Source organism: Melanostigma gelatinosum (assembly GCF_949748355.1).
Source record: "Melanostigma gelatinosum genome assembly, chromosome: 3".
Taxonomy (NCBI): Eukaryota; Metazoa; Chordata; class Actinopteri; order Perciformes; family Zoarcidae; genus Melanostigma; species Melanostigma gelatinosum.
This window is the reverse complement of record NC_136636.1, coordinates 9,502,060-9,620,658: the sequence shown is the minus strand read 5'-3', so window position 1 is coordinate 9,620,658 and position 118,599 is coordinate 9,502,060. Positions and strand designations below refer to the sequence as shown.

General features: G+C 44.2%; 7 protein-coding genes, 1 long non-coding RNA gene and 1 pseudogene across 11 annotated transcripts in view; 3 read left to right on the top strand and 6 right to left on the bottom strand.

The window, feature by feature from the left end:
• Window positions 1-1,163: 1,163 nt before the first annotated feature.
• Window positions 1,164-4,032, bottom strand: rplp0 (ribosomal protein, large, P0). The gene is made up of 8 exons (XM_079266499.1): window positions 3,990-4,032; window positions 3,569-3,679; window positions 3,277-3,452; window positions 2,941-3,028; window positions 2,317-2,463; window positions 2,015-2,200; window positions 1,780-1,920; window positions 1,164-1,390 (listed from the first exon to the last, which is right to left on the bottom strand). The coding sequence occupies exons 2-8, from the start codon at window positions 3,620-3,622 to the stop codon at window positions 1,229-1,231; spliced, it is 954 nt and encodes a 317-aa protein (XP_079122625.1). The 5' UTR covers window positions 3,623-3,679; window positions 3,990-4,032; the 3' UTR covers window positions 1,164-1,228.
• A 2,169-nt stretch (window positions 4,033-6,201) lies between these two features.
• Window positions 6,202-31,401, bottom strand: pxna (paxillin a). Of its 3 annotated transcripts, XM_079266028.1 has the most exons (13): window positions 31,218-31,401; window positions 16,850-17,025; window positions 16,665-16,750; window positions 16,172-16,311; window positions 15,792-15,987; window positions 15,501-15,648; window positions 13,461-14,816; window positions 12,297-12,566; window positions 10,590-10,748; window positions 9,866-10,039; window positions 9,196-9,277; window positions 8,943-9,091; window positions 6,202-8,855 (listed from the first exon to the last, which is right to left on the bottom strand). In XM_079266028.1, the coding sequence occupies exons 1-13, from the start codon at window positions 31,228-31,230 to the stop codon at window positions 8,589-8,591; spliced, it is 3,216 nt and encodes a 1,071-aa protein (XP_079122154.1). In that variant the 5' UTR covers window positions 31,231-31,401; the 3' UTR covers window positions 6,202-8,588. The 3 variants fall into 3 exon arrangements, with proteins under 3 accessions (XP_079122154.1, XP_079122156.1, XP_079122155.1); XM_079266030.1 differs by lacking the exons at window positions 12,297-12,566; window positions 13,461-14,816; XM_079266029.1 differs by lacking the exons at window positions 6,202-8,855; window positions 8,943-9,091; window positions 9,196-9,277; window positions 9,866-10,039 and having other exon boundaries at window positions 10,681-12,014.
• Window positions 31,402-38,118: 6,717 nt separating this feature from the next.
• Window positions 38,119-40,786, bottom strand: myl2a (myosin, light chain 2a, regulatory, cardiac, slow). The gene is made up of 7 exons (XM_079296895.1): window positions 40,756-40,786; window positions 40,134-40,226; window positions 39,572-39,647; window positions 39,269-39,373; window positions 39,074-39,152; window positions 38,808-38,856; window positions 38,119-38,563 (listed from the first exon to the last, which is right to left on the bottom strand). The coding sequence occupies exons 1-7, from the start codon at window positions 40,756-40,758 to the stop codon at window positions 38,459-38,461; spliced, it is 510 nt and encodes a 169-aa protein (XP_079153021.1). The 5' UTR covers window positions 40,759-40,786; the 3' UTR covers window positions 38,119-38,458.
• Window positions 40,787-42,288: 1,502 nt separating this feature from the next.
• On the bottom strand, window positions 42,289-76,660 carry cita (citron rho-interacting serine/threonine kinase a). Its single transcript, XM_079266237.1, has 49 exons — window positions 76,558-76,660; window positions 76,178-76,300; window positions 75,930-76,065; window positions 75,495-75,670; window positions 74,383-74,484; window positions 72,402-72,544; window positions 71,939-72,032; window positions 71,650-71,856; window positions 71,345-71,498; window positions 69,861-70,050; window positions 65,537-65,642; window positions 64,985-65,128; window positions 64,699-64,818; window positions 62,505-62,675; window positions 61,535-61,588; window positions 61,387-61,440; window positions 60,902-61,042; window positions 60,640-60,768; window positions 60,037-60,132; window positions 59,545-59,661; window positions 58,800-58,909; window positions 58,280-58,454; window positions 56,505-56,702; window positions 56,220-56,273; window positions 55,544-55,741; window positions 54,998-55,191; window positions 54,751-54,886; window positions 54,467-54,571; window positions 54,066-54,206; window positions 53,777-53,884; window positions 53,457-53,649; window positions 53,175-53,336; window positions 51,731-51,868; window positions 51,420-51,600; window positions 51,228-51,319; window positions 51,001-51,105; window positions 50,594-50,763; window positions 50,173-50,217; window positions 48,285-48,365; window positions 47,988-48,123; window positions 47,699-47,838; window positions 47,447-47,539; window positions 47,219-47,327; window positions 46,957-47,085; window positions 46,758-46,838; window positions 46,583-46,661; window positions 46,122-46,304; window positions 44,646-45,033; window positions 42,289-44,224 (listed from the first exon to the last, which is right to left on the bottom strand). Exons 2-49 carry the CDS (start codon window positions 76,277-76,279, stop codon window positions 44,201-44,203), a joined length of 6,384 nt encoding a protein of 2,127 aa, XP_079122363.1. The 5' UTR covers window positions 76,280-76,300; window positions 76,558-76,660; the 3' UTR covers window positions 42,289-44,200.
• Window positions 50,653-54,710, top strand: LOC306775747. Its single transcript, XR_013771890.1, has 3 exons — window positions 50,653-50,757; window positions 53,775-53,967; window positions 54,509-54,710. It is a non-coding gene; the product is annotated as an uncharacterized lncRNA (long non-coding RNA).
• Window positions 76,661-77,477: 817 nt separating the features above from the next.
• Window positions 77,478-78,696, bottom strand: crybb3 (crystallin, beta B3; the record flags this gene model as incomplete). The annotated part of the gene is made up of 5 exons (XM_079265234.1): window positions 77,478-77,778; window positions 77,870-78,012; window positions 78,089-78,221; window positions 78,355-78,470; window positions 78,622-78,696. The coding sequence occupies 5 exons, from the start codon at window positions 78,694-78,696 to the stop codon at window positions 77,478-77,480; spliced, it is 768 nt and encodes a 255-aa protein (XP_079121360.1).
• Window positions 78,697-79,689: 993 nt separating this feature from the next.
• Window positions 79,690-98,326, bottom strand: tnks1bp1 (tankyrase 1 binding protein 1). The gene is made up of 10 exons (XM_079265883.1): window positions 98,193-98,326; window positions 94,865-95,887; window positions 90,751-93,793; window positions 83,467-83,567; window positions 82,753-82,846; window positions 82,386-82,530; window positions 82,104-82,240; window positions 81,780-81,979; window positions 81,619-81,704; window positions 79,690-80,584 (listed from the first exon to the last, which is right to left on the bottom strand). Exons 2-9 carry the CDS (start codon window positions 95,875-95,877, stop codon window positions 81,629-81,631), a joined length of 4,809 nt encoding a protein of 1,602 aa, XP_079122009.1. The 5' UTR covers window positions 95,878-95,887; window positions 98,193-98,326; the 3' UTR covers window positions 79,690-80,584; window positions 81,619-81,628.
• A 1,708-nt stretch (window positions 98,327-100,034) lies between these two features.
• LOC306775592 (protein unc-119 homolog B-like) lies at window positions 100,035-103,090 on the top strand (the record flags this gene model as incomplete). The annotated part of the gene is made up of 5 exons (XM_079266050.1): window positions 100,035-100,293; window positions 100,851-100,964; window positions 101,225-101,324; window positions 101,521-101,693; window positions 102,960-103,090. The coding sequence occupies 5 exons, from the start codon at window positions 100,035-100,037 to the stop codon at window positions 103,088-103,090; spliced, it is 777 nt and encodes a 258-aa protein (XP_079122176.1).
• Window positions 103,091-110,869: 7,779 nt separating this feature from the next.
• Window positions 110,870-118,599, top strand: part of LOC306775162 (RNA-binding protein Musashi homolog 1-like) — an 18,335-nt pseudogene continuing 10,605 nt past the window's right edge. The window contains exons 1-4 of the transcript XR_013773150.1: window positions 110,870-110,949; window positions 111,475-111,515; window positions 112,288-112,369; window positions 112,507-112,591. The product of XR_013773150.1 is annotated as an RNA-binding protein Musashi homolog 1-like (transcript). The remainder of the gene's footprint in view (window positions 110,950-111,474; window positions 111,516-112,287; window positions 112,370-112,506; window positions 112,592-118,599) is intronic.

The window sequence follows — 118,599 nt, the reverse complement described above, 5'->3', positions numbered from 1 at the left end:
AGAGCAGGTACAGGAGTCAGACCAGATAGCTCAGGGGCGACCATGGCTTACTGGGTAGAGAGGGTTGTCCGCCAACCGAAAGGTCACTGGTTCGATCCTCGGCTGCACCGTGTCGAAGTGTCCCTGAGCAAGACACTGTACCCTAACTGCTCCCCGGGTGCCTGTAATTGGCAGCCCACTGCTCCCTATATATACACAGGTATGGGTCAAATGCAGAGAATAGTTTCTTCTTGATAAGTCTGGAGGTTGTGGGTTGAACCGTAAGTGGTGCAGTGAATTTTGATGTCAAATAAACAAAAATATTTCTGAGTGTGGTATTTGTGGTTTGGAAGGCTCCAGCACCAGGTTTGAGTCCTCACCGTTGTGAGAGCGCCAGTAGTCAGAGCACCACTGTGGAGGTGGAAGAGTACGAGACTGTCCATTGACATTTATGAGAAATGGGGAGGTATGGAACAGAAAAACACTCAAAACACGCTCATCTTTTACCGCCATTACTTGTCTTTCTGACTTCCTACATCGACTTAGTCGGTAAATCATATTACTTTGACAAGCTATACTATGAACTTGCCTAGTATACTTTCACATTTATTGGTCTTTTTAAAATCAGTCTAGTCCAATGACTTTTCATAAGGTTTTGAACAGTATACTCCGATATATACACTTACAATGACTATACTACAGACCTGTTAATTTGTCAGCATTCTGTACAATGATTGTCACACTTGACTATCGTTTTACCTTTTTATGACACGGCATAATAGACCATGAGTTTGTTTGACATTCCATCCTGGATACCTTGTTATGTCAATAAAGTTTAGTAGTATTTTTCCCAGTAATCAAAATATAATTAAACTAGTTAGGTTGCCACTGTGGAAAGTAGCAATTATTTTGATTTAGTGGCTTAGCTACTTTTAGAAAATTTAGATTTCCATTTAGAAACAATGCAGGATAGTTACTTCATCATACCCAAAAAAAAAAGAATAAAAAGAATTCATTCAGATTCACTTTACCAGATTTTAATCCATTCTGGTGATATAGCTTCAAATTGCAATAGTTTACTTAAGTCTTACCACGTGTCAGTTGCTAGAACAGAGCACTGCATCCAAATGCATTTATACAATACAACCTTTCAATTTAAAGCAAAATAAACTCAAAAACAGGGGGACTTTAAGAGACTTTATTGAATCATAGCGTAATGACTCAAATCCGGATAGTTTGCTGGATTTTATTAGTCGAATAGACCAAAGCCCATGTCGTCATCCGATGCCTCAGACTCCTCCTTGACCTCCTCCTTAGCAGCTGGCGCTGCTGCAGTAGCAGCAGTCGCGGCAGCCGCTACAGGTGCTGCGACAGCAGCAAAAGCAGACGGGTCAGCCAGGAAGGCCTTGACCTGCAAGGACAAAGGTACACGATAAGTTTTCCATTTACACAGTTAGGGTTGTGCGTGTGCGAATAATCCTTTCTACAAATAAATGAAGCATTTGTCTGAAACCGTACGTGCCTGGCAGTCTAGTGATGCTGACTGACAGGTATAGCGTGGAAACAGGTTATTGTTTGCAGGGGGAACGACAAAGCAGTACTACACAAGCTGCATTGTAACTTATCCTGCTATATAAAAACAATGGCTGAAGTTAAAAAAGGTGAAATACCAAACTCACTTCTCCAGGTACATTTTAAGGTTTCCATTTACAGATTTTCCTAATCATGCAAAACACACTACAACACTAAAGCTCATCTGCGTGCTAACTATAGGGAAAGTACTGATTTAAACGAGCATACCTTGTCTGCCAGGGGGAAGGAGTAATCCGTCTCAACAGCGACAGCCAGGACTCTCTTGTAGCCATTGATGACGGAGTGGGGGACAGAGGCCAGAGTGGGGTACCCGATCTCCAGACACACACTAGCGATGTTCCTCACACCCTAAAAATAAAATTGTTAAAGTGACTCCCTTTTAAGTGTATTTCAAACAAATATGACTACTTTGTTTCAAGTCCTATTTTACGCAGCATCTCACCTCCAGGAACTTGGCATGCAGAGAAGCCTCAGTGATGTCAAGCACCTCAGGACTGTAAACACTGCCATTGTCATACACCTGCTGGATGTTGAGTCCGTAGGAGAAGGGCGAGATGTTCAGCATGTTGAGGAGCGTGGCCTCGCTGGCACCAACCTTGTCGCCAGGTTTGATCAGAGCGACGTCACTCTGAGGGGACAGAGATGCTAGTTACTGATGCAAGCATTTTGATGTACATTGTTGTGTTTAACATCCATGCTTTGCATTAGCTTTCCAAATACAGTATTAATAACTTTCAAACTCACCAAGATTTCAATGCTTCCCTTTGAGATCTTTGTGGTGATACCCAGAGCCTGGAAGAAAGAGGTCTTCTCAGGACCCAGACCGGTGTTCTGGGCTGGCACAGTGACCTCACATGGGGCGATGGCTCCAGCACGGGCAGCTGCAGGTACCTGGGGTAGTGATGACAGTTTAGCTCGCTACTCTACTGGAGCTGAATTTAAACCTCAGGAAGAGGTTTGAACATTTTTGGCTGGAGCTCAAAGTGAAGTTTTAATCTGTGTCTGAAACCGTACGTGCCTGGCAGTCTAGTGATGCTGACTGACAGGTATAGCGTGGCAACAGTTACTGTTTGCAGGGGGAACGACAAAGCAGTACCAAACAAGCTGCATTGTAACTTATCCTGCATCTCGACACGGTCTTTGAGTACCAGCCTTAGAAATAAAACCAGGTTTTACAGTTTACAGTGTTGCAGCTGCATTTTACACTTTTTCTAATCAAAAGTTAAGTGCTAGCACCAACTGCCAAACACAGATGACCAACTTAATAAGTTGGTAATAATGTTTGACAGTGTCAAATACAATAAGACTAAATGCATCCCTCTGGATCCATGTCACACAAAACAATAAGGATTCTGTTGATTGCATTACCTTGTTGGTCAGCAGCATGTCCCGGACCTCAGCCAGATCCTCCTTGGTGAAGACAAAGCCCACATTTCCTTTAATGTGTGGCAGAAGCCTATCAAATTATGATATTAACTGTTACAATATGTGTGCAAATAATAATTTCTACAAACAAATAAAGCATTTAATTGTCTGAAACCTTACGTGCCTGGCAGTCAAGGGATGCTGACTGACAGGTATAGCGTGGAAACAGGTTATTGTTTGCAGGGGGAACGACAAAGCAGTACTCCACAAGCTGCATTGTAACTTATCCTGCTATATAAAAAACGATGTTAGTTAAAAAAAGTCAAATACCAGACTCACTTCTCCAGGGCAGCGTTGTTCTCCAGGTGACCACGGATGGCTTTGCGCATCATGGTGTTTTTACCCATCAGCACCACAGCCTTCCCACGCAGGGACAGACGGATGGTCTGCATCTGTTTGGAGCCGACATTGTCTGCACCCACAATGAAGCATTTCGGAAAGTCGTCCAAAAGTTGCTACAAAAGGACAACGGGAATGTAATTAAATATATAAATACAAATATGTCACGTTACAGTCTATAAATCAGCTTATACTTAAATACAAACTTACAACTAGGTTATGTCCTACTTACGATTATTTTCAAAAAGTAGTTTGACTTCCACGTGGCCCTGTCTTCCCTGGGCATCTTTGCAGTGCTTCCAAGGATCGCTTAAAACAAGCTGGTTTAAAGACAAGGTAATACCTGCACACAAAATAATAAAACGGATAATAAATTAGAAAAAAACTAAATTACATAACCTACATACAGGCCCTGCCATGTGGTTGACAGCTAGCGTTTAACGTTAGCCGGCTAGCAACAAGTTAGCACTATTTTAGGCCGCGCTGCTAATATAGTGCTAGCCGTTAGGCCTCACCACCGTACTGTTATATCTCACAAAACAGTTAGCGTTAGGTGCTACACGCGTCTATATCATGAAGCAATAAATCAAACGTAAAATTATTCTACATTTTAAGTTTTTATTTTTTCTGAAAGAGCGAAGCCATGTCCTTACCTCACACAGTAGGGTCGCGTGAAAGAAAGGGAAACAGGAAATGCGCGAGGAGTTTATATACCAACCAACTGTCCAATCACAAAGGAGGCATGGGCGTCAGCTACCCAGCTATTGGATGGTTGGCCTGTCAATCACATCTGTTGCCACACTATCACCGATAAGAGTAAATCCACTACAATCAACGCCTCTCTCAATACATTCCGTGTCAACTTTCAGCCAGAAACGTGGTGTAACGTTTATGATGTTTCTACCTTTCGAACAGGCCAGTGGTTAACGGTTCCTCGTAAACTTAACGTTAGTATTAGCCAACTAGCTAACGATAGCAGAGGAAAAACGATGGCACAGCCGGTTCCACAACTTCCGTCAGAGATCTGGAACCACGTGTTTGGCTATCTGTCACCGGCAGACAAGTTTAGCGCACGGGCGTCCTGCAAGTACTTCAGAAAACTCGTGGACCACGGATCCCTTTGGAAAGACTGGTCAGTAGTTCTGGGGTTTCATCAAGGCACTTATAACAGTCGATTCTGGGCCACTCTTCGCCGCAGAAAAGTCACAAGTGTGGTGATAAGGAGCACCAAAGCTAAGGACTGGAAACAACTGTCCCTGGCCCTTCCTTCTCTCACCACAGTGGTAATGGACCGAAGCTCCCAAGCGAGCCTCGACTGCATAAAGGACTTTCCACATCTGAAACGTCTGGCAATTAGAAGCAGTCACACTTCCCTTTTGCTAGATGCTTCTACAGTGCTTCAACCCCAGCAGCTGACCCAACTTAGCATGTGTGATGTTACATTCCCCACTGCAGGAATCGATGGCTTCATGTCTGCTGTCTCCCCGTTTACAAATCTCACATCTCTGGTCTGTCATCAGATGGGGATCTTTGAAGAAACTATTTGGATGGTGCACTCCATACTAGACCGCCTGCCTAAGCTGAAGCATCTCTCATTGTCCTTCGTGCAAACACGGTGTGCCTTTCACAATATTTCCAGACCCACACCGGGTCCCTTAGGAGGAGCTGATGCCCCAGTCTTGTCCAGTTTGGAGATTATCGACTGCATTGATCATTCATTACCAGAAGATGCAATGAGGCTGATGCCTGGCCTGAAGACTCTTGCCGTTTTCTACAGGCGCTCGCATCAGGAAACGCCAGAAAGATGTCCGTCGCCTGACGGCCATCACCTGAGAACATGGCTGAGTGACCTCCCTCAACTGTCAACCCTGGTCATCGCCAAGGGCCCACCTGTGAAGAAGTACGTCACCTCCATTCCAGCCACAGTGACCGGTCTCACGCTGTGTGTTGCAGGATTGTCCTCGGAGGACATGGCAGCCGTAGCGGTGCAGGTGCCACATCTCCTGCACCTTCACATAGACCCCTGGCCCTCACATTTGGGAGCTCGCACAGCTCAAATCCCACAACTTTTTCCGAAGCTCAAAAGCCTCAAACTCCGCCATGAACATGTGCCAGAGAGAGATTTCTTGCATCTTCACCAGCTGCAGGACTTGGAATATTTGGAGATTCTGGACAGCCGCCCGCAACTCTCTAAACTCGCTGGCACGCTCCAAGCTCTCACAAAGTACAGACTTCAGGTCACGACCTCTCCTCACAGGAGAGACGTGGTGTCTTGTCCTTGTGTTGGGCAGGTGTATTGAATCACTGTCTTTAAGCGGTCCAGTCAGATGGTTGACATGTTTTTTGGACCGGTTGGGATCAAATTAATGTCCAGGGTTTTGATTCTTTTTAAATAATTTGAACACACATTTTGTTCAAACAAATCTAGACTTCTCACTGAGCTTTATCATGTATTCTTAGCCTGATTTGGGCGTCTGTAGTGCCTTATCGTACTCCACACGGTTAACCTAAATCAGTGTTTCCCCACCTAGGGGTTAACCCCTGACAAGGGGTCACAACATAAATGCAAGGGGTCCTGAGATTTGCTCTGCGTAACTCTATCAAAGGTCCTGTGTTTGATCTTCACACAAAGTGCACCTATAATTTACATTTAAAACGGAGTGCGAATGTTAGGCTGCCACTTATTTTCTTATGAATCACACTGAAATGAATGTCTGTAAAAAAGTTGGTACCATCACCCTGATTACCTCCACTCAGTGTGTTTTAGTATTTCGTGAGAATCTTGTGTACCAAAGATCTGGTTTAATGCAAAACATTGAATAGTAAAAGGTTTGGATGAAAATGAAAAACCACTTATCAAAGCAATGCCAGAAATAAAGTACTTATTTTATTTGCAGCAGTTATAATAATCAGTCAGTAATCAGGACCCACATGGGCTTACACCCCACCCACACAAAGAGCCACACAAATGTGGCTCATGAGAAAATTCAAATGGTAAAATTTCACATGAATGTCTCCATTTACAAAGTTCACTTAATGTCATTAACAGTAAATTGATTTTTTTTTTAAAATGAATTCTTTGACAGGATCAAAAACTATAAGGCAGTCTACTGTAAGCACATACATATACACGAGGCAAAGTTAACTCACAATTCCTGTGTATTCCCCCCCGCTACTTCCTGTAAATCTGAATCAGCTACAAGTGTACGCTTTACTTTCTGCCCAATGACTCGGTATGGACCGTTTCTCCTCGGCTCGTCTATTACAGTGTAAACTATCGGGTGTTAAGATGCACCACAGCAGACGAAAGCTCCCCCAGAGTTCAGCCCATAAAGAATCAAATGACACGAAAGGTTGAGAACTCCACAGTGTATAAGACCTTATTGCATTGACACATTTGGCACAAGAGAAACATCTTCTCAAAGTAAAAACAATCCGAATGTAGATGCTGCGTATTCACTCTGTGCACACATAGTGAATCAAAATGAAAGACAAGTAATACAACACTCATTGTCTCACGTCACAAAACAAGCGCTTCAGGTAAAATAAAGATGAAAGGAGTCACAGCATCTAGGTGTAATTGCTCGAGGCTTGGCCCTGGCTTGGTGTTGTATTCTGATTCCTGACCAGCTAACACCAACATCCAGCTTCCATCAGTGAGCCAAGTACTGACCTCAGCTCAGACAGCAGGATCATAGTTCATGACTCAAAATGAAAATAAGAAGGGCTGACGCACTGGAATCAAAGCTGGTACTCGTGTGTGAGAACAGGGTCAACTATTGTTCGCCTGCATGCCAATAGAGCCAGCTCTTTGCATATCGGTGTGAGCCCAAACCGCTCAAAAATATTTGTTTTTTCATCAAAACGGTGACAAAAACACAGTTCTGTCGCAAAGTCGAACATGTTACAGGTATACAAATTTAGATTCTGATTGTAACAGCAAGTGGCAGCTACTGCTGATGAAAGTCCACGTATAAGAAAGCATGCTTTTAATCCACAACCATGTTGTTGATCTTTAACCAGGGTTTTTAATAGATTCAATACAGTGATAAATTCACAACAGTAGCAATTGTAAAACATGGAAAAGATGAACGGAAGAATCATTTATTCTGAATTGAACTACACAAATCTCTACTTTTAAAGTGGAGTAAAGACAATCAACTTTGTTTTGGCTTGTTTTTAAATTACATGATAAGTTCAACATTGACCATAACACACGTTATTCTTATTGAGCAAATGTTTGTCATCGTCAGTCACTACCGTGTCATTTGATTTGAACATTATCAATGTAAATGACACAACGCACACTTTGCGGGAGCAAAGTACAAGTTTATCCGGGGGGACAAAAGTTCAACATATGTATATAGACTTGCGTTTGATCTCACTCCCAATGGGAAATAATTCACTGACAAGAGCACACATGTGAATGTAATGTATGCTGAAAACATCTGGGTTCAATTTCATAGTAAAAACAGTAGAAAAATAAGGACTAGCTAATATCTTGCCGGCACCTGTAAAATGCACCTTAAGACGGTCTCATCAAGAGATCTGTGGGTGGAGTGTGCAAAGAGTTTGAACTGGTATTTCCAAGAAGGGGAGAGGATGGAGGAGTTCAGTGTGTGTGTGTGTGTGCGTGCGTGTGTGCACGTCTGGAGTATTGTCATGGTTAATTTTAAATGGCACCTCAATAGTTTCCAAAGCTAGAAAAATACGTCTTTGTCATGGATTATTCCACTCATTGGCCGAGCACTGTGTATTCAACATATTCTAAAACTGCTTCAGTCAACTCTCCATGGTCCATGCAATTAAGCAGCTGTCTCAGCATAGAACCATCATAGGGTGCACGGGCTTGCCCTGCAATATGGGAATTAAATCATTTACAAATCAGCGCTCTGAAGAAGTCTTGATTTGACGCTCATATATGTACACACGCACAAGGGGGAAATGAGCGTATTTTCTTCGCTGCACACAGGAGGAAAAACTCTAAATAAAAAAATCTCTTTGGGCTTTCTTAAAAATGTCTTTAGCAAAAGTGTGAAATGCAAAGCCTGAGAGGTTGGACAGCCAGGGAAGTCCCTTCCATACCAAGGGTCAATACTCTGAGACATCTCTCACCCTAATGATGTGATCCACCAGCGCACCAACTCATTCTCAAAAAACATTTCACCGACTCATACATGCTAGACATGCGAGTGCATTCATGTAAAATGAATGTGTAGACGGGTGTACGAACACAGTTATACACAAAGACTCTAACTGAAGAGTTTAACAAAGCAGCCTTGGCAGTAGGGCTTGTCGTTCTGCTCCTTGAAGGTGCCTTTGTTGAGCTGCTTAAGGCAGAAAGCGCACACGAAGTGCTCTGGGTGGAACTTCTTGCCCATGGCTGTGATGCAGCGGCCGGTGATGGGCTTCTGGCAGCCGGAGCACAGCGAGCCGCGGCGCTCGTGGTAGTGCGACTCGCAGTACGGCTGGCCGTCGTGGTCAAAGAAGCTGCCGTTTATGAATGGCGTGAAGCACTCCTGGAAGATCGGAAGGGAAGAGGTTTTAATATTACGATGTTGGGTTTCGGTTGTCACGACATTTGTCGGGTAAGTCGAGGGGCTCACCCTGCAGACGAAGCACTCGGGGTGCCACAGTGAGTTGAGAGCAGAGATGTAGTTCTCCAGGATGGCACGGGCACAGCCACCGCATTTAGGGGCAAACATGTCAAAGTAGTCCTTTCTGCAGAACGCCTTTCCATCCTTCTCATGGAAACCTAGAGGGCAGCAAAGACACACTGTGATTCACTGCATTCTACTTTTTTTTAATTTTTTTACTCAAGCCAGGTGTTATGTTAATAATTAATGAGCAAGTTGGTACCTTCTGGTCCGAAAAAGGCTCCACACTGGGCACAAAAGAAATGCTCTGGATGCCAAGTCTTGTCCAAAGCGGTCACTACTCTCTGTGAAACAAAGGAGGACCGAGTGGTCAATCATTCAATTCCTGCTAAAAAGGTGTGAATCATAAACAAACAGGTTCTAAAAGAAAATCCACATACAGTATGAGCATGCATGTTTGCAATTACGGAAGAAACAAACAAAATCAGAAATTCAGACGGCAGGAGAGGGCAGCGGAAGTCCACAGAGGCAGTGTGGGAGGCGCTGGTCATGTTTTCCAGGCCTGATAGCATTTCTCAGTAGCTTCAGCTCGAAGCACACTCATAAATGTCACACAAGGTTTTACAACATCCACAGCTGGCGAGTTTGTGCAGCAGGGCAAGAACTGTAAACTACACGCCTGAGTACAAGTGATTCTTGGCTGTACCACCAGGGGGTGCAGTGTCGAAAAGTACATTGAAACCATCACAACCGCATTAGTTCGAGTTATAAATCATTCAAATTGAACAATTCACAATCAACTCAGATGTTTAACACAATTAAGTATGAACAAGTATATACAGTCAAGCTAATTCTTTACTTCATTCAGAAATTCTAAATCTGGTGGCTCCCCACTTGCACTTGTGTGTGTGTGTGATGTATGCACTACTAACATCCAGTATGGGTCCATTACAGTAGTGGCATCGTGGTGAGAACAGGCTGTGGTAGTCTTTCTCACAGAAAGGCTGCCCCTCACGCTCAAAGAAGTTCCTCGAGCCGATCTCATTTTGGCAGTGGGTGCACACAAAGTGCTCGGGGTGCCACGTTCTGCCCATGGCAGTCACCACCTGGTGTGGGGAGACACATGCATTCAATAAAAATGAGCTTCTGAGCGAAGGACCTGGCTCAGCAGAGAAAATTGCTGCAGCCTTGCATGCAAGAAAACAAAGGGGGATATTCCAAATCAGCAGCAGATATCATCACTCAACTCTTAAAAAATTTAGAACTATTATATATTAAAAATTATCTCAGTCCGCTGCAGATGGATCATGATTCACAGAAAATAATATTATTGCGCTTCTTTAAACAGAAGTCTCTTATTCGGTAAGTAAGTCATGTAATAAAACACAGAATAAAAGCTTTAAATGTATATTGCTCCACTTATTGGTTGCCAATTATTGATAGATTGACTGGCTTGGGACCTCAAGCAATCAGCACAGCCTGAGAAATGTGGAACTTGAGTCAACACTACACAAGCTATCCAACAGGGTCAAAAACATCGAGTGTAATCTTCTTCTCGCCACATTCTTAACAAAACAAAAAGGATGATGTTTTTATAAGTCGAATGTGCTTCAATGTGTTCCGACTTGTATGCGTGTGATTCAGTGTTGTCATCACCTGCCCAACAATGGGTTTCTTGCAGGCTCCGCAGACACCTTTAGCCACCGTCTGGACTCCGAGTCGGTTGAGGTCGGACTGCAGGCTTCCAAGCATGTTGTCCAGCTTGTTGGCTGGTTTCGGGGCACCGGTGGGAGAAGTCTTTCCCTGGGACTGGATCTGACGGACATGACATACCAAAGAGGCTTCACCACACCGTTCTCATCATTTTGGATCATCATTTTTTTGGACTTACCTTCTTTGTCACATCACATCATTTTGTAATGTTTTCATGTAACTGCCTTCGTAAATGTTTGTTACAATTGTCTCTCCCTGGATTGCTGGTTGTGCAACCAGGGAAGAATCTAGACGGTGGTTAGCTGTCTCCTCTTTCCAGAGACGGAGAGAAGATAAAGACAAGCCATGAACATATCAACCTGGACAAAATAAGATTTTATCAATCCTAATCCATGTTTGCAGGCTTTTGATGATAAACCTCGAACATCAATATCGTGTGTGTGAATGTGTGTCTGGCTACAGCAATGTAAGCAAACACAGTATATAACTGGTATATAACCTAGTGCGACCTGTTGACGGAAGTTTGTGGGAGCGGCTATAATTGTGGTGGTAACTGTGCTGTCATGTGGCAGATTAGGTTTCAGTTGCACTGCGAGCTTACTATTCCTGCGCACGGCAGGACAGAGTAACAGGAACATGGGGGGGGGGGGTTACACTCTTGCTTCTGAGCTTCTAAACTCTCCTCTCAATTCTGAACACAGCCCGTGGCGCCGTCAGATGTCAGAATTAGAAAAGGGTCTCAGTCTCTCCAGCCTGAATGTCAGCAACCACCACAGCCTGGCCTGACTGGATTTCATACAAAGCTTTAAAGAGACTACCTGTTGCAACTTGGCATGAATAGACACCAGGGGTCGAAAAGAGAGCCTACGACCAGACAAATGATAGAGCTCACATGAATACAGAGGTTCAACGGCTGGGATTTGAAGCAAATAACCCGAAAACAGACCTGAGTAAAACAACTCAAAGTTTAAAGGAAGGTCAGAGAAGAGAAAGAAGAAGAATGGTGATCCATGCCTGCATGAGTGGGAAGATGGGGTCATACTCAGTCTGACAGCCCACTGATACAAAGACCTTGGGAGGCACGGGTGGCGTGACAGGCTTTGGAGGGGGGCTAGGTGATGGAGGGGGCTGGACAGGGGGAGGCGTGGGCTCCCTGGGGGGAGGAGTAGGTTCTTTGGGGGGAGGAGGGGTCGGTTCTCGAGGAGGGGGAGGTGGAGGGGTCGGAGGTGGAGGTTCTCGAGGAGGGGGAGGGGGAGGTGTCGGAGGGGGAGGAGGTAGTGGTGGGGGTAGCTTTTTGGGTGCTGGGGGAGATTGCGGAGGGGGGAGGATTTTTCTCTGTGGGGCAGGTGATTCTGGAGGGATGATGATCTGGGGGAAAGAATGAAAAAGGAAACAGCAAAGAGAGGAAACACAGATAACAAAAACAGAGGTCAGAATGAGGGAAAGGAAATGGTAAAAAGAACAAAGTTGGCACGACAAACTGAATTGTTTAGACTGACTGTCAAAGACAAATGAAATATTTCTGGCAATACGATGAATCATCATACATATTTAACGTTTATAATGAGTTAAAGATAACTTCCAACTCTTGGTTCCATTAACATGGTCCCGGAGTAGCACGGACTCGTGCTGTGCGTCTCTAATGTCTACCTTATCCACAGATGGCTGGACCCTTTCTTCCCGTGTTCGCTGTGGGTTGGACATGACGATGACTCCCTCCGTCATCCAATCATCTGCCAGTTGTTTACGCTTGCGCTCCACTCGCCCAATTCCCAGTTTGCCCTGCAGCTCCTGAATGAGTCGGTCTTGCGAGTTGCTCTTATTCACAATGACCGGTCCCATTTTACGTCGCAGCGTTCCCTCCTTGAACATTGGATGCACATTGGAGGTTTCTTTGGTGCGGCGGATAACCGACTTGAGCTGGAGAGTAGATGATATGAGGAGGTTTGGGAAGCTTGGATTGTGCCACTCACCAGAAAGTCCATGTTGGGTTGCAAACACAAGCAGGACAGACCCAGCCCAGGATGTCTCATTCAACGGGCAAAAACGCTCAAGGACCGGCTCCAGAACATACTTTTGTCTAAATGTTCTGGAGGTTTTGTCAGGCACTCTTGTATCCAATCAAATTTGCCTGCAGAAGCAAAGCACAGCCCTCCATTCCATTCAAAGTCTACTTGGGTATCTGTGGCACGGCATGCTGAGCTCAACACAACACCATCACAAAATGCTTGCACACAAGTCTGCACGTGCCAAAGCAAGGCCAAAGAACATGTGCCCCTTCTTAGTGCATAAATGGATTAGCAATAGAAAAAATATTCACCCTACGGTCTTTGTATTGACACTATCAGTGATTGAAAACACATTTTTGCATCAGCCATTGGTTGCGTAGACATGACAGGCCAAGCCCTGTGACTAACACAGCAATGTGGACTGAAGCAAGTAGGGGCGTGCGGAAACGTCTTTTTAGCAAAGCTTTCGACATCAGCCACAAATAGTCTCTACAGGGAGATTTCTCCCTCAAGCCATTTTGAAATTGCTATGCAATGACACCACATGCATCACACCACATAGATCTTCCTCAAGACACTTTGTGTTTTTGCGTAGCTCCTTGAGTATTTCCAGGAGCTGCTCTCCCAATATAAGCTTATTTCGGCAACTAGAGATACACACAGCCATTCTGCCATTATTGTCAGAGACAATTAATCTTATCGTAGGCCACATGGCCAAGTAACAGAAAGACACGGCCAAATAATAGCTTCTCTAGCCTTTTTTTGCCTGCAGCTTATTTTGGGAGAGTCAGGTTGAGAGTCCTACTTGGCCAGAAGTAGATAGTCGCTCGACAGCAGAGGGCTGCTGTGTGGGAAGTTCCAGCGTTGCATCTGGTGTCCCAGGGCAGGAAGAGGGGGTGAAACACTCATCAATCCAGCTGGACTCAGTCATGGGCGTCAGGGTTCCCTCTCGGCTATGATCAGGGTCAATTCCGTCTTCCTCCTCCCAAGATCGGTATTCATCTCCGGGCATAAAGGAAGCAGGTGGCTGGTTGGCACTCATTTGGGAGGAGTCGGGGGCTAACAGTTTGTCTAAAGCATCATCTAATAAAGGTTCCCGACATGGCCATGTTAAATCCAGCATTTCACCTCCTTGCTTTTTTGTAGGTGTCAGAGACAGGCCATTTGATGGTACAGCTGGAACTGGTGAAGCTCTGGGACTGCTGCTACCTTGAACTGTGTAATGTTTTCTGATGACTGAGGCAGGACTTGAAAGCCTTGGGAGTACTACTGGGCAAGCAGTCATTGGCAATGTTTCAGGACGAGAGCTCTTGGATACACTTGCTGAACTAGAGATATCAGAGACTGTCACAGGACTTGCCATCTGTGGAAATGGACTTGAAAGTCTTGGAATTGACACTGGACTAGCACTCTTGGGAACTATTTCTGGACTCGCACTTTTTGGAACTGGAGTTGAAAGCCTTGTAACTGTCACTGGACGAGCAGTCTTTTTATTGTCTTCTGGGGTATGACTTTTCGGAACTGGACTGTAGCATTTAGAAATTGGGCTTGGATTCTTTAAAGACTGACTTCGATTGGGGCATTTAAGATGAGGTGGATTGGGACTCTTGGCTCTAAGAATGGGACTGGGGTTTATAGACACAGTAACATCACTAGAGCTCTCTGAAACAACTGATGGACTGGAGCTGCTGGCAGAGGGTACTGGACTAGAACATCTGCCACTAGTAACTGGGCTTAAGCTTTTTCCAAAAGGACTTGAGACTTTACTAGCAGATAATTTAGTGATGGACATATGTGTAGGGCTGTTGACTTCCGTTTGACTCGGAGGCTTTGTGGTACTAGAGATACTGAGGCTCTCCTCATGAGTGATCTCACACGTGACACTGCCACCGTCATCTAGCTGTTGGATCTGGGAGGACTGAAGGCTCTTGGACGATGCAATGGCTACAGTGGAACCAGCTGAAGATGTAGGGGTTGAAGTACCATCTTCATCTATGTGGAGTTCCAGTGGAAGAGGGGTACAGGAGGGAGTAGTGAAACTAGAAGGTAGAAGAGTATCCACTGAACCAATATTAGGATATATAGACGGGGCTGTTCCTGGGGAACCAGCTACCAATGAAGGGTCTCCAGCCTCCTGATTCACAGACAACTGAGAGCCAGACTGAATCAGGTGCATTGATGTAATGATGGCAATGTACAAACAAAGACAAGACATAAACAATGGTAGAGAGAAGAGAAAGAGCAGGAAAAACACATTGAGAATGAAGGGAATGAACAGAAAAGTTGGCTCAAACACAAAGCCAAAGAAATGTAGCACAACGAATTTGAATTGTCATCTGGTACGTTTGTTTTGTCAAGTGTGACAACAACTCAAATTCAAATTCAAAGTTGGTTGTCAATTACAGGTCAGTTTTAAAATATTTTGTTGACTTAAAAAAAACAAAGCTGGTCCAAAATAAAGGGTAGGTTAAAAAGTTGCGGTAAAAAAAAAAAAAGCACCAGCCACTTCATTTATTCCATTGCAACACTGCAAAAGTTGGGACATCTATGTAAACAGTAAAACAGCAGAATATCTGTTCAACCTTTCTATTGTAGACACTGCCAGCAACAGCAATTCATTAAATATTATGTATGCAAAATATCAAAATCACAGACACTGCAAAGATACTGAAGAGATACTGAAGAGATGCTGAATAAAAATAGTCTGATCCTAGTTTCTACAATTCATTTCACAGTCATGCAAACCCCTAAACAGCCCTAAACAGTTACACAATGCCAAAAATAAACATCCTCTATCCAGTATGCAACCCCCAATGACTCAAAATCTACCCACTACCATACTCACATTGCTTTGGACCTTGAAGTCAGATAGGGAGGCCATTAGCTCATCCAGCTCTCGTGTGGCAGAGGAGGCAGACATTCTGGCTTGCAGCTGTGCTGGAGTTTCCTCTTGTCCATCTGTGTGTTCGTCTGACACAACCAACGGCGTGGGACTAAAGAAGGAAAGAACACCGTCAACTAAATTCATGGCCTTAAAAGTGACATTAAAAGGTTCATATAACATCCTTGAGCACTAATGTAAACAGCTACATGCAATGGCATGGTTTCTATGTTGCTTTAACAATTTGTGGCTTACATGGGTGAGGGCACAGAATTTTCCAGCTCATCCAGAAGGCTCTCTACACTTGGTCGTACATCCTCTATTCCCCGAGCTGCAGCGCTGCGTTTGGGCTTCTCCAATACAGGTGGAGCAAGCTTGCCTGCAGTAGAGACTCCGTTCTCCTGAACGTGGTGGATGACGCTGCTGGCAGGCAGTGGGGGAGCTGCTTCTTCTATTTGCAGAAGAAAATGCTCAATAAATTCCCCCCATGGATCCACAGTGCATAGTTTATCATACAGTGGAGAGACGGGACATTCCTGTGTGACGCCTTAAAAACAACCGCTAAATGTAGATAGCGCCATCCGAGGAAACACAAGAGAGCGTTTTCTAAATTGTAAAGCAATCCCTTCGTGTACCTTCTGTGGGGAAGGCAGGGGTGCTTTGCTGCACAGCGTTGAGCTCCAACAGCAGGCGGTCCAGCTCAGACAGGTTGCTGCCCAAGGATGAGTTCATGGCAAGAGCTGATGACTCACTATTCTTCTGCTTATTAGGGAAACTGTACAGAGAAGAGAGAAGAACCAATATTTACTATGAACAGAGCCAAGGACTGAGGGTGATATATATATTTTGACACCGGCATCATTCGGAGAGTGTCTCTGGCTCACAGATGAGTCAACACCCAAAAGGAGATTTCCATTTGAATGATTTGTGTGCGTCAAAAAGATGACACACATCATGATGTTCCCTCTTTTAATGTCCCTATAATTTGCTAAATACCGTAGAGGTTTTCCACAAAAACGCTTCCAAACAAAGTAATCTCTAAGAACTTTTGAGGGTACAAGTTATTTTTTATAGCTAGATAGTATACCTATACATGGTTGATCCCACTGGTGTGGTTCAAAGTCCTACCTGTACACGTGGTCCTCTTCACCAATGGGTTGCGTTGGACTGCTGCTATCTCCAGACCACGGGCTTCTTTGAGCTGAGCTGAAGGACTGAGGAGATGAAGGGAAGTCACTTCAGAGTATCCAGAAGTGAATCAAACAATGTTTTTTTCATTGAACACAAACAATAAAATGCATGTGAGCGTTTACCTCCGTTTCATCAAGTCCGTTTAGCTCAGAGGACGTGGGTGGGACTTGGGGTGGAGAGCAGAGGTCTTGCTGGTTCTGACCCCCAACAGGGAAGGAGTAGGCGGTCTCGTCAGACAGGAAGAGCGGACGCTTGGAAATGTGGGATGTTGTGGACTCAAGGTCCGCCAACAAAGCATCTGTGGAAATACAAAACAAAGATTTTCTTCATCGCAGGTCTGGAGCTAATTATATTCGCAGACAGCGTTCGGTGAAAGTACAGGATAGAGCTGCAAAAAACTTATCAGCAGGGCGGATTGCCTACACACGGGAACAAATAATGACAGCGTCTTTCTCAATCGGTGTTCACTGACATCAGGGGGGGGTGGAGTTGTAAAAGTTGAATCATGCAGACTGTCATTGCCACTCCTTTGGTTACTCATTGACATGTCTTAAATCCAAGAGTCGCGGTCAAGTCTGCCACCAGGTACACGTACTCATATTTACCATCTACACGACAACAGCTGCCGCCACTGCATGAAGAGGCCAAGAAGACAACTACTAATTTAGAAGTCCTAACCAGCAGGTAGAAGGACACATACGATTATAGGGGATTTAATGAAGAGCGCAGACTGTATTACTGGATACTTGGGCTTATTTTAGCACGCTCACTCACCACAGCAGTGTTTAGTTTCTCTTGCAGAATGTCACGAGTCCGAAAAAATGTCATCCATAAATTAAACAAACTTACTTTAACAATTCGTATACAAAATTAATGGTATGAACATTTTTGCATATTTTCCATTAAAACAATACATTTGAGGCTGTTAAAGACAATGACGTTAATATCAAATACATAATCTATTGTAAGTTCTTGAAAAAAACAAATAAACCTTAGTTAGAAACAGCAAATGAATAGCGCAATTACAATAAAGTTGTATTCGTAAAGAAGCTTGATTGAATGATTCAAACGGCACTTCATTGTTATGTTTTTAATATTCTATACGGTCATACTGCAATATCGCCAGTAATGCTAAATTGATCTAAAGACAAACTACTTCAAAGCTCTATCCTAAAATAAAGCCGCGGGGCAAGAAAGACAAAACCACAGCTAAAGTAACATGCAGATGAGACATACCTGAGACTAAAGACAAGAAGTTACACCCAGGGAAGTGAAGAGGAGATAATAGAGAGTGAAGAAGAAGAAGAAGTGGAGGGGTCAGAGGGCAACCCAAACAGACAGTCTGCCAGGCAGGAACTGCCTTTCTTAACTCTACCATCAGCATAAGAGATGAAGAGCCGAAGGAGGAGGAGGAGGAGGAGGGGTGGGGGGGGGGGGAGAGCTGGGGGCAACTGAGAGCAGAGGAGAGGTTGAGGGTAAAGAGGAGAAGGAGGGTTTCAAATGAATGGCAGTGGGTTTGGGTCAACCCCTCCACGCTGCTATGCCAGCTCCAACTTTGCTGCCTGAAAGCTCAAGTAAGAGATACTACTCACGCAAACGACTACCCTCTGAAAAACAGTCTGATGAGCACGTTGCAGCCGGTGAGGGAGAACGTTGTGAAGTGAGGAAAGTTGAGAGCAAGCAGAGCTCTTATCGGCAAGAGGCATGGCCAACGTAGGGAGTGGTATCACAAAAAGGTCTATAAAGGTGTAATCGGCCCCTCCTTCACCACGTCAGCACACTTTCTGCTTACGTTTCCCATGACTCACGCTCACTTTGACACGAAAGTCTAACATCTAAGACAGTCGAAGATTCAACTGCAGTTGTACATTTTAATTTGCAACTTGAACGACCGCTATAGGCGTATAGCAGAGTATCGTCAGACGAGAAGTAACTTGGGCTGCAGTGTTCTCCAGACTCAGAGGAGACACAGCCGAAGTCAATACCAGATCCACTTGGCCCAACTTAGCGTTAGCACGGATAGCATGGTTAGCATGGCTGACATGCCGGCTGACTAGGTTTCACAGCAGACACTCCGTTCAGAAGCCCGAGCACATTCCACAGAGTTCCATTATGGACACAGCGCAAGCTCACTGTTTACACTACCGCAGCCAGCTCTGTGTGTGTGTGTGTGTTTCCTCATCTCTTATTTGGTCGTAGCAAAAACAACACAAGCTGTCAATCTTTATAAATCATACCAAGTATGGTGTATGATATAAAACGTACCAATTTTTATTTTTATTGGTACGACAGACAGGTGCGCTCAGCACTGCTGCAGCCTCTACAAGCTCTACTTCTGGTCCGGTAGAAGGGAAGTCAGCAAGATTGTGAACTCCTTCTAAGGTTGCGGTTCTCTGCAGAGGTTAAGACTTAAGACCACTTCTTCATTTACAACATTTACCCACGATGCAGCTGGGTTTTCATCACAAGATAACAACACAGAGAATGGGTGAGATATGGAGGGATGTACCATTTCAATCCACACAGTCTTTCTATAAAAAGGTGTACAAATGTATGCATCTATGATGAAATAATCAGAGGCTTCTCTGAGATACTGCAGAAATAAATAGTGAGCACATATGGGCCTCGGTACATATCTGCTGCAGATGTCAGAGTAAGATTTTACTGCAGCTGGTGGAGACCCTCAGTCAACAGATGTTGGTCCAGATTGTTTACACAAGAGATGTTAATCAACTTAGCTCTGGAGCTGAACTGGCTTCCACCCTGGTTATGAAGACTGCTGCTGCAAAATAGAGTTACGCTAAAACACTAACCCCCCCCCAGGCTATATGAAAGACATATTCTGTTGCCTTGCAGGAGAGCTGTATACTAACTTTAATATCTAAGAGAGTTCATTGAACTCAGCAGCTCATTGCCCTCAACAAAGCGGTTGGAAGACAGCCCTATCATTTAGAGTATACAGGCAAAGCATCAAATATAGAAGCCTGCAGCTTAAGGGTTGCGTTTGTTCACAGTTTTGTTCACTGCATGCTCGGCGTGCTCCGACCCATCCGCAAGCTACACAAACACACAGAGGTGTGTCAGCCTCCTCTGCCAAGAGAACATACCGTGACACACAGACGAGTTCCCCAGTGACCAAAAATGGAACTACAGTAAAATGAGGAACTCATCATGAGACACACACGTAAGATGAGCCTCCCCGAATCGTTCTCATCCTCTGTAAGGAGAGGCCAGAACTTCTGGAGATAACTTCATTTGAACATATGTTTGGTTAACGCATGTCAGACTGGACTTGGGATGAAACTTCTGTTTGATGAGTTATAAGAACAAAACTACATGAAATCTCAACAGACCAAAGTTCCAGAGAAGCAGGCTGTTGTGTGACGGTGACACATCTACTCCTGCCTCCCAGAAATAGGCTTCATCCATATCTAACAAATCGACATCAATGTAACGCAGGCCGCCTTTCTTTGAACAACAAAAAAACACCAGCATTTGGTTTGCTTCCATGTCCACAACACTAAATGTGACACGGCAGGGCACAGCTGTGCTCAAACAATGAGGAATGGCGGTGGGAGTGCCGGGAGAGATAGTAGCGAGTGAACCTAAGAAGAGAGAGTGTGTGTGCGCGTGTGGAGCAGCAGGCAAATCCTCAGAGGCTAAAATGTGGGTTGACGCAGATTAAGGAGACTCCCTTCCTCCCAGATGAATGGTGTGCATTTTAATTACACAAACGCTGCTCCGCATGGGGCTTGTTACAGGAACGAGAGAGAGAAAGATATAAAAGGGGGACGGGGAAGATTGGAGCGGGCGGCGGAAGGGATGGAAAAAAACAAAACAGGGAAATTACAAATGAAGGGAGGGGGGGGGGGGTGCAGGACAATGAGGGTATGGACAGAAAACCATTTGAAGAGTCAAGTGTGTTAACAGCAAAGGGGGAGACATATGTTGGCTCAGCACTTAACTGGCAACCTTTCATAGTCAAAATTGAACATACAATTTAAATGTAAGTGAGCAAAGCAATCCCGGAGCCATGCTTTTACTTTCTGATCAATACAAGTCCCGGACGTCAAGAGAAGCCAGCCGCCATTATCCCCGACAGGACATCCTGGCTGCTTGAGGCTCTATCGGTGCTGACCACGGCAAAGAGTGAATCAATGCTGTGGACTACTCAACACATCTCCTGTTGATTTAGCTGGTAGTTGGCAGTTCACTTCAGGAAATGTAACCAAACACAGCCATCAGCAACCTGCAGGGGGTGATGTCGAGTCGTGTGTGTGTGTGTGTGTGAGACTCGAGCTCACTCCCGGCTTTTTCCTTCTGAGGGCTGCGATACAGAGCAGGCGTTATCTTGTGAGGTTCATAAATGCAGAGGCATTTCCTGAGATATGCACTGACACCGAAGTGAAACTAACAGGGAGAAATAATCAGCCCGCGAGATTCTGTCTGTGCAGCCGGTCTACCTGTGTTCTCCTGTGACCTCCTTTTCTCCGTCTCCTTGCCCGCATTCCTTTCATTTCTTGCCTCTGTATCTGACGTGTTGCAAGGTGCACAAGGGCTGATAGGAATTCCTTACATGCCACAGCTCGTCTTCCAGATACGATAGAAAGAGCAAGGAGGTGGAGATAAGATGCGAGCTGCACACCAGCAGAACAAGATAGCGTGACGAGACAAAACAAAAGACATTTTGGACATCATAATGGGTTTTTTTTAAATGATGTATGCATGTTAAAACAATCTCCAGTGAAAGGAACAACCTTCAGGTACTCGTCTGTGAGTGTGCATTGACATGAAGTGACAGCCTTTCATGTCCTGTGGCGAGAGCGATGGCCTCTCGTTGTGACATTTTGACAGACCGTCGCAGAGATGATGAATCCCACTCTTGGCTTCCATCAGAAGAAGAAAAAGAAAAAAATCATGACAAAATGGGCACACATGCACTCTCACACTTTACTCCCCTCTGGTCTCGCGCAAGACAGCAGAAGGCCAGTGCCCGAGTTCATTTGGTGCAGAATTAAATCACACGAGAAACACACATGCACAGGTGGTGCAACAGTAGAACAACACCGCGCACACAGGTGCCTCTCGGCTAGGCTTCCCAAACACATACCAGAGACAGACTGAGGCATCTAGGCCCACGATAAATACCTTCCCGACACACCCCGGCCTGTGGCAGCAGAGGCACGCAGTAGATGATGGATGACCACGACGGTCAAAGCAACAGTATAGGACATTACAGACCACCCAACCAGCTTATGCTATGTCTTACATTTGCTTTACAGTCTCGCCCATTTTCCATGGAATGAAGAAGAGTCTGGTTGTCGTTCCCTTATGTTCAGATCAATGAAGTGCTACCGCTACAAACGCTATTAGATGGAACAGCACGCACGCACGCGCTTGCAATTAAGTCATGGAATGCAACTGCTTACACAGCAGCTTGTGCTCCACTCTAAATTATTCAATACAATTACAGCAAAGTCTGCTCAGAGACATGCAATCCAACACTTAAATACCGGAATCAGGCCCGGAACTACAGTGACCGCCTCGCTGTTGTATTCTTCCACCAACCAGTCATGTTGCATCCATGTCTGTCCAAAATGTCATCGCCTCATCATTTTTATTCCTATTAGACATTTGTGTGAAATTGTGATAATCAGCATACGACTTATAGATAAATATTTTTTGTGAAGTGACAAAAAAGTAGTCAGTTCACCCATAAAGTTAAGTTTCAAATTTGTAGAATTTGGTCAAAATGAAACTGACTGGACACCCTGTTGAACGCCGCTAGTGGTATTATGAAAATGGTCATATTAATATGACTTACAGTACAGTGTGACCACACGCTGAAGCAGCGTGCCAATTTTCACATGAATAATAAATGACACGCCTGTCTGTGTCGACATAGACTCGATTCTGAAAAAGGAAAACCACCAGCAGGCAGATGTTTGTAGCAGAAAAAAGCTTTGCTAAATGAAATGTGTTCCCAGCCCTGCAGCAGACGGCAGACAGACACAGTTAGCTGGTGGGCGTAGTGGAACAATTAGCAGCTCCAGTGCCAGATATCTCCCTCAGGAGTTGGCAGAGACCAACAACTGAACTAAAAGAGGGTAAATGTTGGACTCAGATTCACCTGGTGGTCAGAAACACATTCTAGATTCATGATCTTCCTCCATAAGACTGCTAGATGTGTGAAGAAGCTGCTACTTGTGTTTTGTTGACAGCTCGTTCAGTGGCCAGAAAATCCTTCAAAAAGGGAAAAGATTGACATTTTGGGAAATAAGTTCTTGTTCATTTTCTTCCCAACAGTGAGACGATACCACGCTTACAGTACGTGTGTTGAGTGTGGGGCAAGAGACGAGATGAGTTTATTATGAAGACGTGATGTGTACTGATTAAACAAAGGAGATACAACGTGTTAACTTCAGACAGAGGCAGGCTGGCTGCTGTTGTTGTTTTAACAGTACGCTAACCACCTCTCCCTGGCTCCTCAGAGGGTTATGCATCTTGTTTTTCCGAACCACTTTGATATCCACATATACAAGGAAGTAAGAATTACATTCACCCATTCTAGTTAAACAAAGTTATCATCAAACAGATGGAGCGAAATAACGTTCAGCCTTCCGACGAGGGCGAAGCGACCCCGCACCAGTGACCGCGGAAATATTCACAAGCCTCGACACCTTCTCTCTGTTCATTTCCCGTACAGAAAGTAAACACCCCTTCAGCCTGTGCGATGAGTCTGCTTTCCCAGAAACGTACTGCATGTTTCAGCTCAGCAAGATATGTATGAAAAAGGCTGCAAAGTCCACAAGGTGTAGTACAGGAAGTAAACGCAAAATCCTCCTCAACTACATCATTTCAAGTTATACTCCAGGGTAAAGATCCATTAAGCTCATGCGACTTAAGAGCATCATCTGTATCTCCCCACTCTCTCATCTCTGAGTGCTTCTTATCTGAGAACGGTAATGTGCGTCTTAGCTCATTGACACTGAACTTCCCATCATCTATTGTGAACAGCTGTACCTTCTAAAGTAGCCTTGCCTCACAACTGGATTCAAGCCACGCTGCAGCTACTGTGTCCTGTTAGTTTGTTACCGTTACAGATTTTGGATCATTTTTTAATTTTCACGTCTTAATTGCTCCTGTCCTAATTCACTGCAAGAGTGAGGAGGACATGCATGATGTAGTGCACACCTAGCTGGCAACATGCTTTCATTTCTTTTAAATTGTTCCTTTGTGCAGCTCAACAGCAAAACATTCTCACTACAAATGATATCTGTGGTGAGCCTGACTGGATTGTTGTACAATCATCATCATCATCACACTGCAGCATTTACAGCTATAAACATCACTTCCTTCCCTGTCTGCTTTTCAAACACTTCTGCTTATCTGCCTGGTGCTTTTTATACGATGTTTTCGTCATTTCTAACTGCTTTTATGTCTTATGAGTCGTGTTTTGTACTCTTTTTTTTTTTTTTAAATCCTTGCTGCAAACAGATTGTCCAAAGACGTAAAAACTATCCGATGAACTGAATCATTAAATGAGTAAAATCATGAGTTAATCTTAAGTGTATAAATAACCTCGACCTACGACTATGACAACTGAAATAAATAAAAATTCTAGACAAGAGTATATGGAACTGAATCAAAAGCAAAGGATAAAAGACAATCTCTCCTTCCTGTCGCCACCGACTCTCCGCTCCCCACAGAGAAAGGTTACAAAGAAACAGGAGTTTGTGGGCGCAGAAGCTTTCCTGTGGTTTACACGTCGCCTCTGTGGTTATTTTGAGCATCTGTGTGCATCAGTAGCGAAACCACAAAAAAAAAAGAAGAAGTTGTATCAGTACTGAGGGTGCATTTAAACAGACGGTATGAACCATTTATGTTCAGTTGAATTGCAAACTAAAGATATGATGTTTGTGTGTTCTGGTATTTGGCTTCTGACTGAAAAGAACATCGAACCAAATGCACACGCTAATAAGCCAAAAGAAAAAGAGTTTAACACAATATTATTTAATGACTGCATAGATGACGAGTGAGAGTAAAACTATCCGCTGAACAAATGCTGTCAAGACTCCTTCAAACACCTTAGTCAGCAATAGTCAGACGGGAAATCCTCAGCATTACACCTCATGACATACTGTTCACAACACTTTCAATATGTTTTATTTAATACTTTTATAATTAATGTGTCAAAGTAAATTTACTTAAAACAAACACAATTACTATTTATTCTCCAGATTATTGTCTAAAGGTCATTTTTATAGCTTTTTCCGAAGATTTCCACTGAGAAAACTCCATCTGTTGATTAAGACACTGCTGTGTTTGAAAGCCCTGGAGTTTATTTTTGTCAGATATCTAAATCACAACCCAGACCTGGTAAGATGGCTGGAAATCGATGGCTTGATGATTGCATGGAGAGTTTTTCCTTTCCTCCTCATCAGTTCTGTCTGCTTCTGTCTTGAAGTAGGTCACAGCACCAGAAACAAGCTGCTCTTTGTCCCCCTCTGGCAGGACGAGGACAGAGGGACGAGGATGGAGAGGACAGTTTGTGAGGTCTGCAAAGGAGGCCAAGTCATCCCACTGGAAAACAGTCAGCTCAGCACGCGTACCAGAACCGGCATGTGTGTGTGTGTGTGTGTGTGTAAACTCTTGTTAAGCTAACACCCCTATAAACCTGTGGAGTAGTAATCCTGAGCGGAGCATCACTGACGCTGTCATTAACTCAAGTGGGGTCTAGATTGGGCTTCCTGAATGATCCTCTTCAACAAGCCAGATGCTCATTGTAAAATCAAACTAAAGCACAAGCGATAGGAAACACACACGCATATAATCACGCTCACTTTCCCGCCAGCCCCCCCTCCAACTTCACAATTCATCAAAGGCCTTCACTGTGGTGGCTTTTATATCCCAAATAGGGCAGTACCAGCGGCGTGTTTGTGACTATTTAAACCAGCGCCAAGGCCAGAGGAAACCTGCAGGGCACAAAGCCATTTCCTAATAAAACAGCAATGTGTTATCTAAGCCTGCAGCCATGCCAAGTACACAAGCTCTTAGAAAAATGACATTTGGGAGCCAATTAGGGGAAAGCCTGAAAACCCATGCAGGTGCGTTTGAAAGGCCATCCGACACGGCAAGAGCTCCGTAATCACAAACAGACATTCATTGAACTGGAGCGAAAGGATCACAATGTCTACAGCAGTTAGCTTTTGAAACACTGTGCTTGATTCCCTTTTGTTTCCGCCCATCTAATTGTGATTAGAATTAAAATACAGCGGCGTCTTTATCGTCTATGCAAAACTAACACACCAGCTGTTTTGCTGTTGAAGCTTGCATCAAAAGGATCAGCAGCATCGCGTCAACCCAGCTGTCAGTCACTGTCAGACTGAGTGCACGGGAGGAGAATCTCACAAAGTAAGCAGGGAACTCAATTCATCAGAGCACAGCAGGATGGAGGGTGAGCAGCTTTCAAGATATACATATATATATATATATATATATATCTAATACATACGACTAAATCTGTTGTAACCGCACCTTATTTTCTCCTAATTTTGCTTCATTTCTTCACTGACAACATGCTAAATCAAGCTAATGAGCTGTTCCAGCTGCCTGCAAATGGAAAACAGCAAGAAAGAAATTGAATGAGACCAAATGCAAACCGGCTCCTTCTGCTCACATGAAGGAAGTCGCCCCAAAAAAAAAAGCACAGGCTGAGGCGTGTCCACAAGTTAGCATGACTAACATGATGTCTGTGACCGACAATAGGCTATTCTGTTGGTTAGCAGCAAAGGAACCTCATGACAACCGAGAAGTCACGAAGGGCACTTCCTGTCATGAAACATGCGTCCGGCTGCACGAGAAGCTGCCCAGTAAAAAAGGGCCGATTGACCAAAAGCAGGAACATGCCTGACTCATGCAGTAACTGTACTGTACGACATGCTTGTCTACACAGATTCCAAACCCCAGCCAGATTTCTGCTTGAATTCCTGAGTCTAAATATGTTTTTTGGCTTGAAGGCCGATTCGCACATAAACCGTGGTTCCAAAAACCTACAGTAGCAGTTGGGATATGGACCCGGCAGGCTGTTGTTATGGCGCGCTGTGCCCATGAGAGATGACATGACGGTTGGCTGAGTGTAGAGCTGTCGCTGCTTAGTCAGCTTCCCCCTCGGAGCTGTCTGTCCACAGCAGCGGTCTGTGAGTCTGTGATCGTACGAGTGTTTGTGTGTCCGAGTGTCGGCGTGTGCAAACACCACGTTTCAAAGCCCTGCGGCATTTTAATTTTTAAACTCAAACAGATGGATAAACCCCGGAGGAGATACACGAGATTCTCTCAAGCCTTTCGGATGCTACATCGATTGTGTGTGTGTGATTAATATGCCACACACACACACACACACACACAGGAGACTTATCGGTTTACGGGAGGCTTGCCCCGTGTTGCATTAAGCCGAGGGTTACTGAAGATGCCATTTGCAACAACGACTTGCCAGGTTTTTGAGCTCAAGTGAAGAGGAAGTTAACTGAAAGGGGTTTTTTTTTTTGATCATGGGAACTTCCTAGTCTGGACTGACTTTGCACTTAAAACGATTCAGTGTTGCATTTCCATAAGGTTGGGTCAAGGTAAAAAAGCATTGTCCATAATTGAAGCGGCAGAGGGAGAGATTTCATGACTTTTAGTCTCTGGGTCAAGCTACAAAACAATTCTGGAACATACACTTCCCATAATGCAATGCAACATTGTTAGAAGCTCCCAGCCTGGTAAATGTCTGGGTCTATTCAATGTCCACCCTCTGTGTGTAACCTCTAAAGATCACTGATTAACATATATTACATCTTATGTCTTTGTTTCAGCCACACAGAAACCACAGTGTAAAAACGACGTGTTGTAGTTTTGTGTGCCGGACTGGAAGCAGCAATTTACTGGAACTTCCCCCCTTTTAGGCCGTCTTAACACTTCGGCTTTTGCTCAGCTAAGAGAACAAGCTGCTGACTGTAGGTTTATATTTAGCGGGTGAATTTGGGCCAGAAACCCCCCAATCTGCTCCATATTTAGCATACAGACATGAGAGCGGTATCAATAAGGGCCGTCCGAGTCCAACGTGATTCTTAGTCGGCGACTACTTTGATTTAAGTGACAGATCTGTAAAACTGAGTTACTCCTCAAAGAATCACATAAAAGCACCAATTTAAATCTTCAACTTTCCTGGAACTGAAAACATAAGAAGAAATCTTAGACGACTAAAACCAAAACGATCGATTAGTCGACTAATCGGCTAAGAGGGGCGGCCGTAGTATCAATCTCCTAAAACATCTCCTAAAATATCAAACGATCTATTTAAAGTCTCGACGGCGACTGATGTAGAAAACAAACAGTGCAGTGCAGCTAGTGGGCAGAATGGAAACGAGGGTATTAGAGACGAGTGAAAACACAGCGCTCAGACACGAATGACATCAGTGTCACGAGAGCTGTCTGCCTTGTTTCTTTTGGTGTGTTAACAATGAACCCGCATAAAGTTAGACTCGGTTGAGCATCTAGGCTGAATCAGATCTCATTTGGAGTAAGTAAAGAACTGCTGCGCCCACGCCCCGATCCATGAGTGACATTTCCAACGCTGCAGCTGCTGTGCTGGCAAGGGGCTCTGGGGAATCACTTCACTTCAAATGATGCCCCTAAAAAGAGACGGTAAAACAAATCAGGGAGAGAGAAACAGAGCAGCAACTGTATTTTGCGGACATAAAAAAAAAAGAAGCAAATACTGAAAAGGTAGTGAGGATCAAAGTCAGTGGAAGGAAGTCGACTTTGGAGGCTATTTGACATTCGTGTCTTGTTGGTGCAGGCACAGAGCAGTGAAGCAAGCTGAGGAGGTCACTGAAGGTTTGCCCAAGAACACGCCACAGCATCTAAACTGCAAAGATTGCACAAATAAAAGGAGGACACAAACGAAACCAATTTCCTTACTGACTTTCATTACGGTCCGGAGTTCAAAAAAAGCTGATAATTGCAAGCGATCAAGCGTCAAAATCTGCCTAAATCCAAATCTTCCTAAAAGCTAATCTGCTCTCCGGCAAACTCCGCCAGCTTTAAACTGTCAATAGATTGCAGCCTGCAGCTTCCTATGTGGTTCGCCACAGGAATGGTGGGGAGTGGGGGGGGGGGAGAGAGAGAGAGAGAGAGGGTGGGGCAGTGCAGTGTTTAAGGAGGATACGTTTTGGCTGAGGCCCCATCGCTGCATGTGGGCCTGATCCACCCCTGACGCCCTGCATGCGAGCACAATAGGCTGCTCCCACGGCTGGTTCTGAAGGAAGCATGGGGGGGGGGGGGGGGGGGGGGATAACGCAGATTGAAAAGTGTGAACATGTGCAGATCACAGGGAGGAAGCAAACCTGCCAGCGTCACTGCTTTTTATGTCACTGGTGATGTGGCAATAGGGCTTAGAAATGAACAATAAAAGTGAGGGAAAGAGAGACGGAAGAGCCAGTTGGTGGAAGGTCTCTCGGTCTAGTTGGCTCAGCCCTTGAGAGGAAGGACTCCTCTGATATAAAGTAGGTTAACTGTCCTCTCCAAGGTGGGTGACTCCCTAAAATTCCTCTCTTCAGATCTATGGGAGGTGCTTCTTTAGATCTCCCGACTGCTTTTAAACCTTTTAATTTTCATCAACAGATAAATGTCCCTCCATGACGCTCATTCCAACACCATCCACAAGGACATAAGTGATATCTGTAGCCTGCATATTTCTAAGTATTAAGTGCCGCAGGTCTCTGCTAAAACGACCACAGAATTTACAACCCTGTGACATGATAATTACACTGGGTTGTGTGACGCTCTTTTTTTAAGCTGCTACTTTAAGGAAAGCCCTTCACCCACGTAAGCTGAGAAGGTATCCATAAATATTGACTGGATATCGAATGACCGATATTCTCGGTACAGCCTCCCTCTCGCCACCAAGCGTGTCAACCAGGGAGCTGGGTTTTGGCCGAAATTAGACTGATCCAGGATGCGGCGCAAACATGATGCGGACGCGTACTCAAAATGAGTCTTTTAAAATAACCGAGCCAGTTCAAACAGCCTTGGAACGGCAATGATATGTTAATAACGCACTGTGGAGCAGAGCTGGGAGTCTCATCTGATAGCAAGTCCACCTGCAGCACCACAGGACACCCTTTGGATGGCTTTTGCAAGACATTTGTCATCTTTGACTTTATGCATGCATTCTGGTGTTTGTTTTTAGCATCCGATGAACCCGACTCCTTCGATGCATTTCGCGGGGTGTCCTGCTAAACTTAACCTTACAGTTGCCGGGGAAAAAAACCTCAAACTGCACAGTCGAAATGCTTGGAAATGAATCCTTCAAAAAGCCGTATTACTTCAGTTGGTTCACGGTTTCATCACTGACGGGGGTCTGCATATTGTATAAATGACTCTCCATTATTGAAAGTAACTTGTGAAAGATCAACACGGGCTGCAGCGGTCTTAAACTACACGCATTGACACGCTAAAACAGTGTGTTCATTGGCGAGAATTGTAAACTGCTAAAATAGCAAAAGGAAATGTCATGGAGGGAATCTGGAGAGCCAGGCGTTCTGTGTGCATCGAGCACATTGTGCTGATCTCTGCACACCCTCCCTGTCGCCACAACCTGCCCTCAGGCATTACATGTTTCTGCTGTCACCAAGTGTGCAATAATGTACAGAGTTAAGCTCGGCTGTGCAGGCAGAAGCTCTCCTGGAGGCATCTGCTGCAGTTTATGTGAGCTAATACAGCACTGGTGTGACAATCAGGGCTTAAATTCAAGCTGAAGATTTGTTTGAAGGGGCTTCAAGTGTAGACGACTGATCATTCTGAGCATCCAATGACTGTCTGGAATCACTCTCTCAATGATTGTTCTGTGTTGTTTTTAAATCACTGAAGCCAGCTGTTACCATCCCACCTGCAGCAGTCATGTAAGCCTGACAATCACCGGGAGAGGCTCAAATAAGTCATTGTCTCATAAAATGTCAGATGACTTGTGGTCTAATTTTTTACATTTCCACCGGTTCTGAGCATGAAAAAAAAGTTCAGAGAAGCCCTGCAGTTAGGTGATGTGGAGGAATTGTGAGAGGAATAACTCGCCCACCAACACCAATGCGCCGTCCAGAGCACGACTTCCCCTCACACACGGTGTTTCCCGTGCAAATACCAGCTAATGCGCACGTTAATAGGGAGAATTACCTCAATGAAATTGATTCCAGGGGTTCCTCGTGTCAGCACGCGGGGCCTTTCCGAGCGTGTAACCTCGCGCTGAGCTTCGTTGAACCAAGATAACTTAACCTACCTGGACATATGGACATAGCTTACCCAAGAAGACAATTATGGTCAAACAACCCCATTTGAAAACCCTTCGCTCGGCTGAACATGCAGCTAAACGCCAGCATTGTGTGTTTGCGCTAACGCCACACACGCACGCGCGCGCTGTGTAAATGTTGCGTTCACGGCGAGCGAATTTACCTAAATCATCCATGTTGGCCGGAAATCGTTCCAACGCTCTGAGAACCGGACCCGGTCCTCTGTCGATCACAGCGGGACTGTAAAGCAGCCGGTTCGGCTCCCGATCGCTGACTCCTCGATCACAGATCCGCCTCGCGGAAAGCAGGGAAGTTTTCAAGTTCCCCTGCTGCTCGTCGAGCCTCAAACACACTCACAAACACACTCACAAACACACGCACACATACCCTGCTGCCCCCCTGGAGTCACCGACAGCCCACATCCAGCCCCCTGCCTGCCCAGCAGCCCGCACACACAGGGACCAGCGACATCTAGCGACAGAGAGTGGTACTCCAGTCTCACCATATAATCCACTTCATTGAAGTGTAACTTCACCATATCAGGTCGTTACACTACTTTAATCACATAAAACTGAGTTGCACTGGACTTTCTGCACATATATGTGTGGGTTCATTTATACAGCCTAATGAATTGTAATGTATGGATGTATATAATGTATATAGCTTTAAAATATAATTTCTCAAATTAATTTTTTTAAATATTTTATTTATTTAATTCAATTAGATCTTTATCGTTTCCTGTCTTCATTTGTCGCTCCCCCTCCCTGGCAGCGATACAGTCTCATCTTGTTGCAGCTAATCATCATTATACGAGATCATTCTATGCAGCCCACATTGAGTTCAAGCCAAGTGAACACACTTTGTTCACCCAAATCGATCATGAGGCTGTTTGGCCCAGTTCCAGGCCCTCCTTATGCTCAGGGTAGCCCAAGAAAGGTCACGCCACCTGTGATGCCCCCATATTCGAACAAAATAATAAAAACACAGCAAAAGCGACCTCTTGGATGCACCGATGATGAAACAGTGGCTCTGAAATATCTATGGCTACAGAATTTGCCGACAAAGACTTGCAGAATGAAATCCCTCAAACAGATAACAAAGAATCTCAGGCGGAAGCAGTTCAGAGCTCCGCTGAGCTGCAGAAGTTAGATGTCCTGCTTGAAAATGTCGAGGAATGGGCGGCAGAGCCATGATAGCATCTGGGAGGAGCAGAACTTTGTGTATGTGCAGCCTGGGAGTGAGCCCGAGAAGAGACCCAGATGAGGTTGACGTTGCAGAAAAGAAAAAAATGCTAAATATAGCAAAATGAAAAATACTTTAATTTAATGTGTATGCAGTTATTTTTCATCAATCAACTATCTTTGCCCAAGAAGTTATGAATGTTCAATATATTCTGTTGCCGTAGTGCAGTCTGCAGGTGAAATGCCATCAACATTTTGCAGCATTACCAGGAGTTGCACCTGTCTTACAAATTTGCTTTCAACGGCACATTCAAGAGTTGAATGTCAATCAAAAATGTGTCATTCAAATAGTTCATGCATCTATAAGATTTGACTATATTTACTTTAGAAAGAGCGGATACAAAAAAAATCGTATTGGTGTAAACTAAAAGATTCAATCAAAGAAAAATGTATTTTGTTTTACTTTGTCCGTTCAGGAGTAATGAGCATAAATGTAACATGCTTTGTAAATGGTCCACATGGTCTCCAGCCACACCAAATAGTAATCAGATATCTTGGCCCGTTGGCCAATTTTACTCAAATCTGTTAAGATATCACACACCTGACAAAACACTTACCCAAACAGACAAGATACAATTATAATAGAATAGAAAATAACTAATTACCTATTTCCAGCCCTGCAGTAACCACAGTGATGAATATCACCTTATTGGTTTCACCTCATTCAAATAATGCATTGTTTTTAATTTCGACCCATTCTCCGTATAAAGACTCTTACTGAACCAATATCCCTTAAGTTTAAAGTTGCTTGTTGAAAGAAGTGAAGGACGGCAAAAGGCCTAGACTGACATAAACAGGAGGCTGATAATATTAACACAATTACTGCTCTAAAAGTAACACAATCATTTCAATCTTAACACATGTTTTTGTAAATCACGGTTCTCAAGTGTGTAATTCCACAATAATTCACAGTGTGCACAGCTACAGAGATGCTGAACTTCCAGAAAAGTGAGTCCTTGGGCCAAGAGTTTATTTACAAACACACTGACTTCGTAGACCATTCACAGCCATTTACGCAATATTTGAGATGTCTTCAAATGAAGTCACTCAACCTCTGAACCCATATGTATATGTTGCTGTAACTGAGTTTGACCTGTTGGCAGTCAAAGATGACCAACATACTGTATACAATGCTCTGTGAGTGTTCAAAGGATGTCAGGACATTAACTGGCCCTAAATGCCTGTAAATTCAAATAGAAAGGGACAAAGTATTTTTCCAATGTCTTTGTCATTTTAAGACAAAAATAAATGTGTTTGATTTATTTCATCTTAACTCTCCTCAGTGGCAGCTAGGGGGTGCTCCAATTCAGTTTTAGTTTCAGAGCGCCAAACTACCGATATCCACTTTTGCATGTTTTAATAAAGTGGCTCTATTTCTACTTTCAGTCCCAACGTGATCATAACAATTTTAAAACATAATATGATTGTTATTCTATGACTCATATGGTCTTGAGACTTCGACATTGAACATGAACAAATTATTTTAGAATGTTTATGTTCAAAACGGATTAATGCTGTAACCTGCAGAAAAACATTTCATTGTTGCTTCCCAAACTGTCTGTGATTATATGCCGAGGTACTTCTGTGTGTCACCAACTTTACCCCAAATCTTGTAAAGGTTTTTGCTTTAAAAATGGCAACAGATCGTTCAAAGGAGCATTACAACAGCCTGCAGGAGGAAAATGATCGATATGAAAAGCTGATCAGCCAGCGGAAGGATCGTGTGGCCTCTCTGGATAAGGAGGTAAAATAGACGGACATATATTCTGTTTTAATGTGTGTTTCACTTTTATCTAATTGTTATAACTTAGTGTATTTCTATTCCTGTTGCAGATGAGATTATTTTGATCTCTGTTTTTGTTGCGATTATGACACGATATGCATATGTTGTACTAAGTAGTAGTAGCACTAGTATGTGCAGTAGCAGAGTAGTTAGTACCAGAGGTTGAATGTAGTGTACTAGTATGTTTTGTAAGGTACATACTATTGTATTATTCAATCAGATACAGTATGGTCAGCTGGTTTAAGTTTCAACCAAATCATTCTATGTTGTCATTCATTTAGCTAACAGCACATTGGATTGGAAATGAAACAATGGCAATGAAGGAGTTGCCTTTCAACTTTACTTTTAATATATTTACACACATGGTAAACAGTGTAGGAATTGTAGAGGATAAGTGATAGCCCCATTATAGAGCTGGTCAAATACTGCAGGAGACTGTGTCTTGTCAGGGTTGCAGTATCTTCACTGTTCAAGCACCCTTAAAGCTGAAAGTCAGCATTTTAAATTCATAGTCCGTGTTTCATTTCTAATCCAGCCTGCTACAGCCAACAACAAAAGGAAAGGTGTGACTGTCTGTAAAGCTACAGACATCATTGTATGTATTGAGTGTTATTTCCTGTGTGGCTCCAGATAGCTGTGTTCGAGCGCAAGATCCAAGAGAAGTTAACACCACCAGGTGGCATCCTGAAACACCAAGGGAAACACAGACGCTACATAAAGCGCATCGACATCTTAGAAAACCAACTCAAACAGGTACTGATCCTAAAAAAAACACTGCTTTTTACACACAGCAATGCTACAATGTAAGCTTCACTCAAGTCCTCCCTCAATTAACCAGTACCTTATGTTTTGTCATTTTGGGAGTCACGCTTATCTGCTTTCTTCTCGAGAGTTTGATAAGACGATGGATACCACACATCAATCATGGCCTTTAAATATTCAGCTACACCCAAGAGACAGCTTAGTTTAGCACAGAGACTGAAAGCACAGGGAGTAATGACCTCTCCAGGAGGTCACTGCAGCCCACCAAGAAATAGTCCAGCAACTCCATGTAACACCACCATTAATATGTTAGTTAGCCTGAGAGGCGCTAGTGGGTGGAGGTTTGTTGTCTAAAGACTGAGCTCGGCGGGTTGTTTCCACATGTTTCCAGTCTTTGTGCTAAGCTAAGCTAATGGACTGCTGGCCGTAGCCTTATATTTAAGGGACCATTATGAGAGTGGTGTTCATCTTCTTGGGAAGGAGAATAAGCATATTCCCACCAAAAAAGTCAAACTGTTCCTTTATTACAAGCCCTACTTTTAAACTGACACCCGTCACCACAGTCTTGACTTTTACACAAATTTGAAATTCTCAAGTCGATGAAAAGTCCCAGATTTGAACCTCAACTGTACTTCTTCCCTCTTCTTCTGTAGGACACCGTTACGTTTGATGAGTTGATGTGCAGCAACAAGGAGTATCGCCAAGACATCGCCGTCCTGCTGCAGCAGAAAAGCATTTTGTGCAAAATCGATGCGAAAGCCGACAGACAGTTGGCTGCACAGAAAAACATCACAGAGAAACTGGGGGAGGGGGTCGTCCTCGCTTTCAGCCACAGGTAATACATGTGTTTGAGTGCATGTGGGGAAACTTCAGCAGGACAAAAAGAAACGTGTGTTTGTGTTGCGCTACAGGTCAATGGCCGAGACCACAATGTTGGAAGCGAAGGTGGAGACAGCGCAGTTTCTCGAGAGAAGGAGAGAGCTGGAGAGGCTCATCACCCAAGATACCAAACTGCTGACTTTCATCCAGACGAAACACCAGGAATTTCTTCCTTTGGAAGAAGATGAAGACTCAAAGAAGAGAAGTATATTATTACTCTTGATTAAGGCCTAAAACAGTCTTCATCTTTCCCTAAAGCAGATACAATTTCACATCTTTCAGACATAATCTCGTCTGTATCCTTTATTTCATTGTTACAGAGAAGCAGCAGCACGTGGAGGCACACAGAGCGCGAGTGGAGGTCACCGGACAGAGAGACCTGCGTCAGACAGGCCTCATGACTACCCAGGATGAGCAGGTACATCATATCTCAGATACATCAACGAGCTGCATTGCAGACGGAGCATGTTGAAGAACAAAACAGAGCGGTTGAAGGCATGTGCATATCCTCTTCACGTGCTCATAGACACAGTTTAACCGAGAGTACGTTTTATTTATACGCACATGTTTCTCTCTCAGAGTGATATCCTGTCCCTGGAAGAAGCGAACAGAGTACACGATGAGGAGAGCCAACTTAAAGATCTAGAGGTGAGTCTCGACTGTCTGACCTACCTGGTCACATAGTACAGTACAGTGGTTGTGTCTCTTAATGCCGAATTCAACATTTTTAGAACTTATACAAAGATCAGATGCCCTCGGCTCTTTAAAACAAGCTCTAGCACGCATTGTCTTTCTCTCTCCTGTCTCTCGGTGCGGTAGTCTGAGTTGGAGACGTATAGTTGTCTGTCAGAGTCCCTGGAGAAGCAGTGCCCTGAGCTTCAGAGGACTCTGGACCAGCTGATGACTGGCGTCAGTGGCCTTTTCGAGGAGATAACGCAAGAAGCCGTCGTCATCAATTCTGACAACGTTGCACACTTTATCAGTAGGTGACTTTCTTGACCTCCTAAACCTGGACCTGAATGTAGATTTTTCACATTTCAACACACCTGTTGTCACCTTCAGGTATCCTTGAGGAGACTATTGGTAACCTGCTGATCCAGGCTCACACAAACACAAACATGCCGTTGGCTAACTTTGACTTGCTACCAGGTATGGAACTTGATTTATCACACCTAAACTTGATCAGTGTTATGCTCTCCTTGATCATAATACTGTATATAACCTTTTTATATAGACCTGTCCAACCATAAACTGTATTTGTTGCAGAAGAGGAGGCAGTCGGGGAAACGGCACGCTCCAAGTCTTCTTCACGCTCGCTCAAGTTATCCTGATCAGACAGAAAGCGGTGCAGTCGCATCCTTCCTCCCTTCACTGCAGTTCAACAGCCTCTTACGCACTTCAGAGGGCAATAAACAACTCATCACAGCATCGCACCCTGGTTCTTTACTGTATGTAGCATACAGAACAATCATTTCTTCATTCAGAATTCGATGCAGAGTTTGTCAACAACAAATGATCTGACGTGTGACAGCATCAATATCAAAGCTGCATTACTTGGGGATAGAGGAACTCTGCAGCAAGCTGAACACACATCATAGCGTGTTCGCTAGTTATGGACACTGTGTTAGCAGACACAGCAGATACTGAGCAACATTAGCATTCATTTGCAGCCATGTCTCTGGCCACCTGATGAAGTCCAATATCAGCTCTCCTTTTCCTGCTGTTTTGGTCTCGATTATCTTCCAAAGGGAAATATCTGGCTCTTTAGCTGCTAAATGCTCCACTAGGTACACCAGCGTGGCGCTAACTATGGCCGTCTGCCGTTAGTTGCTGAACACGTAGTGTACAGTTCACAGGTTTATCAGAGCTTTTCAATATCTGTTGCTGCTGGAGGTTAACGATGGCAAACTCTGCCTGCAGTAAAACCTGTCTGTTCCTATAGAGACGCTCAAATGTCTGAGCTGATCCAAGCACTTATCCCTCATATCTCATACATATCTCCCGTCCTCCAAAGCAGGCAATACGTTAGTCTGCGGTTGACAAGCTGGATACCCCCCTGCCCTGGATCCTCCAGCTGTCAACAACCAGGGATTTTCACCCCGCCAAAGTCTGGCTGGAGGGGTCGTTGAGGGCGGGTTAGGATCGCTTGTTGGCATCCTATTGTGTGCCCGTCCACAGTATAGCATTACCCTCCTTACATCATCACAGCACTAAAATAGCATCAGGGCTTTGTCTCACTAAAGCCCTCTGTTTCAGGAGCCAAACATTTGAATGTGTCTCCATACGGTGACCCAAAGGAATGTGGCCTCTCTTGCATATAGTCTCTGTTCTGTTCTTTCCTCTTATAGTCTTGATAAAATGTGTCAAAAATCAGACAGATCGAGCTTTCTGTCTTTGAAAACTTTTATTCGACGAACATGCACAGGCCTAACAAATGGATACTTTCTCGGACAACAGACAGGTGGTGTGTACAAAATGATAAGGAAAATAATTGAATTAGTCTCGAGTGAATGTGGGAACATACTGGGGATAAAGCAGAAAGGGAGCTCACTATGTCGACGCTTTCCAGTTTCGGGGGCTTGGAAGAGAACATTTTGTCTTGATCCTACTGTACAGAGATGCATGACACAAAGATGCATCAATAAACCACAGTCCATCTCTCCTTCAAGGGCAGTGGGCCAGTTTCATGTCATGTACTGGCAAACAAACCGACTTTATATTTGATGTTGACAGAAATGTTTACTCCTGGTCCTTTTCCTCTCCATGGGTAATGATGTGAACCAGGTTATTGTAGTCCAGGTTCCCTGTCACATCTGGGGGGAAGGCAGCAAACATCTGCACCATCTAACCAATAAAAATAACAGATTTTACCATCAGTTTGTTTCAGAGCTTTAGCGATTCACAAAAACAATAAATCAGCATGCATGAAAACTTGTTATGATGATTCACTGAGGGGTTTTTTTGGGTGGGGGGGGGGGGTTGTAAAAAATAAATGGATGTAGACGTTCGTCCTGTGCACTTTGGAGTCACCCACACACACAAAGCATTGACACACAATGATAATTAGGGTAAAAGGACTACAATGTACCTCTTCAGGGGAGAATCGGTCCGCTTGTGTTGTTAGCATCTGTGTCAGGCTGAACAGTAAAAAAAAGAGAAAAAACACAAAGAGGTGACGAGGCCTCTTTTCAAATGTGCTCGTCATTCATGAGTTGGCCTGAGATGAATGATTGCGCCAAAGACTCAGACGCAGTCATAAATTGTGGGGAAAAGGCTTACACAACACTCCTCGCTATGAATTTGCATATTGCAAATTGCCTTTGTGTGAGGAGTGGAGTGTGATAAGTCACTTACTGGTCCTTCCTCAGCACGCCTTTCCCCTCAGGGTCAAAGACTTTAAACGCGTTGAGGATGGTGTCCTCTGGATCAGCACCTAGATACATTATAGAAGTCAGGACACCGTTCTCGAAACATACTCAAATGAATACTCGCATTACTTATATGTTTATTTTTTTAATACATTTTCATTATTAGCCTGTACGTCCTTACCTTTCAGCTTCTCGCCGAACATGGTGAGGAAGACGGTGAAGTTGACTGGACCAGGAGCCTCTTTGAGCATCTCGTCAATCTCTTCCTGTTTCACATTGACACGTCCTGTGGCATGAAACATTCAAAATGAGCAACAATCAGATCGAGCAGATTCAGTTGCTGCGCATGTCGTGAAACGTTGATCTTAGTTCTGCACTGTAGTTCATGATTACTCCTCACACACACTGTGGTCTTTTATCTGCAATAAAAACAAATCAACTTTCAGCATCTTGTAAGACTGAACATGGGGGGGTGTTGACATACCTAGAGCAGCAAAAGTGTCCCTCAGATCATTCTTGTCGATGAAGCCGTCTCTGTTCTGGTCCATGATGGTGAAGGCCTGAGGTCAGCACACAGAAGAAAAGTGAGAGTTGCAAACAGATTGCAGTCACACGCTTCCAGCCCTCTTCACAGACACTCAATCTGTCACACATGGTTTTAGATTCTCGGTCTTTCCTTGAATATCTTGTGTACCATCTTCATAGATGAGCACTGTTAAGTATTTATAACTTGTGTGCCCCCCCCCCACTGACCGTCATACCACAGGCCTCACTGCTGCAGAGCCAGGGACAGTAAGAATAGACAGGTGGGCATACTACACTGATGAACAATGGAGATGAAAAGGACAGAGGGAGGACGTAGAGGTGGGAAGAAATAGAAACCGTGCGGTGTATTTTATTCTAAAGACAGAAATACTTCAATCATAACACTCGACCTGGTGAGCTAACATGCATATTCATACACCATTTCCACATTTCCCATGGTGTTCCCAGTCAAATGTAAATCAGTGAGGGGGAAAAAAAAACATTGATTGAGCAGCTTTCACCTCTTTAAATTCCTGGATCTGAGCCTGCTCAAACATGGAGAACACGTTGGAGTTGGCTCCCTCTGCTGACCTCTTCTTGGCTTTCTTGGGGGCCTTTTGGCACAAAAAAAGTCGAAGAGGTGAGACAGACGCGAAAAGCCCATTAAGACAACGCTTACATGTTAGACAACGTCAATTAAAAGGCTCGCATGCAGAACATTTTGTTCATAAGAGTTGGAAAATAGCTTATGGGCAATAACACACCTGCATAAACGTGATATATTATCCTCTTTCAGTGGCCTTTTATGCAATTATTTGTCCTTGAAAAATATGCGGTGTGCTATTTAGGATGCATTAAATGTACACGTAGCAACGCATTCAATGTCTGGTGAAAAGTTAGAGAAAATAGAAACATTTGCAACGATAAGTTTTCAAATCAACCCGGTGTTCATCGCATTAAGCTACTCCCAAAAAAGCATTGTGAAATATCTAGTTTTAAATCATATACATGTACAGATGAGAGTATTCAATTATTGCACTCATCCGTCCACTGTTAAATTATTTAAGCATCCTTGAACCCTAAAAAAATAATGTTCGATATCTGTCCTTGCCATCAAACAGCATCCCACACACAATGACTTACCATGGCTGAGCAGCTGGGAGGTCAGACCAACAATAACAGTGAACAATGGGGAGATGGTGGGTGCCCTTTTGTAGCCCCCAACCCTCAACTCCACTGGATGATATTTATAAACTATGTCCTCTTTAGGAAGTGACAGGTAAATGATGCTTCATACAGCGCATACAGTATCGCATGCTCGCAAGAAACCCACATGCACACATTGGACAAAGCGGTTGGAATAACTGGTATCGAATATCAAGAGCAGAAGGTTAAAGCATTTAATTACTTTTAAGTGCCCTCTGTCCACAGACCCGTTTTAAACTGTAGAAAGGCGTGGCATTCCCTTGATGAAAGGGATGTTGTCAACACTGCTTTGTGGAAAATTATGTAAACTTTGTGCGTTTGCCACTCAGGTTGAGCCAGACTTCCACCACAGATAGGATCAAGTCACAGAAGACCGTAGTTCTCAATACGACAGAAATGGCAGGAAATGGCAGGAAAATAGAAAAGTATTACCTGAATAGATGAAACCTGTTAAGATGACAAAATAAAGGTCTATTTAAAGAACTGTATTTAAAAGTTTTGAAGATTTCTGACACACAAAAGTGCTGTTTGAAAGCCTTTATCTAAGGGCTGGAACTTTGACCGTCAACTGAATAACTTTAACCAACGACATCTTAACTTTTGATTTGATATTCTGATGTGTATGCAAATCATTTCTTGTCTGCATGTGATAAAAGACATGAGAGAGCGTGGAAGTCACCAGCTCCTTAAGTAGAATTTATTGACCTGTCAGGACTGCGTTACCGCCAACCGTAGTCACATTTCTCACATGCTTCACAGTACAGTACGGCACACAACATGCATAGTACAAACTATTTATGAGACCTCATTTATCTGACACAAATGGAAGGAGTCTCTATCTTTCAAGTGGCAGGGGACCCCTATTGTTACAATGCCAAACGGCATGCTGGGTACAATTCGTTCTCAGTTGCTTGCCACAATATTAAGACTTGTGTGAATGAGGAGGGTGAGGAGGTGAGGCCGCGGGTGTGTGATCTATAAAAAGAGAGGCGCTGAAAGCCTCGCTGCTCTCAGTCAAATGAAACGCTGGTGATGAAGCGACAGCAGATGTCCCATGGTATCATCTCACAGCATGGTGTGCACGAGCGGGTCAGAATTAGGAGAGTTATGGCTGCAGATGCTATTGTTGAAAACGTTTTCTCGCTTCTCAGTTTGTGATTGCAGCTGTACCGTGACTGGAATGGCGGGCCGGGATCAGACGGCTATAAATAGACTGAACTCTTCTCACACAATGGACACGGACAAATAAGTCATCTCACAGGCAGCCTCACCGAAGGCACGCGCGAAGAGGGCTTCAAGAATGATCGGGTTTTCTATTCCCTCACATTCGAGAGCGAATTAGTAAGTTCTGTGTCTGCAGTTTATAATAACTGAACTATGGTGGGTTGTCATTTGCTCATAGGCACACAAGTACAACATAAAGGAGGCAAAGTAGAAGTGAAAGACAATGGTTATATTTAATATTCTGTGACAAAATCTCTACAGGGAACGCTAATAAAACATTTGTTAGCAGACATCAACATCATATCCAGCATTACAGCATCATGATTCAGGACCATGTGACAACAGAAATACAATTTAAAAAATATAAAAATAAAATATGGACGGGAACCCCTTTTGTATAGGGTCCGGTAGAGACCAGTGGAAATCTTGTGCAATCTGTAGCATTGGGTGCTTCTTGTTGAACCTTTTTGACGAATGAATCAGCTCTTTCTTGGCTTTAATACATTCAGGAAGTGTTTTACATCTAAAAAATAACCGTAGAGGATCCAGAGAGTTGAGGAAGCTTCTTCCTATTGATCGCCGTTCTGTTAAGACACACTGGGCAAGTTAAAGTGTGGCATTCCATACTGAAAAACCACAATCTAATTATGATATATGGAAATACAATGTTTTAAGTCAAGTTCAAGCAGCTCGACAATGAAAGCCAAAATACATCTGGATGCATTTTAGTGTCTTTTAAGGTTTAACTTGCCAAGAGTGCCTTAATAAAAGAAAAGGAGAAAATTGAGAAATGATACTATATAGGGAATGTTTTTCACGTGCTTTGTTGTTAAATCGTGGAATAAAAATAAAACCCAAATGTGGCAGAAGCAGAAGACAACACTCCCGTTTCCTTTCAGAGATACATATCCATGCCATTTACGAATTAGGAAAAAACTAATATTTTCATCTTCACCGTGGACAATTTTGGGTTATATACACAATATAATTGACATTGTAGAAAAAAAGAAATGCTCAAGTACTATGTTTGTAAGCTTCGAACATGATTTTTTCCCCCCTCCTGTCATATAGTTCAGCACTGAGGTTTTGCCTGTGACAGATGGAAGTGCATACACGAGTTGGATCCAGATACAATCACTTGATAAAGGATGTTTGGAAATGTTCAAAGAATACTCATTGGACATTCAAGAGGACACGTAATCACTTTTTTGTTTTTAACAAAAATAGACATGGCTTATCCAGCCTTGAAATTCCTTCTTAATATATATAAAATTATGTCTCGTCTATTTACAGTCAGATAGCGTTCTGAAGGATTAGAAAGTCCAGCTGGGGATTGTGGGTAGTGCAGTTTTAGTGTCAACTTATCCGATGGCAGACAATCGTGTGTTTGTGGTTCTACAGGGCAGGGAGGATTCTGCTACTTAAACTTTATTGAAATATATTTGTGCTCCAGCCGGTTCCTGTCACTGTAACTAACCAAAGTCTCGACTGAAGAGAGATTAGCGGAGGATGATTGTAGTCAGCTGATAATGATTGTGTGTTGACATGTCGGCGCGGGGCTGGAGCCAGAAATGTTACCAGATGTACAGGACTGATCTGTGGCTACTGGGGACAGAGTGGAGCCAGTTGTTTTAATAGTAATTTGAGTGAACTTCTGCCATTTTCACTGGTGACACTTTGTAAATATTTAGGCATCGACTTGTGAGATAAAAGTTGCTACGGCTGTGCTTATCTATTGTGGTCACTGCTGTGTGGAGTAGGTAGAGAACAGCAACTACCAAAACCCACCGAGTCAGCTCTCAAGTTGAGAACACGGATACTCAGATTGGATTTTTGAAGAAGAAATCTAATTACTAATCTCTTCTTAGAGTACAGAGCGCATTTTCAAATGCAGCGGGAAAAACAACCTGCTCAAAAAGTTGTTAAATATGGCATTTTGTTGACCTTTATTGACTCGGGTCAGTTCATTGAGAAAACATCTATTTATTTGTCTCGTTCTCTCTCTGTTGTGATGGCTACAGTTGCTTTCCTCTGTGGGTTTGTCAGCTTAGATGCCAGGCAAAACTGATGTGTGGCAGTGTTTCATCATGAGTTGGTGACACTAGATCTCTGTTCCCTCCGTTCTCTGTCCGTGCTGGGTGTGTGGCTCTGCTGTCTCTCAAACAGATGATTGGTCCCATACCTGTAGGATCAAACCAAAAACATGAAGTCAGATTAATACATGCATGGAATACCCCTTAATACTTAGAAATCTGAACCAAAGCATACAATAGAACAAGACAAGAGTCGACAGCCATGTAAAGGAGTCCTTGACTAACAACCTGACGTTAAGTTAGTTTGTTAAAGTAGCACGTTAGCATGCTAACAACTGCTAATTAACACAAGCAACAACAGCTGAGGCTATTGAGGTTTCTGATGATGGCACTGGATTAAAAAGTCAGGTGATCACCAAAGTTATCATGTCACCACGTCGCTATTATTGCCAAAAAACGAGTTTTCCTACCATCATTATTATTAAGTAATAACCGTTGTGTATCAACTGCATATAGCAACTGAGGAGTAGACAGTAAAAAAAAAAAAAGAAGCAAAAATGATTGACAAACCTTGTTAACGGGGTTTATGGGCGTGCGGCCTGAACCAGTGTGAAGCCTCTGGCGCTCTTCGATTCGTCCGGGGGACCGTTCCCTACGAACGTCCATCATCCGGCCAGGAGAGCGGTCCATCCGAGGGTCTGCCATGGCCCTGCCCGGGGAGCGCTCCAGCCGAGGGTCGGCCATGGCCCTTCCTGGAGACCCCCCGATCCGGCTCTCCAGCATCCTGCCAGGAGACTTCTCCCTCTCCAGTGGACGGCTGGGGGACTTGTCCCGCCGAAACTCGGTGCGAGCCTCTCTGTAGCGGTGAGGCGTGCTGGGATCCGAGTGAACGAGGGGATTGGCTGCCAGTCTTTTAGAGATGTGCTCATTGTACGATGGAGGCCCACGCTTGTTAGGGCTGTTAGGGAGGAACCGAGGCACAAAGACGGGCAAGGGGGCATTAGTCAAAGGAAAGGGTATTCTGAGTCTCGGGCCATGGGCGTAGCTCGGCACTGTCGGGTCAGTCCACAGATGCGGTGAGGATGATGGACTCGCAGTCATTTTACAAGCCGCAGCACTTTGCTATTCACGGTTTGAAAAGACTGAACCCATCGACACAATTTAGTTTCCTAAATGAGAATAGAGTCAGAGGCCGACAGCAACAGCTAAAGAGCAAAACCAGCACTATGAACAATAAAGGCTCAGTTATTAGTGAGATTCAAATTGAAATAGACGAGTCTCAGTCGGAAATCTTTATTCATCAATGTCCTTTCTACAGTTGACAGGTGGCATTTTAAAAAGCAGTTTCTATTTAAAAAGACCTATTTCAGGATTTGTTACAGATAAAAAATGAACTCTTCCTCCTGTAAAGAGCAAAATGGAGGCGTTACTCCTATTTCATAAGCAGATCAAACATAAAGGCCACAATATCAATCATCACCACACCCGTGGATGCCAACCTGTGCCCAGCAGTGCCAGCTCGTCCCATTGGTCCTTCAACAACACCAGTGTACACGGAATAAAGGAGACCAGTGTGTCTCTGCATTATAGGGGGAACCAAACCTCACCAAAAAATAAATGAATGAATATTATGAGTGTTGTAAGTAAGACACTCAAGTAAACTGAGATCTTATATTTTACTTTGAGAAATAAAAACAAGTCTAGAAAAGCAGATTTTCATTAACAAAAAAAGCTTTTCCAAAATAAAATAAAGCAAAAATGTTTCGATTTCGGCGAGTAAGAAACCATCTAATCAAAAATACAAAATTCCGAATGTGACAAGATATTTGAAACTTTCGCTACTTGAGAGTTTCCAATATTCGGTGTATCTAAATGTTGCTACAGCTCAACATGTGAGGTGACGTTAAAGACAGTAAAAAGAAAGTTGAGGGATGATAAAAGTAACCAAAGTAATGCCCAGAACAGAGATTAGTGTAATTGTGTAAAAAGGTTAATAAACAGACAGTGAAGGTAACCTGAAGCTGGTTGAATAAATAGTGTCCTCACCTGCGCCCGGAGCCGTTTCGCTGCAGGTCACCGGCACCCTCTTGGCTCTGGACCAGGTTGCCTTTGCAGCAAATGACCCGCAGTTTGTTCTGGTAGGAGGAGGCCAGGTAGATGGCCCCAGAGGAGATGGCCGGGCCAAGGTAGCGCGGGTTTGGAATGTCCAGATGTGCATATGAGTGGGGCCTGGAAAGAGAGGAGAACATCAGACACCGAATCCATTAAAAAAAACAAAAACAGAAAGAAGACAAAGAAGAGCAGCAGTGACTGAAATGGATGATTCTTGTCGAGGTGTTTAATGAGCCCTTTGGCAGAAATGGGAAATTAACAATTCAACAACTACAATATGCAATGACACTCAGTAAAGACCCACGAAATGATGATGATGTGACTGGGAGGAAACTAATTAGTGCAAGCCCTAATTGATGGAGTGGTACTGACACAGGAGCAGGAGGCAATCTTACCCCAGAGCAGCGTGTCCCTGGATTTCAATAACATCCAGAGAATTGAAGTAGGTCACAAACAGGTAGGGTTCTCTATAGGCTGAAACACCAAAACACTCACTTCAGATCATATCATACATTAACCATTAAAGAGACATTTCCGAAAGTGATACGGAACAAACTGATTCAAACGAACCAAACGAGAGAGGCAGACGGCTCCATTTGATATCTTCACTTCTACTCCTGCGGCCGTATGCGTCCACGAACACACCAAACTCTGCAAGAAACATTCCATGAATGCAGATTTCCTCTCTCTGGATTTGTTTTTTGTGTGGACATGCTCAACTGCATCCACAATGTGCTGCACACACACACACAGAAGATAACATTCTAACCGTGGAAACAGAGCAGGTATTCGTCTTTCTGTGGAGCCGTGGTGACCTGGATGATGGAGATGGGGAAGCTGTGGGAGGACGCGGCGAAGACGGCCGATGCGAGTGTCGCGTCGTTTTTATCAAGAAATTCTGGAAAGAAAAAAGGTGATGTCAGTTAGAAGGTTGAAACCTCACACCTTATTTTATGACATTATTAAATATCAAATCAGGATTCGTGTGCTGACGCCCACCGCGAATAAACCACGGCGGGTTGGTGACCTACCTTCCAGCACATACTGCTTCATCTCAATCTCATAGAACTTGTTGGTGCCGATAACGATGCTGTAGCCAGTGAAGTGGATACAGCTGCAGGGCTCCGACGTCTCAATCTCCTGCAAATACAAACAGACTGTTCAACACCTTTTCAAACTCATCACCGCCTGCAGCACAAAACACGGCCTTTTCCTCCGTGACATTATCATTTCCCTCTCCGTCTTCAAAGCCCACTCACCTTTCTGATGCAGAACTTGTTCAGGCTCTCATTGTGCCGCAGAATTGTAATCTTATTGGGCATGGCAGCACAGATACAGGTCCCATTATCAATCTGTTAAGAGAGAGAACGTCGCAATCAGGACGGCAGTAAATATCTGCAACCAGACAGCACATTGCTTCGCTACCGATGTTCGGCTCATTAACTCTAACTAAATAACAGTCTAACGAGGAGGAGTTTTGCTCTGCTCTAAGTGGCAGCAGCGTAACCCACCTTTCCAGAGGAGAAGAGGTGGCATCCCTTGACTGTCTCAAAGATGAAGGGGTTGAGGTCAGGCTGAGCCGGGAGATGGGACTGCGACAAGGACTGTTTCACCTTCTTGATCTCCACCAGACACAAGGCCCGCTCCTCTCCTGGATGACACCACACACACACCACGTACAACCACACAAGCATACATGTTACCGTGCATTTACATGCAAGGATGATCTGATGTGTACAAGAGAGCTCAAATTACGGACTTATAATTGAGAATAATGTTAAGTTAAGATCTTGTACTGACCGGTGATCATCAGCAGCTTATCGAGATCCTTGAGGATCTGGATCTGGAAGACGGAGGTCAAGCCGGGGATGTGGGTCAAAGAGTTCTTTATGACGTTAAGAGCGTACAAACCCTCCTCGGAGCCCACCAGCACGATCTAGGGGAAAGGATGAGCTAGATTAGAAGAGAGCTTAACAAGTGAGACGTAAAGAGAGCGGCAGAGCAGACACAGAGAGTGTCAACGAAACGGCAAACATAGCAAAAACATAAACAACTGAATTATGTTCCTGCTGATGGTGCAGGTTTCTGTCCTTGTACCTGGTCAGTGAGAGGCAGAGTGCAGTTGATGTCCAAACGGTCATCACCCTCCAGCTTCAGCAGGGAATTACCAAGAAGTTTCTGTAAAGACAAGAAGAGAGAGACGGAGCAGAGGGAGGGCTCAGTTTAGGCCGATCTTCAACAAATCAGTTGCTTTAGAGCAAGAATAAGATGACCCAGCAAGAATGACAGCAGCGAGCCTTCACCAGCTTAAACACAGAGATGGATGGTATTTGTATTGGTGAATACATCTTTCACTATTAATTCAATTCACAAGTAAGCTGAGGATGTTTGCACCAATGAATTAATCTTTTCTCCAAAGACCAAACAAAGAAACGTTTAACTTGGGAGAAGCATTGTGTGATATTGACTACAAAACCTAAGTTTCAATGACACAATGTTACGATTCCATTATTTTGCCAATTAACATGTTTTTCATGCGTTTAATGTTGTAACAGCTGTAAAAAATGACTGACTAAATACAACATTATGTACAATCCAAAAATGTTTATTTATTTATTTAATAATAATATTGAATCAAAGACTAGGTAAACAATACAAGAGAATAGTAGGAATTGGCCAAACATCTGTGGTAAGCTTTTAGTACTTCACAGTTTCTGACACAATAAGAACTGTTTTCTGATCGGCCATAGAAACAATCTCTTCATAGCAACAACAGCAGTTATGAAAAGTAGTTAAATTCATGAAAACATACTGTTGAACACTGGCTGTGCCTCTTGTTAATTATCAACAGTGTTCAAAGCTTTATACCTCAGGCTATACAGCACGGACGACCGTTTCATGCCAGAGAGCTAATAATGATGAGTCACGAGGGCGGCAGTGTGAAATTGACTAATTGGACTTAATGAATAAACTGTGCGGTCAAAAGTACACACTAATATACTTGTGTGTACTCTTGGGCTGTTTTCCTTGGTTTGGTCCCCACAGGGAAACATTAATGCTGGCATATTATGATATTTTAGACACTAATGTGATTCAAACTAACAATAGTTAGGAGAAGGCCTTTTAGATGGCACTTCCAGGCCATCACTTATTGTTACCGCTAGCATCAGTTAAGCGATAGCGTAGCATCAAGGCCCATCCCAGTCGTTTTAAAGGCTGTATACTATATATATACACGTTTTACATGTCATGTTGATTGGACAGCAGCCATTTGTGTGGAAATGCTCATTTTAAAGCATAGCGGCTGCCTTTGTGTACAAAGCTAGATACATAAAGAAATTCCCAGTTACTTCCTTAACTGGTTTGGAGAGCCCTGAAATCAGCCCCACATCCAAACATTTGTAGAGCATATTAATGCCCATTTTGGAAATGTATAGTCCTTTGTAGTTTTTGTAATTTCATGTTCAGTAACCACATGTTCAGGTGGGTGTTCAAATACTTTTGGCCATGTACATTTGAATAAATAACACAATGAACAAGGCAGGGGTGACACCTTTTGGAAACGCTGAGATATATTTCAGAGATAACCAAGAGTCCTTTATCACAGAATGAAAGAGGGATGGGAAAGTGCTCCTAAAACAGCAATAAACACACAATCAGCAACAGCAGAAGCCTGCAGACTGAACCAGTGTGTGCATGTTTCAGTGAAGGGGGCTACAGCGGTGCATGGCTTTTGCAGAAGCATGTGCGACATAGCAAATGACACCAGACCAGAGGTCACAGCAGTGCCTATTCACATCCATGCACCATGCATGTGTATGAGTGTGCGTGTTTCACAGGCCAGTTACTTCCATGTATTCAGTACATATTGGTAACTCCTGCGCTGCACAGCATCAGTGTTTGTATGCATCGATGTGTACAGCTACTGCATGCTCAGTCGGTCGGTCGACTGAAGCCCGAGCGTTCGTGCAGCTACTTACTGTACCTGAACCAGAGGGGAAAGGTTCTTCTGTCTTTTAGAACCACCTGCCTATAATATGATCCACACAACCGAGTTGAATGGAGATACACATGCACAGTATAATCACATCAACAGAGACGACACACAAATAGAAGACGTGGATGTTGAGAAGATGCAGGGAGAGAGAGAGAGAGAGAGAGGAAGAAGAGGGAGGGGGAGAAAACGAAGTGAAGGCACTGGCTGATGTTTAATGGAGGCATTCAATATATTGTCTTCACACCCAACAATACAGCCACCCTTGGATAATGTTACTATATGAAATGAGCATAATAAGTGGGGTTGTCTTGTATAAAAAGAGACACTGGGCTGTCTTTGTAAGCAGCTCAAATTGTGAACTCAAACAGGCCTGAGACAAGCAGAAAGAACACAAACACACAATACTTACAGCATCAGAATCCACTTTGTCTCTAGATCCACGGCTACCCGCCACCACAGACTCCAGCACGGCCACCCAGCGCTGCTTGTCAGGGAAGCTGGGAGCCATGAAGTAGATGGACTGGCCTGGCCAGCAGGTGGTGTGGGGATGTGACTCCAGCTTCAACACATACGGTATGTCTGCGCACACGCGCACACACACACACACACACACACACACACACACTGAATAGCTATCTCGCAAACATCTTAATTTCACAGCTGAGCAGAACTGTCAACATTTTTGGTGCATTTTGAGATTCAAAGTATAGATTGGACATGATGTGGCTCTCATAAAAAATTTGGGGGAGAGGATGATACACTTAAATCCTAAAAATAGGCTCAGTGCAGCAGGATTAGGTGGTATTGATCCAGTACCTGACTTGGCAGTGTTGATGAGCTCAGAGGCTCCAACAGCTCCGTGAACAGTCACCTCTCCATCAGGCAGATAGAGCTCAAACTCCTCCTCCAGCTTTATATAGTCTAGCAGGAAAAACAAACAAACCACATTATTATTTGATACTGCTGTATTGATCTACATGGTAATATAAAGCCTTAGATGATTACAAACTGTCTCATTATGGGAATGGATAAAATGTACCGACCTTCTCTGGGCTCAGTATCATAGATGGATACTTTGGTTCCATCAAGCACCACATATTTACTCTCCCAGCCCTGCTGACCACGCTTGCCATTTCTGTGTCAGCAAACACACAAATGCACTTTACTATCAAAGCCAAAAACAAACACATGGTTCATTGTCAGTATGGTAGTAACGGACTGAGGTCGGATGTTACCGTGGCTGCTTCATCCAGCCCTCCAAGCGGACATGCCCACTGGCCTCTTTGACCTGCAGTGCAGGAGAGTTTGCCTTTTCTCGGCACAGAGCCTCTGAGAAGTGAGTGGCATACTCGGCAGGCAGACCGCAGGTGGCCGGGAGACACGGTGAGCACTTAGGGTGACAGAGGGTGTTACACTCTGTAATACAACAAGGCGAGAGAGGGGGGTGGGGAGAGAGAAGAGTCTCATAAATAAGAGGGGGATAATATTGCAATGTTAAGAGATATCTTCACATTCAGTACTACCAGCTACAGTGCAGGGTACAAACCGAGACAAGTGGCAGCCTGTCGTCCAAAGTGCACCGTGTCCAGGCAGACGGCACACTTGGCAGCCCTCATGTTGAGGCCCACGGTGAAGCGATGAGGGATGTTGTGATGCATTCTCTCTTTCACACGACGACCAAACTCTGCAATGCAAAAAAAGTGAAGAAGAAGTGGGCGGGGCTAGGAGTTACTGAAAGAGAGAATATGGCACCAGAATATTTCTGTTACAGGCTAAAATCACGAGTTTCAGTTTCCTCTCCAGGCAGCATGTGGTAATTTGAATAATGAATTCATTATTTCTAATTTAGGACATTAGGTATATTCATGTTCCAGTCAAAATCAGATTATACATGCCAATGACCAAAGCATTAACAATGTTTCTGGGAGAAAAGCTACCTATCCAACCATATGCTATCTAAATCAAGACTCCAGGAATGATGCTGGAAAAAAAAGAGGAGTACATCACGTCAAACTTGACCTTTAAGATTAAAGGCTTTGGTTAGCTTGACAACGGGACAATAAGACAAATACAGTATGATATGAGCACGTGTGTAGCATGTGCAGTATAACATGCATGGAGATGAGCTCATGCATGTGAGATGACCCACTGTGGTGACTGCTAACTTACTTTCAAAGGTGACCCTCCTCTTTTCTGTGAGGAGCGGAGAGGAAAGAGACAGAAAGGAGAGAGCAGTCTAACAATAGCTATGTGAAAGTGAAGGAACATGGACAGGAAGGAACCTGAATCACAAAGCAAGTTAAACTTGGCCAGGCTACTGTGGTCGAAACACGTGTCTGATAAAACACACATCGTGGTCCATCTCATGGTGTTATAATTTATGGTGCTGTTAGAGATTCAGTTGGTCTGTGAGCTGGTCGAAATGCAGTATTTTTGTCATATGATGATGTTTCTGGAATAGTTTTCCCATTTTTTAGGAGATGGGCTGTTTACACATTTTTGAGATGATACACTGAACCTGCTACACAGCTGTGATGTATGCAGCAAAGGTAGAAAGCCTGGATTAAAACCAATGTTACCCGGCTAATCCACTCCTCTTACTTTGTGAGACAGGCCCGAGCAGGGTTGCAATGTTAGCTGGATAAATTCACAGTGAAGAAAACCAAAACAGAGTTTTTTAGTTCAGTCCATGTCTCTAGTTTGGAGCGAGCTCCAGGTTTAACATGCACTGAGCTAAATTATCCAACTTCATAATCCTGCTTTGTGAGACAGGCCATAGAAAGAACACACACACACACACACACACATAAACACACCACATACAAACAAAATAAGGGAACAGAGTCCATTTGGGCTGAACCTGATAGCGTAATGGTGCACACTCGTATGGGGGGCACTGTACAGCTTCAGAACAGTTAATCCTAAATTCAAGTTCAGGCTGATTGAGTTTACCCGTGTGCTTGTTTATTAGTTCAGTATGTGAGACTAACCTTCGGGTGTGGAGGTCTCCTTGCAGCGGGTGGAGGGGTTGAGCAGGCTGCTGGGGTTGGGTTGATGCTCTGGGGATTTGACAATGGCCGACATGAGGATTTGATGTCGAGCCTGGGCCGGCGTGGAAGTAGCCACATGTTCCTGGGCTTTGAAATGAGCCGCTGTGTTCCCATAAACAAATACAACAACCTGCTATTAGATCAGCAGCAGCTATTAAGCTGGACATTTCTTGCCTCATTACCAAAAACCCTGTTGCTGTGCTGCCTGACACTGGGACCTACCCTCTTCTCTGAGGGATCGCAGCTCTATCCTCATCTTCTGCAGAGCCTCCTCCAGATCCGCGCATCTTGACCGCTCATTCTCAAAAGCCAGTTTCATGTCACCGTACTGCATGGGAACCGCTGGCTGGGCCTGTGGAGCCAGCGCCCCGTTAGTCGTGGTTCCTACATCCTCCCGACGCCGTCCGAATATACCCTATCCAGAGAGGGAACATGTTACTGATACTGTGCAAGAATGAAACATGCAATACATAGACCTTTTGGATTGAAGCCGTTTATCAATCTAATGTGGCTTGAAGTTGTCGTAAAATGTTTCCACAGACCTTCTTTTTCTTGGTGGGCTGGTCCATTTTGGCTTGGAGGAAGTCAATGAGCTTGGTCTGCTGGGAGATCGTCCCCTCCATCTTCACCTTCTCATGGGAGTATACAGCCTACAGGAAGGAAAACAAGTCTTCAGAAATTCCCTTTGAGGACACATGAATCAGGATTTCCTTTATCCTCCTGGTCCCCTGAGGTACCTTGTTACTTGCCAACATCATTCGCACTATTCTATTATCTCTCCCTGGAGACGGCTGTGTTTCATCAGATTGCAACGGTATTTTCATTGAGCACCTGTATATTCTCCAGCTGGTACTCCAAGTCGGTCCTCTCAGTCTTGAGCATGTCGGTCTGGTCCAGGGCGTCCTGCAGGCCTTGGGTCAGACGGAATATGTGGCTCTTCTGAAGGTCCATCTGCTGCTGCAGCTTCCCTTGCTGCGGGGACACCAGCATACCGATATTTTAAGTAGGAAATCAGATCCAAATTCAGCCACATTTCAGAAGCGTAGCAAATATAATTAACTCAAATCAGAGGAGATGTGTCTAAAACAGACAAACATTTCCACCAATTGTTTAAAGAAATGTTGTTGAAACACATTTCTTGAAACAGTTGGCTAAATTCTCTCCTTGGTTTCAATATTTTTGAATGAGTGAGTTATAGGGGGAAAGTCCATAACATGAATGTAATGATCTACCTCTTCCATCAGTCTCTGTTTCAGTTCTCTCTCTGTCTCCAGTTTCTGCTGTAGGCTGCGGGCGTTCATCTCCAGCATGGCGTGCTTCTTCTCCAGATCATTGAGCTGTGAGAACAGGCGAGTGAGTGCGCGTTAAATCGTTGAAACTCAGAGTTGAATTCCACCTCCACAAACAGTGTGGAATTTTTATCGCTCAGAATGAAAATTTGTTTTTTCCACTTAGAGGACTGCAGATGGGTTTTAAGTTAGATCATAAGTACGACACAAAAACACGTGTGACTCACAGTATCAGACAGAGTTTCAGCCTTCAGTCTCTGCTCCTTCAAGGCCTGCTGTAAGGCCATTATCTCAGCCTTGTGCTCTTTGACTGCCAGCTCCACTGCCTGGCGGGATTCAGTGCTGCGCTGGTCTGCACGCAGCCTGTGAACAGAAAGTCTTACAATAGCAATACATTTCTATGTATATCCACAGTGTCATTCTCATGTATAATAACTGTGTAAGTACATTAAAGTGTTCACGTTTGTACATCACCTGTTCTGCTTCTCATTGTCCAACAGTCTCTGCAGGTCTCTGGTACGTCTCTCGGCTTGGCTTTTTTCGTCCTCCAGGGCTCCTCTCCAAGCCTCCCACTGCCGCTCCTTCTCCAGCAACTCGTCATTCAGGGACTCCAGCTCCACTACCTGCTCCTCCAGCATGCTGCATGTGGTCTTCAGTGTCTCAATGTTCTGGGAGGATAAACGAGCGAAAATTAAGAGAACATCTTCCGCAGCTTTTGGGCGAAACCACATGATTGTTGCCTCTCCTGTATTTTCAGTGGCGGCACACAGTCTCAGTATTATGAGGCTTAATGATTAGATTAACCACATGTTTGGTCTGCGACATGAGGATAGAATCAGTTCAAAGCACAACTAGACGTGTTACAATATTTTTAACTTTCCACTATATTTAACCAACATGAGGTACAAAGTTAATTATGTTCAGGCCCTTTAAGCATTTGTGTGTGTATTTGTGTGTGTGTGTGTGTGTGTGTGTGTGTGTGTGTGTGTGTGTGTGTGTGTGTGTGTGTGTGTGTGAGACCTGTTTCTGGTTGTTGAGATGCATCTCGCGGTCAGACACCTCCCTCCTCATCCGGTCCACTTCCTGGCTGAGCTGCAGCTGGTCCTCCCTCTCATCCGACGCTTCATCAAGCTGCTTGGACAGGTAGAAGTTCTGGCGGTTCAACTCGGCATTCTCCTGACTCAGCTGTGTAAGCTGCTCCTCCAGGTCCGTGATCACCTGAGGCAAACCCAAACAGGTAGAGGTGTTAGCCGGGGAAGAAAAAACATTCAAGTAATAGCACTGCTAGGCTACTGAAAACGTACATCTTTACAATGAGACTTAGCAATGTGTACATTGAAGTTTCTTCCAAAATATAAAATAGGATCTCTTTGATGTTTTATTTGAAAGTCAAGGGAGGTGATTTGTTGAAGGTTTTGCATTAATGTTATCCATCTCTGTGCTGTTGATGTTAATTAAGTTACAGTAAATATATATTTGTAAAAATATATGCACTGTATGGACCCTTGGAGAATGCCAAATGAACGCACGCTGTGGTTCGTTGCCAACGACTTGATCCAGTAGCTTACAATGCGACATTAGAATGAACGTTTAACGCTGAACATTAATCACCATATATTCAAATGTCTTGTGAAACCTTTTGAAAATTGTTCTGCTGCTGCTGGAAGCGGAGACGAAAGGTTGTGGCAGCACTTACCGAGCAGCTGTCTCTCAAGGCATCAAACTTGCGCTGAATATCATCTCTGTGATTCTGTGAGAAACAAGAGCAAAAAATGATATAAAATACAACTGCATCAGACCGCTGCATAAAACGACAAAGAATGAGGCTGTCCCTATAATTCAAAACAGACAGGAAACTTAACACAGCCTTTCCTTACTGCGTGCATAATACAGATCGCCTACATCTGAATGTTTCTGTGCACCTGTACTTCTATGAATGACTCTGATTGCACACATGTGTGCTTGCACGTGTTTGTCTTACCCTGAGGGCGGTGATCTCCTCCTCAGCCTCAGCGGTGGTCTCTTCCAGCTCAGTCTTTGCTTGCTGCAGCTGGCTCTCGAGGGCCAGACGTGCCGCCTGCAGGCTGCTGATCTGGGACTCGCGCTCCTGCAGGGACAGGGTCAACTCTGACACCTGTCTCTTGATCTCCATCTTCTCTTCTTCATGTTCTAGGCCCATCTACAAGGAAACAGGACTAAGGTGAATGCAGTGTGTATATCACAGTATAAATCAGACCTGAAGTATTTGCATGTCGTTTTCAGCATGTTTTAAGCTCCACAGTGTAGTAGCTCAGATGTTAGGACATCAGGGCAATTGGAGGGAATCTAAAAACTGTTTAAAATCAATGTAGAGCTTGAAACTGTTTGACCCACATCGGCCTGATTTGCTGACATTTTATGCCATTGTTGATATGAATTCGAAACGATCATTTACTTATAAAACTACATAGAGGCTACTTTTGCGTCTAGTAGGTTAAAACACATTTTAAGACTTTTCTTGATGCCATGCTAAAGTGAAAACCATTAAAAAAAATCCAAGTAATGAAACAAAAAGGTGAAAAACTATCCAATTTAATGTTTTTTTCTGACATGAAACAAGCTGAATGGGCACGATAGGAAAAACAACAGATTAAGAACAAAAGCACAGAGAAACCTAAAAGTGCATGGTGAAAACTAAGACCTCTGGTAATTGGATTTAAACGGTCATACTTGTTAAGACCTAAAAATAGAATAACTTAAGACCCTTTCAAGCGTTTTAAAAGAACGCATGCACACCCAGCGCTGGTAAAGTGTCCTAAAACATAATAAAGTTAAGAGACAAGGGTGCATTTATCTTCTCCATACAGTTATGACTATTACAGAAATGGAACAATGGATCTCATCTGAAAGTACATATTCGTGTGTCAGAGAGAACAGTATGTGTGTGTGTGTTTGTATATGAGAGTGAAGACAAGCCAGCAATTAGTGCCAATCCGTGTATCACGTCTCAGTGGGGATGAGTGTGTGGAGGTAGAGATATGACATCCTGTCTGCCGGTAACAGCGGCAGACAACACACCAGGGGGTGAGAGCTCTCAAAACAGGACAAAAGGAGGCATTGTGGTTCCTCAATTACGTCAAAACGTCTGTTTTTAGAGCAGCTTCGACGTGGATGCACACCAGGTAAAGGATTTTATAAACGCATTTCTCAGAACGGCGGGGACACATTATGTACTTTTAAAACTCCCCACTCTAGTAAATGCATTATCAAGTATTTACAGGCGAGTGCCATCTGAAATAGGGAAAAGAGAACCTTAGTTTTCTCTGATGACCTGTAACTTTGATGTATAAATGTTAGACGAATAGCATCTTGCTCAAGGATCCGTCTGCGGGGGGTGGATGCTTGACAACATGCGGGCCTTAAACCCTGTAAACTATTCGCTGGCTATGCAACAATGCTTTATTTTCATATGGTTAAGCATATTCTCACCTGTTGCAATGCAGCTACACTGTTCTAGCGATAACAGATGAAGGCTGTCGGCTCCACTGGACCAGCAGATGCAGCCTGACTGTGAACAGGCCCAGTGGCAATCGTACAGACCTGCAGCAGTTAATTAGCCGTGTATCTGAAAGGGATCTGAGCTCGCTAGCTGATCGGCTGCCTTAATCGCCTTTGTGGATTGCGATGCTGTAAGGCTACACTCGGTGCTAGTTAAAGTGAATTACTTAATCTTAAACCAACAGATTCTGCCTCGTATCTCTACTTCCTGATGCCCACCTCCCGCAGCCTGCTCTCCAGCTCCAGCAGCCGCGTCCTCTTGGTCTGCTCCTGCTGACTCATCTTCTCCAGGTGCTCCTCCAGCTTGGCGTTTTGGGCCTCCAGCTTGCCCGCCTGAGACTCCAAATAGAACTTTTGCTGCCGAAGCTCTGAGATCATCTCCTCCTGGGCTTTCCTGAGAAAAATAAACGCAAACAGATGCCTATTACTTTGGCTGTTTAGAAGCAGACACCTCTCAGAAGAAGAAGAACATTTGCTTACTCACTATGAGACCAGTGAGAGTAAACCAAAACAGCAAACTTGCTGGCTGGAAATGAGCTTAAACTCACTATAAAACTACAAGTGATGAACCTCTCACATTGTTACACTGTTTTCATATCATCATTTGAGTTCGAGTTGATCATAGTTAACCTAAGAGATGACACGCAGCCACGGCACACAAAGCTGTGCGCACTAATGAAGCAATTGGGGGCCGAAGGCGACAGAATCAGTGTGGGCAGAGAGGGTCTAGTTGACTCACATGTTCTTCTGGGTGTAGATGCTGCTGTTAGCGGCCAGCTTGTTAGCCTCTGACAGCTCAGAGATGCGCTGCTCCAGGTTCTTCATCTTGGAATTCATAGCATTAATGGTCTGTGGGAAGAGGGAGACACAATGACACGGTGAAACATCCCAACACAGAGGCTCAAATGACAGGATATACTGCCTTTTGAATGACAGACAAATCCTCATGTTACACACACATTTCAGCAATAGCATTTATTTTATAGGAAACAGAATCTTGTACTGCAGTAAAATCCTATTAGAGTCCATTAAGGTGTTGCCTGAATCTTCTGTCAATGTCAGATGAGTGCCTCTAAAAGCTTCTTAACTGCCTCAATTCTACCACATTAACCAGATTAGGACTTGAGCCCAGGCTTTGTAGTGCAACATGAAGTGTACTACAATTTAATCCAACTATACATTCCAATACATTTCAACCACTGTGACAAATTACTGCGTCAAGAAACAAAAACACATTGACGGAGTCTACTTTTCAAAGTGGAGAAAGGTATCCTATCTACAAGCAACTTCAACCCATTGAGAGATATAAAGCATATTATCATTGAGAAAGAAAAGATTATATACATTGCTGCTGTTTCTACTGTTGCAGAATTACGAATTACTCAAAACTATAGCATTAGACATCGACAATAAGCAATCTCTTAGTTTATAAAAATCCCATCTCAGTAGAAAATGTAGTGGAAAAGCCTGTTGAGTTTCCTTACTGCTTTCTGTTCACTGATAAGTTTGCAATTCTCCCGGGACTCCTCCTCCTGCTGGGCTTTCCGGACCTCGAGGCTCTCCTTGTCAGCCAGGTCCTCCTTCATTTGGGCCTCCAGAACCTTTAATCAGACAAAACCAGCAAACATTACATACATGCCAGTGTTGACGTGACAAAAATCACATTTAGATTATAGTCTGTAATTTGCATGGCTGTAAATGTACAACCTGGTGTGGAAGCTGTAATTAGTGTGGTGTCAAACCTCACTAATTACACACATATAACTTCAACCCACATATATATCTACACACACACACACACACACACACACACACACACACACACACACACACACACACACACACACACACACACACACACACACACACACACACACACACACACACACACACACACACACACACACACACACACACACACACACACACACACACAATATATTTTCAGTAGTCTGGACAATATGAGGCTGGCCCACCTTGATCTTATCGTCATAAAGCTTCTCTTTTTGAACCAGTTGGGTTTCCATCCTGTGGGCTGTCGACTGGGCATCCCTCAGGTTGTCCTCCAGTTCCTGGAGAGTGCAGCATGACAATTATAACTGGACACATCCAACACCAATTCAAAATACACTGCAAATGCCTCACATTGATGTTAATCATGCAGTACAGCTTTACACAGTAATGATTAATGTAGCCTAAAACCCTGCCTTTAAATGACGGCACAATCTACTGACAAACAGAAGAGAATTATTAAAACAGTTTTCACTCTTCACATCAAATGCATTAAAATCAAAAGAAATGAAGAAACTTGCATTGAAAAAATGGAAATCCGTAAGTCGGCTGGTGCGGTGCCTGCTCATGTTTACACCGGTTAGATTTGGCGTATGTTAAAATCTATTTATGGAACGACATCGGTAGATGTCGTTGTAGACAGAACTGTGTGACGAGCGTACGTGTGTGTGTGTGTGCGAAGATAACTGATGAGCAATAGATTGGGAGAGGGCAGGGTGAATGGGATGGGTGGAATTAGGGGCTGAATGGGTCAAAGTATTAGCGAGCCTTATCTGTAGTTCTCTCACCAGGATCTTTTCAGCCATCTGCTGAATCTGCTGGGATTTGGTCTGAATGTCATCTTTCAGCTTATTCTCCCGCCGCTCAACCATCTCCAGCCTCTTTACCTGGTTCTCCAGGGTCTTCCTGCCATCCTGCTTACACACAAGAAAGAATAGCAAAGAATACAATAGAGCTAAATCACACAGATACTTTCTCAGGAAACGGCAAACAAACCAGTGTACTTTCAACAAATGTGCAGGATTCAGGATTGTGGGTTTACTCCGGTACCTCTGTCTCTCTCAGGCGGCGTTTTAAAGTGTCACTGGAGTCGGTTTTGCCTTTCAGGCGCTCCAGGTCTCTTTCCAGCCGCTCTTTGGCCTGCCGGACATTCTGCAGCAGCTCAGAGGCTTCTGTGCTCGCTTTTACTGCCTGGGGAGGTCAAGAGGTCAACGGCCGTTAGTGGATCCCAAGACAAACCTCTCGATACGCTTCGGCAACTCCGACCCACTGAAAAAAAAAGCTCCTCTACGGAATAAACGAAGAACTACAGCAGAATGCAGAAATAGGAAAAATGGCTATATTCTGTGTGTATATAGATAGATAGAGATAGCGATATATATATATATATATATATATATATATATATATATATATATATATATATATATATATATCCCCACTGTATTGATCTGCCTTTCAGAGTATTATTAGGAGAGACAACTAATTCAAATAACATTTGATGTTTTCTTATTCCATAGTAAGAATGAATTTACCTTGGACAGTTTGTCCTGGAGCTCCTGGATTTTCACCTGCTGCTCAGAATTGGTCTGAAAATCAAACGCACAGTGAACTCGTCAGAGAACGTTTATGGCGACAACGACTCTAAGCGTGAAGATCAATATGAAATGCCTGATGCGTTACCTTCTCTAGTTTGGAGAGAAGCTCCTCTACCTCGGCTTTACCCTGCTCTTTAGCCTGAAAAACAATATGGCGTGTCGTGAATGATTTTTAAAAAAACCAGACAATCCAGCCACTTTCTCGTGGCTGCAGTGGTGAAAGGGCGCAGCAGCAGCCGAGGCAGCAGTTCACCCAAACTCACACTGAGGTCCACAATGACTTCAAACTGCATTGTTCTAGAATATCTTCAGTTTCCACCTGGACTATTAGTTACTATTGAGAATCTGTAAATCAGTGGCACATTAAGAGTTACGTTTTCATTCCTGGTCTGAAATCTGACTATCACATTTCTAAGAAGCACAATAGTAGTGTAGCCTCAAATGTAATGCATTTTACAAAAATACTATTTAGCATTAAAGTCCATCAGTCTGTCAGAATAACTGGACTGCAACTTCATATTCAATAAAGCTGGATTGATGGCATCACGCTTGATCAGACAGAAAGGACAGTGTCATACATATACGGGCTTTACAGATTATGTGCTCGGCTCTAATGAGCTTTGACTTCAGCAGTTAAACCAGGCTGCGAGCGATGAGCTGACACACTTGGCTCGTCTAAAAGCAAAGGAAAATAAAGTTTTAAACTTATAAAAAGACCAGCTTTTATTCCCCATTTCCCTCATCGAAGTGCAGTATAATGCACAGTTGTGGCCCATTTTTTATAGCTTCATACATATAATGTGAATCAGTTATCTAGCTGGTTTTTGATATTTGCAGCAAACACAATGTTACAGCTTTTTTTAAGCGTACAGTAGAGTCTGAGAAACAGACATAAACGTGGACTTCAGATGGTTTGAAGACACATTTCCTCGCCGTCTTCTATTCTAGGAATATTCTACGAGGCGTGTTTCACGGACACAAAGTGAATCCTCCGCCTGTTACTTGATGCACATTTACATTGGGTGACCTATAAGCGTCTCTGATGCAAAACATACCTTCTGGATTTTCTGCTGGTATTCCACAGCTTTCCTCTTGAGATCTTCACTCGTTTGCCTGGAGTCTCGAAGTTCAGATTCGTAGAGGTCGCTGCGGCGCCGGGCAGCGGACAGGTCCTCCTCCAGCTGCCGGATGGTGACCTGCATCTCCTCCAGCTGAGCATGGTACTCCTGCGTCCACAGACGGCACACAGTGGTCATCAGCGGGGAGAAGAAAGTGCCTTCCAGACACCGACTGTACATTCATGAACATCGGCGGTCAAGTTTCATCCAGTTTAGTCACGTTCAGCACCACTAGGATGTATCATCTCACAGTGTCTCCTTCATATAAACACACATGTTGTGTATTGAACAGCTGATTGAATTGTGACACCCCTATAATTAATACTTTGAAACTTGCCCAAGGACTTCAGGCTGTGATGATCACACTCATTCTGTTCAAGCTGGAGACAAGTCACTGTTGTCATCTCAGTGAGAAGTTTTTTTCTTTCTCAATAAAGAAAATCTGCTGAGTTTGAAAATATCTTACGAGGACATAAAAGATTGTACAACTCTTTTAATGGTATTTTTTAACTGGTGTACACCTTTTAGCTGGTGTACGCAGTGGGTTGTTCTTAAATACATTTGCTGGTGTGTTCATGCTTTTCCTAAGGAAGATAAATAACAGGTTTTTATGTTTAAGACACAGTTAGTTCGGAACAGAGCTCTTAGCGAGGGCAACTATTTGCTGCAATGCTATACAGACAAAGATGTACCTCACAGATGTGCTGACACGGGTTCATTGTGCAGTGATCTATAGAAACTGCAGCGACCGTTTATCACCAAAGGTGTCAAAATCAAAAGATAACAACTCAAGGATTACCACTTTAAAGCTGTAGTCGGACACTGCACTAGAGAGGCTAAAAGTGAAAAGAAAAAAAAGAACTGCTCGTGTCTATAACAATCTCTGCAGAGACGACATGTTATACTGATGCTGGTTAAACTCTTTGATTTGTCACCTGTGCATAAAATAAATGCCATGTTTTATCTGTTACAGCCCAGATTTCATTCATTCAGCAGAGTGTTTGTCTGTAAAAGTCTTAAGACTTTCTAGGACACCCACGTCTACTATGCATAATAATCTGAATTTAAACACATAGATATTCATAATGCTTTATAACAATAATCATAACACATTATAAAGCGTTTTGTAGTTACTTATGAGGTCAAGTATCATAATACTTCATAGTTGCTGGTCACTTACAGACATTTCTTTTTGCAGGGATCACAGTTTATCATAATTTCCACGGTTCCAATACATATATTATGATCAATTTATGATGCATTATAATCACCGTTATGATGAATTTTAATGTGATTATAAGTTACTCTAAGTGGTAATTATTTAGTAAAATTAAAATACATTTTGTGTGTTTTTACAAAGATTTACTTAAAGTAAACAATGACCACTTACAGCAACACATAACCACATTATAATGTGTTATAAAAAGACAACTATGGGAATTATAACACACGATGCTCCCTGCAAAATCTCAGTGAGTAAACCAGCAATTATGAGGTATATGCTTTATAATGCGTTAAGATTGTTGTTATAAAGTATTATAAATATGTATGAGTGCTTATATCTATAATCATACAGTAATATAAGCAAGTTACAAGATAGAACTTTATTAATCCCAAAGGAACTTCTTATAATGCACAATAAGAATGGTTTTAATGCTTTCTAGAAATAGCCATCATAAAAAGAGTCCCCTTCAATTTGAATTTGAATCCTGAATGTTGAAAAAGAAGAACACTATGTGTCATTCCCCTGGGAGGAGGATGGGCGGATGACTTGAGTAATGATCAAAGTCGCCCACACTTCTGTGTCTCGCTGGGGCGACATCTGCAGGGATGACCTTTACGAGTGTCGCGGACCAGGGAGTCCGACACGCCGACACGCTGACAAGAGCAGAATCTCACCGCAGCGTTGGTTACTCCTTCAAAAGCTATGATTACATATACACGACACCCTGGAAAGTAGAAGAATCTCCTCAAATAACAATGACGGCTCAGTGGAGGAAGTACGGAGGCATTTTTCCCCCCTTTCAGTACACATTTCTAAGTATAAATACCTTGAAGTGTCAATAAAAGAAATCAACTACACCACGTCATTATCGCGATGAGAGGGAGGAGACGGAGAAGATTTACATACTTGCTCTTTAATTTCCTGCAGCTTGTTGCTCTGTTCGCGGATGTCGTGCAGCAGCTGCAAGGCCTTGTCATCCTCTCTGGAGACCTCCACGCGTGCCTCCTCTAGGCTTCGCTTCAGGCTCTGCAAACACATATGCGCGCACAAGCTAATGGCTGCTGGTCCTTCAAATCAATACTGATTATCTGAGGTGTTGAGGACAGGCGACACACACGAGCATAGTCATGTTTAAACATTTCTTTTAACGCTCCACACACACGCGGACACGGTCGTTGTTATTATGACTCACACTGCATTCGGTAATGTAGGTGGCGAGGTCTTGCTCCAGAATGCCCCTCTGGGTCTCGGATGCCTTCAGCTCCACATCCTTCTGGTGGAGCACTGACTCCAGGTCAGTCATTTTACGCTGGAACCTGGAGATCTCCTGGTCCATCTGAATCCACCAGAGAACAGAACAATTACCAGTTTCATCGCAACTCTACAGAAGGTCGACAACTCACAGCTGTAATTGAACATTAATCGCTTGTATTAAAAGGCTAATTACAGCAGCACCAGAAGCCTGTTGATCTGTTTTAAGCCAGAATAAACACAGAAGGCCTGGTAATAAAACCCACGATTTATTTTGCTCAAAAACAAAGTGCAACAATATGGAAATACAAAAATACAATTTCATAGTTTCCAGTCAGCCAACAGTGGTCTTACTCTAATCATCTCCGTCAGGCCTGATGGAGCTGCTCTTGCATTTGAAAACAAGAATGATTTGTTCGTCACAAAGGATTGTGATGAAACACTGAAACACGAATAAAAGCATGAAAAGAAACGGCTTAAAGAACAACCTCACCTTGTGACATTTGTCTTGAGTTTCTTGTAATTCTTTGCTTTTAAGATGCAGCTTCTTTTCCATAGAGTTGGTCTTAGCAGGAGAGTTGAGGCCTGCAGACACTGACCTGAGAACAACAACATATGCTCTTTAGTCTATAGTGTAGTCAATGCCAAACACAAATACTACCTGGCTCATCTGCGTAGCAAATAAGCATCAACACAGCGCACGTAATTCATTAATTTGCAGGACGATTCGATATACTAAGACTGTCCTTTACCAAATTCAAACAAATTAAGATTTTTGGAAGCATACACAAATACAGTACTTCAAAAGTATGTGTCTATTGTGTAAGGAAGTATTCAATCAAAATATCTCAGATTCTCAAATCGTATCAACGATATCGGCGACACAAACAGAGGATACCTGCAGGTCTCATATCATGACATAGAGCCACAGCATGTAACAGCATCGCAGCTTTATTAAACAAACACCCACACATTGTAAATGAGCATCAGACACGGAGACAGTTTCCTTCATAGGAAATGTCTCGTCATAACAATAAGTATATTGACAACAATAACATGAAGCAGAGCTGGTTTTTTTTTTTTAAAAGCGGTTTATTCAGCACTAAACAGCCGTGTGGACCTGGGAATGTTTGCTGTTCGCCTGAGAAAATAATGTGACAGGAGAATGTATGCTATGCTGTTGGTCTACGCAGAGCTATGTAGAGAGTCCAAAGCACTCATTCTTCTTGTTTATGTAAGGCGATGTGCTATTTTATTTCCCCTTCCTTTAAATTTTTTTTCCACCTCTCTCTTGACCAGAGAACAAGAGGAAAATCCACCATGAACAGAAGTCTTCTAAATAAATGAATGGGTCTGTTTGAATGAGCTCATGAATACAGCAGAGAGATCTTTAATAAAGTTGACTCAGACTGAGTCACAGTGTTAAAAATAACCACGAAAGCAAGCGCTGCTCCCATCGCCTCTCTACATCGACACACCAATCTCCCCACACACACACACCTTTTCATAGGAATCCAGATTAAATGAGAAGGCGTTCCAGCAAGCTGAATCTGTTGCCAATTAAAAATGTATGTTCGGCATCAAAATTCATAAAGTTCTCTGGTGCTCAGCTGAATTGTTTCGGGGGGCTACTGCAACGATATTATGGCAATTTAAACGTCCTCAGTTGGAGGTTTTCTGCATCGAGCTGCGTGATGTGTTTTTTTAATCTGTCTGTTCTCCCTCTTAACTCTCTACTGAATCCTAGCTGGGTGAGTATGGGAGACGGATGGATGTCTTCTTCCCTTCCAACTGCTCTGGCACACTTACGTGTGCTTTAAAATTGAAAATTGGCGCAAATATCAATCATGTTTTCAAAGGAAGCATGGCTAATATTTACTGCAAAATAGGAACTAAACGATTTTACAAGAGAGAAAAGCCAGGCCACTCTTTTCCTGGCAGAGGAATACGGTAGATGTCTCTGTACTGTGGAGGGAAAATAAATGAGGAGCCGCTGCAGACTGCATTATTGAAGAGAATCAAACAGAGGCAGGGACGTAAAAGTATGCAAGTAAAGAGGCTTTGCAGCAGCGTTCAGCTAAAACTAAAATAATACAACACATACATTAGCGCGGTCATGCACACACTGACCGAAATGCAAACAAACACATAAAACAATGTTGACGAACACGCTAACTAAACAAACCCCTCCAATCATAATGCAGATGCAAGCACAACATGGGGACCACAGTAGACCAAATGCAGTTGATTAGTACGCTTAAGGGGGGGGGATTGGCCGCCTCTTAATTGGACGTCCGATCAGTGTTGATGGTAAATGTCGTCGATTGAAGCAATGAATTGCACAGTGTGTGCTGTATTGACCGAGAAAGCCGCGTTTGCAGTTTGGATGCTTCCTGCGTCTGTGTTTGACGTGACAGTGAGGAAGAACTACAGGCTGCTACTTCAGCTTGGATTTCTCATCTCCATTTTGGGGGGGGGGGGACCAGGGGGCGCACGTGCTCTAGATGCCATTCAGAAAGAGAACTTCCTTGTTCTCTTTGTTGTGTTGCAAACAACAAACATTTCCAACAACAACATTGAGTATACGGCCAACGTAAATGCAGCAGAGAGGTCGAGGCTGCAGCCATGCGAGTGCATTTGGCCGGGGAGGACCTTCTGAGCGTGAATGGCTTTGGCGCAATGCATCCTGGTACTTGAAGGCACAGCCGGCACGGCTCTGCGAGAAGGAGAACTTTGCTTTTTCCGTCAATATAGCGAGCACTGAGGAACGTATTGCTTAATAGATGAGAATAAGGTTTGTTCAAGCTTGTTCTGGTCCAAAGTTATCTCCAATAATAGGACATTATAACTTATAACATCTTAGATGTGACAGGTTACTTATACATTTTCTTGCATTTGTGTGTGCATTGTGTTTTTTTCCACATGGACAATGTGTGAAATTATATGTAGTAAAGCACCAAATGTGGTGATTTTAATCTAAATAACAGAGTTAAACACAAATGAACAACTCGGTTTAAAAAAATTATAATAATTTAAAAGAAAAAGAAAACATACGAGCACATTGTGTTTTTGTGGATATTTTGGTCTGATGGTGGCACTAGAGGACGTGTCAGAGGGTAATTTAAAACATAAGGAGCCGTCCTCCAAAGACCAATGTCCTCTGCAGATTTCTTGAAGATTGAGTTGTTAGATTCTGAGATTCCACGACGAGGAACGATTGTGCCCAGATGATGGCGCTGAGGAAAAATCTGTTGCCTGGTCAATTGAATAATTAGGAATCATCCTCTGGGGACTATGAATATCCACACCATGGCCATCTGGCAGTAACCATGCGTGGCAATCTGGTCAGTTGTTGTCAATATGTTCTGCTCTTGACCAAAAGAGTTGAATGACAAAGATATACATTGAAATACATGAAGAAAAGAAGAGAGGGCTCTCCTCACAAATAAATACACTCTATATAATTTATTTCCTCAAAAACGCAGGAGTTTATAAGCCTTCATTAAAGCCACCTTTCAAAGATGTTTTTTGAGACACTAAACCAGATAGCTTCTCGTGAATTTGAGGCAAGCTGTTAAGGGGATTTTGTTGTTGAGTTTGACCAATGAGAAGTCAGACAGACAAGTTCACACAGAATGAAAAAACAACAGAATAGCAGAAACCCTGAAAATGCATGATTAGCATTCCATTATGCCTGGCTCTGGGTTCATTTCTCTTTCCTTTTTGGCATTGTAAAGAACAATGTGTGTACATACATATGCATGCATGCACCCCCCCCCCCCCCCCCCCCCCACACACACACAAATCTGAGCTCCTCTTAATCAAGTGCAGCGAAGGAAATGACTGGCTTCAGTAAAAAAAAAAGAACCATGAACAGATGACTGATGGTGTAACAGCAAGGGACAGAGACATTAGAAGAGGGAGAAAATAAGAGGAGGCGATGAGACGGGTAAAGATGGGGGTGGGGACAGGGAGAAAAAAAAACACATCACGGTAGTTACCATAGAAATAGATTCTCTCCCACAATCTGAGCTCTCATCCCTTTCCCCGTCTAATCTGCTCAGGCTTTTTTCTTCCCTTTCTGTTGCTGCCATGATCCGCAGTCTCCAGGACCATTAACCTGCTAGAGCACTGCCATGGGGCTACCGAATAGAAACCCACCCTCTTTCATTATTATCACAGGTTAAGAAGACAAACACCATTAGGGATAATTACAGTCCCAGAACCCCATGCTATAAAAGGAAGCCTTATATGCTGCACAGTAACAGAGAAAGCACAATAACAGCAGCGAGGGTGGGAGTGTATGTCTGGGGGTTCCACCTCCCGGCAAAACCTCATTGACACACTCAGCCGCATACCAATCAGCGCCAACGGCAAGACAACGCCAGCACACATCCTCTGGTCCATTCATTTTATCCATCTATGCATCGGATCAACTACGTGCAAACCCCAGAGCACAAAAAAACAGGACTCGGAAGAAGAAAAGCACAGGAGAACCGGGGGATCCCTCCCCTCCCTTGTTCCTCGTCTGACACAGCATATGGCCAAACCCATTTTGGCCCCAACAGGCATAACGCTAATGACAGGGACACAACACCAGCAGCCCAGAACGCCACACTAGGTCACCTGAAACAAGGCTACCTGGAATATGTTGCCAAAGTAATGACTCAGAACAGCAGCCAACGGCACGGGGTCTTAACCCAACAATGGTGTGTTAGAGAGGTCTCTGCATTGACTCCAGGCAAGAGAAGGGGTCGTCTTTGTAAAAAAATAAATAAATAAAGCCAAACAATGCCAAGTAAACAGGTAGCACTTACTCGGTTTTGGCCAATGTTGTCAACGCTCTGCTGAAGAACCATCCTAGAAAGGGAAGATCCTGGCCCTGGAAGCCCGCTGGCAGAGCCCCTCGCTGGGCTGCTGAGGCTGGCCGGGGGGCTGCCTGCTCCGGCTCCTCAAAATTAGAGGTGTCATCTTCAGCGTGCAACGCAGGAACGAAAGGCGGGAGAACTGCAGGAGAAAGGACGGAGTGAGAGAGGGCAAGGAAAAAAAAGAAGAAGAAAAAAAAAAGAAAAAAGGAAGCAGCGACGAACAAAGTAGTAACAAATAAATGTGCAAAATAAAAAATAAAAACACAACAAGGAGAAAGGGGAGAGAAAGGAAGGGGAGGAACAGAGCTTTGGGAGCCTAGAGTGCGGTAAGTCGCGCGTTGATGCACATGCTGCCTCTCTGTCTCTCTCTCTGTCTCTCTCTCTCTCTCATACACACATGCTCACCGCTCTCCCTCACTGCAGCAGAGCAAGCTAATCAGCTGGAGCCAAAGCTGAAGCATAAAGCTCTATCTGTGTCCAATTATCAATAAACCAAGTCCATATTTTTAATACAAACAATGTTTATCAATAAGATTCTTTTTTTAAATATTGTATTTGATAATTTTTACTCAAATTAATTCATTAAAATAAAAAATAATAATAGATCTTCTCTTCAACACACACAGGCACAAACAGCTCGTGCACCCCAAACACTGTATCATAGTCTGCTGATGACCAGGAGGATTTTGAACAAACAACTCATGAATATTCAGTGTTGATAGGAATAATATAACTGGAAAACAGCGCAGAGGAAAGGACCAGCATAATGTTTGATAATCGCTCCAGAATCACAAAAAGAGGGTTTATATATCTCAAGACACGCGGTGTTCTTCTGCAAAGCAAAATAAACGATGCAGCTACACGTGTGTGAATTACAGAAGCACCGCTGAGCTGCGGCTCCACACAACATATCCATTGATGAAAACGTTATGGGTGTGTGTGTGTTTGTCCGAAGCCGGTCAGGTGAAAATGTCAAACTGTCATTTGGTGCAGTCTCAGGTTCGGTGGCAACACGGACGACACAACAGACCGCGCGCACACACACACACACACACAGAGAGAGAGAGCGTGTGGTGCTGCTAGCGTAAAAAGATCTGTGCTGCGTCTGTTGAGAAGCAGATGAGTTGCAGATCTTTACTCTGTCTGCCTCAGCCTTCCTCCCCATTCCACTCAGGAAAGAGCTGGCCCACTGCCAACGGCACACACAATCTCATTATACTACCGACTACAACACTGGCAACGCAATTGTTGTGTGTCGTCTATGCGCAACAACACGCACACAACACACGTATGTATATAATAAACAACATTGATATTTGACAAGTAGTAATGTACCATCTGGCCAGCAGCGTGAACATCACTTCGAGCTAAATTGAGCATTTTCACTGGAAAAGGCAGAAGAACAGAGTCTCGAGTGAGAGGGCTCTCCTCACCTTGTCTTAAGTGGTTCCAGTCTACACTGGAGAAGAAGGAGTGACAGCGGAGTCCCTGGAAACCCAATCGCTCCGTGGCTCCACAGAGCAAGCTCTGCAGCAGGTCTACAAACGGCTTACTGGCCCGCGGCTCCTCCGGAATCTTAAGGAAGCGCTGGGGGCAAAAACACGGACAGGAAATGATTACACAATGCCTAAACTGATCAGGTAATTAGTTCAGGTAAATCTGACTTATTTTCATTCAGTAAACTGGCCTTTGCCATTACAGATCAGATACAACCAGTGACCAATGACAGTGCTTGTACCTGAAAGTTGAGGATGTTGTGGATTGTCTTGGTGGCCGTACCACCAGAGAAAGGCGACCTGGCATAGATCATCTCATACGCCATGACCCCAAGGGACCACCAGTCGCACTCGACCCCGTAGGTGCTGTGAAAGCCCCCGTTCATGGCTGCCAGGACCTCGGGTGAGAGGAAGTCCTGGGTCCCAACAGGCACTGTGGGAACTGCCACCTGGAAACGCATTAATACAAAACACGATCACTGTCAAGCATCCCGAAGTCAAGACATAGAGCGAACTTTGTAATCTTCTTACCGTTTTGTTTGCAGTCAGCCTGGCAGCTGATCCAAAGTCTGCCAGCTTAATGTGACCGGTCCGATCAATGAGAACGTTCTCCGGTTTGACGTCTCTGCAAGCAGATAGTTCAGAAGGGATTTGATACTGCTTTTAAAGAGCCGTTTGTTGCCCGAGTACCGCAATATGTCTGCCGCTCTGATGATAATTGAATACATTTGTAAACTCCAGCAATGTTTTGCGTTACATAACATCACACCGAGTGCTCCAGGTTAAATTACAACGCTACATTTCTCATGTCCAGTTCATGTTTCCCTGAATCATGTGCGTTTGGCCTTCCACTGAAAACAAAAGGCAAACAAAAGAATGACATTTAGCGAGGCTCTACGAGTACGGGTAACAACTTTGGCCCTATTTCTTCAACCAATATTGTTCCTCAAAGTCTTCATCGATGAGGGGTTAGATCCAGTGGCTGGTATCTTACCGGTGGACATATCCCAGCTGGTGGACGGCGTGAACGGCCTCGACCAGCTCAGCCAAATAGAACTGAGCCATGGACTCATCAAACTGGTCCTCGTATCGGTTTAGCAGGGACATCAGGTCACCGCCTGGCAAGTACTCCATCGCCTGAAGACACATTTTGTATGCAGTCGTTAACCGGCGGTATAAAACTACGGCGGGCACCGTAGCAGTTTGAATGAATGCGGGTTTGAATGTGAATAAAATGAAACGGGTATCACACGCTGTTGAAACATTGATGAATGCCTAACAAATAGGCCTATATTTAGAAAGAACAGCCAGGCAACAAGTGTAGGACCACATGTGTTTGAGCTCGCATCAAAGCTCTGTTCAATGAGCACCGTCCTATGAGCTCAAGCTCATAGGACGGTGCTCTTCATTGTGGATTCGGTTATGCAACACTGAATACTATTGCAGATGTATCTGTGATACTGCAGTCAAAAGGATTGGTCTTTCTGTGAGAGCTAAAAATACACCGACAAACAACTGCAACATCCTTGTGGTTCTGTGATCATGGGCTAAAACAAGACATTTTTTTTTTACAGTCGAAGCAATTGCCACAACAACAACAACACATATATCTAATTGAGCATCTCTAAAGTTCGGAAACACAACAAATCAACCTCGGTCACGTTTGACTTTCTGCCGTCTGCACCCTGAGATGAAAGGCATTTGTCTGGCTGATTTGAGCTGCATGGCATCAGCCGCGCAGCCACAACAAGCGAGGGAGCCTCTGGTGCATGAATGGCCGGCGAGTCTGAATGAACGGGAGCATTCTCCAGTGTTACCTAGCAACAGGGAGACCGGGGTGCCTCTCTGACACACGGATAAAGATGGATGCTTTGTATTTTCCTCCACACTCAGTTAGGGGAGCGGGGTGAGACAAGAGGGGGGAGTGAAAAGAGATGGAGAAGAGAAAGAGAGAGAGCGAGAGAGAACGGAGACATGAAGGAAGGTATAAGGAGAGGGTGAGTGAAAGGAAAGCCAAAAAAAGGGCAGCAGACAAGATTAGGCTGCACTAGGAAGGAAAGGCTGGTTTCCTGCACCCTAAGCCAGTTTAAAAGGGTCACCAGAGAAAATATAGATTCTCTGTGAGGTTAGCAGCCTCCGCGATGCTTACGCTGAACGTTCTCTCTGAGGAGAACATTTGCACTGCAGAAGATTAGACTATTAGAGGGACACTAACAATTTGGGAAATATGCCTGGTTACCTCCTTAACTAGAGTCAAGGGAGGTGATCATTATTAAATCTATCCACCTTAAGTACAGAGATCCGGGGAGTGTTTCACCTAGAAGAGAACTGCAACAAGCTTTGGGGGGGGGGGGGGGGGGGGGGGGTTTAGCTCAGCTTGATCGTCGTGTTTTTCTTACTTTTCTCACAGCTGTAGTTTCTTGAATGTGACATTGTCATGTAAATGCGGTTAGCTACTAAATCTCAATTTGAACAGCAGCAGCAGCAGCAGCTAGGCCAAAAGACCGCAGCCGTTCAGAGGTGCGGTCCAGCACTGAATGATGTTGTTAACCTGATCTGAACCCCGGTGACTCTTGGACGTACTGGTAGTCAGACTGCAGGCTAACATGATCCCACAACACAAGTATGAAGTTGCTGGAAGGTGATTTTGTTTGACTTTTGAAGGAGGTAAGCCATTTTAGCTGCCTGTACTTTTGTTTAGTTCAGAAAGGTAAACACATCCTGACTATCTCTTCTCACCTAGCTGTGGTTTGATAAAGGCCTGTTATGTGCCTGGGTATTAAAATGTAAAAAAACAAAACACACACACCAAGTACTACATAGTGTGTGTGCGATTTGCTTGGCATGTTTATGACCCAATTACTCCCCTTTGGCCTATGGCAGTTTGCAAAAGGCCGTTAAAACATTTTCTCTGACAAAGAATAATTTATGTAAAATAGCCATTTCGAGATCAGAAAGAAAGCCCGCGGTCTCACCAGGTAGACGTGTTCTTTATCCTGGAAGGCGTATAGAAGCTGAGGGATCCAGGGACTGCTGTTCAGAGCCAAGATCCTCCGCTCCTCCTCGTGGAAAACCACCTGAGAAGAATCAAAAAGGCCATCGGCTTCAATACAACAAATAAATGCAACAGCAGTGTTGCAAGAATTGTTACTGTGAGGAGTGTCTCAATCACATTTGTCTGAAACACTGAGAAGCTACCACCTTTAAGGCTTCATCAGGGCTTAAATGTAATAGAGCTCAATTAAACCGTGGCAGGAGATCTTGATCAACATATAAAACAAACATTTTGACACTAAAAAGTCATGCCCTTCTTTCCTAGCTTGAGTTCATGTTGCTAGTTTCTTGAAGTGGGACGTCATTTTGTCAAATTATGAGAGTAGTCACAGGTGGCGTGAACAAAACATTTCTTGTTCATACAAGTTATTCGCTGTGTTGCTCACTTCAGATCCCTTCCTGTCACCACTCATGTTAATTCTGACGAAGATTTATTCTATTAGTCACATGCCAGAGAGCACAGCTGTGAGATAATGTACCCAGATTGTGCCATGTTGTTTCAGACCTTACAGCAGCCTCCAGTGGCCATTTTTCAGACTGCAATTTGGACAACAAAGCAGAGAGAAGCTTGACTATATCTTTACGTAGCAAATAATCGTTTGCGGCTATATTAATGCTCTGAATATTATATATATATATATATGTATAGACAGACAGATAGATAGAACCTTCAATGACCATTTAGAATCCCTAAACTCTTTAGCTGTTGATACCGGTTGAAAGAAATGCTCAGTCCTTCTTCACAGCAGACATTTTGACAAGTCACAGCACTAAAAGCTCAGTTAGTAACAACGGCTACGTGTCTCAGTAGGCCATGAAAGTGTGACAGATGTGCACAACTCTGAGGACCTCAAACGGAAACACCTAAAAGGAGTTCAGTAATCATTTTGACTTGTGTATTCCTACTGTGACATGTAAAATGTCATCGATCTGTATAAAATGCCTTTTATGTGGTAAAGCTAAATGCTTCATGTTGACAACTTCCTAAAATAAACTTTCTATATTGTACTACTCTTTCACAGCGGTTACTTACATTTTCTTGAGTGCATAGAAGTGTCTTATCCATGACTTTCAGTGCACAGACATCCCCGGTGGCCTTCTCCCGGACTACTTGGACTTCGCCGAAGCGACCACGACCGACCACCGCACGCAGTTCAAAGTCATCCGCACTCGGCTGCATGGCCCGAAGTTCTGAGACCACTTCAGAAACTGTTTGACAAACACACAGAGATTTATTCACCCATTGTTGGGAAATAACTTTTAGGATGTAAAATTGGCTGGTATTTAAAATAACACACCAATATCGTGTAATGGTCTATATTTGCTCATTGTGAATTGTAGTGATCTCTTTTTAGTCACTTTATACTGAAAAAAACTGAGACTAGAAACAGTATAAACTGTTATGGTCTTCAAAAACAACAGTTCAAAAGCAGAATAAATCCTACACATATGTAAAATGCATGCTTACACTTATTGACAAAATTTGCCACATGGTTTATCTTCATGAGCTCGGGGGAGATGCACTCTTCGTACAGTAGCAGGAGGGCCTCCAGAAACTCTTCCCGACCTAAAGTGCAGCCTCCCTGCTGCAGGCTGACTCGACCCTTGGGACGATAATACATAAACACAGGAAACGGAAGTCAGCTACTGACTGGTATTATACAGTATAGGCGTTTATAAATATGTACAGTTAATGTGAAGTGTACATAACCTTACCTGAAACACTTGGTTGAGTCGCGAGCTGCGGCTGGTGATGGGGTCGCCGGAGGACTGCATCGTGTTCAGGCTTCCGTGAGTCCCATATTTAAACTTCAACATGGCTTCTTAACAACAGACAACCTGAGCGGGTGAAACACACAGTAGGTCGAAGTGAAAGGAAGAACGTACTTACACGTTAACTGATTAATAGTGTACACAACGGTAGAGGTTATATGTAAACCGAGGAAAAACTGTGACATGAAATGACAACAATGCGTCGCTTTAGCGTGCTAAAGTTAACGTTTGCTAACTCCGAACTCCGAACAAGAACGTTGACGCAGTTTTAGTCTCGTTCAGTTACATTCACAGATACTAAACACTGGTATAAGGTTACTCACCAGACTGCCATGCAGGTAATTATCATGTAATTGTCAATATATACACAGAAACATTGACATGCTAGGAGCACACTGTTTTCCCTCAACGTTGGTTCCGGTCAACTTTCAAATTTTTGCGCGTTCGCCGCCCATCTCTCAAGTCTGCTGAGAGATGTCGGCGTGTGATTGGTTCACTGGAACTTCCGGGGCGGGTCCTGCTGCTGCTTTAAACCAATGACTGATGATTCAGACCTGTCGCTGTTCAACCTTCAACACTACAAAAGAAAGACTCATGAATAGGAAGGATTGTTTTTGTTATGTGTAATGTACATGAACGGAAAATGAATGAAGACAATGTCCAGTAGAATTGGAGAGGAATACATTTTCACAGATGCAGTTACTGCAGATCTGAAATACCACGTCTAATTGGTTTTATATTGTAGCCAATGAATCAGGGCTATATGTTGGGACAAATGTCACTCATTTTAAAGGAGTACTCCGGTCATTTATAATCATATATATATATATATTAGCCTATTTGCTTATTTATCATTCCGACCTGCATGCATCACACAGCTGTTGCTTTCACACCCCATCAATTTAAAACAATTCCCCTTTTTCAAACACTTAATGAAATGTAACAGACTCTAAAATAAAAGAGAGCTAAAACAATCATACAGGCATCATATACATACAATCATCACAATACTCTAGAATTAATTTAGGCACAATAAATAACATGCAATAATTTGCAGATCACCAAAATCAGGGCCAAAACTTTTATTTTCAACAGATTTACATGTTTCATTGCGGTCAGTTACAGTTTTTCAAAATTTCAGGGTCAAATATTCTAAACTAACAGGGGGCGTAGTGGAGATACTGGGGACTGGCCAGCTGCCTTTAGCCTGCCCCAGTTGGTGCAGCGGGTGCTGGTGATAAGGTTAGGGTTGAGTTTGGGATTTGGGGTTGGGAGCAGGGTTAGGTTTGGGAGTGGGGTTGGGGTTGGGGGCGGGGTTGGGAGTTGGGTTTGGGTTGGGAACGGGATTGGGATTGGGTTTGGGAGGTGTAGGGGCAGGGGCAGGGGCAATATAGCACCCTCTCTTGTGCCACTGCATGTCCCGCACACGTCGGACGGACTGGATCTGAGGTGCAGTGGCTCCCCAATCGTTCCAGTGCTTGAAATCTCCACGCTCAAACACATACTGGCGCCCTCTGTAGCCTGGATACATGTATCCCACCCACCTTCAGAGGGAGGAGAAAGATCAGTGTGTTACATGTCTTTAAAATATATTAATTATGAATAATGTTTAGCACTGGGACGGTTACAGCTTACGTTCCACTGATAGCCTTGGCGCTGGCCACACGGTCTTGGAAACCATGAGCCCACAGACTGGGGACGTCATCATCAACAATCTCCATCTTCCTACTCTCAAAGCCTGCATTCTCAAACAGGTGCAGCTTGTGATCTGCACTGTCCTGGAGAGAGAAACAATAGGTTTGAGCGTGTTTGCCAGGATGTTACGCTTGCTCATATTACACTGATATTACTGACCACTTTCAGAGGCCTGAATGAGCTCAGGCTGTAGCTACTCAGGCAGTTGGTCCAGGTGCTCCAGCGAGGATACTCTCCTTTCTCCAGCACAAACTGCTCTCCTGCAAAACCTGGACGCTCAAACCCCACCCATCTGAAAGGATGGACAAAATGCATTACGTATAAATGCACACAGTAACCCTAAACAAGGGCAACTACTAGAAAACAGGATGTAGATGCAGTAAAAATTGATTTGAAACTCGCTGCAGCAAAACTTGATTACTCACGGTCCCGACTCCACAATGACCGAGCCAATTTTCTGCGTCTTCTCCAACACATCTTTACATTCACCAGACAACTCCAACTTCTGTCCGCGAAAGTTCTCGAACTCAAAAACTGCCAACTGTAAGACAGGTGCAGAAGTTGGATGATGTGTGATCTACACCATCGGCATAGTCCCAATGCATGGTTATCTGTCTTTTTTTTAACACATTTACTAATTTGTGTGCCAAATGTTCAAGTCACCAGCAACGTTTTTGTTCAGTTATAGGTACCTTATATGTGGCTCCGGCCCCTCCTTGGCCCTTCTCTGCAGGCAGCTGGTCTGGGTTCCCCTGCTGGTCTGTCATTTTGCTTCTACAAAGCACAGCAATTACTTTGTTTAATGCTATAAGTACTGACGTTAGATCGATTTTTACTGTTAGGTTGAATTTATGGAGAAAGGGTGTGTTTACTGCATAAAAACAAACATTATTAAACTTTAAAACATGGTCACAGGTACCATGTATCAGATCTAAATCTATAAAATCCAATCCAAGACATTTCAACACTTTTAGCTGTTTACTTCACTCAAATCCTAGTGGCGTCCGTTTAATAGTGCACACACAAAATGCTACTTAAGAAGCATGCATTTGGATGCACATAGAAGAGGAGACAGGGAGAGAGGAAAAAGAGAAAGGCCTGTCGGAGAGAGGGATGATCCTCATTTTTTACCTGGATGGCCTGTGCTTCAGTGCACCACGTACAAGCCACGCTCTCCGTCTTTCCTCTTTCTTTCCTCTCTTTTCTGTCCGTCTCAGTGTGAGGGTGTGTGTGAGTGTGGAGGCCTGGCGAGCGGTCGTTGGAGGCCAGTGGGGGTATTTATGGTTTATTTTTGGCCACAGCAGCAAAAAGCCTGTTGATGCAGCAAATCTGTCGCACCCATTGTGTCCATCACACTGCTTCTCAATAGGCTTGCCCCTCTGTCCCTGGCACACGCTGCCCAGCTCTGCCCATGCTGCCATCCTGACCATGATCCTTTAGTGGGCACACGCACTGACAGCCAGCCAAGAGAATGAACAGAGATCAGTCTCACTCAGCAGTATTGGCCCCACCCAGCTAATTTGCACTCCAGTTTCCTGTCTTCTATTTGTTTCTTTCCCTTTCTCTTCATCCAGCATTCAAAAAGTTGCATCCATTAAGGTTGCTTACAGTAGATGAATGAGACTACGTCGTCAATATTTCCAAGTTGTGTCTTAAAACTGACCAGTGGACGTGTGTGTCTTCATGCTCCACGGCATGCCCACCTTTTGCACTGTGGTGTGAAAGCTTCCCATGAAAAACATACACTCGATTGCATTTCATAGAAAAGTTTTAATAGAATTCCCTCAATTTCCTCTTATCATACAGCATGTTGATCTTAAATGATTACAGCAATGATGACAGTCACTCTTTAACAATAAAAAGGCACATAAAAACATCTGGAGCAGATTTCTGGGTTAAAGATTTCACATACAAAACACACTTCCTGATTCTGTTATGGCGTGCTCAGAATTCCCTCCAAGCTCATTGTAGATTTTCTAATCAGCTATTGGGCGTTTTCATAAAAAACAGGAAGTGCATCTTTAAGTTTTGTGGACCTGGATAGAGAAGACCGACATTCATGGTGCAACAAATTCCCCTGACCATGTCACTACAGTTAGGTACTTAATTATTCTATTGTACTGTATGGATGGTAATTTGTTATATATTTTTTTAAAGTGCTTAAAAGTCAATCTGCGATTGGAAAGATGATGTAAAAGGCATTTTTGTACAATTTAAACTAAAATACACACAAGGTGCAATCCATTATTTATAGTCGGTATTTTCTGTACATATGTGTGTGTGTGTGAAGGTAGATATCCAGCTGAAGGCCTCCTGTCATCAGTCCCTGTCAGCATATGATGGACTAACACAATAAGACAATCCATGGCTTTGCTCTAAATTACATTGGTGTCCTCCCCCTCCATTGAGCCTCTGTACAGCAGTGGATAAAACATGTGCTTGGCATTAACACATCACAGTCTTGGCACAAAGCCTCGGCACCATATTTCATTTACAAGCCAGAAAAGCCTGAACTCCCCTCCTGCATATCTCAGTGAAGGTCCAAATTAAGGCACTCAAAGATGAAAATGGAGCAATCGTGGCAAGGCGTCTGTCAGCAAGCAGCAGCTGAGATGGATTGATTCGTGCTGAACAGCAATGGCGCAGTGTTGTCTCCTTAAAGGGAACAAGAGAAAGAAAAGTTCAGGAAGAAGTTTTCCAAATCACAGACTACAGGAGGCATCAACTTTATGGAATAGACTTGATCAGATGTCGTTGGTTGGATGGGTTTATCTGTAAGTACTCTACACTGCCACGAGTGCATTCATTTTCAGTAACAGTGGCACTCAAATCCATAACCCTGTTACACAGGCATGTCCTTTTCACTTCCTGTAGCTGATGTACGTGAAGGTAAGAGCAAAAATGTAGTTGCAAGCAGCAATTCCACAAAATTGAGGATGTCTTTACCCACTGTGCAATTTAGATCTTGACAGGAGAAAGCTTTTCAGAAATGTGGCCCACTTCCTGTTTTGGTCTTCGCTGTCAGTATTTTACACAGTCGCATCAAATAACACACGTGTTGCTGACAGCGCTGCCGGAAAGTTCAAACCATTCGCTTTCTGTTATCGCAAACCGATTCAGCTGTCTTGTATTATGACTCACAAGCTTATTAGTCCTTTTGAATAATGCCTTCACTCCTACAGTAATTCAGAGTACGGTATAAGCCAAATGTCAAAAATGTTCTTGCTCAACGCTCCTCTATGGCTGAGCCTTTTAAGTCCAATATAATGCTCAACATATCACAAGCAATGTATGGGTTATGAACAAGAGCTTGTTATTAATACCAGTATCAGAATTCTGTTGCTAAATAGGAAAGTCACACACAGATGTGCCCACTGGATCATCTTTGTATGAGAAGAAGCTAAAAAATGAGTATTTAACGGAATTAGAATGCTGGTAAAATTCGAAAAAAAAGAAAGAAAGTTAGGTTGAGACATGAAAAATCAAATTTCAAAAATGCAAAAAACATGTCGCTCCTGATGTACGAACTCTAAAATGTAAAGAAAGCCCCCCTGAAAGAACAATATGAGGTTGGTCCCAAGTCTATAACAAGGAAAAAGCTGAATTTTCTTTTTAAATTCATATTTTATTATGTAGAAAAGAATCAGTGTCTTTGGAATTTCAATTATCACCTCATCCATATTGCTCACCTGCGTCTGGCTAAGTCTCGCCGTCGTACTGACTGAGGCGCTTCTTAGACTTCAGCTCTTTCAGCCATGCGGGAGAGGAGACGGCCCTGAGGTGAGAGGAGTGTCATGATTAAAGATTTCTATACATTTTTGGAAATGTGCTGCCATGCTCTTTTTCTCACCCTCCGTCCATGCCGCCTATGGGCGGCAGCACTCGTGCAGCACCCGCAAGACTAGCGGCAGGGCGAGGAGAGCGGGACAGTTGTGAGGGAGGCGGTGCTACTTCCTCTTTTTGACTTTCCTTCTCCTCTCTTCCCTTGCCTTCTTCTGCTTCGTCTGCTCCTCCAGTTCCTCCTCCACTTGTTCTCTTTTTGAGCTGAGCCTTGGGGAGAAAGTGAAGGACACTTTACTCAAATGCCGCCCACCATGTTACGGATCACGCAGTTTATTATGAAAACTGGGAAACATACGTATACTGAAGCTCTTCTCAAACTCTGAGAACTTACTATTAAGGCTGCGGGGCTCAAACCAGGGAACATAGGGACTCTCTGGGAGGTGGGAGGAGGAGAACACACTGTCTTCGGTTGAGGCTGCTCCTCCTCAGAGTCCGAATCCCTTTGCTTAGAAGATGCCTCCTTTTCATCTAAAAGCACAGATATAATGGCTCAGTCAGTACATGCAGTAAATCTACATTTCCACACTGCTTTTAGTCTGGAGCGGATATGTTTGATTGAGCCATTGCTTGTTTGTTTGAAACGTTTGGATGACATTATGGATGCAGCAGTAACCTGTGGATTCAGACATCCCCCAGTCCGGGCTTTTCATCACAGGAAAACCTCCACGTAGCGAGCGTGGCGGACGCGTTCGATTTCGCCTCTTACCCAGATCCGCCTTCGATCGCTGTGCGCTGGTGTCGAGGAGATTAGTGGAGCTCTGTGTACAGACACACACACACACACACACACACACACAGAGTCCAGCAAGCAATGAGCACACTGTGTTCACCGGTGTGTAGTAACGGACCTGATGCAAGAGTGCGTGTTTTCCCAGGTAGGTTTGCAAATGAACAACCAAACTACACGTCAATGTTTGTAGTGTCGTGTTTGTGTCACCATTCGGGAAAGGGGGGAGGAGTAGAAATTGAGAATCACCAACCTCAGGGAATGGAGCGTGCTCAGGCTCACTGTGAAAGTCAGTGGTATCAACGTCTTCAGAGACTTCAGGAACCTGGTCAGGGACGAGCTTTGGACTGAGGAGAGACGAGGCTTTTTAAAATCATGTGTGAGCCCAGACTGAAGTTATAACTAAAAGGACATTGTTGAGATGCTTTCAGTCCAAGTTCAGGAGTTTTCTGAGTTCCTGTGTTGTGCTCTATTGGCCACAAGGGGGCACAGAGCGCTCAAGTCTAGAAGAAACCTGATGTCACATTTTAGTTTGCAGCTACACTTAGTTGGGTTGTCACAGGTTTTATATTTAAAAAACAGAAATTGCTAATTGCATGTCTGGTTATGCTGAATATTGAAGTTTTGTCATTGCAAAAGTTGTTATCGGTTGCACTACATGCTCCGCTGATCATACTGTGAAGCCGGAGCTTAACTCGGCCCTCCAAACCCAAACTGCACTTTCAGGCTACTTACTTTCAGACTTCAGTGTCAGATAGCTACAGAATAGAGCTTCTATTTGCAGGTGTGCTCAGTTTGAATAAAATAATCTCAATGTGAAGCCACACCTTTCGCACAAGACACAAGGAAAGACACTTCAACCTGTCCGGTCTTGTCTGTCTCCCATTAAGGGAGACGAAAGATACAGTCTGCAGTTCACAGCATGTGTGTGTGTGTGTGTGTGTGTGTGTGTGTGTAGGGTGTGTACCTGTCAATGTCAGATGTCTGTTCACAAGCCCCATTCTGCTCGTTTGGCTCATTGCTGATCAAAGCATCAGTGTCCTCGTGGTTTATGCTATAACTGTTAACCTGAGACAGAGACAGAGACGGAAAGACATTCAATTCAACTGGAAAATGAACCAGAAAACATATCATGCATCAGAACCAGAGAAAGCGACATGTTTTGCTCGACTGAACTCCAGATAACTACCACTACTCCTCATCCTCTCTCTCTATTAGATCGACTGTTTTATCACACAAAAAAATCAAATGATGTGCTGTTCTGTAAATCTGCACATTAGAACTTCACATTGCGGCGCTGAGGCAGAGAGAAACCGGACTGCGTGCTGAGCCAAGATCAGTAACGACAGAGGGAGGGAGAGAGAGGACGAAGGACCAGCCAAGCATGCATCTTTTAATGAGCCGGTCACAGAGGCTGGGCTGTCCTCAATAAACACCATGAGCACCAGCATACACACCTATATGCCCACACTGACACACTCACGCTGTCACGCCCACATGCTGGAATGCATGGACACACACACACACACACACACACACACGTTCCAAACAAAAGCAACTACTGTGCACTTCCTCGCACACATTCCTTTAAGCTCGCTTCACATTTTGTCAAGTGACACTGTTGTGTCGTCTGATGTTGTCACCTGGATACAACACTCTCGTAAACACCGCTGCCCTCCGTACGATTTCACACACACACATCTCATCTCCTGCAAAAGTCAGTTTATTACTCGACGTCATTTGCACAATGCCTGTTGTCTGGCAACATCACAGCATGAATGACTAGGCTTCCAGTGATTTTCCTATAACCCCAGACTGTGTTTCGATGCAGAGGGACAAACAAAGTCTTTTCTAGCAGAGACAAAGTCTACGGCGGTGCAATTACATCATTTTTCAGCACACCGCGGAGTTGAAGACTTTCCTTTCATTTTAGTCCAAAAAGCTTCTTGTGAATTCCAAAATGGTCTTTATTCATTTTTATAAATGTTTCCTCTTTGGCAGTGGTACGAGTACAGCGTGCAACACTGGGCACGTGTATGAAATGTTGTCTGTCTGGCGCAGGTAGCGTGAAGGAGGGTTTATCAGAGCTTTTTCTGCTGTTACCTGTAGGTCTGTCACTATGAGTGGTACGTGTTTGTGCAGCTTTAATGTACATTTGCTTGCACAGCCTGTTTCAGAGTGATGTCCACATTATGGAAACCCTATACATTGTGTTCCTTAGTTTAAAAAGTATTGTAAAAATAATCCACACAACGACAATCTCTAAGTGTGGACATAAACTACAACTCTAATCTGCAATAAACCTGTGTCAGTGAGGATGTGCCGGTGTGCTCTGGAGGGCGGAGGACGTACAAGTCAAGACAGAGAGGACTTTATTATAGTTTACCTCCGAAACATTTTTTGTCAGGGTTGATGGAATGTGTAAAGACAGCTTGTTTGAGGCGCAGTGGAGAAGATAACGTCTAAAGATGCCACACGCACAACTAACCGAGACGCTTCTACAGAATAATAGATGAAGACTGTCGACAAAACATCCCCTCGAATATAGGAAGGTGATGGATCATCAAATTAACATATAGCCTGCAGGTTGTTTTCTCCTTTTGGTCTTTGTAGCTCCTGTGTGCTGAAACCCATATACAAACACAGACACACACACACACACACACACACACTCACCCTCACTTCCAGTCAGCAGCCGCGTAAACACTACAAAACTACCAAGACCGATTTCAGCCTGTATATGTCTCAAAAAACGAACTCCTGTTTTGCAGATGGCACCTGCATTTGTTTTGTTTGTTTTATCTCCAAAGCAGATGATGATGAGATATATATATATATAGATATAAAGAGATTAGTATGAAGTAATTCACATGTAGCTGCTATTATGCTAGTTTGGCAGAAGATTTCCTGTAGACCTTTACAACATGCTACATTGAAGGCTTTCTCATCGTTAAGTCTTTTATAATACTTTCTTCATCTTGACAAAACAATATTATAACATATAAATAAACATGTGTACTGGGGTATAGTGTTCGTACTTCCGAAAAAATTGTCCTGAATTTTATTATCAGTGTTATGTAAGTAAAACATAATTATAATCCAATGCAATGGTTATTATAACACATGTATTAGGCTCTAATGTAACGATATATAGAGGTAAAAAGCTGTAAAATGGCAGCAGGACTAAACCAGCTTGAACTAAAGAGCAACACAGAGGGTGCAGACATACACAGACATACTTGGATGAACCTCGTCTAACTGTGTCCCACTATGTTATAGTTATAGCTTCATCTCTGACACGCACCGCAGACACAGACGGAAAGGGCAATGCGTGTCCACTGATACAAACACTGCATTCGGACAACTTTATCAGATAACTTCCTGTAACACTGCCACTGCCTATGCTGCGCTCCCTTTTCACATTTGCATGGTTATCTGTGAACACATGGACGGGGAGTTATTACACTATCGAGAGACACGGAGCTGTTAACATCGCCGAAGCCCTTGGGTCTTAAACTTGACAACCCCCAGGCCCTAAAAGCTGCTGCTGTGTGTCCATTCAGCAATGCACTTATCTGTCAATGTAATTTGGCTAGTCAAACCTTTAAAGGCTATTCATGTCAAATCTGACTGTCATTTGTTCACTGATCTCTGCTGGTTGACTACATCAGCTCTTACAGAGCAGGGCTCGGCGGCTCTCCTCTGCCGACTTCTGACGGAGAAGCGACGCAGGGATCTCCTGCTACGTCTGGCGAAGCTACGCAGCGGGGACACGGCTCTCTGGAACCTTCCTCGTCCATCTGCACCTTCTTCTTCTTCCTCCTCCTCTTTACCCTCCTCTTCCTCCTGCTGCTTCTCTTCTGCGTTGCCCCACACCAGCTCCAGAGCCCCTTGCAAGGAGCGCCGCACGCCCCCCACCCAGCCCGCCACCTGCAGCTGGGCGGCCGACAGCTTCCCTCCAAAGTACTGCATGGTGGAGAAGCTCACGCGGCTGCTCGTCCAGGCACTAGGGTCACCATGGGGGGGGAGAATGGGTCACCAGAGAAGAAGGCAATTTCTGGGTGAGTCAGAAAGCTGCGTCTGTGATCCACCTTTCAGTCGTCATTTCACAACAAGCAGAAGGTAAAGAGGGCACAAGTTGTGTTTGGTGAGAAGGTTTTCGGACGTCATAAAAAAACAGATATAGTCCATCATCATTTGAGAGTGATCCATCCTCTATATGCATGTTTTTTTGTGGTTCAGGTCACATAAACTTCCTGGAACGGTCCATTATTTGCCGTCAGTGAAGAAGTAAATAGTCTGACTTAGCCATGTGTTTGCACTGTGACAACACTATTCCACAGCAGCATCCACGATGATGGATGTGACTTCCTGAACAGCAGCGTCCCGAAGAAAGACTTCCCCCATCATCGCATAATGATCCGTTTAAAAACACACTGACAGAACTCTCGTCAAAAAAGAAAAGAAAAATCTCTTGGCAGTGAAAACAAAAAATAGCAATGAAGCTGTTAGTCCTGCACACAACAGTTGTAAAGATGACCTCTTTTCATGTGCACCTCCTCGCTCTCTCTCCTTTGATCAGACTCCTACTGCCGCAGACTGTTTGCTTCTGTACCTACGTCCCAGTTGACATCACAACTCCATTTTCAATTCAAGATAAAAAAAAAAGGAAAAGCAGCGTGGGAAATATCCGGCACTCCGGCCATCCAACGCCAGGTAGAGGGAGGTAGATCACCCCTCCACACCTGAGTGATCTCACAGAGCGCCAACACAAAGCACAGGTCTGTACTCGGATGTGGAAAATCCAGAGGGACGGAAGGTGCGGCAGGCTGAGGCCTTTAGGTGCTTTTCCGCACACCTCCCTCTCCCCCGTAGGTAAATGATGCAGGTAACTCAATGAGTCAGGTCTTTGTGAGCGGGGTTAGGCAGAGGGAACAGCAGAAAACACAACAGGAAGACTTTTGGAGAGTTGAGAGGCAGTTTGGAGCGCTAGATGAGTGAGAGAATGGACAGCGGACATGTGAACTTTCCTGTCCGCCGTGTAGCCCATCCTCCTTTGAGTGTATGTGTGCCAGAAAGTGTGTGTGTAAGAGGGGGGGGGGGGCAGACAGAGACAGAGAAAGAGGGGCACCATGTATGGTCATTCTGACCCGCTGCCCTGCTGACCAGATCCAAATGAGGACATGATAAGCACAAAACTCTTCTCCCTGTAAGATCTATCTTTCAGACAGTAACCTGAATGAGGGCACACGGTTGGTTGGCTGCACAGCTTGTGTTTGCCCAGTAAACACTTTCCTCATTCTGTCCTGTCAAAATAAAAGCCTTTCTCCGCCCACACAATAGCGTCTTTGATGTGGAGTTTTTTTTTTCTTGCTGCACAGATATATCTAAAACGATTTTATTCAACTTTACTGTTTAGTGATAAGTTATAGCAGTGAAATGTGCTCTACATGAGATAAACTTGTTGGTATCTGTGCCGCAGCAGAAGGAAGTGCAATTCTTAAGAGCAGCAGTGCCACTCAGTGGTGAAAACAGGGCTGCACGCTCACCCTCAGGTCCAACAAAAGCTTCAATACCAATGGCTATGAAGGCACAATGCCTCCTTACAGTAGCTCGGTGCTTTTGTGAGTTGGTTTGTTTGCTTAAGCACACACAGCAAACAGAAACACGATATCACAAAGACGCATGTCCCCACACACACACACACACACACACACACACACACACACACACACACACACACACACACACACACACACACACACACACAGTTCAGGACTCCAGAGTTCAGTGTTTTCATGAAGTCTGCAAAAATGTTGCATGTTCAAACAGGTGGTGAACCAATCTGCCTTGACTGGCATGGCCCTATCAGCCGCTCACTCCCTCTGATGTACTGTGTGATAAGGCGTCACGCACCGCCACGCCTTGATCCGTTCACCTTGAACTGTTTGCTGCCTTGTCTCGTTTCATAATAAAGCGCGATCAAGCTTTCCTGTCATTTTCCGATGTTTAATCCGGTCTTTGAATGCGAATCAACTGAAGCACAAAACAAGCGTTTTGATATCCATGTACCATATAATAAGCAGAGCAGCGCTAACAAAAGGGTTCACACTTGGCTAATTTGTAAGAGAAAAGTGGTCAGATTCTTCCTCACATCTTTACAGACTTATAATTAACAACCTACAATTGGACACAAACTACAAATTAATAACTTTATTATAAATTGGAAGGGAGTGACATTGATTTTACTCGTCAGAAGTATGACGTTTACTTCTCTCATGAAACGAGCATTATTGTTGTTGTTAGCCATTTGTTAGCAAGTTTATATGTATATGTGGCATTTTTTTAAATATTGCAGTATCTTTACATATTTTGATATCGTACGTGCTATTGAAAATGAATTAAGAAACCTAAAATGCGGGGGAAAAACATACAGGAAGGTCAGATATTAGTTAATGCAATCGTTTGATATGTTGGTTGCAAACAAACAGTTTAGCTTAGCATAAAGACTGGAGATGGGGACAGAGCTAGCTTCTCTGAGAGTTAATGTATTAATTGACAAGCTTTGGAGGTGCTGGTACGCAGGTCTTGTTACCAGAGCCGGGCTAGCTGTCCCCCCTGGCCCTAAACTTTATGCTAAACTAAGATAAGCTAAGCTAAGCAAAGATAAGCTCAGCTAAGCGGCTGCTGGCTCCAGCTTAATATTTAAGTGTGGTGTCAATTTTCTAATCTAACTCTCAGCAAGACAATGCATAAGCGTATTTATAACATGTGTAACTATACCTTTAAACTCATAACAAATCAAAGTTCTTCATTGTATTTTTTTTTTTTTTTTTACAATGACCAAATACTGCATGAGCTGTTAAAGGGTTAGATATGACAAAATGTATGATGGATAACATATCTCTATTGTCTCCTGGTACATATTGTCACATCGTCACTAAATTTAGTCACAGATCTTGAATGAAGCATTTTAAATAATCATAATCATTTGCTAAATATGGAAGCTTTAAATCAAATGGACTTCTGTATTACAAATAGTCTACATACTTTAACATGTAGTGTATTCAATGCTGATTTGATTCCTTTAGTAAATGGTGATTGCTAATTGCTATTAAAGTGGATACATATGGTGACGGGAGAGGCTGGCTGTATTACGACACCAAACATAAATCTAAAATCGAATAGGCTGAACCCTCTCACTGGCTTTACTGTGAAACCACTCACACTCGTGTTCAGTAACATTTATATCCGCAGAAACTCACCCATAGCTGCTGGAAATATGCCATCCAAGAGGCCCATGAGAACCAATCCATTCCTCCTTCATATGCTCATCAATATATAGATATTTCTTCTTTTAAAAATGCCTTTTACTTTGAAAATATATGAAAAATATCGCACAACTAGAAGCAAAACAAAAGTAGGTGACAGACTATTGCGCGTCAAGCTGCAGAGGAACCTCACTTCCTGTTAGATTTCTTTCCGTTCTAACCACACATCTACTTTCGTGCACCACAGACATGAAGTTTTTCCAGTTTGATGGGCTGTCGCTGTCCTTTTCTCACCGCACTCATATCATCTTCAGTGAGTTGAGTGCCGTTTGAGAATCATACAAATATGTTGTTGTTTCTTTATCGCCACGCCTCGTAAATCAACACTTATGCTTCTCCGAGACTATTAGTATGTTTCATATATATTTGAATAATAACCGCCCTTGCTGTCAGCAGATACTAATACTGACACGTGACACATGCTTGTTTCACCACTCAATGTCACGCCTAGACACACAAACACACACGTTCTTAAGATGTGACTGAAACAGGGAGAAACAAGCATAACGAGATGGCTTTTCCCGTGTTTCAGGAATGGCGATGTGCTGGTGCAGGTGAGGTGTGTGTGTGTGTGTGTGTGTGTGGCTGCCAGGCGGACCGCATCTACATGTACACTCCTGTCTCTGTACTAACACCTCACCCTTCCTGAGACATTAATCAATTTCTGCTTTCATATTGTGCTGGTGTTCACAGCTAAACCTGTCAAGAGTGGGTTTAAAGTGGGGATGTACCGATCCGATTGACAGCTGGGCTTTGGGTATCGGTCGATACAGAGTACCGATCTGATACCAGTGTGTAGTGGGAGTGGGATCTTTTGTGTGTAAAGCAACATCGAGCTTAAATCAAACATGGCTTTCCTAACTTTGTAAAACAAAATCAAGTTGCATTCCAACAGACCGAGGACTGAATGTTGTATTTACCTCCTGCTTGTCTTCTTCTTCCGATTCATCCTCATCTGTCTCCTCCGCTTCCTCCCTCTGCGTCTCCTTTTCCGCTTCCTCCTCCTCCACCTGCGTGGAGATGAGCTGTTCCTCCTGCTCTGGGCTGTCTGGTTTTTCCACCTGCTCCAGCGCTCTGTATCCCAGAAGAGTGACAGTGTCCGGTGGCTCCTGGACGTCCTCTTCATCCTCAGAGACAGCTGACCGACTGTGGGTGAGCGGACTCGTTTCTACTTTAGCCTGCGAGCCCCAACTCTTCCGTTTGACGGAAAAGTCGTCGAAATCCACATTAGCCGGAGGCGGTCTGACGGAGAAGTCATCGTAAACAACTTCCACTCGACTCTTTGTCATTTCCTGTCGTATTGTTCTCTCCAACTCTTCCACTCTTTCTTTCTCCGCCTGCCTCTTCCTTTCCTCCTCTCTCTGTCTCTCACTCTCCATTCGCCTCCCTCTCTCCATCGCCTCTTCTTTTTCTTGCTGTTCTTTCAGCCTCCTTTGCATCTCTCTTTCTCTTTCCTTCGCCTCCTCTCTTAAACTTTCTTCCTCCCTCTCCTCTTGTCGGAGTCTCTCCTCTTTCTGTCTCGCCCTCTCCCTGTCCTCCTCTGTCTTTCTCTGATACATCAACTCCGACTCCTTCTCTCTTTCCTTCTCTTCTTCTTCTCCTCCCAACCTCGCCGTCCTGTTCACCCACTCTGTTTCCCACTCCTCCTCTCTTTCTTTCTTTTTGTTAATTTCCTTCTCTCTCAGTTTTCCCTCCAATCTGTAATCCTCAAGGTTTTCATTCAATCTCTCCTCCTCCTCTCTCAGCCTCTGTCTGTCTCTGTCCTCACTGAGTCTCTCCTCTTTCTGTCTCGCCCTCTCCCTGTCCTCCTCTGTCTTTCTTTGATACATCAACTCCGACTCCTTCTCTCTTCCCTTCTCTTCTTCTTCTCCTCTTAAGCTCGCCGTCCTTTTCACCCACTCTCTTTCCCACTCCTCCTCTCTTTGTTTCTTTTTGTTAATTTTCTTCTCTCTCAGCTTCTGATTTTCTCTTTCTTCCCTCAGTCTCTCCTCTTTCCTCACCTCCTCCTTCAATCTCTCTTTTTCCCACTCCTCCTCCTTCAATCTCTCTTTTTCCCGCTCCTCCTCCTTCAATCTCTCGTTTTCCCTCTCCTCCTCCTTCAGTCTCTCATTTTCCCTCTCCTCCTGGTCTTGTTTTAATCTCTCCTCTTTCTGCTTCGTGCTCTCTCTTTCCTCTTCTCTCTGTCTCTGCCGCAGCAACTGCATCTGTTTTTCCCTCTCCATCTCTTCTTCTCTCAGCCTCTCCCGTTTCCTCTCCTCTTCTTTCAACCTTTCTCTCTCCCGGTCCTCCTTCATCTGTCTCTCAACATCCTCGTCCTTCAGCCTCTCTCTCTCCCTTGCCTCCTCTTCCTTCTGCCTTGCCCTGTCTCTCTCCCGATCCTCCTCTTCCTTCAGCCTTGCCCTCTCTCTCTCCCTATCCTCCTCTTCCTTCAGCCTTGCCCTCTCTCTCTCCCTATCCTCTTCCTTCTGCCTTGCCCTCTCTTTCTCCCTTTCCTCCTCTTCCTTCAGCCTTGCCCTCTCTCTCTCCCTATCCTCCTCTTCCTTCTGCCTTGCCCTCTCTCTCTCCCTATCCTCCTCTTCCTTCTGCCTTGCCCTCTCTCTCTCCCTATCCTCCTCTTCCTTCTGCCTTGCCCTCTCTCTCTCCCGATCCTCTTCCTTCAGCCTTGCCCTCTCTCTCTCCCTATCCTCCTCTTCCTTCTGACTTGCCCTCTCTCTCTCCCTATCCTCCTCTTCCTTCTGCCTTGCCCTCTCTCTCTCCCTATCCTCCTCTTCCTTCAGCCTTGCCCTCTCTCTCTCCCTATCCTCTTCCTTCTGCCTTGCCCTCTCTTTCTCCCTTTCCTCCTCTTCCTTCAGCCTTGCCCTCTCTCTCTCCCTATCCTCCTCTTCCTTCTGCCTTGCCCTCTCTCTCTCCCTATCCTCCTCTTCCTTCTGCCTTGCCCTCTCTCTCTCCCTATCCTCTTCCTTCAGCCTTGCCCTCTCTCTTTCCCTATCCTCCTCTTCCTTCTGCGTTGCCCTCTCTCTCTCCCTATCCTCTTCCTTCAGCCTTGCCCTCTCTCTCTCCCTATCCTCCTCTTCCTTCTGCCTTGCCCTCTCTCTCTCCCGATCCTCCTCTTCCTTCAGCCTTGCCCTCTCTCTCTCCCGATCCTCCTCTTCCTTCTGCCTTGCCCTCTCTCTCTCCCGATCCTCCTCTTCCTTCAGCCTTGCCCTCTCTCTCTCCCTATCCTCCTCTTCCTTCTGCGTTGCCCTCTCTCTCTCCCTATCCTCTTCCTTCTGCCTTGCCCTCTCTCTCTCCCTTTCCTCCTCTTCATTCTGCCTTGCCCTTTCCTTCTCCCTTTCTTCTTCTGCCTTTCGTTGCCGCTCCTCTTCCAGCTTGAGTGATGCCTGTTCGTGGTCCTCTGCTCTCCGTCTTCTTTCAAATTCCAAATGTTTCAGTCGCTCCTCATCATCATCATCCTTCCTCTGAAGACCTCCTACTCGTCTGTAGGCAGGCACTGAAACAGGGATCTCCTTCTTAGCTTCAGCCTCTTCTTCATCTTCTTCTTCTTCTTCTTCTTCTTCGCTGGAATCGGTCGGTGAGCCCAGGGTCACGGGCGGCCCACCGTCGTCTCTCTCCACGACACTGAAGCGAACAGAGCGCCGTTTGACGTTGTCCCTCTTTGGAGCATGTTGAGCACTTTCCCTCTCATCCGAGTCTCCCTCATCGGTGGCACTGTGGGTTTTAGACGAGCTGCGATTGCGTAGCTGGACATCACCCTCCGCTGATCTGTTTAGCATATGCTCGGAGTTGTCCGACGACTTGAATTCAGTGGGAGCGTCTTTAGGCGTCTCCGTTGAGGTCTCTGTGGGTTGTTCAGCCTTTGAAGAAAGATCCACGTCCTGACTGGACAACGTCCCCGTTACAGGAGGCTCAGCAGGCGGTATTTTGGGGGTCTTCTCTGCTATTGGAGCAGTCGCTGGCTCAAAGCTGTGGAAGGCAGAACAGTTCAAGGTTTTATGATCCTGATTCAAAGGAATCGTCCACAGATCGATGGCAGAGCTCAGACCTGTCTTTTCAATGCATCAAAGCTCATTTTGACATATTCTTTGATACATCTCTCAAGACTGCTTGCTCAATACAAAGCTACAGCCAGCAGTTGGTTAGCATAGCTTAGCATAAAGACTGGAAACTGGACAAACAGCTTGCTTCTGTCCAAAGTTAAATAAATCTTTCACTTGCCTCTTGTTGTATCTAGCCATTCAGATTATTAGACAAACACATTGTTGGCAGTTTTCACAGAAAACTATTTCTTTGTGTTAAAGGCGTTCCAACTGTTGACAGTGAAATCTCTCCTCAAACCAGTGAGGACATGTTGCTGTTGAATCCTTTGAACGTCATTTTCAATGCTGCAACACAAACTAAACTCTATTTTATTGTACTGGTGTTAGAATAGAACGGCGAGATACTGGAGGGTAAGTGAGAAACTGTGAGAACTGTAAAGAACTCTATATTGTGTACTCGTATTGTAGGTTGGACATCTAATCTTCTGGCCTGGTTTGCACTCTTATCTAGATTCATGAACTAAATCTGAGCACAGTCTTGATATTACACGCTGCGTTACTCATTTACCACACTGCTGCTGATGGCCAGACAAAGCACAGTAAGTATGGAGACACACAGGAAGAGAAGACAAAGCTGGTGACACCAACAGTTCAAGACCTGCACTCTTTTCTCCATGATTTTTTGGCAGAAACTGGAAACCAATATAAGAACTATATCCACTCGGCAGTGCAGTGTGAATCATACACGCACCAATAAAGAGACAATTTTACAAAAATAAATTCCTGAGCAGAAACATAAATTAGAACAAGAAGCGATCACAAAAGATGAATCTGAAATGAAAAGTATAACCCTGGCCAACAGCCAACCACAATAAGTGCCGTTAACCTTAAAATAAATGTGCTTGATTACACATGCAAGAGAAACATGTTCTTTCACTCGTGTCTTAAAATGTCAGCAAACACAAATCAGCACAGACGAAGGGAAGGGCTCACTCACCTCTTCGAGCGATTTCTGGGCGCAACCCGAGGCTGCTTCTCAGTCGTCGGACCCTCGGGGGTCTTTTCCGCGGCCCACTTCTTGATTCTCTCCTTCACACCTTCCGTACCGTTTACAACTTCCGGCTCGTCTCTCGTCGTCACGGCCTCCGGCCTCGACGACGAGTCAAACAGGAGACTGATCCTGCGTTTTATGCTGCCTCCTCCGCTGTACTCCTCCTTCGGTGCTCCTTCGTCACCCTCTCTGTTTGGCGGCTCGGACGTCGCGAGGCTCGGCTCCGGATCCGAGGGCTCTGGTTTGTTTGCGTCCTCTGTGTTGCCGGTTGTGGAGATGGTGGCAGTGGGCTGGGGGGGCAGAGGCAGGCCGGGTGACTCAAACCTCGAGGTGAGCTTCATGGACAGGCGCTTCCTGCTGCCGCCCCATCGATTCGCTAGACTGTCCACAGAAGAAACGTCGCTTGCTGCTTCTTCGAGACTTTGGATGACGGAAGCCTGAGCCTCGTCTTCTTTCTTTTTTCCGTCCGTCTCTGCTGAGTTTACAACGTCGGCGGATGCTTTGTGGTTTGCTTGGGTGACATCATCTCTCCGGGTTGGCTCGGACTCGGGTGTCTCTTTGGGCGGAGCGGTTTGTGTGACTGGATCAGATTTTCCGACACCAGAATCCGGAGTATCCTCTCCATGTGGACTTGCTTTGCTTTCCCTGGTTGTTTTTGGCAGATCTTTGGTGAGCCCACCTACAGGGCTGGGTTTGGAATCCGAGGCGGTGGTTTGTTGAGGGGGTTTCCGAGCCGGGGTGGTCACGGTCGGTTTGGGGACACTCGCGGCTTTAGATATTTCTGTCTGCTGTGTTGCCGTCTTAGAGGTTACACGAGCCGTCTTTGGGGCGTTGATGGAGCGAATGCTGGTGTTCTTCTGCAGGGAGAAGGGCTTGGGGGTGAGCCGAGGTTTGGGGGCCAGAGCTGGCTTGGGGTCAGAGGTGCCGCCAGTCTGGGACACCTCGACGGAGCTCTCCATGACTGAGTCGCTGAAAGAGGGGAGGAGAGGAAGTGTTTACATACAGCGAGCTGCATATTTACATTGAAAAAACATTGTCGCTTTCAGCCCACACACGGCCATGTTTTTTACAAAGAAGACTGAATGAGTCTGGTCTGTCGAGAGCAAACCAGTGAGGACGTGTTGCTGTGGAATCGGTTGAAAGTCACTTTCAATGCAGCAACACAAACAAAATTTGTGGTGGCCTGGTTTGCACTCTTATCTAGACTCATGAACTAAATCTGACCACAGTCTTGATATTACAAGCTGCGTTACTCATTTACCACACTGCTGCTGATGGCCAGACAAAGTACAGTAGGTAATGGAGACACACAGGAAGAGAAGACACAAACAGTTCTACATGTGCACTCTTCTCTCCATGATTCTTTGGCAGAAACTGGGAGACACTATGGAAGAGACTATAGGAAACCGCTCCTCTCTACAAGGAAACTGAACAACACCCTATCCACTCTGCAGTGTGAATCGCACCAACGAAGAACAGAATGTTACAACAAAGAAGTGGGATTAAAAGTCTCATGTGTGGACATGAAAAGACTGATCTGCTGCATGCTTCTGATCACACAAATAGATGAATCTGAAATGAAAAGTATAACCCTGGCCAACAGCCAACCACAATAAGTGCCATTAACCTTAAAACAAACGTCTTGCTGCATTGCACTTGCAAGAGAAAGTTTCTTTAACTTACGTCTTAAAATGTCACCAAACACCGTCGGCACAGTTGAAGGAAGGCTCACTCACTCTACCTCCGCAGACACTTGCCAATCACACTGAACAAACACCAGAAACTATGAAAAGTCTTCCTGCTGGGATCTTCTTTTATTTCCTCCTCAGCAAAAACAAAGCTGCTTCCGACCGCAGTAAAGCATTTCATTGGTCAGTTTCCTCCTCATGCCAAAGACCAGACCTGTCGAACTGTTGTGTCGCAAGTGACCAACTAAAGGTCCTCCTGCTGTGGATCTTTGATAACTTCATGACTTCAAAGAGTGTAAAAAGAAAGTAAACAGCTGTCGTCATGTGATGACTACTACTCAGATCTCTTCAACACAAGTTGATAATGTAAATTTATAGGCTGTGAATTTGGATTGTCACTTTTAAACCCCACTTAACATGAGAAGATTTCAAACAGGCGGGTGGGAGCCATGTTGTCAGAGACCGACTGAAGGCCCGATGAGTCATCATCACACACGATCAATACGGTCTGAAGAACACGATCCCACAAGATCTCCACTTGAACTGAAACCACTGATGCATGAACAAGTTCCTAAGTATACCGTCACATGAGCGAAAAAGAGAGTTCACACATACACACACCGTGTGAAGGAAAAGACAACCGTAGTGTTTCCAAGTTTCTTACGCAGAATACCGAAGGCATTGTGTGTCATCTGGTTTGACCTGTATTACTTCTCCACGCCCAACAGTTTTAATACTTTGCAACTCTCAAGAGTTTTGTCAGCAAAATGTGTCCCTTTCGCCTTTGGATCAAATGTGTAAGGTGTATTTGTGCATGTTGTATGTTTGTTATAATGATCTTTTTGCTGCATGATAAGTGTGTGAAAGGGATCAGATTGGAATCTGTTACACTGTGTCCTGTTTGTTTCTGCTTTCCTCTTTTTTTCCCCTTTTTTTTTACAGCTGGATTCCTAAGAAACAAACACTGTCTGGCAAATAAAGCTGCAGCTGATTGATGATTTTTCTGCTGCGTATTCAGGCCACATTCAGGGAGTCAGTGGAAATCGTTGTGCAGCAGCACTTAGATTCTGGTTTCTTTATCTCTGTTTGCCTGTGGGTGTCTGTTGCCCTGCCAAGGCTGACGTTTCACTGGCTCCTCTTTATCGTTTCGCAGTCCACAGTTTTATTTACTTCTTTGAGCGATGCTGCGAGAACCAAACACGTAGTTTGGATATAAAGTCTGGTCCTCAGAGAGGAAAACATGTCAATGTAATGCCTTGTGGCGCACGAGCTGCATGTAATTACAACGCGTATGCTTCGGTTGTTAATAAGTTACTAATAAACGCGTCAAAAGTGAACTCCCAGTCGTTGAACCAGCGGTGTGTCCACTGAAACTAGACAAAGGGAACGGAGATATGTGAATACAACTTTTACGTTTAATTCAATATTGGCTGTCAAGCATTGTGTCAACGTTACATGAGGATACTCACCGTCAGGACACAACGTTACCCCACATATTTACGTTACAAATACCCATAAAGATTGTGCACCTGCTGTTAACTGAACTTTTCCACCGGTTGAGCTATTTAACAGTTCAGTTTATTTACCTTTTGTCTTCACGCAGTCATACAGGTGGAGGAAGGAAGGAAGGAAGGAAGCGAGGAGAAGTTACAAAATAAAAATGCTTCTCAGTTTTCCGCGGTCGTCTCGCCTGCTGAGCTGTTGTCAGACTGTTGTTTTTTTTAAAGTCATTCTCACTCAGAGGACGTCAGGCTGCTCCTGCACCCAGCAGACACTCCCTCTTGCCCGCCACGCTGCTCCGGGCGTCAAGTTGCACACAGAGAGACGCGGTTGGACCGGAAGTGGCGTTCCTTCAAAAATAAAAGCACGATATAATTTAACAAGATTGTTGTTGAGAGGACGCTGTCTCCATTGTGTCCCACGGAGTCAGCTCTGTGCAGCGTTTCAATGAACTGAATTCAGTAAACTGATTTTTTTTATTAGGGGACCATATAACGAGCCCCCAAGAGGAAGTGTTTATTTTCTGCCTTAAAATCCAATCTGTAAATTCTCATGAAATTCATACAATATTAATAAATATATGATTGAAAATATAGACCTTTCTGTAATGCTTAGGTACAAAGGTGACATGACTCACCATGATTTAAAAATGAAAGCAGAACTGTAAATATGGACAGTGTTTACGATATGCGCTTTTATTTTGATAATTCGGACCGGACGTGCTCTCTAAATTCATTGTAGCTTGAAATAAGTACGCTGTTCAGTGGACTTGATGAACTGGTTCTCGCGACTGAGAAGAAAAGCTACTTTACAGCAAAGTTTAAAGGACTTGGACGAATGAATATCAGTGCTTTGTGGAGAGCGCTGACTGCTGAGGCTACCTGGGGGCATCCTAACAGCAGGAGGTGCGCATCACCCGTCACACACGAGGCCTAACCTTCATTTGCATGACACCTGGGCCTTTACTGTGTTACATTTGCGTTGCATTAGGACGCGAAACGTCACACACAAGTCACGTGATCGATGCCATTCAGCAAACCTGAAACATAATACTTACATAATACTTCCTAGATTTTCCCCTGTGTGTGTGTGTGTGTGTGTTGGCCTGTCTAGAATTGTCTTAAATCATAATACATATACAATAGGGTAAACTTGCATTTATGTACCACAGAGCTCCACCTCAACCAACTACAGCATTAAAGATCTTGCTTACATGTCAGTGTATCAGTGTTAATAAGATGGATCGATAGTTACTTTATTAATCCTGCAAGGGGACATTTTTTCGCTCCGGCAGCAATTATGGTACAGTTAAATAAAATAACAGAGGAAAAATATTAAATGTAAAATGCACAATACAGACAATGAAATAGAATAATACACAATCAACGAACTAAACTAGTGCAAAGATTTAACCAAACAAGTGATTTATTGTACAGTAATAATCAAACAATATAATAGTATATTATCACTTGTGGGTTTAACATATTTGACACTCGATGATATCCTTATTATGATTATTAGAGTTAGTACTATTATTAGTAGTAGCATTGGTGGTATTACTAGTAGGCCTGATAGTAAATAAGGACCTTCAGGTATAGGCTTGGAGAGCGGTCCAGCGCCCCCTGGTGGACGTTTCTAGGAACCACTTCACACCCTCCTGTGGCTTTAACCGGACGAGTTGTCATGGCAACTGTACAGCGTGTGCTTATAAAAACAAGAGCTTGACCGTTCACCGACAGCTTTCTCGACATCCGATATCTAAACGCTCCACGACGCCATCTTATTCATCCTGCGTCTATCGGTGGAGGATACCGCGGAGACACACACACACACACACACACACACACACACACACACACACACACACACACACACACACACACACACACACACACACACAGAGGGAGCGAAGCCGAAGAGAGTCGACGATGAGCGGAGCCAAAGCCCGCAGCGACGCGCCTGTTGCTGAAAATGTCCCCGGCGGCGGCGGCGGCGGCCGCGGCGGCGGCGGGGGGCACAGCGCTGCGGCTCCTCCGCGGGACCGCAAGCCCGGCGGAGGGGTTCTGAAGAGGCTCAAGTCCCGCAGGAGCCAGATGGACAGCAGGCCCGTCACGGAGGAAGACCTGCGGACACAGAGTGGACACATCACGCCTGAGGACGTGTTAGGACTGCGGGTGGCCGCGCGAGGTTTGAGTCTCCCTCTCTCTTACGTCCTGTCCCTGGTTGTGGCTTTAACATGGACACATGATGCTCAATGTGCGTCCTGCTGAATCAACGATCTGAACCTAATGTCACCTACACAGAATATAACAAATCTACACATTACATACAACTGGAGCAAATTACGTCCTGTTGAGCATTCCTGTTGAATTCTTAATCAATGTTTTTCACCAAACAAAACCTTTTCAGAACACATAATTCGGTATATTCCTGTTGGCTTCACACACACACGCTTATTTTCCTGCATCTCTGTAATCCCACAGTAGCTCGCAATCATAAAAGCGGTGTCATATCTTACTTTATGGTCAGGGCGCATTGGTTATCTGTATGTGTGCAATGTTGCGTGTCTACTTTCAAGCAAGACCATGTCACCTGAGTCAAGAACAGTGTTTTGCATGTTATCTTTGTGCATGTCAAAGCATCCTGTTTGTGCTTTGAGGGTGTACAAACATGAACTACGATGGCTTGTAAATCATTTCTATGTTTTTTTTTAAACTCCTGAATGCTGTCTATCATTGTTGCAGGGTACCTCTGTAAACCCGAGGACAATATTTATAACATCGATTTTGTGCGCTTTAAGATCAGGGACCTGGAGACAGGCACTGTCCTGTTTGAGATTGCCAAACCCCCAAATACAGGTAATGTGCATCAGCCTCCTCCTTGTACTGTTTCATGTTGGTGTTGTTTTGTTGAATGGAGCTGTTGACTGGGAAGTGTTTGGTTCATGAGCACTTAAAGAAAATGACCCTGCCGACCATTTGTTCTTGTTTTCATCTTAAAATGAATGCGTTTATGCCGATATCCCTTCAGGTTCAGAAACATCCATGGTCCTTTTGATCAAAAGTAGTCCTCGGTGTGGCTTATTTCAAATGTCTCCGTCCTATGTTGTGGGTCTCAGAGGACGACGAGGAGAACAGAGAGGCCGATACCAGCGCAGGTCGATTTGTACGCTACCAGTTCACCACGGCCTTCCTGAGGCTGAGGACCGTGGGAGCTACGTGAGTGACTCACACATCACCACCACACACAAACACACTCACCTGTTCCATCCCCAAACAATGGAAACAGTTGCACACCAGCTACAGACACTCATTCGAACCGGTGCAGTTTGACTTCAATAACATCATCATTACAGAAGAACAGACCTTTTGTTGGAACGTCCCAGTCTCCCTTCTCTCTGTATCGTTCAATCAGGGTGGAATTCACAGTCGGGAACCGGCCTTTGAACAACTTCCGCATGATCGAGAGGCACTACTTCCGCGATCACCTGCTGAAGAGCTTTGACTTTGACTTTGGGTTCTGTATCCCAAACAGCCGTAACACCTGTGAGCACATCTACGAGTTCCCTCAGCTGTCGGAGAGCCTGGGTGAGTCGTCTTTTCCTAACTCATAGACAACATTGTTCGTTAAAAACTGTTGTGTTAAAACAAGAATATTGTAGTTCGGAAGGTCACCTTATCCAAACGTTGAATATCTAAGAGAAGACAGAAATTATATTATTGGCACCCAGTCGTCAATCTCTTTCGCTTACCATGCGACACTTTTGTTCAACCTAATGCACAGTATTTATGCTTTATGTTGCAATCATTTTATCCAACATTATGATATTGCGCATGCGTGCACAAACCCTCATTGATATGATACACAGCACGGCATGTCATCGGTGTGTCTGTCTGTGTGTAGACACATTCTTGTGAACACAAAAACTCTTCCACACTAAGCTCCCACTCTAGAGTAGATGATCTGATTCGATTCTGAGTTTCATATTAATGAGAAAAAGTGGTCCATCTTAATACAGTACCTACATTGTACATTGAAAGAGCTCTTGGTCGCCTCCAACGTATTTCCGTTACATGCTGGCCTTAAAAGAATGCATTCTGAAGCTATACGGTGAGACTTCAGCAGTCTGATCTTAGCAAATCAAGTGGGTATATTGTTCTCTGTGGTCCATCAAAGTATATTGCCAGGGTTGAGTTCCAGCATCAAACCTACATGCAAGCACCAAGTAATATCCCTCTGCTGCAGGTCAGCAAGGAAACGCTGCCTGGGGGAGCCACACAGAGGGAACTTCATCCTAAAATATCTGACTCTGGAGGATGCCCTCTTGATTTGGCAAGCTTAGACCGCTGAAGCCTCACATTGGCTCAGGCTGCACAGAGCGAGGACTGTGGATTTGTCCTCTATTTCTGTCCTCTGTGTGTTTTATAGTGTAGTTACTTTTGCAGTGGCCAATTCATCTTTCAACGTGCATGATGTGCACGTTAGTATTGTATTAGCACAGACCTACATAAATCTGAAACTCTCCTTTAATGCTTTCACATCAAAATATAATACACTCAAATAATGCACTTGTGTTATGTGACAACAACTATGATGCCGTTAATATTTTCTGATACATAAGTTTCCCAATTAACTGTGTTTGCGACTTATTGTGATATTATTGTTGTTATGGAGGGACATCAGTGCCCCAATGTGAAGCAAAGCAAAGAATTTGGACATTTGAATAATAAAACAATCAATGATATTATATTTTATTATATATTACATTATATCATTTCACATTTTTTATTCAATCGGTTCTAATTGCTTGGATATGGAACAAACCCTTCATGCATGTGTTGTCTGTCTTTCAGTCCGTCAGATGGTGGAGTGTCCTTATGAGACCCGGTCAGACAGCTTCTATTTCGTTGAGAACAGACTCGTCATGCACAACAAGGCAGACTACGCGTATAACGGAGGACTCATCACTCTAGTGGCCATGTGACGTCTCAAACGGACCAAATGGTTATTAGATAGATGGTTAGGTCCCCTGTTAGCAATTTTAAAAGTGTCCTCACACCGCCTCAACACACACACACACACACACACACGCACAAAAACACACTCAATCCTCAAGTGACACACGTAGTGTTTATGCAGTGTTTGTCAGAAGCAGCTGTTCTCAGAGCTACCGCCTCCACAATCCACTCCAGACAATATCGGGGGAGAAAGAACGAAAGCATCCACACACACTCCTGTCAAGCACACATGGTCACTCCTACGATTCCCCTCCCCATCTCCCTCTCCTCTCTCGTTTTCACACACACACACACACACGCGCACACACACACACACACACACACACGCGCACACACACACACACAGAAAATACTCATAAGTTCTGATATCACGATGCATGTGGTGTTATAAACAAAAAAGAAGAAATGAATGCTGAATACCAGATATACTGTGAAAAAAAGAAAGGTCTAAAGGTTGGGCGTCCTTAAAGTCACATCACATATTCCCCCCCCCCCCCCCAAGTTGGAATACGTCTGGAAATTGAGTGGTCTTTCTAGCTCCAGTAAATAGTGTACTTCCTCTTTGTACTTTGTAAACTTTGGTGTCCAGGGTTAAAGGTGGTGTTTGTACAAATATATATATATATATATATATATATATATATATATATATATATATATAGTTTGTAAAAAAAAAAGTGATTAAAGAAAAATAAATGTACATTTTCAGATACAGGATGTTTGATGTGTGTTTCTTTCTGGGGATGAGAAAGGTTGCAGGAAGTTCAGCTGTTTTTGGGCAGTTTTAGAAGTCCCAAAAGTGGCCACTAGGAGGAGTTATGTTATAACTAAGTCATGAATTATCCCACTGGTTTCAGTTTAGTTTCATGTTGGATTGTGGAAAAGATCACAGCAGTAGCTTTCATTATTACATGGGGACACGTCGACATTTGTATCTGCTCAAAACTTTAGATGGGGTCATGATCTAATCCCTTTATATTCCTCTATGGCTGCGGTTTCACTGCAGAGGGGACTTAGCACTGATAATATCATTTTAATTCCACATAATGACTCCGTCTACAGGCCACATGTGATGATCTTGAATCGCACGCAATGCATTCTGAAATTTGTTAGGGATTCTTACACTTTGATCATCCATTTTTGGAGTCTTGTGGGATTTAAACCAAAATCTGAGCTGCTCTCTGTTTATTCTTTCTCAGGCTGTTTCTTCCGATATCTCTGTGTTCATCGCTTGATCTCGCTCAGCTTCTCTCAGTTTCCAGCTCCAATGCCCAAAATCTCATGGTCTTTTCTCCCTCGCCTCTCCTTTTCGGTTTCTCTCTCCACACCTATGGCAGCGCTGCTCCCTCCCTCGCTCTCCCGCTCTGTTTTTCCCTTTTCTTTCCTCCTCTCTCACCTGGTAACCAGACCTCTGGAGAGGAGGGTTGAGTTTCCACTTTCCCAGAGAAGAGGACAATCTGAGCCACACAAAGACTCACAATGGACCCCCTCTGCTCTCGCCTCCCTTTGCTCTGTCACTGCACAGCTGCACACACATACACTGAAACATACAACACTCACACACTCACACTCATACTCACACACTCTGCTTGTCATTCCTGTTAACCTCCTCATTCTGTTTCTTTTACTTTCCTTTTTGTGACGCTCTCCATCTTTTCTCCAACTAAACCCTTCCCATTTTACTCTCCCTTTACATTTTGGTGTTCTCGTTCACGTTTAGTTGTATGCATTCAAATAGCACCATTACACCCTTAATAAAGCTCAAATGGTCTTAGTTACATTGTTAATTTACTTTTGTCATCCATCCAAACATTGCTCATTTAGAAAACTGCTAATGGCCTTGTGGGCTCTCCAGTAATCTATACCAGCGTTGCTTCTGCTGCTGTGGTGAAGCCATGCAAACAGGAAGTGTTCAGAAATGTGATATAATTACATTGTTTCTTCACAGTTAATAACTGATTTAGTTTCGGACACCCTGGCGCAGTACAATTTAGCTGTAAACACAACACTGACATATTATCGCTCATAATGCAAATGTGTTAGCATGATATCAAAACTGTACTGTACTGGGCCACGTGTTGGTATCATACAAAAAAGTGTTGAGCATATGCATATGCACACGCACACATCCACAGCAATAAATACACACACTTTGCAACTTCCCAGGGATGATTTGTCAGTTCCCAGGCCTTCGTGGAATACATTTTAGCACTCAGTCGAGGATCGAATTGTAGCACCGGAAACAACCTGACAGGTGGAATAAACCAACCTCATTCACCCTTTCCCCTACACACACACACACACACACACACACACACACACACACACACACACACACACACACACACACACACACACACACACACACACACACCTATCTTTGTAACTGGATCACATATTTCCTTTGAATCATACCACATTAAGATTAGGAGTAAGAAGTACTGGTTTATTGAGGGTACTCTGAAACACACACACACACACACACACACACACACACACACACACACACACACACACGCAGATCTACACTCAGGCAAGGGGACAGGGGGGACAGTGGTCTCCTATAAATAGTAGCGTTGATGGGTCCTGTGAAAAGAAATGGTGGGGGGAGTGGAAAAAGGATTAAAAGAAATACAGGGACGCACTGCAACGCTGCTTGTTCATGTGTGTGTGTGTGTGTGTGTGTGTGTGTGTGTGTTAGTGTGTCTGAGGTTCTTTGGGGAGAGGTGGTATGGATTTCTTGCTAAAAACAAAACTCTCTCTCTCTTAGACTCCCCCCCCCTCCCCCCTTAAAACCCCACGATTCATCTACTCTCTCTCTTACATACACACACTTCCTCATCCTCTCTTTTTTATCTCTCTCTCTTCCGTCCTGCTCCGCGGCCCCGGCGTGAAATCCATCACGTCTTAACACTACATTACCCGCATCACATCTTCCGATAAAGAGACGATGACTCACGGCACAGTCCTCCCTTTCAGGTCGGCACGACGATGGTCTCAAAGATGGACGTGACTCCATCTGTATGCCATGATGTCATTTCCAGCAATTGCTTCGTGACATCATCTCACCCCTGAAGGAGGTCAGGGCGGACATGAAGTTGTAAACACAGAAGATGGTTCACGTAAATATGAACCAATTTAAAAGTAAGGAAAAGCTCGTCGCTGCTACCTTTTCAAACACTCACATTGTCATTCAAGAGAGCGCACTTTGAAAAAAAGAAAAGCTTTGTTGAGGTATTAATTATGTGTAAGTTTTAAATGAACCTCTCATTTAGGACTGAATGGATGCAGTAATTTAATGTCATGCCAAGCAAAGCTTTGTAGATGTGACAGAAGATAACAGATAATTAGTTATCTGGGAGTTAATAATGCACTCAGTACAACAGTGATGGATAGACAGTCTTTTAACAAACTCGGACTCCCGTACCAATTTCCACGGTGGCGAGCGCAGTATTGACAATCTGTCTTTAAGTGTTAGGTCTCTGCGGATTTGTAACCAGAAGCCTTTGTGCGGCATCTCTGTTGTGCTTGTGTGTGTGTGTGTGTGTGTATCTCCCTGTATTTATCCACCCAACCGTCTGTGTGGTATTACAGTGTAGATCTCCGCCGCTGCTGCTGCTTGCACTCACACAGCCGACAGACAGAAATAGTCCCGTGTCATCAGGGTAAATAGGCTGTGGTCGGCTTGTGCTCGCAGGAAGCCCACAGCCGCCTCTGGAAGCCTCTCGGAGCCTTCCAGCATCGTCGGTCCAGTTTGTTTTGTGTGCGTACGATTAATAAAAGGTTAACTTAACCTTCAGTCAACTGTTGAAGAGACCTGTAAATCTCCCCCACAATCTCTTCCTTCCTCTCCCTTTCTCTCCTCCCTTTGTCTCTCTCCCTTTGCCACACCTTCCCCTGGGGGATGGAGGGATTGTGATCGTAGAACGGAGGTGGGGCTCCTGGCGCAACCACAGGTGTGCCTGTTTCCTCCCTTCTCCTCTCTCATTTAATGATTTCTTTGGCTCGCCACCTGCCAGGTGGAAAAAACACCCACAGCAAATGGAGTGCTTTAAAACGGTCTCCTGGCTTCCGTTTTAAAATACCTTTTTTTTTTCCTTGTTCTGTTTTGTCTTGATCCATTAACAAACATTCCATCTGCGTCCCTTTTCATTATCTGCATTTAATTCAACGAGGTCTTCCTGGAGCTACTTGTTGCTTGTTTTACATTTTGCATCGCATGCAAATGATGGCTTCTGGTTCTAAAAACGGCTGCTGCTAAAGCTTTACTGCTGTTACAGCCTCAGCTTCTTGCCTTTCGAACTCTTTTCTCTCCGGATCCCCGACTCAACTCTCTTTCAAATGGCCTCGAGGGTGGTGGAGAGCAGGTCCCAGGCCCTGGCAGGTCAGAGGTCGCCCACAGACAATGTGTTCCCACTCTGGGTCAGCTGTGGTCAAGGAAACAAAAGCGGTCAAGACTGGGGTTGGACAAACTATCTCAGTGGTTTAGGGGGGCAGAGTGACAACAAGACAGAGGGAGGGTGACAGGACAGGCAGGAGAAAAACAGTTCAATGTGAGCGCAGTGAAAACCTCTCTCACACACTCACACCCAACCCCCCCACACACCCACACACACACACACACACACATACACAAACTCCATTGGTACATTTTGCTTTAACGCATACCAGATATTTAAATATCTAAAAAAAATGTTATGCCCATTAACAACATCAGCCAAAGTTGCTGAAAAGCTAGACATAGTTGTCGAACTGTTCTCTTCGCTCTCTTGTAGTTGTTGGGTTTAATTGAATGATCACTTACAAATAATTGACTTACTTGAGTGTGAATAAAAAAATAAAGCCAAGTGTTTTTGCTTTATTCTACCGGTATCTTTTCAAATCGCTCTAACTTGTTCCTCCCCCTCCCCCACGCCGCTGTATTCCTCCTCTCTTTTTTATTCAGTGCCATTGATCATGCATGCAGAAGTTCAGCACGCCCAACCACAGCTCTCGCCAGGATAGGTTAGCTAGTGCAGGGCCTTGTCCTACATACTGTTCTCTTGCTATGGTCCACCAGGCCACAGTCACACCCTCCCCCTGATATGCCTCCCCTCACTGACTTCCCCCACTGCCACACACACACACACACACACACACACACACACCCTGCACAGAACCAGCACATGCACGGATCATCATGTGGTGCTGGGAATGTTAACTCATTGTTACCAAAAACTTGAAGTCAGGTGCAGTGGATTTTTTGAGGGCTCATTTCTGGGTCTGATTCAGTCTCACTCCGAACTTGTTCCATGCACACACACACACACACACACAGGCACGCACGCACACGCACAACACACATACTCAACACACACACATACTCAAGCAGGTGTTTGATTGAAATTACATCCTCTCTAGGGGTGTAACGGTTCACAAAACTCACGGTTGGGTTCGGTACGATACAGTGGAGCCACGGTTCGGTACGTTTCGGTACAGTAGAAAACTATAAATGCCAGAGAAACGTACTTGATTTTAAAATGTATTTATTCATTACAACTAACATCATGAAGTTATTCTTTGACTTTGAACAATGATGGAACTATACCTGAGTGACCCATCTTCTGGGGTGTGTTCTTAGCAACACATAAGCATAAAAAACAAAAACTGCTCTTTAATGTTATGGAGTATTGTTACTTACATCTTGTATTGTTACTTACATCTTGCAAAAGAGATTTTTAATCTCAATGGGACTACCTGGTTAAATAAAGGTTTTAAAAAAAAAATATATATATATCTATATATTTTTTTCAAGCGTATTCGGTTCGTCATGCGTACCGAACCGTGCGCCTCGTACCGAACGGTTCAATACGAATATGCGTCTCGTTACACCCCTAATCCTGTCCAAACTACAGAAAACTAAATCTTTGCTTGATACATTTCATCTGGGCTAAAAAACAGAAACAAAGCCTGAATGATCTCATGAAGATCATTTTGTGTATGCTGCGGGATTTTGCTTCCCTGTGTGCCAAGGTCACCATCTGATGAGTTCAGCAATGCATTTCACATAACTGCGTGAGCGCTTGTTTCACTTTTAGTAGAGCAGCTAGTGACGAAACTGCTCAGCTGACCAGGCTTGGCCTGGCTAAGAGAGAGGCTGACTTAGAGGTAATGCTGCTAATCTACTACTTAGCTGGTTAGAACGGCCTGTCACGTGGGGGGGGGGGGGGGGGGGGAGATGTATGAAGAGTGGTGATCACAGCTGTTTTGGATGTGATGGATTAGCATGAGAGCTGGGCAGCAGGAACAGGTGGGCTGAGGGTTGTGTGAGGGTTGGACCGGGCAATGATGACTGATGGATGGGGAGGAAACCAAAAAAGAGGGGTTCATTTTGACAACAGGAAAATGAGGTGTGGTGGTTTACAGTTGGATCTGAACAAGGGTGAGGTGAGAGTTGGACTGAGCAAAGGTAATGAACCCACATACTGTCACATGATATGGCCCATAAGATCCATATCATGTCATATCACATCACATCACATTGAATAAGACCACATATAGCATTAAATGAATATATGATCACACTATATCATGTAATGTCACATAATATAGCATCACCACTCACATCGTACATAACAATATCATATACGTTTAAGATCCCATATAAGATAACATATTACATTGTAAGATCACATTACATTACAAGATCCCATATAAAATCACATTACATCATATAAGATCACATTACATCATATAAGATCACATTACATCATATAAGATCACATTACACGACATCATATAGGATCATATCTCATTTCATGAAATTATTTATATCGCATTAATTATATCACATCATCGGATCACATCACATTACATCATAATACATCAAGCTCACATAATACGGCGTCACGACTCACATCACAGCATAATAACATATGTCATATATGAGATCCCAAAAGATTTAACATCATGCAGTACAACATAATATGCATGTCTCATAACAGAAAACAGGGCCGTGTTGTCCTCCATGCAATCTGAAACTATAGGCATGACTTAATATCCATATCCTGTTTTATATAACTTCGTGTCTGGCTACAGTTAAGTATCCTGGATCAAGTATCCTGGTTACAGATGCCTCAATTCACCCGAGACCGAACCTGGCATCACAGGAATACATCATTTTCCAACAGCAATACATCAACTACAACTATTTTTTTCAAACAGTAAATGCTGAGCAATTACTAATGAGTGACAATGCATCGGTCTATAATTAGAAACCATTTCTTGCATGGGTGCATACAGCACATGTTGGGCCTGTATGATTTTATTTCTGTCTTCTAATGTGTCTTCAGATCTTTGTTTTCCCCTCTGTTTTAAATGAAAACAACAGAGAGAGAAAAAGCTACCGTGCATCACCAAAAACATTCAAAACGCTTTGACGGGGCCATGCTGTTATAATCGACCAATGACAAGAACGGCGGGGAAACACGACAGAGAGAGCGCCAGTGGCGGCATGAATAAAGGCAGGCAACGTGCAGCACGGAGGGAGGGAGGTCCTAGGCCCGGGTAGGCGACGGGAAAACGAGGTAGAGGCGGAGCTTATCCCTGAGCGTGCATGCATGTATGTTGTGTGTGTGTTTCCTCGCTCACCCCTCCTCCCTTCAGCCCCCCCCCCCACCCTTCCCCCCTCTGCCCGCCCCTGAGTCTGGAGCAGCAGCAGCAGCGGAGCCTCACTGCCTCTCCTCGCCTCACAGTGCGGGAATATACCAGCGGAGAGCGGAATGGATACGGAAGGGAGCCAGAGCAGCCTGTCCTCCGGCACGGACAACTCCCCCCACGACCCCTGGTAACAGCCTCTGCCGGCCTTTTTTGTTTGTTTTTTGCTCGCCTCTCGGCCCTCGATCCCCGAGTTCACCTTGGACTTTAGTTGAGTTCAGTGCGGGAGCGGAGCCGCACCGAGACAAAAGACAAGCACGCTGCGTGTGTGTGTGTGTGTGTGTGTGTGTCTATGTGTGGGATGGATCCACTCAGCGAAGGCGACTCAGACGCACCGCTGCTTTCCGCCGGTCCCCCCCCCCCCTTCCTCTCCTCTTGTGTGTTTATTTATCTCGGTCTTCCTCATGAAGGCCACATTGCAACTTCTCCCCCATCATCTGGGAAAAAAAATCCTCTCATTTGTTCCTCCTCTAGGGGATTATAACGGCGCGACTGGCCGATTGGTGACTTCGCAACATGGCCGATGCTTTCTTCTTACTTTATTCATGCTATATTACACATAATCCCCCTTATCCCCACTGAATGTGCGTGTGTTGTGCTCGAAAGACGGCGTGTTATTATGTGTGACTTACAGCTTGTATTTCTCTTCATTCAGCAAAATGTTCATCGGGGGTCTGAGTTGGCAGACAACACAAGGTGAGCTGTCCCGCACGCTACTTTAATAAGTCTGAATGAAAGCCTGCTGTGTGCTCCTGTTTTCTTCCATGTTACGCACACGTCTTCCACATTACACACGGAGAGGCTTCTCGAAGTTGAGGAGAAACACTGTGAATATATAGTTCAAAACCAAAGCCTCCTGTTCAATAAGGATCAGCTTTAAGGATTTAGACGTGCCGAGACGCGGGGAGAGATTAACGCTGGAACCGCGTCCACGCATACGACGACTTTGTCCGCCTTTTCGTGTCCGCTCCTCGCGTCCTTTGACAACAGAAGGGCATCTATAGTGAAAGCGATCGATTATTCAGCGTTTAAGGCAGAAGTTCGGCTCGTGTCCATGCCCCACAGCGCGCGCGCGCATGTTGTTTTTCCTTATTGTTGCACTCCATTCATTTATTTGAAGACCCATGAGCGCAGGGGCTGATGCACGAGTAGGCTACAGTTGTATTCTTGTTGCGGCGGCCCCGTGTTATTACCCCGCTGTGTCAAAACAAGCCATCGACACCAAGTGCAGCTTTGTTTGTGGTCCGCAGGGCCTAATGGGTTATATTATGCTGAATGGCCAGATAGCCCGTGTACAGTCTCTGGAGGACCGGAGAGGACACAAACACAACGTGGTCCGCCCCGACCCCCATTGTCTCTTTTTCCAGCCACATCAGCTCGCCGGGGCCTGTAGGGGAAAAATAAAAAGTCACCCCAGATTTATGGATTTATTTAACTACGCTCCCCGTGCGGTCTTTTTTTTTTCCAGAGGGCTTGAAGGAGTACTTCTGTAAATTTGGCGAGGTGAAGGAGTGTATGGTGATGCGGGATCCCGTTACCAAGCGGTCGAGGTAAGAAGGAGGCGTGTGCGCTCCGCCGTCCTATCACTGTATGCCTCATGCTTCTTCCATGCCTGTTGTTTTTTTTAGTTTTAAGATGTTGCGAGTTTGCATTTAAGACTTTCTTATTTTGTTGTATTCCTTCGCAGGGGGTTTGGGTTTGTAACATACGCAGAACAAGCCGGCGTGGAGCAGGTTTTGGCGCAAAACAGACACGAGTTGGATTCCAAAACGGTGAGTTGTAACATTTTGAGGAGCTGGATGCTGCCAGCGAGTTGTCTTGGGTAACTTTTTTTTTTCAAATCTGTGTTGCATGTTTTCTTTCTCCCCCCCCCCCCCCCCCCCCCCCCCCACCCCCCCCCCCCCCCCCCCTCGGTGCATTTTGCCTCCCACAGTATGGCTTGTAAAGTTGAGGAGTTGAGCCCCCCCCCCCCCCCTCTCATTTCCCCCTACAAATCCTGGTTCAGGCCGCCAACATGAAAGCGTTCTTTCTTGGTCTCCATCGCCATGGTTACCTGGGGGACCTGAATGGGGAAGGAGCCCCCCCCCCCCTCCACACTAAACCCCTCACAGGCTTTATGCAGAGAGAGGGAGAAGTTTTTTTTTTTTTTCTTCATAGAGAATATCAGCACCAGTTTTCTAGTTGCAGCTTCAAACTTTGAGGGAAGGAAACAGTTGTGGCAGAACAACTGACGCCAGGAGGAAGTGTGTGAGGTCCACATGAGCCTTGGTTGAATTTAGGTTTGTTTGAACAACTAAACTGTGATCAGGCTTCTCTGTGATTTCCCCTCCTACACGTCCTGACACAATGTCTTGGTAAATGAAACAAAAAGCAGTTGCCAGATAGAGGTCACAGAGCACTTGTTTTTCGCTACATAATGTAGCGAACTCAAGCAGCCGGGTGACTACGAGGACACATAGACGAGTGTGTGTGTGTGTGTGTGTGTGTGAATCCCTGCGTTGGAGTCAAAAGCTGCTTACTCAGACAGATTTGAATATTTGTGAAGGTGTGAATGTTGCTGTCTTGGTCGTGTAGATTTGTTGTGAAAAAATGGGGGCTGGGTGTGCCAGTTTGTGGCCTCTCTCACACACACACACACACACACACACACACACACACACAAACACACACACAAACACACAGACGATAGGATCATTTGAGAGGGAAAATTGGTGGCACAGAGAGGCAGCAGAGCCCACAGGGGTGGAGAAAGACAGAGTTGGTTAGTTGTTGGAGCAAGCCTGTTGCTGGGGGTGACGCTAGCCACGGGAGACAGCGCAGTAACTGCACAGCCTGATGGGATTTATGTCTCCATAACAACTTCTGAGATATTTTGCATGAACTTAAGACACTCTGCTCGGTTGGGCAGCAGAGCTCTGACACACACACACAGATAATGTCATGACAGAAACACTTATCTTATGTGTGTGTGTGTGTGTGTGTACGATTGGGATATTATCTGTGTGCTCTGAGGTTTTCAAATGTTTGGATTTAATTGCAGAGTTGTATCTTTCTGCACAGTTGCCGTGCGGTTTATTACAAAATAAGTGCTGCTGCTGGTAATTTGTCTTTCTTTTTTCAGTAAGCTTGGGAGGAAGTTCTGAGCAACTTACTGTTTCTCAGTGAGTCATATTACCTATTAAACCCAGGTAAAAAAAAAAGCCAGAGCCAGACAATGTGTGTGTGTGTGTGTGTTATGTGAACATTGGTTGGCAGGCCACTGGTGGGGTTCGGAGTTGCCCTGTTATAAACCAAAATACAGCATAAGGCTAAACAATAATAATAATGTTAACCACTCAAATGCAGCTTTTGGTTGCTCAGGTTGTTGTGGCAGCAGTCTGTGGGGGAAACATTTATCCAACCAGGCGTTTTAAACAGGGCTATGGTTGCCATTTTGTCGTTCCGCTTTGGGAATAAGAACCTAGATTTTTGTCCAGCTGTCATATCTGCAAGGGCTGTATTGTTAAAGGCAATAATAATATATTTTTTTATTGCATGTAGCCTTATTCTACGACAATACGTTAAGCATTGCTGATTCAAAACAGCCGAACAGCGAAACAGCTCATTCCTCAACGGCTCAACGCGGCTTTGCATTTGCTTATGAATAATTATGAATAAAGCCTTTCAATAGTATATCTTTTTTTTGTCAAAGCTTCGAGTCAACTGTGGGTCAAATTCTGTGGCGTTGGAGCAAATATTTTGAATAACATGCGTAGCTTTGTGGGATCAGTGTCAACCTCTGTAACGTTTCCAACACCTGTCCCAGTTTAATTACGTTTCTTATATTTATTTATTTCCATGCACTTTACGTCGCCCCTCACACCTGGGCTCTGTTTCCCTCCCTCTCTCCGTAGTTAGAGGAGGATAGCTGCTGTTTGATCAGCAGGAGAAGTGAGAAGGACATTCCTCCCCGGAATGAGGAAGAATATCCGATGCTGTGATTTTTTTGTTGTTGTTCTTTTTATGCGGCGCCTTTGGTTTCAGAGAAAAAGACACGACAAGGCCCGAAGCAGGAAGGGGGGACACGGGGAAAGTGAATGAAAGGGATGTATCAGAGCAACAGGGTGCTGTGTAAGGACACAGAGGTTGAGAAGTAAACTACATTACCCGGAGCCAAGGTTCAGGCCCTGGTTAAGTGGTATTAAACATTTACAGTCCTGTTCCATCCAATATGGTTGTATCCGCCACTAGAAAGCACAGGCAGCAGACCAAACACTGGTAGAACAATATAGTTACTGTCAATACCTGTGGGGCTGACAATTTAAACGCGACAAATGAGAGGTTGTCTGTTGTTTTGTTCAGGCGTTCGATTTCCTGCACGGCCTCAGGGCAGCGGCGTGCTGACGTATTTCTCTGGACAGAGAAGAAGGGCACAACTGCTATTTGTTTTCTCGGGGGGGAAGAAGAAAGGACGAGAACAGACATTCTGTGAAACACCACCGCTTCTCATTCACTGGGATTCAGGAAAGGGGGAGTTTTAGATTTTGGTGCGTTATTATTTGCCGTGTAAGAGTTTTCAGACGAGACCAAAGGCAGTTCGTGGAGATTTGTGACGTGAAATTTGGTTCGTTTTGTGATTGACTTCCGTGCACTTTGTTGTTCTCATGATAAATAAAGTATTTTGCTCAGCCATGGTAACAGTACAGTAGACTACACTTGATGATGTGTTGTGTTTTGTAATGTAGTCGTTGCTATTTTTGAAATGGCCGTGTCCAAAATAAAAACATATCTTTACAGAAGGGAATGGCAAAAATAAAGGACTTGCAGAAGATTCTTTACTTTCGGTTTAGACCAAAGTAAACATGTTACGGTAGGTAGTGATTGCTGCTTTTGGCATGCACAGCTGTCTGTGAATGTGCAGGGGTGGTCATCAGCATGGTGCTAATATAGCTGCTTTCTTCTGTAGATACTGTAAGAGCAGATGTTAGCACCAGCCTCTGGATCGTTGGCAACACGGCCTGCTACTGGTCCAACACCTGGTTCGTGGCGAGTTCAGACGCCTGCACCGGCTCCGCGCTCCTGACTGGAGATTAGCTGTTAGTGCTGACGTGGACAAAAACAGGAGATGGGGGATGGAGAAGGTGGAGGAGAGAGGAGAGCGAGGGAGGCCCAGTGCTGTAATTAGTATAGATCTGAAAAGGAACTAATCCGATTGAGAGAAACAAACTGGATTGGGTTTCCGAAGGGCCATGCTTGTCCTCAGATCCGGTGATAAAGCCTAGACCTGCTCTGAAGGTGGATCCAGGGTTCTCTCGCCGTGCCGCATGTGCACAAACCCACCACAGGTCCTGACGAGGCACCCTAGCAGGGCTACAGGGGTTGGGTTGGAGGGGGGGGGGGGGGGGTGTCCTCATTAGTGAGCTTCGTTAACTAATTACAGTGCCATTGTTCAGCTGTGCAGATTGACCCTGCTGGCCTGAGCCCAAACCAAGTCTCTCTCTAAACCCTGCGTGCATGCATTGACAAGCCAACTGCTTTCGTCTCCTTTTCTGTTTATAGCTTTTTGTTTAGCTTATGTTGATTATGTCGCCATAATGGGGCGGCCTGTGGTGCCCTTTTTTTTTTTTTTTTTTTTTACCAGTGTGGGCCATTTTGTTTGCAAGTATGTGTTGGCAGATTGGCCAATGTGTCAGAGCGTAGACATCTATATGTGACGGTGTGATGGCAATACACTTGTTGTCAGTAGAGGTGGATCAGAGTGTATGTGTATCTACTTGCTTTTTAAAATTACATAGATGCGTCACTTTGTAAACATGTGTTCGTGTTTATGTGTGTGCTACATTTTGTGGCTGTGTGTGTGTGTGTGTGTGTGTGTGTGTGTGTGCCTGCCTGTGGGGGTAGCACAGGAGCCCCTGTTCCTCTACGGGCCCATCTGTTTTGTACTCTTTGTCCTGTTAATTAATGAAATCAGAGGGGCTGCCTGCTGGGACGGCCCCGCTGCACCGCCACACTGGACAGGCCCACTTTCTCATGGGCTGACTCTGCTTTCCAAATGAATGCCTTCTCGTTCTCCCCGTGCTCTCTCCTTTTCACACTCATTTATCTCCCTTTCTCTCTCTCTTTCTCTCTCTCTCTCCCTATTTATCTACCCATTGATTTGACGTCCAATTTTTATTTTTTTGTTTTCCAGTTTGTAACACTGGTGGACGTGCTGGGCCACACGAGGTGACTATTGGTCGTAGATTAGTCTAGTCTTGAAAGCTAAACCACTAAAATCATATGGTAGGCTCTGCCGTCGCTGTGCTACATTAGATTGAGCGGAGGTTGGATGTCATGAAGCAGGACGTCAGTCAGACCATTTCAAGAACACTCAGTCGTAACTCTTCGTCGTCAGTCTGGGAAGAGCAGCTTTTTTTCTCCCTACAAATGTTTAAAACGCCATTCGCGCGTTTTCACCACTGTTGATTGGGACTGTTACATCGCAGAGCCACTTCTCAAATGTCAAACCTCCGAAGAGCTATTCCTGAGTGTTGCAAACAGTGACCTGGCTAAGTCATTTTACTTTTTGCTTTGTGGCCTATCTGTCTTCCTCGAGGCTAATAGATGCTTTAGTTTTCATTCATTCTAGCCTTCCTTTGAGTACAGCCAGATTTAGAAATTAAATGTCAGATATATTCTGTTTTTTTTCGCTGAAGTGGAATGATTTTTGTAACAGCATGGCATGACTGTAGCCGTAGCAGCACTACTACAGATATTGCATTAGGCCTAACCTAGTCTAGTTGGTAACCTTCTGTATTTTAGGATGTTTTTGAAGAGCTGATGTTGATTTAAAAGCATTTTAAATATTGGTGTTTTGACAACATGTGAAATGTGGGTGGAAAATATGATGATATGTATGATGAGACATACATTTCTCAACAGATTTTTCTACACCGTTTGTACCATGGAGTCTGTCTTTCTAATGTGTCCGACCACATTGCATGAACAAGATTGTTGCATCAATGTGATGACGTTTTCTTGATACGTCAGGTGTTTCATTTCCTGTGTAATACTCAGTTTTTCAATCAAGTTTTAAGAAAGTATATCACTATATACTGTGTATACATTTTTCTGATATCATCTACATACACTGATTTCTCACGCCTCGCCCACAAATGTCTGTTTCCAAGCAGAATTGAGGAAGAAATGTGTCTTACAAAGACCCGTTGACAGGAGACGGATTTTCAAAAATCACCACTTGCTGTTAAATTAGTGAAACGGCGGTTGGACGTCTGCGTTTGTATGCATTCGGCTGGCGGAAGCAGATTATTGGCATATATTATTTACTGTATACGCACGCGACTGCAGCCTTTTAGTCAAATGAGAGAGTTGGATTGTGACCGATGTCATTGTCAGCTCATAGTCTGCGTCTCTGACACATAATGGCCTCAGGGGTTGCACCTGCCCTCTAGTTTTGTAAAGACGGTTTTAAAGGCACTTCTCAGCAGCCGTAATTCCCTTCCACGTTACACCGAGACTGTTTTGTAAAGTTAGGAGGTGTAGAGAAATATGTATTTACAAGACACCGATAGTTGCCGGTGGCTTTGCGCGTCCTTGTCACCTTTGCCTTTGTGCTCAGACCAGCTGGAGGTGACACGGCTCCTCTTGTCTTTGTGCCCCACTTCAAGGCGCAAAGACCTTCTGCAATCCCTTCCAAGGACGCTGCAGCTGCATCTTAGTTACACAGCGCCGTGCTCTCAAAGCAGTGTTAAAGCTGAGGTACTTAAAGGTCCTCGTGGGATATTTCTTTCTGTAGGTTTGT

Bases quoted from the DNA above. Each gene is read 5' to 3' on its own strand.
- rplp0 (XM_079266499.1), bottom strand. From the start codon at position 3,622: ATGCCCAGGGAAGACAGGGCCACGTGGAAGTCAAACTACTTTTTGAAA. The intron at 3,453-3,568 runs GTAAGTAGGACA...GTCCTTTTGTAG, and splicing joins ACTACTTTTTGAAAATAATC to CAACTTTTGGACGACTTTCC. The intron at 2,201-2,316 runs GTGAGTTTGAAA...CTGTCCCCTCAG, and splicing joins AGGGAAGCATTGAAATCTTG to AGTGACGTCGCTCTGATCAA.
- pxna (XM_079266028.1), bottom strand. The intron at 14,817-15,500 runs GTGAGTATGGTA...CACCTGATTCAG, and splicing joins ACTTCAAGGTCCAAAGCAAT to TCTGGCTCTCAGTTGTCTGT. The intron at 10,749-12,296 runs GTAGACATTAGA...CATGTCCGTCAG, and splicing joins TCCAGCCATCTGTGGATAAG to ATCCAGTCCCAGGGAAAGAC.
- myl2a (XM_079296895.1), bottom strand. The intron at 39,648-40,133 runs GTGAAAGCTGCT...TGCTGACCTCAG, and splicing joins AGATCCAGGAATTTAAAGAG to GCCTTCACCATCATGGACCA. The intron at 39,374-39,571 runs GTATGTCAACAC...TTCATGCCACAG, and splicing joins GGACACTTTTGCTGCTCTAG to GACGTGTCAATGTGAAACAG.
- cita (XM_079266237.1), bottom strand. From the start codon at position 76,279: ATGTTGAAGTTTAAATATGGGACTCACGGAAGCCTGAACACGATGCAG. The intron at 71,499-71,649 runs GTACAAGCACTG...TTTTGCCCCCAG, and splicing joins ACAACATCCTCAACTTTCAG to CGCTTCCTTAAGATTCCGGA. The intron at 60,133-60,639 runs GTGAGAGAACTA...TGCACTCTCCAG, and splicing joins AGATGGCTGAAAAGATCCTG to GAACTGGAGGACAACCTGAG.
- tnks1bp1 (XM_079265883.1), bottom strand. From the start codon at position 95,877: ATGGAGAGCTCCGTCGAGGTGTCCCAGACTGGCGGCACCTCTGACCCC. The intron at 82,847-83,466 runs GTACACACCCTA...GTCTCTCCTCAG, and splicing joins CAGACATCTGACATTGACAG to TCCAAAGCTCGTCCCTGACC. The intron at 82,241-82,385 runs GTTACTGCTGCA...CTGTGCTTTTAG, and splicing joins GGGGATGTCTGAATCCACAG to ATGAAAAGGAGGCATCTTCT.